The sequence below is a fragment of the Natrix helvetica genome (genome assembly GCF_964273705.1).
Source record: "Natrix helvetica genome assembly, chromosome: 4".
Taxonomy (NCBI): Eukaryota; Metazoa; Chordata; class Lepidosauria; order Squamata; family Natricidae; genus Natrix; species Natrix helvetica.
In genome coordinates this window covers 142469191-142613369 of record NC_138550.1, presented here as the reverse complement: position 1 = coordinate 142613369, position 144179 = coordinate 142469191, and the positions used below count along the sequence as shown (strand labels likewise).

The following is a 144179-nucleotide window of genomic DNA, read 5'->3' as shown; positions in this document are numbered from 1 at the left end:
AAGCAATAAACACGGCTCTCCATATTTCCAGCATCTTTGTGAAAAATGTAGTCCATTCAGTAGGTGAATAAGATTTATTCATTCTGATCAGTATGTCCACAAATGGAACTAAAAAACTCTGTTGCTCTAAAATGATTATTTCCCCCCTCAGTGTTGACTTTAATGGAACTTTAGAACAACAATGCTGGTACTCTATCTATGTTTGAGATTAGAATTGCATCACCCTTCAGTATTGGTTGTGTTGCCAGTGGATTGTGAGAATTTTATATATATATATATATATATATATATATATATATATATATATATATATATATATATATATATATATATATATATATATATATATATATATATATATATATATATATATATATATATATATATATATATATATATATATATATATATATATATATAGAGAGAGAGAGAGAGAGAGAGAGAGAGAGAGAGAGAGAGAGAGAGGCAGCACAAAGTTAATACTTAGAACACTTGTCAGAGAATCTTAAGTAGGAGATATGTGGCTGTCCAAGGTGCTGAACCTGCAAGGCTTCAATCCATCGCAAGATCATGCATTATTTTAGCCTTCCTAAACCTGGCATACTGCAAAGGTTTGCTTGTTTATTTAATATAGCAACAGCAACAGCAATAGCACTTATACTGCCCTCTTTATACTTTTCACTGCCCTCCTTATACTTTTCAGAATTAGTCTGGAATACTGATTTCTAACCACTGCACCACCACGGTTTGCATGCATGTGATTCTGGTCCATGTAAACAATTAAAATACAAAACTAAGCAACCAACATAATTAACCATTAAAAATCAGTTAAAATTATGATAAGAAAAAGACAGAAGATTATGAATTTAAAACTATAAGCAATGTAGCCAGTTAATGGGCTCCACATTTCCATGGTATTATGACTTGCAATTCCCAGAGCTCATATCTAATATGAATATGGATACCTGGCTGAGGAAGGATGATTTATGATTGCTGTAGAGCTCTAGTTTGGTATAATGGTTAAAGGCACTGGGCTAGAAACCAGGAATCCATGAGTTCTTGCCTGCATTAGGCACAAAGCCAGTTTTCTCTCAGCTCTAGTAAGAAGGCAATGGAAAACTAATTCTGAACTCTTGCCAAAAAAACCTGCAAGGAGTTGTCCAGGTAGTTCCCAGGATTGATAAGTCAGCATTGACTTATAGGTACATATCAGAGTGGGTTGCTCCCGGTTTGGCCAGCATCAGGTGAACCAGTAGTAGCAGCAGTAGGTGTCTCCACCATCCACCTGGATGCTTCTGTGCATGCACCCCATTTTATGACCTTTTTGCCACAGTTGTTAAGTGAATCACTACAGTTGTTAAGTAACTCATGAAGTTGTTAAGCAAATCTGGTTTCCCCCATTGACTTTGTTTGTCAGATGCCAGATGGGAAGGTTACAAATGATGATTACATGACCCTGAGACAGTGCAACTGTCATAAGTACATGCCAGTTGCCAAGCATCCGAATTCTGATCATGTGACTATGGGGATGCTGCAAAATTCATAAGTGTGAAAACAGGTCATAAATGACTTTTTCAATGCTGTTTTATCTTCAAACAGGCACTAAATGAATGGGTGTAAATTGAGGACTATATGTATACCTAAGTACACATTCTCATCAACAACAGTGAACACTTGTTTGGGTTTATTTGTGGGAATGGGAGAGAAGCAGTTATAGTAATAGTAAAATGTAACCTGTATAATTTCATTGTACTTTGTCTCTGTTCTGTTTGTTCTCTCACTTTTCATTTCCTCCCCTTTTCTCCATCTTAAAGCTAATCAGGTTTTTTAAAACATGTTTTTCACTTAATTTCTAGACCTCTCATCTTCCTGGCTGAATTTCCCTGAATATGGTTCCAATAAGTTCTGAGTTAACTATTGCACTTTTAGATTAAGAGAGAGGGATTTCTGCAAAACACAAATGCAAAGTAAAATGTGTGTTCTCCAAAATGTCTTCCTTGCCATCCAATTTGTGTGCTCTGGTTTCTTATCTTTCTTATACATACCATTCTTTTCTCAGTGTAGCAATTCAGGAAGTGAAATATATATGCTTTGACTATATTTCCATAAGAAAACCGGTTAAAGCCTAGCTGTAATTACACAGAAGAAATTAGGGAGAACTATACTGTCTTGATTAACTATATTTTTCATTACCTTTTGAAATGAGGAAATTCAGTCTTTCATTAATATAAGGGGAGTTTATTGCAGGTAAAGCTAATCACTAGAGAATTTTGCTATTTTCCTCTTGAATGCAAATAAAACATGTTGAGCAGTGCAAGGAAACAAAATCACAGTAAAAATTGAATATCAAAGCCATAAAGTTCAGATTACAGTTGCTCCCCAGGGCATAACAGTTCTAACATGCACTTAAATATTTAATGCCAGCTAGACTAATTAATATACATTTGATTTGTGTATATAGACTTCTCTTTCCAAAATTAATCCAAAAGGAAATGCAAAGAGAAGTAGATTAGACTTCCACATGTGTATTTATAGGAAATTGAGAACGAAACGATAGAAAGCCATTGGACTGACATTCCTATAATGAGCTGGATGATGATCTCTTATAGTATTGTAGAAAGGTCAAGAAGGCGAGATCCTCTTAATAACACAAACAAATCATTACAGTTTTGCAGCAGCTTCACAGTCAAGTGTCACCTAAATGGCACTTGGCCATGAGGAAGTCTCTTATGTAACCTCGATTTTGCTAGCCACCCAGACTTGCTTTGGATAGTGAGATGAGCAGCATATAAATTTTATAAACAAACAAACAAATAGCCTATTTTTCAGAGTATAAGACGCACCTTTTTCCCTCAAAAAAGAGGATGAAAATCTGGGTGCGTCTTATACATTGAATACAGCATTTTTGGCCTACCGAAACCCTGCCCTCTTTGCAAAAATGGATGTGAAGAGAGTTTGGGAGACTTGCAAAGTGCTCCTGAAGGCTGGGGAGGGCAAAAAAGAGCAAAAGACGGGTCATTTTTGTCTCCCCAGCCCCCAGGAGCACTCTACAAGCCTCCCAAAGCCTCTGCATGCTCTGCTTTTTCTGCAAAAAATGGCCCATTTTTTGCTTGTTTCTCCCAGCCTCCAGGAGCACTCTAAGAGCCTCCCAAAGCTCTGCATGCCCCCCTTTTTTGCAAAAAACGGTCAATTTTTTGCTTGTTTTTGCCCCCCCCAGCCCCCAGAAGCACTCTACAAGCCCCCCCCAAAGCTCTGCATGCCCCCCCTTTTTTGCAAAAAAACAAGGTGTGCAGAGTGCTTGGAAGGCCTGCAGAGTGCAAAAACTTTTTTTAAAAAAAATACCTCTTCAAAATCGTGGTGCGTCTTATACTCCAATGAGTCTTATAGTCTGAAAAATATGGTAAATATGAGCTTCTGAGAATGGGAACTATGATATTATACATAAACAATAAATGACAACCTGTCACATAACACCCAGGACTTAACAACTGTCAATAAGAACAACAAAAAAAGTCTGTATAGTGGATAATACAGTACCTGGAGAAGGCAAAAGAAAAAAACTGGAGAAAATAACAAAACATAAAGATCTGCAAATAGAATTACGAGATTCATAGGTGCTGATAATGCCTTCAACTAATGCTTAGAAACAAATTGGTATTGAATGCAATTGTTAAGAAGATGTTGCATTGTAAATTGGGTCCTTTAGCAGGTGTATTCATGATGCCCTTGCATTTCTGGATGAGATTTATGGGTAGAAATGAAATGTAATAATATATTCAATGTAAGGTCTGTAACATTAATGCAGAATACATGATCTGCAGTTCAGTGGAAGCAGTACTAAATGTGTGTTTGTGTGGGTCTACCTGTGAGACTAAACACACATAGAAATGCAATATAAAGAGCAATGCAAAACATTGCTATTTATTACCTCTGTTGGTTCCATAGGATTAAAAAAAACAGGTGCAGAAAAGAAACACACATTCATGAGGGAAGTTGGCATGTCAGAGAAAAGCAGAGGTTATGTTATTGTAACTAAACTAAATAATGTAAAACTGATTGCTGCTTTAGAACATCTGCTGAAGATGTGGTATTCAGCAGGTTCTGACCAGTTCTGTAGAACCGATAGTGGAAATTTTGAGTAGTTCGGAGAGCCGGTAAATACCATTTCTGACTGGCCCTGCCCCCATCTATTATCTGTCTCCCGAGTCCCAGCTGATCAAGAGGAAGTGGGGATTTTGCAGTAACCTTCCCCTGGAGTGAGGTGGAAATGGAGATTTTACAGTATCCTTCCCTTGTCACGCCCACCAAGCCACGCCCACCAAGCCACGCCCACAGAATTGGTAGTAAAAAAAATTGAATCTCACCACTGATCTGCTGTATGAGCAGTCTAAGATATAGAATATATTCAAACCTTGTTTAAACTTTCAGAAGATTCAAGAAATGTTATGTGTATGAACATGGATCATGATTTGTGACTTCCCAAGTGGAACTGAAGAGATTCCAGCTTTAGTCAAGTGAGACCAAGACTCTAAAACATGACATCTGCAATACTTCCATAACACTCACTTTAGGAGTACAGTGTAGCACGTTTCTGATATACAAGAGATTACTTGATGACAAGCACAAGACAATATTATGTGCCCACCAAAGATACTGTAAGTGCATTTAATATTACATTTTCTCTCTCTTCTTTTAAAGGGTAAGCAAGCAACAAGAGAAAGCTTTAAAAGGCAAGATCTGGGTAGATAGCAAAATCCTTTGAAATCTTTTGAGCACCACATCATATTAAACAACAGCCCACCAAAAACCCTTTGAAGCATTTCAAGCAAAACTCCTTTGAGACACAGGCATATTTTCCGAGACATGTTTGTAGGTTAAAGAACAATGTCCCAGCCTTGTTTACAAAGCAGCAGAACAGCTGTTGCGAGCCACTGGTCCCCCTTTGGACAGACAAGATGTATTTGGATCCATTGAGCTGAGCAGCATGGCTATCTTTCAACAGGGATTGACTAGTGGCAGTCCTGAAAGCATTACCCGTCTCAAGAACAGTTAATGATGTTCACCATATTTCTGTTCTGCTTCATTTCTAAAAAATAATCATTATTAATCACGGGCGAAGGATGTCCTGAAATACCAAGTAGTTATAGAATTCTACACTTGATGTCTATGTTATTGAACAAATGTGGGATCTGTCTGCCTATTGCTGAATCCATTACTGGATGGAAACGTTTAGGAGGAAAAATCTACATCAATCTTAGCATTTAGATAAAGTTCCAGTGGAATATTGCCCATTGACCTCCCCCCCCGATATTAGAACCACCACGGACTTCCGCTCCTTCCGACAAAAATTGAAGACTCACCTGTTCCGATTAGCTGGCCTGGCATAATTATAACTGTTACAACTGTTACCTCCTGGAAATATACTTTTAACTGGTATTTTAAGGGTATTGTTTTAAATTTAATTGATTTTAGGGGTTTTAAAGCCATATTTATATTCTTGCTGTACAGTTCTTTTAATTCTTTAACCTCCTCCATATTTATATTTATATTTATTCACTTATTCATCTGTTTATCTATTTAACGATGATTTATTTGCTGTGTGGACTGTACACCGCCCCGAGTCCTTTTTGGGAGAGGGGGCGGTCTAGAAGTGCGAAGAAATAAATAAATAATAATAAATTGTTTTTTCAAAATAGTCCATGCTCCTAGGTTGATGATCTTCATGTACTTATCCTTACCAAAAAAGGTAAACAGGATTCCTAACTTTAAATTTCATAAAGCATACCATGAGCTGCAATGGTACAGTGTATGCTCTGCAGCATTACATTTCTCAGTTTAAATCCATTCATCTCTAAGTATAGGTAAGATAGATTCTAATCTATAACTGTGGGTTGCTGGAGTCAGTTTGTGTCTAGATACCACTTAGCTCAATGGTCCAATAGTGTAAGACAATTTCCTTTATTGGCGTTGGAAAACAAGTACTGTTATATTCTTTATCCAATGGATATGTGAGCCAGCACCTGCCTGATCTCCTCAGGGCTTAAAAGTTTTGGGTTGATCCTGGTTAATATTTGGATTGGGAATCTCACAAGCCTTATCAGGGTTGCAGGCTAGTTGGAAAATTGAAAAAGCATATTGGAAGAGGACAATAATAAATTGTTTCTGTGTTGTTGCCACGAAAGGTATGTGGATATATAGAATGAATCAATGCCTGAATGGAAGCATTTTATAGGAGGAGTTAGTTTCCAGGCATACAAGTTTAAATGGTCTTTCAAGTTAGTCTCAGGTTGGAAAGAGATATGTCTGGACAAACATGGAGAGAAGAGCAGGTTTTTCCCAAAACCGATGGAAATAGCTCTGGTGAGCCTAAGGCATAGATTTCCAAATTCCAGGTTCTGTAATAATAATCTATATACATAAAATGTATGTGAGTGTGTGTGTGTGTGTGTGTGTTCCAGCATAACTCTGGAACGCCTTGAACAATTTCAACCAAACTTGGTACACAGATGACTTACTCTCTGGAAAAAAAATACTGTGGGGTTAAGACACCCCAAACACCCCTCAAGGTGTGTGTTCTGATAAGATACAGCCTGTTGTGCCTTAAAATGACTTCTACTGTACTGCCGTAAAATGACTTCTACTGTACAGTGCTGTGGAGTTGCCATGGTAATGGTTTCACAGTACTCCACAAGGGGGCTCCCTCTGGTTAGGGGAAAAATTCAACATTAGAAATTACATTTGGTTTGGACATTTCCCCCTTATAAATAAATACCCGGGCAATGCCGGATTATCAGCTAGTTAAGAATATAAACAATACCTTGTTGGCTCAACCCCCTGGTCTATTTAATTCAGCAGTCTGTTTCACATTGGCCGGTCAGCAGCATGAGGGAGTTCCTTCATGTCACTCAGCAGATGGATTTCAGAGGCAGCCACACTGCTATCAAAGCCAATAACCATTGATTCCCAGAATTCCACCAAACAGCCCAAATCCTTTTTTTGAAGCCAGCAAAGCTTGTGCAGGCAGAAATTCAGGGAAGTCCACAACTTACATACTCATTTTCTACAGATAGATCTGACAGATTGCTGCCTGATGCATACCAAGGTAATTCCTATCATTATGAAAGTGAATTTGTGCTATTAAAATATCTGTCTATGAGTTATGAGCAATAGCCATTCACAATACTTGACAGATGTAGAACTGCCATTCTTGCACAGGTAAAGTAATTAAAGTATGCAATATGATTAATAATACATTCTTTAAATCAGATGAAAGGTTTGAACAAATGTAACTTTGTGAAAAATTACAGCTGTGGTGTTTTACAGAGAAGAAAGCTTTGTACTGTACTTGCCCAGGCAAATGAACAATGCACATTTTCCTATGTTTCTTTTCTCTGATGCTTTTCAGTTTCCATATATTGTTCCTTTATTGCCAAATTATTTAAGGAACTATGAGGAGGCAAGGACAGATGATATGCACAGTGATGTGGGATTTGAAAGACATTGATAAGTGCAACATTGCAACCTTTTAAAAAAAACATTAGGATTAAATCTGTACTAGTGGAGTTGGTATGCTTTATCTTTTGCCAACTTAGCTGATCTTATTCTGACTGAGGATTCCCAGGAGCATGAAACAAACTCCTTGTTCCAGCAAAAAAACCGTTTATTAATTTGCTGTGAATTCTGCTCATTCACAGCCAGCAAAGTCTTTTAAAGGAGGATTTATGGTTCAGACCTTATCTGACTTGGAGAGCAGACAGGCCGATATCTGCAGAACATGGCAAGTAGTCTCGGAGAGTCATGAACCAATTAAGTGAACTAATTGTCTCCTGCAAACTCCACTCCCCTTTTGCTCCTCTTATTTATTCATCATCTTGCCTTACTCCCAAGTCGACCCCTGTTCTTTAGTTGTTCACTTAATCTGGCAACTCTTTGCATGCACACATTGGGAACAGGCTCCAGCTGTTCCATCTGCCTCACTGATGTCTGATTCTGAAGGCAGCTGATAACTGGCATACGGCTCTGGCCTCCTCTCTGCCTCTGACACAGAGCCCTCATCAGAGCCTTTCCCAGACTCCAGGACTGGCCCATGTTCCTCCCCAACCTCCTCACTGTCCGAATCTGCTGCCAGTTACGCTGCCTGCTGGCGGGTCACAACAGATCTAGGAAAATCAAACAAGGTCAGAACTGTTTAATATTTATATGATGGTTACCAAGAAACACTGACCATTAACTATACTAGAAGTAAAGTAAAAGCAACGGAGAAGAAAACATAACCTACTTCTGTCAAACACTAAGGTTACACTCTGCTCGAAAGACACTATAATTACACTTTGGTTTTGTCCATGTGAGCTTGACACCCCTGATGTAGTAGAATGTTTCTCAACCATATCAACTTTAAGATGTGTGGACTTCAACTCCCAGAATTCCTCAGCTGGCTTCTTAAAGTTGCTGAGGTTGAGAAACACTCTGCCAGCATTTGAAAAGTATGGGTAGCAATTCTGAATAGGACAGTGACGTGCGGTGAGGTTTACAGCTTGTGAGGCAGCAATTTCTTTAGACTTGTGGACTTCAACTCTCAGAATTCCACAGTCAGGCATGCTCAGTTGCAACCTGCCGCCCTCCGCCCTGGGATTCGGCCACGGCACCGCCTGCCAGAGCTGCGCGGAATCCGGGGCGCGCTTGTCAGGCGAGGGCAGCGCAGATGGGGAGCAGATGGAGTGGAGGAAGCCTCTCCCCCCCCTGCTTCCCACACCCGAAAGAACAAAGGGAACCTCTGCCGCCGCCCGGGCAACCTGGCCGGCCTCTCTCGCAGCGGCTCTCTGGTGCCGAGCTTGGGAGTCCTGCAAGCACCGCAGGCTGGACTGGAGCCTCGAGTCTAGGGCAGCGAGTCATTCGATAGGAAACTTGCCTCTTGGAAGGAATGACTCGGCTTGGCTCCTGCTTTGCCTCTCCTGCCTCTTCGCTTCTCCATTCGGTCGTTGGGCGGCAGATCAAAAGCGGGAGCCAAGCTGGGTCATTCCTCCCAAAAGGCAAGTTTCCCATCGAATGACTCGCTGCCCTGATGATGAGAGGTTAGGCTGTGCCTCACTTGCCTCACCTGACTGCACGTCACTGGAATAGGACATATAAATCTGAATAAAATGGTATGTAGAAATTCTAGGCCAGGGTTTTCAACCTTCGCAATTTTAAGACATGTGGATTTCAATTCTCAGGATTTATTGGCTGGGGAATTTGGGGAATTGAAGTCAGGGGTGAGATTTGGACTGGTTCGGGTGAACTGGTAGCTCCGACGATAAGCTGGGAACAAATTGGTTCACTTTGACGATCAGGTATGCTCGCTTGCCCCCCCCCCCTGCGCTTCACTTACCTATATCCTCTCAGCTGATTCGCGCAGCACGCCTTGGCTGTGTTACTCCCCAGAAGTCATGTGGAAGGTAAGTTTTGTTAATACTGCCCATGTGCGTGCGTAGCACACAGGTGGACAAGGAACACACGATCACCAAACCAGTTGTTAAACTGGCAGGATCCTACCATGGATTGAAGTCCAACATGCGTTAAAAATCCCAAGGTTGAGAAGCCCTGGTTGAGGCAGGATATCATACTCTAACCAAATTATTACTAAACAAGCACATTTCAGAACTTGATAGAAAGATTCTTATTTATTAACCTGTACAAGAGAAGTGGCTTTACTTTTAATATGATAAGTTAGCTTTCCAAGCTCTTTCTGGATTTTCTTTGGTGACTTATTTTATCGGCTTTCTTATTTATTGTTACCAATTTTGAACCCCGGGTATGCAGCCCATAATTTTTTTTAATTAAATAAATGAAAATGGAATGCCCACCTGAATCATAAAGCTTTCCCGAGCTTTGCTGAAATGGCACCATCTGGACCCACCAGTTTTTATTTTACACATGACTAATTGTCTGAAGCTAGATTAAAAAAAATTAGAAAATATTCTACACTTAAAATATCTGTGGGGGGTTACAGGAGAGGGAGGGAGGACATTAAAATGTTTCAAAAGAACCTAAGGCTCTAATGTTTGCATACTTCCACGTTAGCGCATGCTAGAAATAAATCCCATTGTACATCAGCTGTGTTTACGCTATGAATACCCATGTTTCTCACTGTCAGAAAATTCCTCCTTAGTTCTAGGTTGCTTCTCTCCTTGATTAGTTTCCATCCATTACTTCTTGTCCTTCCCTCGGGTACTTTGGAGAGTAGCTTGACCCTCTTTCTTTGGGGCAGACCCTCAGATATTGGAAGACTGCTATCATGTCACCTCTAATACTTCTTTTCATTAAACTAGACATACCCAATTCCTGCAACCATTCTTCGTATGTTTTAGCCTCTGGTCCCCTAATAATCTTTGTTGCTTTTCTCTGCACTCTTTCTCAAGGTCTGGATGGTTTCTTACAAATGCTTTAGACATGCTTTACTTCAAATTTGAAAGAAGTCCAGAGTTTGGTTAAAAGAGGAGACCCCAAGTACTGATCTCCAGCCCTGTACCCACCAATTTGGGGTGAGTTGGAGGGTGGTCCTTCCCTCAACTGCTTGCAAGCCAGTGGTGGGTTATGACCGGTACACACGGGCATACCAGTGCCTGCTGAGAGCACCAGGTACTGTTCCGGTACGGTTACTCCAGAGGGCCCACCCGTCCTCCCGCGCTCCTTACCGGTATTTGAAGTTTTTGGGGTTTCTGTGCATGCGCATGGAGTGTACTGCGCCTGCGCGATGCTCCGCTGAGCAGCTGGAGCATTGCAGAGGTGTTGTAGGCGGTAAGAATGCCTGCGTGTGCTGTGCGCATGTGCAAGTTCATGTGGTGGACGCCCGGCCCCATTGCACCATACCAGTTGCAACAGAATTCGGAACCCACCACTGTTGCAAACACACCTTGCAAGCTTCTGAAGTCACCCTGAACCCTACCCTAACTATTTGACTGCAGGACAAGACAAAATTTGGATGAGCAACTGTATCTCAGCAGCTTCCGTCTTCTGAGTGGCCTTCACCCATGGCAGCAGGGCTTCACTGAACTAAGGTTGTAGGGTCCTTTTTAAATGTATAAGGCTGTGGCGAAAGTCTTCCAGACTCAAATTAGGTGCACTCTAGGACTGTGAAATTTTGTGGCTTCGTGGATTAAAAGGGACAAAGAAAAGTGAACATCTGAGAAAGAAATTATATTTTCCTTAAAAAGGCACTGGTTTCTTTGCTACCACAGATGGTCTTTATTTTTAGAGCACTCAGCTTAAACCTGGAACTAATCTATGATCCACACAGATCTGGGGATACATTTGTGATGAAACTGAATGCTACAGTGAAAAAGACAGCACACAAGTACAGGAAATCCAGCCTGTAAGCTTTGCATAGAGATTTCTTTCCCAGTTTTGGTTTATTGTTTCTGTCAGTGAGCTCCCCTGTTCCATACGCCCTTCTGAATTGGCTTATTCACCTGAAATGAATGGTGCCCATTCAGGATCTGAAGAGAACATTTCTTGCTACTTTTTAGTGGGAAGTTTATAAAACTGAAATGAAGTGCATGCTATTTAAGACAGAAGAGAAAACCCCTAAAATGTCCCTCTAAAAAGTGGAGAAAAACTCCCTGAATTACTTTGCAATATGGGTACAAATCCCAATTGAAAATGCTGATATATCTTCCAGCAGAAGTACATCTTATGCGGTGGAAGATCTCCATTGCAGAAGAAAGGGGAGGTCATTTTCAGGGATGCCTCTTTCCCTGTAGGACTGACCATGCTCAATCCAAGGACTCACCAAAACTCCAAACCACAGAGTAGACTTTGGCCCACAGAAAACTCCAAAGGAGAAATTGAAATCTCCAAAAGTGTTCTCCATTCTCCTCTAAGCAGCCTAGCAGTATTGTAGAAAGTGAAGTCCAGCAGGTCGATAGCCCATGAGACTGGGGAAGATTGTTTTAAGGATTTTGTAGTTGAAACTGAAAACCTACTCAGTATGACTAATATTATAAATATTCATGTTTATTTTATTTTAGGGCCCTGTGTGCATAGATTCTTAATCCAATTAACCATGAACTAAGTTAAATTTCCTTACTATATGAACACGATCATATTAACTGCTCACCTTTTGGAAAACACATTGTCCACAAAATGTCCCAAGGCTTAATGACATCATTAGATCTTTCCTTTTGTAGGAGGCATAGTTGGCTAATGCAGACCAGTTAATGTAGTTTGTGCCTCCAGAGAGTTCTGTGTCTTCAGAGAGTTCTGGGATATTACTCTCCCATATCCCAGTCACAGTTTCTCTGTGACTCTTTTTCTTGGAGACTTTACTAAGCGAATGAGAGCATTTAATAATTTTTTTGTGTTCCATGATGACAATATGGGATTATGTTAGTTTAACTCTATGCAAGGCTAGGTCTGTTTTGGACCAAATGTATTCCTTCCTTCCTCCCTCCGTCTCTTCCTTTCCTCCCTCCCTCCCTCCCTCCCTCCCTCCCTTCCTTCCTTCCTTTCTCCCTCCCTCCCTTTCAACAGATAATTTGAAAAGTCAAGTCTTCAGTGTCTCAGGATTGCACCAGCTCCCTTGAGATGATAGCAGAAAGAACAAGAAATATTTTCTTCTTCATGCAGAACAATTTGGCATAAACAATGCTTCTTCCAAATAGCAGCATTTTTCTTCTATACAAAGTCAACTTAAACAATTGCTGTAATAAATTTCCTTTCTTTGGAAACTGCTGCTGATGCTGCACTGTCTCAATCAAAGACCATGACAAAGGAAAGCCTTTGAAGTCTACAAATCAAATGGGCCCAATTTATCTCCGTCACTTACCATATTGTTTCATTTGCCTTCCTTCTTATACAGCAGGTGGTATTTGTTTCCAAAATTATTTATTACTCAACACACAGGGAAAGCTAGCATTACATCTCAATCTTAGTTCATAGATGATTTTATTTTTGCTTAACAGCATGGTCCTTAGGCTTCCCCAAATCACGAAGCATACGCCTTTCCCCCACAAAAACCCCTTTTTATTAAGTTACTGTGAATTCCTCTCATTCACATCCAGCAAAGTCTTTCAAGGATGAATTTACAGTCACAGACCTTATCTGGCTTGGAGAGCTGCCAGGCTGATATCTGCAAAACTTGGCAAGGAGTCTTGGTGAGTCACAAACCAATTAAGCGAACTAATTGTCTCCTGCAAACTCCACTCCCCTTTTGCTCCTCTTTTATTCCCTATGGGAGGAGCCATTCGCCATCCACCTGTGGCCTTACTCCCAAGTTGACCCTTGTTCCTTAGCTGTTCCCTTCGTCTGGCAACTCTGCGCATGCGCACACTGGGAACAGGCTCCAACTATTCGTCTGCCTCACTGATGTCTGACTCAGAATGTAGCTGATAATTGTCAGATGGCCCTGGCCCAGGGGTGGGACTCTACCGTCTTCACTACCAGCCACTGAGCATGTGCGTGCACCTGATGTGCGCTGTGCACAAGTGCACAAGACATGCGCTGTGCATGCACAACTAAGAGAAAAGTAAGATATATAAAGACTTTTGATTTAAAATACATAATGTGATTTGAATTATAAGTAATGACTGTGGAAGAGATGCATGAAAGTTATTTGTAACCAATCAACAACACACTTCTACAATATGATTAGTGATTAGTAAATTAGTAATCTTTAGAGTGATATGTTAAATAAATAATTGATAATGATAACAAGCTACACACATGTGTTGGTTTGAAGGGAGGAAACCTGATATAATTAGCAAATGAATTTCTATTAATAAATAACAATTATAATAATAACAATGAAATGACAAGGGATATACTTAACAATATATATATGTACTGGCTCAATAAAAGATACTGGGATACAAATAGTAAACAGCGACTTGGAAAAGAGGATTAGAAATCTTGTTATCAATCATAATTAATTCTTACTTAGAACATGTTATAAAGGTGTAATGTTATTGGATGATATTAGAAATAATTAATGAAATGTCATTATGTGGTTGTGTTTTTAATTTTGGATTATTTCATGCAAAAGGATGTTAAAACAATTATAGTTAAATAATAGTACATCCCATCTCTGGCCATCGGGGACGAGCAATTAGCCCCGGTGGAACGGGCGCGCAATTTGGGCATCCTCCTAGATGCCCGGCTGGCTGTGGATGACCATGTGGCAGCCGTGGCGAGGGGGGCGTTCCACCAGGTTCGCCTGGTGCGCCAATTGCGACCCCTTTTGGACCAGGATGCCCTGCGCACAGTCACTCACACGCTGGTGATGTCCCGCCTGGACTACTGCAATGCTCTCTACATGGGGCTCCCCTTGAGGTGCGCCCGGAGATTGCAGTTGGTCCAGAATGCAGCCGCGCGGGTAATTATGGGGAGAACGAGGTTCTCCCATACAACACCTCTCCTGCGCAAGCTGCACTGGCTTCCTGTGGCCTACCGGGTGCGCTTCAAGGTGTTAGTCACCATCTTTAAAGCACTCCATGGCACAGGGCCTAGTTACCTGCGGGATCGCGTTCTGCCCCACACATCCCTGCGACCTATTCGCTCGCACAGAGAGGGACTTCTCCAGGTGCCGTCCTCCAGAGAGTGTCAGAGGGCGGCGCCCAGGAGTAGGGCCTTCTCTGTGATGGGCCCTACCCTTTGGAATGACCTCCCCCCAGACATTAGGACAACAACTGACCTCCGCTCCTTCCGTATGAAACTTAAGACCCACCTGTTCCGACTAGCCAGCCTGGCTTAATTTAGAGCTTCTCCACCTCTTGGGCATTTTTAATTGTTAATTTTAATTTTTAAATTTTAACTATCATTGGGGTTTTAATTGTCTTAAAGTATTGTAATTTATTTATTTATTGTTCCACCTCCTCCATATTATATTGTTGTGACCGTTGCTAGTGTACGTCGCCCCGAGTCCCTGGGGGGAGAGGGGGCGACTAAGAAGTCAAATTAAATAAATAAATAAATAAATAAATAAATAAATAAATGAGAATTGTGGGATGTTGATAGTAAGATATATAAAGATTTTTGATTTAAAATATACAATGTGATATGAACTACTGTATAAGTAATGACTGTGGAAGAAATGCACGAAAGTTATTTGTAACCAATCGACACACTTCTACAATATATAACGAAAGATGATTTTTTGGGTGTGTTGTGTTTGTCTGTTTAACCAAAAATAAAAAAAATCTTTTTTTAAAAAAAGGAAATTAAACTTCCACATTAAAAGCAAAGAAAGGAAGAGCAAGGAAAACAGATGAGGAACGGCAATTCAATCTTCCGCCCCTAATTAGCTGGGCTTCAGAAGCAGAAATAAAGGTTTGTATAACTCAGGGGTGGGTGGGTGGGCCCACTTTCACAGAAACAGAGAACCAGTTCGCTCTTGGCTTGAAGTCAGAGCTATTGGTTCAGGTGAGCCGGTCCAAACTGGAAGAATACCAGAGCCTTGATCAGATCCTTCCCCAGACTCCAGAACTGGCCCATGTTCCTGCCCAACCTCCTCACTGTCGGAATCTGCTGCCAGCTTGATTGGCCACTGGGGGGGGGATGGGACGGGGACACAACACTTACAAAGTTGGTCTCAGGCAGAAAGTTTGCATAACAGCTGTTTGCAGCTCCTTCTCACCCCCATTTTTACAGCTCTGGAGTCTTCCCCAAAAACCTTCTGTCCTGTTCTAAAACCAAGAAAGGAAGGTTCTGCTTTCTTCTTCAAGCTCCAAAGGACAAGAGTTTTCATCACAATACAGGTTGTCCGGAAGCAAACTAAAAGCGTACCATTGGACCTTATTGATAAATGAATTAAAAAGGCAGGTTGAGATAGCTGATACAAGTTAGGGATACTATAATTCTAAACAGTGCTCTATTTGTTAAATGTTGTAATCACGCCAAATAAAAGTCATATTTAGTTATTCATTTTTAAAACTGTAGTGGGGATGGCTGCTGCTTAGCAAGATTTGTTGGATGAAATAGAAAATGTAGAGGTGGGAATAAAGAACCCCCATCAACACACATGAAATTTTGGGACTGAGGTCAATATTTTCCCTTCTTGATTTTTCTTACAGCCAAAGCAGTGATAATAAATGTAATTACTAGTTGGGCAAAACTGAGTGTCGTTGTCCAATGCCAATGAATTTAACTTAATGGCTAATGTAATGCATATATTAATTAATTTCTTATTCTAGCAGCTTGTGACTGTTGGCAACATGATGAATGAATAAGTTGCAGAAATTAATTGTTGCACATGTAATTTTGTGAGTATAGCAATGTAGACTAAAATTCTCTCTCTCTCTCTCTCTCTCTTTGCCCTAGGGTCAATCTACTTACTTCACTCCATTATTTTTAGTGAAGTTCATTTTTATTATATTCTGATGTACTAGGCCAGAATGTATTCATTTGCCTTACCTCAAAATCTTTTCAGATCAAAGTGATGAGATGCTTTTTTTTCTACTCTGAGGCAGGACTTCATTGTGTTGTTTGTTATTTGGACCTCTGAGGGTCTCAATGATTTGTCTAGACTCCCCAACCCCTGGTCTGTGGCCTGGCACTGGTCTGTGGCTTGCCAGGAACTGGGCCGCATAAATGAATGAAGCCCCATCCATTCATGAATGGGAAAAGTGGCGGGATTCAAATAATTTAACAACTGGTTGTCTGCCCTAATGACCAGCTGAGTAGGCAGGACTCGGGGGTCATATGACTGGTTGGGCATGGCCAACTCAACGTCACTCACATTGATGGGCGCTTCGCCTTAGCTGTTACAATGTAATAAGGGTTAACCGGAGAGGCAGTTTCTGTAAGCAGGGCAATAAAGATTAGGCTAGAAACAACACCAGAATGTCTCCTTCCTGCCTTCCTTACAAGATCAGTCCTGTAAAGTGGGAAAAACAAAACAAAATGAGATTTCTTCCAACAACTGGTTCTCTGAACTGCTTAGAAAGTTAACAAATAGTTCTCCTGAATAGGTGCAAACTGGCTGACACCACCACTGTATGGGATCCAAGACAGCATGCAAAAGCACATATGCCCCCTAGGCCACGGAAAAACTACGCTACACAAAACCGGTCCCTGACACCAAAAACGTTGGGGGCCACTGGTCTAGTGGCACAATATCAGTAGGTGTAGGATTGGAAACTTTCATTCAACTTTTTCCTCCTTGAGCATTCGAGGAAGGCTTATAGCAGAAAACAATGGGGAAAACCATAGTAATCTTACTCCAGAGAATTGGCTGTGTAAAAATGATGAAAAATGGCTAGTAGATTTTGCTTCTTTTGGATTTTGGAATAAAATGTGGAATGTGATTGATTTCTCAGCACCCTGAATTAAAAAAAAGAAGTGTTCTTTTTTTTTTGGTGGAATGAATATACACAGTACATATGATATTTATCTGTGGATTTTGAAAATACGTTTGAATAACAAAAAACAGTGCTGAAAAATCTCATAAAAGTGGCATGGAAACAAAGAGACATGTCAAGTCCTAATTCAGAATTTAATTTACTGAATTTAAAGATTAATTCTCCCATAAATGTGCTAGGGGCAATTCTCCATTTAAATGAAAATGAAAACCAAGAGGAATGTATACATTCTTCTACTTCAAATATGTGTCTGTGAATAAAATTCAGATCTGTTTCCTTTTGTGTTGTTAATTTGTATGTTTGATCCCATCTGGAAGTACAAAACTATATATCTGATTTCAAGAGTCTCAGAAACAGGATGTGTTTGATGAATTAGAAACCAATAATCTCTGTGTAAATGAAGATGAATGGAAGAAAACTTTCAGAGATTAAAATGCATAATGAAATAATTATAATCTATAATAAAATCATTATGTTGTATAAAGTAACCTGAGGCTGATTATATGCAGAGTGAAAAAACTAGATGAAACAACAATTAAATGTTTAATTGGATTAACTAAGATACCAAACAATACTTTGTTCATATAGGGTGGTACTAGTAATGTAAGAGCTTTGCTGAACCATCTATTGCAGCTTCTAGTTGCCAGTAGTGGTTTACTTTCCCCCTTTCTTAGACATTATGAGATTGAGACATCAAAGAGAATGCATGGCAATGTTTCTAAAACTGAGTTTGTATCATCTTTAAAAGTCATTGCAATGCAAAAAGAACATATGGAAATAAGACCCACTGGGGATTATAGCCTAAATTTTAAAACAAGTAGTAGCAATGCATTTTCTTCAAATGTCCTGGAAGTGAAATTCCCACCATCCTTTACCTTTTGCCTTGCTGGTTGGGGTTAATGCAATTCAGAGCAACATCATTTAGAGCAGGAGTCTCCAACCTTGGCAACTTTAAGACTTGTGGACTTCAACTCCCAGAGTTGAAGAGCAAAGCTGGCTGAGGAACTCTGGGAGTTGAAGTCCACAAGTCTTAAAGTTGCCAAGGTTGGAGACCCCTGATTTAGAGAGCATGCATTACCATTCTCTGGTCCAGGTAATTCAGAATACTTTCATTCCTAACCCAAGAAATAAACAAAAGAAGGTATTATTGAAGAGGCAGAAAGAATAGTGACTTAGTATTTTATATTATATAGACTTGCTGTCTCCTCTGTGGCTCTGAAATTGTTTTCCTGTGCAATATGCATGCAGATTTAATTCTTACCACTACTAGACCATTATTATCTTCTAGACATATATTTTCTTTTCACTTTTTTAAAAATCAAGTAGTACAGTTTCCTTGTGGTAACTTTTATTGACTACATTAGTCAAAAGGGTTCATGAAGCTATCCTATGCCCCCTCCCCCCAATGATTAAACCAAATGGATGATATTGAAAGAGAGAGAAGGATAGAGAAATTGGGAGTTACTCATTTGCAATGTGTTTGAATGGAATGCTTTTATGCTACTTGCTCTAAGCTGCTCAGAACTGAAATGGAGAGCTGGGCATGTAAAGCTGAATTGAAATAAAATGAAATTCAATGGTGAAAAGAGTAAGGTTCTACATTTAGGCAACAAAAATGGAATGCACAGGTACAGTATAGGTGGTACCGTGCTCAATAGTAGTAACTGTGAAAGGGATCTTGGAGTTCTAGTGGACAACCATTTAAAAATGAGCCAGCAGTGTGCAGCAGCTGCCAAAAAAGCCAACACAGTTCTAGGCTGCATCAACAGAGGGATAGAATCAAGATCACGTGAAGTGTTAATACCACTTTATAATGCCTTGGTAAGGCCACACTTGGAATACTGCATTCAGTTCTGGTCGCCACGATGTAAAAAAGATGTGGAGACTCTAGAAAGAGTGCAGAGAAGAGCAACAAAGATGATTAGGGGACTGGAGATTAAAACATATGAAGAACGGTTGCAGGAACTCGGTATGTTTAGCTTAAGAGAAAGAAGGACTAGGGGAGACATGATAGCATTGTTCCAATATCTCAGGGGTTGCCACAAAGAAGAGGGAGTCAAATTATTCTCCAAGGCACCTGAGGGTAGAACAAGAAGCAATGGGTGGAAACTAATCAAGGAGAGAAGCAACTTAGAACTGAGGAGAAATTTCCTGACAGTTAGAACAATTAATCAGTGGAACAGCTTGCCTCCAGAAGTTGTGAATGCCTCAACACTGGGAGTCTTTAAGAAGATGTTGGATAGCCATCTGTCTGAAACGGTATAGGGTTTCCTGCCTAGGGGGTTGGACTAGAAGACCTCCAAGGTCCCTTCCAACTCTACTATTGTATTGTATTGTATTGTATTGAAATAATGAAAGTACATACAACAAGATACACTCTTTTAGGCCTGGGATAGGCATTTGCCTGGGCATCTGACCCCAGTGCTCTATGTGGCTCTTGACACTCCATTATGGCTCTTAATAGTCACTTTGTAGCTCTCAGACCCCAAACCTACAGTATGCAGCTCTGGACTACATACTGTAAAAATTGCCCGTCCCGTTTTTAGATCCACACCTCCACAATTTCAGTCTATTGGTTGCATTTTGGCATGTCCTATTTGGTGGCAATAAAAAAAATATAGTGCATGGTATAGTGCATGGTATTATTACTTAATAGAAACCAAACAAAATTGTGAAAGGTATTAGCCAAGATGATCCCATCCGGATCTTTAAGCACGTGTATGAAAAATACTAATTATTTCTCAAACATTGTATATACAAAGGGTTATAAACCGACGGCTGAGGCAAGATACAGAAATGCTCTCAGCTCAGTTCAAATACTCTGTCTTGACTAATATTATTAAGCTATGGAATGGAACCACAGTTAGCCATATGCTAAATGCCATAAACAGGGCAGACCTGTCAAGGCCAGGCTAGTAGGGAAGGCAGGCGAAAATAAATTCTTCTGAAAGGATAACATGCCTCCCACCATGAAGAAATGAGGGCGGACAGCCAGGGGCAGTTCATTGCCCAATGATTGACACATGTCCTGATCTAAGACAACAGGGGGAGCTGAGCCATCTCTCTCTGTCAACTCGATTGGGTTGAATCAGACCTTCAATTGAAGCTGCATTGCAGCACAAGGACTTAATAAGCTTAATATGCTTAATAAAAATGTTGACTTATTCATTTGAGCAAATGAGGAATGCTTCTATCATGGAGAGGGCTATGTGGCACTCTATACATTAATCAATAACCATTGGGTTGCTAGGAGGGATGCTTCCTTCTTGCCCATCACATAGTCCAGTTGTAAGCAACTTTTTGTCCAAAGAATGATTTCCCAGCGAAGTCCTTCATTTTTAAAGTCCAGGTATAAAGTACCTTCCAAGATTAAAAGTATTGCTAATTCTATTCCTCCACCCCCGCCCCACACATTGAATAGCATGATTCCCAAGTAATCATACTTATTTATACGTTGCTCCCAGAAAAATCAGCCCATCGTGGTTTACAGCATTAATCGACAATGAAAACTTTCGTTAACAGAAACAAATAATGGTAGATAGTCACCAATACATCACAAAGGAAAAAAATGCCTGTATATAAAATTGTGACAACCGAGAAAACACAAGCAACAGAGAAAAATAAAGGATAAGGAGGCATCCCATAACATTGGGATTGCATATAGGAAGGTTTCCAGTGAAATTCTTCCCATACAGGCTCCCTGGAAGGCACCCTTGAGAATGTCTTAGTGGGCAGTTGCTCTTTTAGGTAGAAAGGTCCCAAGCCATAACAAATACCTAACAAGTTTTAAAGCAAGACTTTGAATTTGGCTCAGAAAACAATGGGTAACCAGTGAAATTGAGCCAGGACTGGAATCATATGTCCTCAATGAGAAATACTCAACAGAAGTTTGGCTGTCACATTATGTATCTGCTATAGCTTTGAAGGAAACCTTCAAAGGCATCTCCACATAAAAGCACAAGGCAATAATCTATTCAGGAAGTAACCTGAGTGTGGTTCAAAGAAGTGAGATCAGTCTTATCCCGGAACCAGAAAGCCTGGTAAGCGGTTGCATCAGACAGACAGAAATGTACACCACTCTTCTCACCTGAACACTCAGAGAAGGAATCAAACCCAGGAGCATCCCAAGGTGTTGTCTGTTTTTTCAGAAGAACATTTGAAATCAAAGGATCTTTTTAAAATATATTTTATTGTTATTTTTTCTTAATATAAAATAGAAATAAAGACAATCAGAAAAAGGGAGAAGAAACAGGATAGAGGAGACAGAATGAGGGAAGGGGGAAATTAAAAAAGAAAAGAAACAAAAAGCACTGACTGCCAACTTTTTTGGCACAGTAAGATACTTAGAGAAGTTATAGTATCAACTTTAGTTATATCTAAAAGTAATCCCTCGCGCCGCATGACAGAGTGAGCTCCTGTTACTTGTCCCAGCTTCTGCCAAACTAGCAATTCGAAAACATGTAAAAAATGCAAGTAGAAAAATAGGAACCACTTTTGGTGGGAACGTAACAGCGTCCCGTGCGCTTTCGGCATTTAGTCATGCCGGCTGCATGACCACGGAGATGTCTTTGGACAGTGCTGGCTCTTTGGCTTTGAAATCGAGATTAGCACTGCCCCCTAGAGTCGGGAACGACTAGCACATATGTGCGAGGGGAACCTTTACCTTTTTACCTTAATAGTGACAACTAACCATTTCTATAGCAATAACCCACTTTCAGTTTTTTCTCTTTTATTCATAAAGTCCAGAAGTGGTTTTTAAGTAACCACAAAATTATGTACATTTGAAATCAAAGAATTTTGAATAATCCGACTTGGGGACACGGATGTTAGTTTCTTGTAATCCTAATTGGAGACGTGAGATTCATTTATATGTTTATTGTTATGCATCTTGAATATTATTTCTCTTTTATCCTCGTCTCTTTCTTCTTCTTAAATGCCCCAACACTGGAAGTCTTTAAGAAGATGTTGGATAGCCATTTGTCTGAAATGGTATAGGCCTCCGGAGGGCCTTGGGGTGGTCAGGGGAGGCTCTTTTCGCTCTCCCCAGGCTCCTATAAAGCCCCTGGAGCCTGGGGAGGGCAAAAAAATTGTAAAAATGGGGGGGTCACACGTTGTGCGCACATGCGCACTGGGGGGGTTGCGCATTGCATTTTGGGTGTGGCACGCCCGCACTCGACCCCCCCTGCGCTCCCCCCACTTTTGGCACGTGAGCCAAAAAAGGTTCGCCATCACTGGTATAGGGTTTCCTGCCTAGGCAGGGGGTTGGACTAGAAGACCTCCAAGGTCCCTACTATTGTATTGTATTGTATTGTATTCTTCCATAGACTGATTCTTTTCCTAAAAAAAAAAACAATGGCTGAAATAAGTCCAGGTAAAGCAGAAACCAATGGGGTGGGATATGATCAACCAGGTTTACCAATGAATTTTCAAGATACTTTCCTGATTTTGTTTATTTTTGGGGGGGTTAATTTCACAGGCTTATTCCCTATTTCTTTAAGACTCTCATTTTGTTGAGGGACTTTCATGTAAATGAAATCACTATTTGTGATAAAGAAGGAGAGTTAAAAAAATAAAAGACATCTCAGAAGGAAGACTTTCCATTTACATGTAAACGTCTGCTGGAACATTACAAGAACATGCTGAAATGTTGATCAGAACCAGCCAGCCAAGAATGACAGTTAAAATGATTGTCTGTTGCTGGAAAACAGATTTATATAAAGGCACTTGCCTCTCTGAACTGTCTCATCCTCTCTTCATTCCATGCTGGTAAATGGAATAAATTCACTCAGTTGAAAACATTTTGTGAATGGCCGAGAAGGGAAGTGGCAAGAAGCTATTCGGTGATTTCAAAGCAAATGAAAGTATTCAGAAAACTTTAATCTTTATTTAATAAGGGTATCTGGGAGAATGGCGAAAATGGAAGTAGTCATCAAATGACTTTCTGGTTTAATGTTTTTCTGCTCAGTATAGAGTTAGAGAGAAACCTTGTTGCGTTGTTAGCTTTTATGATGAAAATTTGATTCTAATGGTAATATTTCTGACCATACTGTAACATTCCTCTGATTTATTTATCATAGTCCATTATTGCAGCACTTGAAAATGATTGTGATCTCTACTCTTCCTTTTACTTTTTCCATGTTGAGAAATATCTGGAGTGAAATATAAACTTTCTGGGGTTTTAAAATGATTTGGATCTTGGTATAGGGCACAAATGATTAGGAAGATATGCTTTGGACAGCATGGAAATAGCACTTCACTGATGTTTCATCCCTTATTTGCAAAATGAGATGAAAACGGTGGTACTACAAATTGATTTAGGAGTAAGCCCTACTGAAGATAATTAGCATTATGCGACAAAATTATCAATAAGTGATATAGGGCTGCCCATTTCATGGTTTCCCAAAACACATGTTGCAGTTTCCCCATTATGCTCCTGATACTGGGCAGGAACCCAGTCGAAAACATAACAAGGAATCAAAGGTTTTGTAGCCATTCTCCGTGACATTCATGTATGATAAGTAATTCATTTCCCACCCCTTACAAAGAGTTCCTGCAGACTTTAAAGAAAGCCTGAATTCTAATGATTTGTATGGGGAACTTCTTATTTAGATGAGAAAATAAGTATGGCCTACTTGCAGTGACGTGCGGTGAGGTTTATGACTGGTGAGGCACTGACACAGTGCTGAGTTTCAAATATTTTTAGACTTGTGGACTTCAACTCCCAGAATTCCACAGCCAGGCATGCTCAGTTCCAATTTAAAGCGACAGCATTTGTTTTTCTCATTTGCTCCTTCTTTCTTTTTCTTTTTCTTCTCCTTCCCCTCCTTCCTTCCTCTCTCCCCCCCCCTCTCTCAAACACACACACACACACACACACACACACACACACAGAGAGAAGTTGGATTGGACTATCTCTCCTACCCCTTCCCTCTCTCACTCACTCTCAAACAAACCCCCCCACACACAAAAGTTGGATTGGATATCTTTTCCAGTGGCTTGAAAGCAGCTCCTCTGCCATCCCCCCCCCCATTCCCCTGCTGCCTTTCCCAAACACCTCCACCATTGCAAATGCAGCCTGCTGTCTGGGTGGGAAATGCCTGGAACACAATAAAGCCCACCCACCACCTCCTGCTGGCAGGCTGGGGTGAGAGGAGAGGCAGAGAAGCCGGAGGGGAGCCTTCCAAAAGAAAGAGGCTGGGGGGAAGTGTGTGTACTACAGCATGGCTCTTTGCCTGGCTTCCTGCCTCCTCCTGTGGTCTCCTCAGTGCTCGCTTGTGCTCTCCCTCCCCAATTGTAGTTTGATTGCAGGTGGAGCCACATTGCCTTTTCAAACTTGTAATCAGTGAAGCTGGGCTAGATTTTTATATAGTTTTATCCAGCTGTGTGTGTGAGAGAGAGAAATGAATGGGGGCCTGGGGAGGAAGTCAATACACTTGGGGAGGGAGAGCACCAGTGAGGTTAAGCAGAGTCATCCACGGTGAGGCAGCAACTAGCTCAGCTTTTTCCTTTTACTTTTTTTTTCATGATGAGAGTGGTGAGGCTGTGCCTCACTTGCCTCACCTGACTGCACGTCACTGCCTACTTGCTACCTTGACTTACGTATGAACTAATAAAGACAGGATAAAAATCAAATAGATAGTTGGATAAACAGGCAGATAGGCAGGCAGATACACAGCCAGCCAGCATGGTATAGCATTGGGAAGATGGACAAACATCTTCCATGACCAAAGCTTGACTTGGCGCCATTTTGTAGGTTTGTGTATGCCTTTTGCTTTCCAATTGAGATTGGAAAGATTGTGAATCCTACAGTTTCTCAGGTTCCTCCAGCATGTGGCTGGCAATCTCTTTCCTTTTACCAGATACTGGAGTTCTGAAATCAGAGACGAGTACGATTTAGAAGTTTCTTTGGCAGCTCAGTTCTCTTCCTCAAAAATGAACCCCCTTATCCATTCTTAAGGCAAGACAGGCATACAAAACAAATAATAAGCCAATTTAGGCTTTAAATAGCAAAGCTTCCTATTTATTCAGAAATAGATGTATTTACTGAAATACAAAGAGCTCACAAATCTCAGCTTTTCCAGACAAGAAACTGCACATCTTTTATATTATTTGTTTGTTTCTTTAATTAATGTATATGCTGCCTATCTCACTGACAAGTGATACTGTTCACATTTGTTATATGTACCTTGCTGCAGATGAACGATACAAAAGATATACATATAAACATCTACCTAATCTTTATATTATACTGCATATATTATGTCTAAATTCTCAACCTTGACAACTTTATGATGTGGACAACACACAGAATTCCCCAGCCGGCGTGTTGGAATTTGAAATCTACATATCTTAAAGTGGCTAAGGTTGAGAAACACTGATCTATATCAAAGATATTAAGGATCAGGGCTTAGATTGCTCCCCCCCCCCATGCCTACTTGAAATGCAGATAATGAAAACTATCTAAATGGTTTATTCATCATAAATGAATTAGGTAGACTGTATGGAACTTAATTATTTCCTTTGTATTGTTAATGTTCTTTGTAAGAATCCAGAATAATATTCCAGGCCAGCAGCAGTGAGATGATTAATAACTTATTTCACTTGTTATAACTATTGCATTTTAATTTGATGTAGTAGGAAAACGGTGCTACCGGTTATGAATTTTGGAAAATATCATCTTGTTTTGTCTAGGTTCTCCTGTTCATCAGGTGGATGTCATTAACATTTAATAAAGAGCTAAGCTTGGCCTTGGTCCAGGAGATATCATTTAGACTACTGTTCTCAGAGGAACAGTGATATTTTTGATGTCCATATGTTTCACTGAAAAGCATATACACCTCTTCAAGCTCTACATGCACAATCCATGTTAACTATATAAAGATCACAATTATTTAAATATAAAATGAAAGATATGTTTCTCCCCCCCCCACTTACTCTTGAAAATAAACTTGTTTAGCTTAAAAGTTCCAGCCATATGTAGCAATTGACAACAATTACATCCAATATCATTCGAGCATCTTAATGTTTTAATAACCTGACTTTGAGCCAAGAGTGAGCACAGTGCTCATCTACTTATTTTTTTTTAAAGGGAAGGGTGGCAGTTTGACACCTAAGTACCACATGGCGTGGTAAGCTCCCGTTCTTATCTCAGCTCCTGCCAACCTAGCAGTTCGAAAGCTTGCAAATGCAAGTAGATAAATAGGTACTACTTTGGTGGGAAGGTAATGATGTTCCGTGCAACTTTGGCATATAATCATGCCGGCCACATGACCATGGAAATGTTTTGGGACAATGCTGGCTCCTTTGGGTAGTAAACAGCGATGAGCTAGAGTCAGACTCTACCCCCTAGAGCAGTTATGGCTAACCTTTCTGTCGTCACGTGCCAAAAGCGCACACATGCATACCCACACCCATAATGCAATGCATGTGCTGCCCCCCACGCATGCACACGCAAAACCCCCTACCGCCAGTTTTGGGCCTAGCAGGCCTTCCTGAAGCCTCCTGGGACCAAAAATAGGGTGCAGGGGGGAGTGCTGCCTCCCCGCCCCCACCCCTGCATGCATACACAATCCCCCATGCATGCATGTGCATCTCCCATGTGCGCTACACCCCTGTGCATGTGTGTGCATCTCCTGCATCACCCCGCCCCCCCCATGCATGTGCGGCGTAGACCCAAAGATCAGCTGGCCAGTGGGAGGAGTGCGCACATGCACAGTGGAGCTGAGCTGGGGTGACTACTTGTGTGCCCGCAGACAGGGTTCCACATGCCATCTGTGGCACACATGCCATAGATTCGCCATCACGGCCCTAGAGTCACACACAACTGGTCAGGGCAAAGCATTAGCTTTTTAATTTAAGGATCATTAGCATTTTGGAATATTTCACTGTTTACAAATACATGGAAAGGACATAGTAGAAGGCAGAGTTTAGACACACCAATAAATCATTGCTCAATTGTTCCATTTTTTTTTTTTTACAAATGCTGCTAGATGATAGTTCTTCAAAATCTCAATTTCCTGTGTTGCTTCTCTAATGCTGAGCACCCAGGTCTGCCTGTTTTTCAATGTGGAAAAGTGCTGGAAAGGGACCATCTCAAAGATAAATATGGTTTACTTTCTTTGCATAACTTTTAATAGACCTGACTGTTTATTAAACATGCAGTGTTAAATCTAGAGAGCATCTTGTGCATGTGTTTTTATTCTGCCACAAGCTGATGATAATCCCTTGGACTTTCAAAGGATTTTACTTAGATATGTTGAGTTTGTTTGATGACCGTAATGATACAATTGAAGCTCTACCTGTTTTTAATGTGCAGTAGATGTCTTTCTGATAGCTCTGTTCACAGATATATTAAATCCCATAATGCTGTTCTTGGTTTTCTACATAAAATAGTTGTCAACAGACATGAGTAGGGGTGGGCTTCAAAATTTTTAGCAAGAGGTTCTCTGCCTGGCTCCTGGGTTGGCATGGCCATGATGGGTGTGGCCTAGTCAACCTCCTGCACCACATGGGGGGGGCACTTCATCGAGCCTCCGGGAGGATAAAAACAGCCTCCCCAGGCTCCGGAGGCTCTGGAGGCCCATTTCTTGCCCTCCATGAGCCTCCATGCATGCCCTGCACTTACTTGCATCCAAAAATGGGCTGTGTGGGGTGGAGCAGGGTGGGCGAGGCCAGCCAGTAGTGTGATTTGGGGTTCTCCAAACTGCACAGATTCTTAGCTAGAGGTTCTCCCGACTCCTGCGAACCCCCAGCAATCCGCCCCTGGCGTGACTTTTCATGGATTCTGATAGTGAATAGATCCAGCCCGATATACTGTATTTAGCTTCAGAAAGATTGCTGCAATGTATGTTTTCAGATCTAACTATAGGGCAGGTATGTATCCATATTCCTACATTCTGCATTTGGACGTTTGCTTGTTTCTAAAATATTGGACATCTGAAGGGTTCCGGGATCTTCTCAGTAAGTTAGCATGTTTGAGGCATGGTAGCTTTTTAAATATCCAGGCAAAAAGATAGATTAGTTTTTTCTAACAGGCATCTTGAATCTGTTGACTTGATGTATCTTGTACTATGTTCAATGCATTCAGGAGAGACTGGAGGCTTATGTGTGACATTAACATTTCTGATTAGGATTTCCTCAGAGGGAAGAAAGACAGAAAGTTTTTGCATATGGAAATGAAACCATCTGTAAATCCTGTAGGGTGAAAGGAAACAATTGTGGAAAGCTTGCCATCCAATTGATTTATGAATCTTCTTTTCACTCATCTCAGAGAGCCTGTGTCCTTAGCCATGCTGATTAAACATGATGTTCCCCTATCATCAGCTCATACTTAATATTCCTCAAACTATGCAGCTTTGTTGCTCCCCTTCTCATCACATGGACACTAATTATGCAAGGGAGAGGAAAAAAGGCACAACCCCATGGGTATATTACACACACTATCAATAAGCAACTTGCCATTAGCGGCATGATGGCTTCTTAGAAATGTTCAGGAACAAATGTGTGCAACCCTATTCTCATTGTCTTGGGCTTAATGCACGGTCTGCCATAAAAATGTTATGAAAATTAGAGTTGCCTGCACTCACCAGCCACTGTTTTGTCATAAATAGTGGTTCAGCTTACATATACATGCGCCTAACCCCCACTCCTTTCCCTAAAAACATAAAATGCTCAGTAAGCTGGGTTTTAATTAGCGAAGTGCTAACTAATGAGCATCTAAATCCATCCAGTATCATCTTTTGGTATTAACTCAGAAATTGTAGGGTTTTATGAATTCATGTCAGGCCTTGAGGGTACATTTTGAAAGCAGTGCACAGACTTTTAGCCGTGCAAATCCTATTACATCAACGGGAGAAGTGTGGCTAAAACCTATGCAATGCTTTGGAAATGATGTACTCATTAATGTAATCTGAACACAGGTTAGGCCTGTTGATTCCTTTACTTTTTTTTTCTGGAGAAGGAAAAAGAAGGGAAAGAAAGGGAAGAAAAAGAGAGAGAAAGAGAAGAAATGTTGACTATCGCTTGTGCTAGGAAACAATGTGACTTGGAACCAGGAGAATCATTGTGTAATAATATGGATGGGGGTAAGTTTGTGCTCTTATATATTTCATAGTAAGCAGCTGTTCCCATGTATTCATGTTTTTTTTATTCTAGGTTACATTGTGTTCTGCTTACAAAAAAGAAAAATATATAATTATTTTGAGAATGCTGTCTGAACAAAAAAGAGTAGAGTGCTATAAGAGTGGAGGTATTAAGAAAAAGCATAAGCTTATTTGTACGACTTTGGCTTTTAAGCAGATTGATTTAAAAAATGATATCCTTTGGAATATGTTAAAATCCAGAAATTCCAAAACTGAAGCACATGTTAATCACACGACCAACATCAGCAGCACATCTGTTTTAAAAATATGCGGCAAGTTCTGTTTCTAATCTCCATTTTTTGAGCAGTCTTTATATTTTCAAGTCCAAACAATTTCTTTTTAAAATCTTAATATGTATTTCCAAAGGGCAAAAACCTTCAGTGAATCAGGTACATCAGTAGGAATACAATGACTTAAAGCAAAAAGTTGATTACCATGAATTGGTTCTTGGCTTGGCTGGACTTAGAAATTCAGAATGGTGTTTGAGTCCATAATATTGGCTTCATGTTCAAGTGCTGTGGGAACTAGGTGTTCAGCAGAGTGATGGCACAGAAGAAAAAACTCTTTTTGGTCTAGATGTTTTGGCATTCAATGCCCTATAGTGGCAATCTGAGAAGAGGAGATGAAACAGTTTATGCCCAGGATGTGAGGGATCTGCAGATATTTTCTCAGCCCTTCTTCTGGTTTGTGCAGTATACAGGTCCTCAATAGAAGGCAAGTTGGTTGCAATTGTTTTTTTCTGCAGTCCTAATTATCCATTGAAGTCTGTGCCTGTCCTGTTTTGTTGCTGTATCAAACCATGGCCATAAGATCTGTGAGAGACTGAACATGTCACAGCCTCAGGTAAAGTAACCAGGCATTCTGATTTTATGGGGGAACTTTGTGCAATGAATATCTAAAATATAAATTATGTATAAATATATATCAAAAGTTACATGAATCCAGAATTTTTCATTGCTACGTTGGTATTATGTTGGAATGTCAGAAGGGGAAATTAACGTTGGTATTATGTTGGAATGTCAGAAGGGGAAATTAAGAAAAAATACTTCCACTGGTAGAACAGTCTCTGTCACCGGGATTACAGGTTAATTGACATTATTAACGATATTTATTAAAAATAGAAGTGTAGATGGCTTGAATAATGCATTTCTTTTCTATTTGTAACAACTTGCTCTTAAATTGAGTGAATTAGAACGGTTACAACTTCCCACCCAGGCCTTTCTTTAAACAGTGAGGTTGGAAAGGTGGGGTATCAATTACTTGATTTCCAAATATAACTTATACATGGACTTTAGAAAATCAAATTTTATTTCATCTGTCTTGCTTCAAGCTCTTTTCATCTTCCCGACTTGTTTTTACTGCAGAACACAACTCTGTCCATTTCCCAGTCATTCACTGTAAGGGGCTCCCTATGAACTTATTTATTACATTTATATACTATTATACCCATCTTACCGTTAAAGTGACTCTGGAGTCAGGTTTCTTAATCAAACTCCACTGTTTGGATGAGAAAGGTGAGCTAGAGACTCAGAAACTAGAACTCACCAATAGGCTTTTCAGACAGCTGAGTGTGGGTTGGAAGAGATGTTACTGGTCCCATATTTGCTTTAATTTACTAGGTTTTCCAGATTTTTGAATCTTTTCAAAAATGCCAACCTGTTTAATCATCTGTCTACCGGACCTACGCTGTTTTCCCGAAAATAAGAACCCCCCCCCCGATAATAAGCCCAATTGGACTTTTGAGCGCATACACTAAAATAAGCCCTTCCCTGAAAATATTGCAACACAGCAGCAGCCATGAAGTGACCACGCTCGCTGCCTCCTGTACCTGAAAAAGAATAAGACCTCCCCAACAATAAGGTTGATCGCTTATTTCGAGGGTCAAAAGAAAATAAGACCCTGTCTTATTTTGGGGGAAACACGGTAGTATATTTTACTTTGGCTGGGCAGATGAAATGTTTCACAACAACTTTTTTCAAACCTTTAGACTAGAGCAGGGGTGTCCAAACTTGGGAACTTTAAGACTTGTGGACTTCAACTCCCAGAATTCCCCAGCCAGCATGGCTGGCTGGGGAATTCTGGGAGTTGAAGTCCACAAGTCTTAAGGTTCCCAAGTTTGGACACCCCTAGACTAGAGATACTAGGAAATAAAACTGCAAACCTTCTGCAGGTTAGTACTTTCTGTTGCAATGTTGTCCACTTTGAGGGAGTAAAATCATCATCAAATTTTTCCTGATAATTTTTGATCATACAATCTGGGGATTTTTGGGTGACTACAAAAATTGAACTGGAAGCTACCAGTGGGCCATGAGTTGTCTATCCCGAAGTAAGATGACCACCTTCATCAAGAAACAAGTAGAAGATACTGTATTTAGCTTGTGATAAAATAAAAACGAATGTTCTCCTAGAAGCATATATTGTTGTGAATGTATCTGCAGGACTGATTTCTCCTGGTAGCATCTGCCTATCCATAAAATGAAGAAGGAAAGGCTCCCTGGAATTCAGTTGGATTCAATATTGCTTGGATTTATGGGTAAACAAGAAGCAATGGGTGGAAACTAATCAAGGAGAGAAGCAACTTAGAACTGAGGAGAAACTTCTTGACAGTTAGAACAATTAATCAGTGGAACAGCTTGCCTCTAGAAGTTGTGAATGCCCCAACACTGGAAGTCTTTAAGAAGATGTTGGATAGCCATTTGCCTGAAACGGTATAGGGTTTCCTGCCTAGCCACGGGGTTGGACTAGAAGACCTCCAAGGTCCCTTCCAACTCTGCTATTGTATTATTGTATTGTAAATACCTGTTGCACATTGAATGTTTGATTAATATTGCCCTGGTATATGATGTGTTATTAGATTGTTATGCATATTGGTTCTCTATTGTTTTAGTTCTGTTTACATATTTTAGTAAGTCACAATCTATCCAGCATATAAACGGAATAGTATTTAAACTGAATAAAATAAACCTATTTAAATACATGGGTAATTAATGGAGCAGTCAATTATTTTAACTGGTATGTCTGTAGGATATGAAACTGAGGGCAAAGACGCATGACATCCCTGAAGGATCAACTAAAAATGGCATTTTCTCTTTTAGTCACAAAATATTACTCTAAAAATTATAATTATTATTAAATTTTTATCCCACCCTTTAAAATAGCAATAGTACTTAGACTTATATAACATTCCATGGTGCTTTATAACCATCTCTACCAGTGGTGGGATTCAAATAATTTAACAACCAGTTGTCTGTCCTAATGACGAGCTGGGTAGGCAAGGCTCAGTGGTCATATGACTGGGTGGGCATGGCCAACTCAACGTCACTCACATGCCTTAGCTGTTATAATGTAATAAGAGTTAACCAGAAAGGCAGTTTCTGTAAACAGGGCAATAAAGATTAGGCTAGAAACAACACCATAATGGTTCCTTCCTGCCTTCCTTATAGGATCAGCCCTGTAAAGTGGAAAAAACAAAACAAAATGAGATTTCTTCCAACAACCGGTTCTCTGAACTGCTTAGAAAGTTAACAACCGGTTCTCCCGAATAGGTACGAACTGGCTGAACTGGCCACCACTGGTCTCTACATGGTTTACAGAGTCAACATATTGCCCCCAACAATCTGGATTCTCATTTTACTGACCTGGGAAGGATAGAAGGCTGAGTCATCCAGGATCAAACTCCAGACAGTGGGCAGAGTTAGCCTGCAATACTGCATTCTAAGTACTGTGCTACCATGACTCTCTGAGCAAATACATTTTGGTCAACTCCTGCCTCATATTTTCCCCACAGCACCAATCCTGTGAGGGAAGATGGCTGGCTCAACCAGTCACCCAGCTGGTTTTGCTATGTGAGTTTAAAAACTCAGGTGGTATCTTTCCCTTTTTCTTTTTATTCTCAGTTGCTTTGAAACCAACTTCATGTTTCACTGATTGCATAATTACTTTAAATAAAAGCTCAGGAGGGCTAAAACAGAACTTAATTCTTTCTTACATTTCACTCTCTTTCATGTCCACATGCTCAGTCGGTATCACACCGACTCCCTTTTTGGATGGCCAACTCTTTCCTGGTGTGACTATTTAATTTCTTATTTGAAGAAAAAAGTGCTAAGAAATCTAGGTGGTAATGTTGCTGGCTTGCTCCAATGGTTGTATTTAAAAATCTGTGTCTGGACCTCAGTTTTCGGACAGATGAAGGTCTTGAGAAAAAGTATTGTTTTTCATAATATATCATGAATTAATCAAAATGAAAAAAAAAATCTGGCCCTTCAGAAAAAAATGGATTTGTGCTCTGATGGTAGAAGGCTTCTTTATTTTATATGCTGAGCATCTTATTTGTCTCCCTGAAGTACACTAATGATTTACTTATTTAAATGTAGCTGAGACTGTGCTAGGGATGCGATGGCTCAGTGGCTAAGACACTGAGCTTGTCGATCAGAAAGGTTGGCAGTTCAGCGGTTTGAATCCTTAGCACCACGTAACGGAGTGAGCTCCTGTTACTTGTCCCAGCTTCTGCCAACCTAGCAGTTTGAAAGCACGTAAAAATGCAAGTAGAAAAATAGGAACCACCTTTGGTGGGAAGGTAACAGCATTCCATGCACCTTCGGCATTTGGTCATGTGGGCCACATGACCACGGAGATGTCTTCGGACAGTGCTGGCTCTTCGGCTTTGAAACAGAGATGAGCACCGCCCCATAGAGTTGGGAACAACTAGCAGGTATGTGCGAGGGGAACCTTTACCTTTATTTTAAGACAATGCTAGTATGGTAGCCCCTACATTTTTTTTACTAAAAAGTATAGCTTGGGAAGACTGAAGGGCAATTCTTGTTATGCTCATTTAGAGCAACTTTCAAAACTCTGAAGAAATGGTGACGATCAATAAAGACAATATTTAGTTGGAAGGAACCAATTTTCACTCAGACCTAGACAATTTTTAGAATTCTCTAGTTTGTGCAAACTTTCTTCATATTGAGTAATGGGGAAAAACATACAAATCAATGCTTATTTAAGTTAAACCATATTCCATTACAACCTTAGATAGTGAATTAATTTCCAGTGTGTTTCTTCTGCCAATTTTAATAACTACAGATCTGTTAAATACAGTGGATCACACTGACCTCCAAAGACTCTTCTTCTCTTTGTATACAAACTCATGGGAGGTCTTATGCTAGAGTAGGAGGGAAAAACAAACATATTTCAGGCTGGAGCACTTAAACCAGGAGTGTCCAAACTTGGGAACTTTAAGATTTGTGGACTTCAACTTCCAGAATTCTCCAGCCATCCATGCTTGCTAGGGAATTCTGGGAGTTGAAGTCCACAAGTCTTAAAGTTCCCACGTTTGGACACCCCTGACTTAAACTGACCTGAAGTTTCCTCAATGGCAGGTTGGTATCAAGAGGTGGGTGCATCTTACGAAGATGTCCTCTATGAATAGTTAGTGAAGCATTTTCGTAACATGACAAACAGACGTGAGGATGAACTCCCAGTGTCATCATTATCTGAGACCCTTTGGTGGACATGACAGATAATCTTTTCAGTAGAATTGCCCATGATAAAGATCCACTAAACGTCCCCTCCACCCTCTGTTATCCTTCTACTATCAGACAAATACTTCCTTTTATTTAGATACATTTTTGGGCTAGCTACTTGATTTGTGTTTTATTCATGTGTATGTTGTCCTAATACAGTAGTTCTAATGTGGACTACTAATGCTTTGAATTTAGAATAACAGAATTGGAAAGGACCTTGGCGATTTTCTAGTCCAACTCTCTGCTTGAGCGGGAGACCTATACCATTCTGGAAAAAATGGCTGTCCTGTCTCTTCTTGAAAACCTTTAGTGATAGAGTACCCACAACCTCCGGAGAAAAGCCATTCCACTGAATTGTTCTCACTGTAAGGAAATTTTTCCTTCGTTTTAATTTGGATCTCTCTTTGATAATCTTCTGTCAGTTACTACAGAGGTGGGTGGCTACTGGTTCGCCCCAGTTCGGGTGAACCGCTAGTAAAAATTTGACTGGGTCAGCGAACTGGTAAGGACGGCAGGTGGCCATGCCTCTGGACCAATTACCCAGTCAACCATGCCATTGCTGGCATGGTTTTTACCCCATTTTTAATGTTCTGCACATGCGCAGAACATTTTTTCGGCAACTGCGCATGCATGTGTGAGCGAAGCAAGTGCGCATGTATAAAATGGCACACTCAGCGATCCGGCAATAACACTGGCCGCAACCCACCCCTGAGTTACTTCTTGTCCTTCCCCTGGGTACTTTGGCAAATAGCTTGACAGCTCCTCAAATATTGGAAGATTGCTGTCAAAGATAGCCTAATTCTTCTCTTTGCTAGACTAGAAATATTTACTTCCCACAACTGTTCATTGTACGATTTAACCTCCAGTCCCCTAATCTTCTTTGTTGTTTTTCTCTGCACTCTTTCTAGAGTCTCAAAATCCTTTTTGTATAGCATTTTATTATTATTTTTCTTTAACTATTCTTTGATTATATATTGTTATAGATCTTCAAAATTTTTTGAAGAGCAATACTGATCACTATGACTAATGATTACTAATATCATAGTAATGACATATTAATATCCAAGACTATATTAATCAAACATTCTAACTGCAAAGGGAAGAATTTCTATCTTCCCTCCCTTTCCTCCAAGACTGCTGAAACAACGAGTTTCTATTGACTTTTAAAAAATATTTTATATTCTTGAATATCATGGTTAAACATAAAGGTTTGTGTAAATTTGGGTGATCTATGAAAAAAAATTAGGGAAATAATATATAAAGATAATTATACATCATCAAAAATATATTATGAAGAAGGGAGACAAAAATTAGAGAAGGATCTTTGTCCAGGTTTTCTGTTGGAACTTCTATTCGTATCTCAGGACCTAAGTAAGAAAAATAATAATAAAAAGAGCTGATAGATGGAGCCATTTGCCCTATCTTAAGGATTATGATGTGACATCAGTTATTGGAAGATCAGTGATCAAAAATTAAGTTGACTTAATAAAGATATAGTTTCAGACTGATGGTGATTTTCTTCTTCTTGACCAGTAGGCTGCTTTTCATTTTATAATAAATTTAGTTGTTCAGTTGCATTGAAGTGGAGATTTTCCTATCATCTATGCTGCTATAAAATATATAAAGGAGAGATATATAATCCTAGATGATGCCTAGTTTGCTCTAACGGACGTCTATAATTATATTTCAGTTTTCTTAATAACATTTTCCACATATGATCTGAGTGACTTTCTCAAAGATGGAAATGGCTTTAGATTTAGCATTTAGTTTTGCTATTTAAAAAAATAGAGAATAGCAATTGTTTGTTTATTTCAGCATCTCAACAACTTTTGGGAATGACCAAGGTATGAATTAACATTAGTGTTGTTCATAATTAGACTCCATTTGCATGTCTGTCATTTATTACCACATTCCTTTCCAGGCTGCAACTGAAGCCAATATGCCTTGAATACTATATGCAATAGTGTTGCTTTGCTCATTGTTTCATTAACAAAATAGATGATGTTTATTAGAACCACGATTAACTTGTAGGATGTTGCATATATTGTAGAAATGACAGTACGACAGAGAATTTAATCAGCCCACCTACATAACTGGCTGCCCACCTGGAAGAAAGTTATATGTGCTTGTTGGAAATTGGGATACAACCTGAAATCGTAACAACTTCCAGCGTATTGTTTATTAGATGTCCAATTTTTCATTCTGTCAGTCATGAACACGGGTGATGTGTTTCTATCTTCACTAGATGGAGCTGTTGCATGGCTGTTCAGAGCATCAGGCTCATCTCCTCTTCTCTTCCCCCCACCCCCATTGTCTGAAAGACGAATTTCCTTTGTTTGACAATTTACAAATCATCGGTGAAAATGACAATGGGAGAAGTTGAGGGCATCAGCAAAAGCTTTGGCACACAGATTCTGATTGCAGATTGCCAATTGTGTGAGCACCCATATTTTTCCCATTCTCCATCCTGCCAATTACTTTCCTAGATAGCAATAATTTGATCATTTGTGAGTTAAATGATACACTCCCTTCCAATGCTACACTTGCCACCAGATTTGGCTGTGTTAAACTGCAAATCATTCTTTCCTTAATCAGGGGTTGGATTAAATAATGAATTTTACTCATTCCACCCGCAGCAGAGAGGAAAGAAAAGTATCCCCCCACTCCTCAGGAGAGATGGGGTGCCATTATAATTAGCGGTTTTTTTGGGGGGGGGGTTAATGTGGATCTGCCAACAGCCTCTACTCCCCCCATCACTATTCCATCAACGTCAATGATTTGTAAATTGATGTGGTTTTTTTAAAAAAAGTATAATCAATTTTGCATGCTTAGCTCTTATTAAGTTGGAAGCCTAATAACATCATAAAATTTAATAACTGTTCGTTTTTAAATTTTATTGTTGCATTATTTTGTCCAAAATTTTTAAAAAAGAAAGTCACTCTTCTCATAGGCTGAAACCTGCCCGGTGCAAATGTCTTAAGATATCAAATTTTAATCCCCATTTCCAGTTTTCATTGTACTAAGTCAAGTCATATTCTCAGTCTCTCCCTCTCTCTCTCTCTCTCTCTCTCTCTCTCTCTCTCTCTCTCTCTCTCTCTCTCTCTCACACACACACACACACACACACACACACACGAGAGAGAGAGAGAGAGAGAGAGAGAGAGAGAGAGAGAGAGAGAGAGAGACAGAGACAGAGAGAGAGAGACAGACAGACAGAGACAGAGAGACAGAGAGAAGGGGAGGGAGGGATGGAGGGAGAATATGTTAAAAGTGTGAGCTTCCTTTCCATCTCTTCATTCCCCAACCATAGCATGTTTTCTGTTACTCCCCCCCTCCCCTCCTACACTCTAATGACATTTGGCAGGCTCAACTATGTAATGCTTGGCTGGTTTTATTGTTGCCTGCTCTCAGTGGGGAATAGTTGACACTGCTCTCTGTTTTCAATTGATATCCATTTTCAACAATATTGCTTTCTATTAGATTCCTGCACAGTTTGTGCCAGCCAAGCTGAATATGCAGCGTGTTGACCTCCAGATTTTAAATGCAACAAACAGAGAAATAAGCAAGCCAAATAAATAAATAATGCAATATACAACTGTTTAAAATGTGCATCTTAAATTAAAATCAGCCTTCCGTGTTTTTCTTCCTCTTCTTAGTCGAAGAACAAAAACGACGTGTGGATCAAAACCCACAGGATGACACGGGTTTCCCGTGTATTTTCCCATGCAGGGAGGTTAACTGAGTGGGATTTCTGGTAAAATAGAAATTCATTGTCTAAACTAAAGTGAGTTGCTACTACCTGCTCTCTGCTATTTTTTCACATTCATGCAAATGCAGAGTACGTGCTCACAAAATATTTTGCTAGAGAGTATTTTCTTGATAGCACTTTTCATGTTTGCTCATCTATTCCATTCGACACGTGATTAGTAAGGGAGAGTAAGTACCATGCAGAGACACCAAAAGAGAAACTGAAATTTACAACAAAGGGAAACACAACACGGTCAATGCACTTGGCTGGAAGAAATCCATGTGTCTTTTCCCTTTTACAGACAAAGAAATAGAATTCCAACTCTTCCCCCCACCCGCCTCCCCAAAGTAGGTTTTCCAGCAGATGTCTTTCTGTGCACCTCCCTAGATATTGATGAGTGATTGGTGAACCATTTAGAGAATGGCAAAAGTCAATAGCAATACGCTCATTTTAACTGAAATAGAAATGAGATCATTACCATTGTGTCAGAAAGTGGTTTCTTAGTAATTAAAACTTCTGTGTCTGGAAGAAATGAAGGAAAGAGAAAGGTGAAAAGGGGAGGGGGAGGTTAGGAAGAAGGAGGTGGGGGGGGGCGGAATGTATTAGTTGTTACAGTGAAGGGTCCTTGGTGCTCTTTGCGCTTGCTTGTTTTCTTGCAGATGTTTCATTACCCAAACTAGGTAACATCATCAGTGTAGTAAGAGGTGCAGTTTGCTGTCACTTTATTTAAGTTCTGAGGTAAATAACTGACTGACTACTGCAACGGTTAACTGTTTATTAACACCAGTACAACAGAACAAGAGCATACCGGGCTGACAGCTATTTATACCCACAGCTGTCAGACCGGCAACCAATAGGCACACTAGGATTGTCCCGCCTTGGATATTGCTTGGTTGGGCCAATCAGGGGTGAGCTGCTGGTCGAGCTATCGAGCGCCACCTGCTGGTGGACGCTCTGGGTACATAACAGTTTCATTACCCAAACTAGGTAACATCATCAGTGCTAGTAAGAGGTGCAGTTTGCTGTCAGTTTATATTCTGGTGTCTTGCCTGTCAGTGTTGGTGGGCTTAGTCTTACTGTTGGTTGGGCTGTTTACTGTTGGTTCTTTGGCAGAAAAAAAGGAAGCTCAGAGAGTACCAAGGACCCCTCATTTCAACCCTAAGCTACAAACATTCTCCTTTATTAGTTGCTATAGTATGTAATAGTAAGTTAATTGAAGGCCCAACTTGGGGACAATATGCTGTAGGAAGTTAGCACCCACCCCTCTCCTAGAGAAATGAAATATCCTGGGAAATATTATATTTCCCTGGATCAGAAATGGAGAAACATGTTTTTTAGGCAGGAAACAGACTCACTCTTAATAGCCTGCACCTTTGTTAATGGGCCATTTAAAAAAAGCCTAGGCCAGTCTATTTACATTACAAAGACCCCTCCCCTTCAGCTCCAAGGTGATGGGATCAAGGCATGATAGTATTAGCCCTTTACCCAACTCACCAAGTGGCATCTGAGGACTCAACCAAACCTGGGCTCAGCCTAGAGAGTTGCCCCTGCATGGCCACATGGGAATCTGACAACCAATCAGAATACATTTCTTACATAGGAACAGGAAACAGAGAGGTAGGGCTGAACAGATTATAAAAAACCCAGGAAGCCCCTTCCCCCCTCTCTTCTTCTTCACCCAACATCTGGAAGCACGTGATTACCTTTTTCCCCAGGACTTCAAGCCATGTGGTTCGGTCCACCATTAAACCATCTTTCCAAACAGCCTCCATGTTTCCAGTGTCTTTTTCCCCACTTGGAACTGAACCCAGAAGGACATTTCTTCCAACAGTTCTGACTGTAAACTGCTTAGAGAGGGTTGTAAAGCACTGTAAACAGTGGTGGGATGTTGCCGATTTAACAACTGGTTTGGTGAGCGCGCGCTTTGCACACATGTCTGCTTAAAACGCTTGCGTGCAGCGCTGAAAATGGAGTATTTAGAAGCTCAGCTGGTTACCTTCCAAGTCAGCAATGGTAAGTAGAACAGTGAGGGGAGAAATCAGCTGTGCTGTATGATTGTGAAGAGCTAGAAAGCAGGAAATAAAGGCCAGGATAGGGGTGTGTGTGTGGGCGTGGCCAATTGATCGTCAGTGCTACTGGTTCATCAAATCGGCCCGAACCGGCTGAATACTACTTCTGACTGTAAGATAATATATAAGTCTAAGTCCATTGCTATTGCTATATGCTTGATCCTACATCTCTCAGATGTTTTCATGGCTTGTAGAAGAAAGAGGCATAGTGAGTATATTATGGAAACAATGGATGACTATGGTTCTCTTATACACTTATACACATCACATTTGGGGAAAGTTCCTTATGTTCTTTAAATATGTAGCCTACCTTCTGCCAAGTGGCAATAAAGGTAGTCCTCGACGTACGAACATTTGAGGCCAAAGTTTATGTTGCTAAGTGAAACGCTGGTTAAGTGAAGTTTGGCCCATTTCACGACTATTCTTGCTACAGTTGTTAAGTGAATAACTGCATTTGTTAAAGTAATAACACAGTTGCTAAGTGAACCTGGCTTCCCCATTGACTTTGCTTGTCACAAAAGGAGACTCCATGACCCCGACATACTGCTACCGTCAAAAGTATGAGTCAGTTGCCAAGCATCCAAATTTTGATCAAAATGACCATGATAATGTTACAATGGTAGTGATGTTGCAATTTTGAATGGTCACTAAACAAATTGTTGTTAAGTTGGGGTCGTGGGATCATCTTTTGTGATCTTCTCACAACCGAAGTCAATGGGGAAACCAGATTCACTTAACAACCGTGGTACTAACTTATCAACTATAGAGATTCACTTAACAACTATGGCAAGAGAGATTGTAAATTGGCAAAACTCACTTAACAAATGTTTCACTTAGCAACATACATTTTGGCCGTAAGTTGAGGACTGCCTGTATTCTCATCCCGGTAGCCATCCAGTCAATACAAAAAAACTTCTAGGGGAGAGGAATGACATATTTTCTCTGGCAGTCTGGGCCATTGTCAAATGACCACTATCTTTAGGAAGTGTTTCCCTTTGCTTAGTACAGGGGTGTCCAACTGGGGAATTCTGGGAGTTGAAGTCCACAAGTCTTAAAGTTGCCAAGTTTGGACACCCCTGGCTTAGTAGAAACCAACTTTCAGAAATTACTTCTATCCTGTTGCTCCAGAACAACCGAAAAAGAATCATTTGAAAGACTTTCACGTATGTGAAGAAAGCTGTCATATTACTTCTTAATCATCTTCTTTTTCAAACTAATTAGGAGGGGTGAAGAACATACAGTGTGTATTAATTCATATTGATTACAGCCAGCCGTATGATGTCTCTATAAAAATGGCAGATATAATTTTAACTTGAATTCATAAAAGTGCATTCTCTAAATATCAGCAAGTAGCCATTCCACTGTATTCCGTGTCCCTCTTGCATATTTTACGGGTCTGGGCAAGGACTTACAGAAGGGTAATAGAAACAAGTGCTCTGAGGAGAGTTTGAAAGAGATTTAGGTATGTTTGACCTTGAAAACAACAGGCTGAGTGGGTAGGATATAATGGCATTTAAAACACCTAAAAGGATGCCACACAGAAGGTAATCAAGACAGAGAGAGACAATATAAGGTCTTCAGTTGAAAAACCACTTCCTATTGGTAGAAGTAGTGAAGTCAATTCCCCAGAGAAATAGTGGGCTTCCCCTCATTAGATCTGTTTGGTTGGAGGCCAGAGAGCCATTTTGAAGGAATACCGTATTTTTCAGAGTATAAGACGCACCAAGGTTTTGAAGAGGCAAATTAAAAAAAAGGTTTTTGCACTCTGCAGACCTCCCCCAAATGGCCCATTTTTCACGAAAATGGGCCTGTTTTTTGTCAAAAAAGATTGCATGCATAGCCTTTTGGAGGCTTATAGAGTGCTCCTGGGGTATTGGGGGGGGGGCAAAATTGAGCAAAAAACCTCTCCATTTTTTGCTCATTTCTGCCCTTCCCAGCCCTCAGGAGCTCTCTGAAAGCCTCCTACAGGCTCTGCACGGCCATTTTGGTGAAGGGGGCGGGGTTTTGGGAGGCCAAAAATGCTCTATTCAGTGTTTAAGACGCACCCAGATTTTCAGCCTCTTTTTTGAGGGACAAAGGTGCATCTTATACTCTGAAAAATACGGTACTTGCTGAGTGGTAGTTAGATTTAATGTTCTAAATCAGTGTTTTTCACTCTCACCAACTTTAAGACATGTGGACTTCAAGTCCCAGAATTCCGCAGTCAGCATGTTGGCTAGGGAATTCTGCACTTTGAAGTCCACATATACTAATGTTGCTGACCCTGAGAAAAACTGTTCTAAACTCTATGATTTCAGCAGGGGTGAAATCCACTTACCTTTACTACTGGTTCAGGTGAACTGGTCCGAACTGGTAGCATTCCACCCCTGGATTCCAGGAAGTGGCAGAAACACAAACATACAACTCTTGCTATTTCCAAGGACATAAAAGGTAAGAGCCTGCTTTATAGTAGATCAGACAATTTGTTCTTGCAATTCAATGTCATCTGCTCTGAAAATGATCCTCTAAAGCAGGGGTGTCAAACTCAAGGCCCGCGGGCCAGATGCGGCCCACAGGCCTGGCCCATGGAACCACACTGGAAACAGCAAAGGACCGGCCCACGGTGCCTCTGCCAGCAAAAATGGGCTCCCAATTTCCATTTTCAACTGGGATGGCCTCCTGAAATCCACTGACAGTGAAAATGGAGCTCGGGAGGGCGGCCTAAGCCATGTCTATGTCTATGGATATAGACATGTCTATGGAGATTCTCAGTCATCCAGGTCATAGTTGTCCCAAAGGTGCTTTTTCAGGAGGCAACTGAACTGTCTTATTTTTCTTTGAAGAGGTTTCATTTCTCATCCAAGAAGCTTGTTCAGCTCTGACTGGATGGTGGGAAATGGAAAAAATTATATTCCTTGCAGACCAGAAATGGGTTTCTACTGGTTTGCACTGGTTCAGGCGAACCGGTAGTGGTAATTTGGCTGGGTTGCAGAACTGGTAGCGACCCAGGATGGCCACGCCCCTGAACCGGTCTCTTCTGCCATTGCCGGTATGTTTCTGCGCATGCGCAGAACAATTTAGAATCAACTGCGCATATGTGAGCAATATGCGGCTGGCGCATGAGCGAGCGAAGCGCGCACAAAGCGAACTGTTACCAACCAGTACAGGAATCCACCCCTGTTGCAGACGGCTGGTCATGTGTATTTTTTTAGAGTGTCCTTGAGGCCATTTGGAGGTATATCTGTGTCCTCAGAGTTACCTGAGTAGTACAAATGAGAACCGTTGAAAGGACTGTGTGATAGACTGGAGATAGATGATGTCGTATCCCTCCCCCTCTGCTGAGAGAGGGCTGTTCAGTTTTGACATAGATGGCCTCTTTTAAACGAGCAGTCCTCTCTATCCAAAATATGGACTCTGCTGCCTTCAAAAGAGTGGCTTTTTTCTTTAAAGGCAGATGGACTCCTGAATCTAGTCCTGATAGGTTTGTGCTCCTATGTTTTAAGGCAGGTACATTGTGAAAATACTTGCTTGCTCCCGAGCAAACTGAAACATTGTACAATCTTGTATCTAATAGTTACAGATTTAATTATGAGTATCGTGAAGAGCTTGGGTAAACGGATCAGACTCCTTGATCATTCATAATATTAAAATTCAGGGCCAGGATCTAATGATGCTGACTGGCAATAATAAAGGATTATATATTAAAGATGTATTAAAGATATTTATAAATATATTAAATCTATTTCATCACAGAGACCATGGAATTCATTGCCGTAAGATGTGGGGAATCCTCTATCTTACACAACTCTAAAAAGCTTTAACGCTTAGATGGCTTAAAAAAGGATTAGGAAAATTCTTGGACTACCAATGGCTACTAGTCAGATACAAAGGAGACAAAGAGTAGGAGAAAATGATTTCTCGTTTTCCTGTTCCTTTACAAGCAAACACTTCAAAGCCACTTGACTACTGAAGTACCTGGGGAAAAAAAAACCTGAAACAGGTGGTCTGATCTAGTATATATTTTGTTCAAGGATGTCCACAGGGTGTGGTTAAAAAAAAGTTAGCTGTGATGGTGTGTTTAAAAAAAAAAGCCTGTCTTTTATATCCTTTGCGATGCACAAAGCAGAGCTTTGATAGTACTGTCACAACTGCCACACTGAATTGTTTTTACCACATCCGACAGATTCCCTTGGTTTATGTTTGCAATACAAACACATGAATCCCTTTCTTGTAAAATTGTAACTGCTGCTGATGGTAGGTATTTCTGTTTTTTAAGAAATTGGGAAGGTCTTTTTCCTTAAAGATTTCACTGAAGTATCTGAATATAGTCTAAACTATGAAATTCTGTGTCTGGATAAAATTAAGTCCTGTATTCTTCTGCATGTGGATTGGTCTCCCTCCCTCTCCCTCGCTACTTCCCCCTTTCCCTCTCCCTCCCTCCTTCCCCCCTCTCTTTCTCTCTCTCTCCCCCCTCCAATGTAACCAACTCTTGGGTGACAAAGACATTACATTATGAGTTAAATATGATTGGCAGGTGTATTTATAGCCTCAAAACAGTTTAAATACAGTTTAAAAACAATTATACAGCATGAAAGACAGAAGACAGGGCATACACTAAAAAAAAGAAACAAATACTTAATCTTTGGCTTTCCCCCCCTATCAGTCCAATATTTTATTATTATTACCTCCCACTGAATTCAAAGGTAATGGGCTTTATTTCATAGGTAACCTTTTACCAATAGATCAGATATAGCTCTCTTTTCTTCTTCTTGATGACCTATACTTATTTTCAAAATTTGCTATCAATAGTTAAGGAACCAGAGTAAATTTGGTAAGGGTTACAGAATACAATGGTCTGAGGGATGCAGAATCAAATGGAAAACTTCCATTGCTCTAGTGCAGGGGTGTCAAACTCAAGGCCCGTTGGGGCTGACCTAGCCCATGGGGTGCTTAGATCTGGCCAGCAAAGTGCCAGAAACAGCAAGGGACTAGCCCGTGGTGCCTCTGCCAGCAGAAACAGGCTCCCAGTCTCCTTTTTTGACTGGGACGACCTCTCGCAATTCTCTGCCAGGGAAAACAGAGCTCGGGAAGGCTACATGCAGCCCTCCCAAGGTCTATTTTCATTGGCAGAGGGTTGCAGGAGCTTTCCCAACTGAAAATGGAGATTGGGAGCCCCTTTTCACTGGCAGAACACTTGGGCCACCACAGGTGTCCCTGACACGAGAGACATTGAGCTGGCCATGCCCCCCCCTGGTCAAACACAACCCTGATGCTGCCCTCAATGAAATAGAGTTTGACACCCCTGCTGTAGTGTAATTCTACTAGTGGAATGTAGAGTCCTTTATCATTATCTGTAAAAATCAATTTGCATACCTATTTCTGACTTGGAAGATTCATCAATGGTCAAACATGAACATCCTGATTTTTATGGGCTAAAATATTGTCCTATGGTGAAATATTTTTATAGAAGAGAATTTTATATTGCCATCAACTATTTTTTTCTTTTTTGCCTTTTCCAAGATGCAAGAAGCTACATTACTAACTTTTGGGGCCTTTTCATTAATCAATGAAGAAGCCATGCAAACTTTTTAAAAACATGGAGATCACCTTAGAAGAGTTATATATTAATAATAGTAAATGTATTTCAGATGGTTCATAATCACAGCCTTACATTAAAAATAGTCTTTAAGAAAAGATGTGCTTGGAGATGGAGAAAATAAATATGTAAAACTTATACAATCAGTGTGGGAACATTCATAAGGATTGATTTTAATTGCCAAGGTGAGTTGGATTATATTAAGTTGGGGCAAAATAATGAAGCTAGAGACATAAACAGATCTGGATAAAATTTCTTTTCAGTTTATTTCTTTTCAGTAAACACGAATTGGTTGACAGAAAGGAGAATAGAGTAGATTAGAAAGTGAAGTTATGATTGAAGACATGTAGACAGGGAGCAATTTGGAAACATTGATCATCATCTCATTAGGCCTGAGATTGCAGAAAAAGGAATGATAAATAAGAAGAAGGGGGCCAAGTAGTGAGACTGGAATCAAACCAGGTCACCTGTCAAGAACATGACTCAAAGTGAAATAGGGAAGAGGAGATAAACAAAATGTAAAGGAGACTGAATAAATAGAGCAGAAAACTACCAGGAAGTGAAAAAACATATCCCCAAATGCCTAGAGCAAGGTTTAGTCCTCAGATTCAGTCCAGAATAAGTTGAAGCCTTTATCAACTAATCAGAATTCATTCAATAATGATTTCACGCATTTTCCTGATAGTTTGCTACCCATCACCAACTTTCTCTGTGTTGGGATGCATTCATTGTTCATGTGAAATGAGAGTGATGCTATTCAGGTAGAGTACTGTAAAACTCCATTGTGAAATGCATTTAGAATAAAAATGCAAAGGTCAGGCACATGCATTCCCAAAAGCAAAACTAAACATCTCTCATGGTTAAAGAATGTGCACATTTTCTGGGTTTACATCAACTATAAATAATGCATATGGTTGGCTTCATAGTGCACTATTGATAGGTAAAGGTTCCCCTTGCACATATGTGCTAATAGTTCCCAACTCTAGGGGACGGTGCTCATCTCTATTACAAAGCTGAAGAGCCAGCAATGTCCGAAGACGTCTCCATGGCCATGTGGCTGGCATGACTAGATGCCAAAGGCGCACGGAGCACTGTTACCTTCCCACCAAAGGTGGTCCCTATTTTTCTACTTGCATTTTTTTACATGCTTTCAAACTGCTAGGTTGGCAGAAGCTGGGACAAGTAACGGGAGCTCACTCCGTTACTTGGTGCCAAGGATTCGAACTGCCAAACTGCTGACCTTTTGATTGACAAGCTCACCATCTTAGCCACTGAGCCACCATGTCCCGTTGATTATTGCACTATGGTATCACTATTGATACCATAGTGCAATTTGATCAGAACAGCAGAGAGTGGGCTGTTTTAACACAAGTGTGTTGAAGATAACACACAGTGGCAATTCCACTCTATGCTGCACTGGTCAAACAATAGTAAAAATACAATGATTGCCCCAGTGCAAGAAGGATGCTGAGAGAATGAAAAGATTAAAGCTGTTAAAATAATAGGATTATTGTATGTTCAGCCTAAAGAGAATCCGAATAAGGGGAGACATGATAGATTTTTCAAGCATTTGAAAGGTTATTAGAGGGAAGAGTGTAGGGCAAGAACCAACAGGATGTAGCTGTACAGAGAGACACGCGAATTCAAAATAAGTTGGATGGATGGATTAGCCTAAGACTGATGAGTTATATCTAAGAGTTGGGTTCTTTATCTGTCTCATAAACTATGGCAAACTACTTCAAAAGGGAATAGGATGACCATCTAAGATGAGAGCTATAGTAGTCCCTAATGATCAGTGGTCGGTTGCACGTTTCGTTACCCCCTGGTTCGCCATGAGCGTATGGGCACTTTTCATGCATGCACCCAGCCTTCTGTGCATGCGCTTTGTTCGCACATGCACCTTCAACGCATATGCCCGGCCTCAAAAACATACCTAAATAGGACAGAATACAACTGGGATAAGTGGGTGGGCCCACCGCGATTTCCGCCAGCGGTTCAGGTGAGCTCTTCTGAACTGGCTGAATACTACCTCTGCTAACAACATTAGAGAAATGGAAACTTAAATTAGTTACAGCCTTTTCCATGGTCCTGCTTAGTACTGTCAGGTTAATATTTAGACCTCTAAATATTTATTTTGTGACTGAGCATCATTTACCTCCTGTCTATACATCATATTCTTCTTTAAAATGAACAGCAATGGGGTTCAGCGTTAGATATCAAATTAGATTGCTGTTGAAATAACATTTCTGTTGAAATTGAAACAATTTAGGGTCTTACAATGTTGATGGAAGTTTGCTGGTGGATTTTTTCCCTCGGTCTGGATTGTATCTGAAGATTGTAATGAAGGCTAAAACATATAGAGAACGGTTGCTTGAACTGGAAATGTCTAGTCTGATGAAAAGAAGGAATAGGGGAGATATGATAGCAGTGTTCCAATATCTCAAGGGCTGCCACAAAAAAGAGGGAGTCAAACTATTCTCCAAGGTACCTAAGGGTAGAACACGAAGCAATGGGTGGAAACTAATCAAGGAGAGAAGCAACTTAGAACTGAGGAGAAATTTCCTGACAGATGGAACAATTAATCAGTGGAACTACTTGCCTCCAGAGGTTGCGAATGCCCCAACACCAGAGGTTTTTAAGAAGAGATTGGATAACCTCTTGTCTGAAGAGGTGCAGGGTTTCCTGCCTAGGCAAGGGATTGGACTAGAAGACCTCCAACTCTGTTATTCTAGTCTATTATTTTCTATAATAGTTCACCTTCTACAAACCTGATTTTGACAACAATCCCAGCCCAGGATACCTGCAGATGGCTGAGACTATACACAGCATATAAAAAGCCGCTGAAGCTTCAACTGAGTGTGGTGGCTACCATCTTGTTTCCTTTTGACCATATCCTGCAGATGCCCCTGTATCCTGGATCACATAACAGGAGCCAGCTGTCCGTGCCAGGGTGTAACATTTGCTATTGTTTTAATTATATTTTGCACCAGTTTTCTGATTCTGCTGATGATATGCAAGCTTCTGAAGCCTGTAAATTCAGCACTCCTCTCTGGAAATGCATGTTGTGCCTCCAGGGTCTCTTTAACCTGGATGCTTCGATGTGAAGAAAATAAATGGGATGCCATTAAGGGAAAGAACAGCTAAGACATTTAATGGGTGTGGGGGGATCTGGGAAAAAAATGAGACAAATCCAAGTAGAGTCATATATGAAATATAGCAAAAAGTGTACTAACCAGATGACAAGGAATTAAGAATATACCTTTCCTGTGGGGGAGTGGAAAATAAACACAGACACAGGCAAACTCACATTTAAGAGGTTAAATTACCTTTTTTTCAGATTTGAATACTATATTCACTCATCCTTTGAAAAATGACAGACTGATCAATTGTGGAGATCTCTATTGCCCCATACTTAAATTTTCCTCATATTTTTCTCTTTGCATTTTCATACAAAAACTAGCAAATCACGTTTTTTTTGAGAAGAGCCAGCATGATTGATTGACATACAAATTCTCTCCCATTGCAGTCCACATTGTATTGTGCTGCTTTCCAAAATAATCTTCTTTTTTAACAAACAACAACAAAACATATGGAGACTAAAATGGCATGAAAAATTATCGCAGGAATTAGATGTGGCCAGTCTAGAGAAAAGAAGGATTAGGGGTGAAATGATAGCAGTGTTCTAATATTTGAGGGGTTGCACCAGTGGTGGGTTTCAAATTTTTTTAGAACCTCTTCTGTAGGTGTGGCCTGCTTTGTGGGAGTGGCTTGCCGGCCATGTGACTGGGTGGGAGTGGCTTGCCAGCCATGTGACTGAGTGGGAGTGGCTTGGCAGTCATGTGACTGGGTGGGTGTGGCCAACTTGTAAAATGTGGTGAAACTCACTTAACAATGCTCTTGCTTAGCAACCAAAATGTTGGCTCAGAAACTCTGGCATTTGAAGCACACAATTCTTATAGCTGTCAAGTTACAAGACCCTTGCACCCCTAACCCTTTAGAAAAAAACCCAAGGGTGTTGAAACTTGACAGCTTTAACACTTGTGGACTTCAACTCCCAGAATTCCTCCTCTCGCTCTTCATCTTGATGATGTGCGGACGGGTGTGGGGGAGGGAGCTGGAACCGGTTCTAAACAGTACTGTAGATTTGTGGAACCTCTTCTATAGAAGAGGTTAGAACTGGCAGGAACCTACCCCTGGGGTTGCCACAAAGAAGTGGAGGTAAAGCTATTCTTGAAAGCTGGAGGCAAGACAAGAAACAATAGATGGAAACTAATCAAGGAGAGAAGCAACCTAGAATTAAGGAGAAATTTTCTAACAATGAGAACAATTAACCAGCGGAACGTCTTGCCTTCAGGAGTTGTGGGTGCTTCATCACTGGAGGCTTTTAAGAAGAGACTGGATAGCTACTGGTCTGAAATGGTATAGGATCTCCTGCTTGAGCAGGGGGTTGGACTAGAAGATCTACAAGGTCCCTTCCAACTCTATTATTCTGTGACAACAACTTCTTGGGCATAAATAGAGTTGTAGCTTAAAATGCAAACTGTGGCTGTGTTGAAGCTCCTTGCTCCATTGCCTACAAATGTGAAGAAATGAAATAATCTCATTCCTGCTGGTGTGAGATCATAGTCTTCGTAACGTCTTCCTCTCTGGCCCTTTCTTAATCAAATCCTAACGGTGCTGAATTGTGACTATTTGAGTTGGTATTTGGAATCATTTCACTCGGGCCCTCAAATTAGTTTCAAGCCATGACTTTGAAATGAAATGCCTCAGTCTACAAAGCGCTGCTGCCTTTTGCTTTTATTATGGTGTGACAGAAGAGTCTGTTGTTTAAAAACTTTCCTGGAGAGATGATGACGACGCTCTGTTTAGGTCCTTCAGTTCCTGCTGTGTCTGTCTACAAACAGCTTTCATGGCAGTTCGATATTCCATTTTGGATAGATGCTGTCCTTAGGGGTGCCGTAAATATCTACAATAAGCACATTCCAACAGGAATAACATATATTTGTTTACATGGCCCACATGTAGAAGCTTAGCTTTGCTGTCAACAAAATAGAGGGGGGGGGAAGTCCCTTCTCAGTGCCAGATTTATAATGGCATCCATTGATGGAGATGATGTAAAGTGAAACGGCGTTTTATGTACATATGTACCAGTGAAAATTGTGCATGCATATCTGTGTTGCATGAATGTAACTGCATATAAGTACATACTCGCAAGTTGTTTTCACCCAATGTTGCAGTGGTGGGTTCCTACCAGTTCGGACCGGTTCAGCCGAACCCGTAGTAGTTTGGCGGCCTGGGTTGCTGGAACCAGCAGTGACCCAGGCCTGCCAGGCCCCAAATTGGTTCTCCAGGTGATGCTGTAGGTGCCGCCATCTTGTTTTTCACTTTCTATGCATGTGCAGAACAATTGTAATTACACAGTGCATGCGCGCACAGTGTGCAGCGTGCACATGAGCAAACTGGCAGTGGTGCCTGCCGGAACCCATCCCTGCACTGTTGAAATGTGGAGCCTACATGTTTGCCTGGAATTGCCTGCTGTGGTGGTGCTGGCTGAATATCTGGAAAGGAACTTAACCTTGGCAAGATGGTGTGGCTTTAGGATTTTGGCTCCCCAAGACTAGATAATACTTCATATAGGACATTGAATTGGATAGCACTTTCCTAAATTAGATGGTGCATAATTTGTGGGATCTTCCTGGATTTATGCTTCCTGCTGAAGGAGAAGTGGCAGCTATAGCTAGGAAGTCTTTTCTCAGATTCATCAAGGGAGTCAGTTATGTCCTTTGGTGGCCTTGGTCACCTGATTACTACAATGTGCTCTACATGGGGCTGCCCTTGAAGGCCACCCAGAAACTTCTCCTGGTCCAGAATAGAGCAGCACACGCAATAATGGGGACCTCTACGTTTGCCTAGTGTTGAATGAGCTACATTGACTTTGTCTGGGTGCAGTTCAAGGTGCTGGTCATCATCTTTAAAACCCTATATTTTCTGGACTGCCTTTCCATAAGGACATCTATCTGTCCTATCAGGTCAGATAAGATGGGCACACTCCAGTGGTGGGTTCCAGATCACTGCAACCGGTATGGTGCAATGGGGCCCGGTCTCCACCACATGAACGCGCACAGCATTTGTGCACACACATGCAGTGTGCGCATGCGTCCTTACCTCCTCCGATGCCTCTGCAATGAACCAGCTGCTCGGCAGTGTGTCGCGCAGTTGCCGTACACTCCGTGCATGTGCGTGGAAGCACCGAATATCTCAAATACAGGTAAGGAGGGTGGGAGGGCGGGTGGGCCCTCCTGAGCACTGTACCGGAACAGTACTCAGTGCTCCTGGCAGGCACCGGTATGCCCGTATCGGGGCGTACTGCCTGCAATCCACCACTGGCACACTCCTAATCTCTTCCCCTAAATATTGACATCTGATGGGTGCTAGGAAGCATGTCTTTTCTGTGGCTGCCCCTGCCCTATGGAACATTTGGCCCCCTGGCATTTGGCAGGTTTCTACCCCCCTAGTCTTCCATAAACTTTAAAGACCTGGCTTCCCCTAAGCTCTGGGATAAGAGTTAAAAGTGCCAGGGTTTTTCTTTGTTATTTTTCATGCCTTTAATGTGCTTAATTTTATTATTGCATCCAGTTTTGGTCACCCCACTATAAAAAGACGTTGAGACTCTAAAAATGTGCAGAGAAGAGCAACCAGGATGATAAAGGAATTGGAGACTAAGACATACAATAAATGGTTGCAGGAACTGGGCATAGGTAGTCTAGTGAAGAGAAGGACACGGGAGACATAATAGCAGTCTTCCAATATTTGAGAGGTTGCCACAGAGAGGAAGGGGTCAAGCTATTTTCCAAAGCACAGAAGGCCAGACAAGGAATAATGGATGGAAACTGAACAAGGAGAGATTCAACCTAGAAATAAGGAGAAACTTTCTGACAGTGCAAACAATCAACCAAAGGAACAGCTTGCTTTTGAAAGTTGTGGGAGCTTCATCACTTGAGGCTTTTAAGAATAGATTGGACTGCCATTTGTCAGTCTCCTGCTTGGGTCGGGGGTTGGACTAGATGATCTATAAGGTCCCTTCCAACTCTGTTAATCTGTAAAGTTATTATTGTTTTTATGTTATTTTTACTTTTTACTAAGAGGTATCCAGAGTCCATTGTTATATGGGTTGCAATATAAGTGTTTTAAACAAAAACAATAAATACATAAATAACTTCAGCCTTGGGGCTCAACTTAATTTTTAACCTTCCTAATGAAGTAGGAGTTTCTGAACTGGATCCGTACCAATTTCAAATCACAGCCAAAAAATAATCAGTGCTCCTAGTAGAAAATAACCCCGTACAACTTAGTGGAGAAGCTAATTCATAAGGAAGAAAAGCTGTTAATTATTCTAGAAAGCAGCACTCCAGATGGTGAGATCAAGAAGTACCACATCAGTGACGTGCGGTGAGGTTTATGACTGGTGAGGCACTGACACAGTGCTGGGTTTCAAATATTTTTAGACTTGTGGACTTCAACTCCCAGAATTCCACAGCCAGGCATGCTCAGTTCCAATTTAAAGCGACAGCATTTGTTTTTCTCCTTTGCTCCTTCTTTCTTTTTCTTTTTCTTCTCCTTCCCCTCCTTCCTCCCTCTCTCCCTTCCTCCCCCTCTCAAACACACACACACACACACACACACACACACACACACACACACACACACACACACACAGAAGTTGGATTGGACTGTCTCTCCTACCCCTTCCCTCTCTCACTCACTCTCAAACAAACCCCCCCACACACAAGGGTTGGATTGGATATCTTTTCCAGTGGCTTGAAAGCAGCTCCTCTGCCATCCCCCCCCCATTCCCCTGCTGCCTTTCCCAAACACCTCCACCATTGCAAATGCAGCCTGCTGTCTGGGTGGGAAATGCCTGGAACACAATAAAGCCCACCCACCACCTCCTGCTGGCAGGCTGGGGTGAGAGGAGAGGCAGAGAAGCCAGAGGGGAGCTGAGCCGAGCCTTCCAAAAGAAAGAGGCTGAGGGGAAGTGTGTGTACTACAGCATGGCTCTTTGCCTGGCTTCCTGCCTCCTCCTGTGGTCTCCTTAGTGCTCGCTTGTGCTCTCCCTCCCCAAGTGTAGTTTGATTGCCGGTGGAGCCACGTTGCCTTTTCAAACTTGTAATCAGTGAAGCTGGGCTAGATTTTTATATAGTTTTATCCAGCTGTGTGTGTGAGAGAGAGAAATGAATGGGGGCCTGGGGAGGAAGTCACTACACTTGGGGAGGGAGAGCACCAGTGAGGTTAAGCAGAGTCATCCACGGTGAGGCAGCAACTAACTCAGCTTTTTCCTTTTACTTTTTTTTTCATGATGAGAGTGGTGAGGCTGTGCCTCACCTGCCTCACCTGACTGCACGTCACTGTACCACATTACACCTGGACTGAAACCGCCACACTGGTTAAAACATTGGCTTTCTGGATTCAATTCTAAATGCATTCTGTGGTGTATAAAGTTTACATATACTGAGCCCAGATTAAGTTCAGATCTCCTACATTCATGCCATTAGAGTATCAGCAGGGAAGTCAAAAAAGGTGAAGATGGCTGCTGTAAATGCTTGTTCAAAGCCCTGTTCCTTTTCTTGGGGGAGGTCAAAAGGGGTGGGGTTTTGATCATTTGACGATGATTGCCATCTTGGCTGCTTTAAATACTCTGGACTCAGTTCCACACCTTTCAGTGGGACATTATTTACGGATTTACTTCAGATATATTTAAGAATAATGATTTCTGCATTAAGCCTGCTTCTCCCTTTCCTTATTTGCATTTTAGGAAAGATGGTAGACAATTTTTTCATGTTGGGTGCTTCAAGTTTTTTTTAATGCATAATAGATAGTTTATATTGCTGGGTTACTCAATTGTTAGCTTGCATTGCTAACTAGATATGTACATTTGTAAGCCACCCAAAACAGAAGTGGTGCTCTATAATTTTTAAATAAATACATAAACATGTAATAAGGACTCTTGGTAGATATCTACAGGAACCATTGCGTTGTGTGATATGAACTAGCCCCAGTTAACCAGAAGCACTTTCATCCATTGATCCCTCATGCTAATCTTATACATTTGATTTTTGGAAAACAGCGTCTTGTTTATGCAGGCCATTTGACTTTCTGCAGCTTTTGTAATCATGCTCTTTCTGTTGGGAAAAAAGATGGTGTGTGTGTGTGTGTATGCATGTTAATTCCCAGTTTAATTTGCACTCAACACAATCCCAGTCAATTTCTATATCTGGATCAGAGCGCCTGCCCCACCCCAATTACAGGTAACCAAAAATATAGCTTGATGTTTGTATTAGCAAAAATTTCTTGAGAGTAACACCTTCCACCATCGCCAAGGCTGCCTACCAACTAGAAGTCAATGGCTGGCAACCTCACAGGTGCCCAGAACAGAGGTGGCAAGACACCATCAACAAAGATATGCAAGCCACAGGCCTGCGCCCTAGAGACACAGCTGACAATGCAAAGTAGTGCTCAATGATCCAAAAAGCAGATTCTGCACTTGAGGGAAAAGAAGGAGGAAGAGGAGGAGGAGGTGGTGGTAGAAGAAGATGTTTGTATTAGCAAACTTTTAAAAAAATCCAGAAGCACTGGAAACAAAACCGTGGTTCCATTGCATGAACAATTGCAATGGGAGTGGCCTTTGGTTATTATTATTATTATTTATTCAATTTATAAGTCGCTCCCTCTCCACGAAGGGACTCGGGGCGGCGTACAATTAAATACACAAGCATATGGCACAGGAGGAGGTATATACATAAAAATATTTTACAGTTCATAAATAACAATAGCCACAGAGTTAAAAGACAGTAACAATAAAGTTAAAAACAATTAAAATACCCTAAAATTTAGAATTTACAATTTAAAATTGCCAGGGGGATTAGAGAATAAAGTTCTAATTAAGCCAGGCCGGCTAGTTGGAACAGGTGGGTCTTGAGTTTCTTGCGGAAGGAGCGGAGATCAGTAGTTGTCCTAATGTCGGGGGGGAGGTCATTCCAGAGGGCTGGGCCCATCACAGAGAAGGCCCTACTCCTGGGCGCTGCCCTCTGGCACTGCTTAGTGGACGGCACCCGGATTCCAGCTTTAACCTTTTTATATATACAATGACAGCAGAGTAGAGAAGCAGTGTCCAAAACAGAGTTGCAAGACACCATCAACAAAGATATGCATGGTCAGCTGCACCCTGGAGATGCAGCTGACCATGCAAAGTGGTGCTCAATGATCTGAAAAGCGGATCCCGCACTTGAGGGAATACGTGAAGAAGGAGGAGGAGGAGGAGGATAAATAGGAGGAGAAGGAGGAAGTGGAAGAAGATGTTTGCATTAGCAAACATTAAAAAATAATAATCCAGAACCACTGGAAGCAAGGGTCCATTGCATGGACAATTGCAATGGGAGTGGCCTGTGGTTATTCCATCTTTAACCTTTTTATATATACAATGACAGCAGAGTAGAGAAGCAGTGTCAGATACCAGATGATTTACCCCTCTATTCTGCATCACAGTGGGAATAATATGGATCAGGTTGATGCATCCCACACTTTCCTCAATCATCCCCTGCCTTGGTGAAATTATTTGGTGTTATGCCTCCCTCTTAGTCACCATAGGTCTGTGCTTTGTTGAAAGACCTGTCACTCCTTATTTATTCCTTTGTGGCTCTTTGATCTGTTCTTTCCTTCTTGTTTCATCTCATCCTCCTTTTTCTTCTTCTTCCATGTTCATCCCAATGGCAGGAAAAGGCTGTTAATTATTACTATCAATACCCTAGACTATGTTTGCAACAAAAGCTTGACATGTTTGTTCAGTGCATCGTTCCTTTAGACTGCAGCGGGTGTTTCATGAAATGAAATTAGAAAATTAGCATATTATATATTTTTTTCTTAGAGGGGTTCTGATTTAATTCAAAACTTCCAAAATACTTGGAGCCTCATTGTTCCAGGAACTGGAATCATTCTAAGCTTTTCTTTTTCTTTTTTTCAAACTCTTAAATTAAATTGCATACAGATACTCTCCAGCCAATCCTATCCAGTGTTTCTCTTATCTTCCATCCATTTTTTCCCGTATTTTTTTTTTTTTGCTACAGCACTCCATGTTGAATTTACCATCTGCAAGGTCATATAGTCCCTGTATCTGAAAATACCCTTCTTCATTAAATTAAAACAACCGGCATCCATATACAACATATGTTGGCAAATATTATAATACAAGTGATTCTATGATCAGCACTCTTAATAGCAGAACATAATGCGACATTCTTTTCTAATTTTACTTTCTTTGGATACTCACATAATTTTGTAAATCTGGTGATGCAACATTTTAGCTCCGGTGGGATTATAACTACATAGTGCCACACAGTTTGAACACTCTTGAAACTTGTCCTGTCATATGGAAAGGTCAGAAATGGACATAAAAAGAAAAGAAGATATGATTAATTTCCCTGCTTACAAAGTGTAGCTTTAACTCTTTTACATGGCAGCCTATTCCACTGATAAATCCCCAGGCAGTAGAGATGGGTTGATATTATGTCCAAGAGATAGAATCATCAATGACAGATAGATGATTTTGCTGTCCTTATTGGTAAGAGTCACAAGGTCTGAAAAAAGTCCCAAGCTTTCTTCCTGTTGCCAGATGAATATAATTGGCATTTTCCTACATACGTTAGGAACCCTTTTAGAGTTCCCAAACATGCTAGCTTAACTGTGATTTTCCCAGCTGTGTTTCTTCTTTTATTAATGCTGACGATTTCTATTATTTTATGCTGCAGTGTTTTTCATTATATGCTTTTCAGAGATTTGTATGCTACCCAATATTTGAGGTTGCTCGGAGGTTTAGAAATTGAATAGGTAGATGAGAGAAACAAACGATAAATAATTGAATACCATAACTAAATAACCTGGCATCTGAGAGTTTCTAAGTCAACTATTTTATCCTATCAAGTCCTTTGAGAATTAAAAAAACAAAACAAAGTTTGGTTCTCATTTCTAAAGGATGCCCAGCTTCTCACCCAGAAATGAAAAACATTGCATTATTGATTTCTTGGTTTGTATGACCTGTGGACCACTTTTGGGGTTTCTGCTGACTGTAGAAAAACCTTCCAATTTAGCCATGTGTAGTACAGCAGCACTGATGTGTGTCTCCTTAATATTTCATTTGGGGTGCATTATAGCAATAGCACTTAGACTTATATACCGCTTCATAGTGCTTTACAATCCTCTCTAACTGGTTTACAGAGTCAGCCTATTGCCCCCAACAATCTGAGTCCTCATTTTACCCACCTTGGAAGGATGGAAAGCTGAGTCAACTTTGAGCCTGGTGAGATTCGAACTGCCAAACTGATGGCAGCAGGTGATCAGCAGAAATAGCTTGCAGTTCTGCACTCTAACCACTGTGCCACTGCAGCTTATAGCATGCTGTTTGGTTCTACTGACTCCTAATAAGCTTCAAGAGAACTTTTTGAAACAATCTGAGCTGTTTCCATGCCTTACTTTCTAAAACAGTTATTTGTAGGTTTTCCTTCATTCTCACACTCAAATTATTTCTTTTTGTTTCCCTATGAATAGTAAAGTGATGAAACTTCTCTCTGGAAGAAAAGTCTCTAAATCTGCAGAACTAAATACTATTGTATGAGTAATTTGTTAAATTGCAATGCTAGTATTCATTTAATCTGAATATTCATTTAGTCTGAAATTGAGGCAGTGCATCACCGTAATAGTGGCATGAACTGTTCTCCTCCCATAGTTCTCTTTTTTCCACCACTCAGCCTGGTGAAAAACTTTGGGAAAACTTAAGAGTTTGCATACTTTTCACATCATTTGGTCCTTCCAAATCAAGGAAGGCATTGTTCAAATTTGGATTTTGAATTTTTCATTTTGTGGATCAGCATTCCTATCTGTATAATTTTAAAAAGTATATTAAGTGCCATTGTTGAAGAACAAACCAAATGAATATTTATTGAAAATTAAACTGGAGAACTTGACAATAGTGGAACACATTGCCTAAGGAAAGATATTTCCATTTTCATTTCAAACAATCAACTAAAATAATCTTTAATAGCATAATAACAGTAAGTGGATCCATTATCCCAATGTCAATCACTACACTGTCATTGTTTAAAAGACTACAATGTGAGCATAGACATGATGAAATTGGGATTATCAAACAAGACATAACTCTAGATTCACTCGATTTAGCCTTTTCATGTGTACCTTTTATCTTCACAACAATGACTCTGTGAGTTATTTATTGGTATTTGGGTTAAGAAATAATATATGAAGGTTGTTCACTCTATCTTCCTCCATTCTCTTTGTGAAGTTCCTCGGTATGTCAAACACAATATGCTACACTTAGAGACAAGTCTAATTGTAGCAAATGTATGGGTTTGCTAAACTTTGTTTCTGGTTTGGACTCTTAAATTTTAGAAGACAAATGTATTTTTACTCACTGCTGTTGAGAACTCTGGGAATAAAGACGTAAACACCAGTCCCATGTGTTACCTAGGTTGGTTTTGAGAACCCCAGAATACAATCAGATATCATATCTGGCATTTCCTACTTCAACTCACACCTTCCTTCACAGTGTTGAAAGCTCATTATATTAACTTGATTTAATGTTCCTCCCTCAGTAAATCAGAGCAATCTCTTCCCCACTTAAGGGTTTTTACCAGGAAATCCTGCCTTTCTGTGCTGTCCCTTTTGTAAAGGTAGCAATGAACAATTTGGTAGAATTATGGTTAATATTCTTATTTCCAGGGTCACTCTTGGAAATAAATTTGAACAATTTCAAAAAAAAATGTTTCAAAAATTTCAGCAACGGGTTCTCTGCCCGGTTGCTAGGTGGGCGTGGGCATGGTGGGCATGGCCTAGTCGGCCTCCTGCACCATGGCAGGGGGTCGTTTTTGCCTTCCTCAGGCTCCGGAGGCTTTGCTCGAACTTCCAGGAGGGCAAAAACTGTATCTCTCAGGCTCCGGAGGCCCATTTTTTTAATTAATTAATTTATTTTATTAAATTTATAGACCGCCCCCTCTCCCCGAAGGGACTCGGGGCGGTGTACAGACAGAAGCTAAAATACCATGTACACAATAAAAAATATAATAGAAACCCCTTAAAAACAAATTAAATATAGAGTCTGTACCATAATAGTAAAAATTTAAAAACAGCTTAAAAAATCTACCCCCAGGAATTTACAATACCGGCCAGGAGGATTGAAGATTAAAAACTACGATTGGGCCAGGCCTGCTAATTGGAACAGGTGGGTCAGGCCTGCTAATTGGAACAGGTGGGTCTTGAGTTTCTTGCGGAAGGAGCGGAGATCGGTGGTAGTTCCCCTCCCTGAGCCTTCCATGGGCCCTGCACTTACCTCACATCCAAAACGGGCTGTGTGGAGACTCCTGGGAGGGGCGATGTGAGGTGGGAGGGGCCTGCCAGGGATGGGATTTGGAGGTTCTCCTAACTGGCTATAACACTAGCTACAGGTTCTCCCAAACCCAGGCGAACCCATAGCAGCCCACCCCTGCTTATTTCCTGAATTGGCCAAATTTAGTGGCAGTTATCCATACTTTAGTTGCAATTAGTCTTGGCTGCTGCAGTGCTCTATACCTGGATCTTTTCTTGAAACATGTCCAAAAATATGGCTGCTGGGCTGCTAACCAATGCAAGGTGCAGGGATTATAGATCCCTGTGCTGGTTACAAATTTCTACTATATATAATTCAAGATATTGGTACTGATTTTTAAAGCCCTAAATGGCTTATAGAGGGACAACTTCTATTGCTATAAACCTGAATGGGTTTAATAGAAGACTAGTAGGAACCGTAGTGGCTCATTGATTAGAATGCTGCATTCAGGCTAACTGTGGCTGCAGCCAGGAGTTTGATCCTGACCAGCTCACTTGGTCCAGTCACTTCCCCTCAGCCCTAGGAAGCAAGCAGCCATTTCTGAAAACTGCAGTGACTTGGGTAGTGTCAGAAATTAACACTGACACCAAGGAACCAATAAAATCCCAGATCCAAGACTGTGCATCTATAACAGCACCCAGCTTGATGCCATTATGCATCTCATATGTTATTTATTTGCTGTCAAGAGTCCAGAGGGCAATTTCAGGTAAAGTTTGGTATTCCTTTTAAACTTTTTTTTTTAAAAAAAGATTGGACAACCATTTGTCTGGGATATGGGGCAAGGGATGGTGTAGGGGGCAAGGTCTCCTAATCCAACTTCCTTGGGTAGGGAGTTGGACTTAAAGACCTCCAAGCTTCCTCCTAGGCTTATTCTGTTCTGTTCCATTCCATTCCATTCCAAATATGGGTTTAATTTTAGCCTATACCAGCGATGGCGAACCTTTTTTGGCTCGCGTGCCATAAGTGGGGGGAGCGCAGGGGGGTTGTATGTGGGTGTGCCGCACCCATAATGCAATGTGCGACCCCCAGTGCACATGCACGCACTACAGGCGCTCTCCCCCTCCATTTTTACAAGCTTTTTTCACCCTCCCCAGGCTCCAGAGGCTTTATAGGAGCCTGGGGAGGGCGAAAATAGCCTCCCCCGCCCCCTGGACGCCCTCCAGAGGCATCAGGGAAGCCACCGGACAATCCCTGACACCTTCGGAGCGCTCAAAACGACCCTCCGAGCAAACAGGAAGTCAGCTGAAAAGGCAGCTCCTCGTGTACCCTGACAAATGGCTCCACATGCCACCTGTGGCACGCGTGCCATAGGTTCGCCATCACTGGCCTATACACTGATTGTTTTATATACCTCTTTTATATATCTTTTAAAAAAAATTTCTAGAACTTTTGTCCATAACAATAAAATAGCTAAATTAATTGTACATATATGATATATATTTTAAAGAAAGGAGCAGGTTTTAAACAGCCACAAAGCAACAGATTATTGATAAAATGTATTTTCTCCACAACTAAAGTAATCCAGTGCTCTGCTCAGCCTAGAGCGATGACTCTGCTTTCCCTCTTATCTCATTACTTGCCTCACAGAAATAATTCCCCTGTTCCCACATGAAAGGAATTCATAGACTATGTGTCTGTGTGAATGCCCTTGACCAGAAAAAAAAATTCAGTTGGAGCTCTAATGTTTCAGTTGCTGTTGCAAACACATCTATTTCATTTTATGAGACAGAGCTGAAATATTGCAGAAACCGCACTGACCATTCAGTTTGAAAAGGAATATACAGAACATCCTTATGTGGCACTTATTTACCAAAGTCTCTCTGTGTGTATTTCTTGTCATTTGAAAAAGGCACACTTTACCTCTAGAGAGACAGCATTTGTTTTGCATTTTGTTGATGTGAAACATAGGATGCTTTATGCAATATCAAATGGCTGGTCCAGATCTTTGGCAATACCTGATCTAGTGGGGCCAGTGGACAAATTCAGAATATTGCAGAAAGGTCAGTGAGAGTTCTCATAAAATGTTTATCCATTTACCAAAAGGAAAACTGAAAACTAAATTGACCTTTACTATTCTAGCTCCCTTAAGGTGCTCTCTATTAGCTTACCTTTGTGTAGGAGATGACCTGGCTGAACTTGAGGGAGGGGTCAAGCGCATCATCGGCCTTGAGTCCCTTCATACCCACCAAAGATCTAAATCCAGCCCTACTTGAATTCGGTTGACTTATCTACCTCCTATTTGCTTTTATAGAATAGAATAAAAGAGTTGGAAGGGTCCTTGGAGGTCTTCTTGTCCAACCCCTTGCTTAGGCAGGAAACCCTACACCACTTCAGACAAATGGTTAGCCAACATCTCCTTAAAAACTTCCAGTGTTGGAACATTCACAACATATGGAGGCAAGTTGTTCCACTGATTAATTGTTCCATCTGTCAGGAAGTTTCTCCTTAGTTCTAAGTTGCTTCTCTCCTTGATTAGTTTCCACCCATTGCTTCTTGTCCTGCCCTCAGGTAGTTTGGAGAATAGCTTGACTCCCTCTTCTTTGTGGCAGCCCCTGAGGTATTGGAACACTATTATCATGTCTCCCCAAGTCCTTCTTTTCAGTAAACTAGGCATACCCAGTTCCTGCAACTGTTGCTCATATTTTAGCCTCCAGTCTTCTAATCATCTTTGTGACTCTTCTCTGCACTCTTTCTAGAGTCTCTACATTGGCAACCAAAACTGGATGCAGTATTCCAAGTGTGGCCTTACCAAGGCATTATAAAGTGGTATTAACACGTCACATAATGATCTTGATTCTATCCCTCTTATTTATGCAGCCTAGAACTGTGTTGGCTTTTTGGCAGCTGCTGATCATTTTGATCATTAGTAGTTCAGCTTCTTGTAGAGAGTGAGTTAGCATGCAATAAACCTATAATCATTTGAACTGCTTTGGCTCCTGATTTCTTGCGCTTGACATTTTGTGTGTTTATGGAATGGTATGTGGGAGTGATCTTGGGAGACAGGACAGAGAGCCACAAACTAAACAATAGACAAGCTGAGGCCCACAGAAAGAATGGGGGACATCGTGGCAAGCCTCTCAGAGGAAACATACCCTAGTTTCTTGGACCGTAAAGGGAAGAACTGTTCTTGTAACATTCTCTTAATGTGTTTATTTTGTTTATTTTTATTTATTATATTTATGTGCCACCTATCTCATTTAGACCTTAGCGTAAAGTTAGAGCTGGTACCAGAGGTGGGTTCCTACTGGTTTGGACCGGTTCGGCCGAATAGGTAGTAACTCGGCCGCCCACACACCCGAACCAGTTCTATTGTCAGTGGTGCCATCTTGATTTTTGCTTCTGGGCATGCGCAGAACAGTCTCCCCTGCAGAAATGTAATTTTCCCCCTTTTCTAACATTCTGTGCATGCGCAGATCATTTTAGGTGCAAATGCGCACGGGCAAATTTTTTTGCACACCCAACTGGCAGTAATGCCAGTAGCAACCCACCTCTGGCTGGTACCTGTGGTTGTGCTTCTTATCCGGACTACCTTGTCAGGTTGATAGTATGTGTTTCTGGGATTTTCCAAGGAAAAGAGAGGGTTTTACCTCTGTTTTTAATAATCATGCTTATGGGAACTCTGCAAGGCCAGAAGCATTCTTGCAAACAGCTTGAGGCTGTTATTTTGCTTTGCAGCATGCCCGTTTATCTTTTGTTTTTCATTAAAAGAATCTGAAAGCAATAATGAAATCAAGCAGGGACTGAATTTGACAGGTACTAAAGTTGATATTGCTGGGGACTGGGGTAGCTTCCAGAATATGGCCACTCAACATTCAGTTTAACATTTATGCATTGGCCGCCAGTGTCAAACCACATTTTCATATAGGATTTTTTGCACTCCATCTAGAAACTCCAGGATCTGCATCTCTCTGCATGAAAAGGATCCATTCTATCAAAACAGGATGATCCTGTTTTTCCAATGTTGCTTTCAGAATAATGCTACAATGGAAGACGTTGTGGTAAAGCAGTTAGGCTGGAATGTGAGAGTGTTATTAGCAAAAAAAAAAAAAATCTTTCAATCCCCCCCCCCTGCATTTCAAATTACCAAGGGTTAATCCAAGTTTAATTGCCTTGATACTTTTATGTACCATTTGTATACGTGCCTCAACTTTACATACTCTATATTTACACCAAAGCAAACATTATGTCTTCCTGCTTTTTCCCACACTTGGTTTGACCCTAGTACCACAATGACGAATCTAGGGCATGCGTATGCAGCAGTCAGCAGTCCTTCATGTGTGTGGCAATCCCGAAAATCATTATGCGCATGTGCACCAGCCAGCTGATTGTCGGGTGTGCATGTGCCCCAGAATCCGGAAGTTTGGCTTTTCTGGAGCGCGATCCCTTCACTTGTGCCACAGTGCTGAAAGCCTGCCTGCACATGCGTGCCATCCAGCTGATCGTTGGGCACGCATGGGCGCTAGAACCCGGAGGTTTGCCATTTCCGGAGTGCAGTCCTGATGAACACATGCGCGCGATATTTCCGTGCAACCTTTTCAGCACGGTGGCAAAAAGGTTCGCCCTCACTGAGTGACTCTTGAGAATAACAATTCAAAATATAGATCTACTTTAGATTAAATAACACTTTTGTGGTATGAAAATTCTATCTTCAACTCCTTGTATGTGAAAAGGAAGCAGGAAGAACTGGTAGGAAGAAGAAGATATTTTACCACTTGCGTAGCAGGAAGAGAACATGGATTTGAGTCAAGATGAGAGTGGGGTGCAAAAGAGACCTCCCCTTTTTCTATCCTTGTTTCCCATGTACTGGCAGCTTGCAGAAGAAAAAACCTGAGAGCAAGAGTCAACTGTGATATATAGTTTGACCTTGTAACCAGAAGCAAGAAATGCACGTCAAAGGAATTATGTTGTTAATAAACCTTCCTTCCATGCTTCATCCCTTTTTACTTTTAGAGCTTAATCATTGCTTATATATCGCTAGAGAATAACCATTCCTCACCCCTTTGCCGCTGAACAGAATTGGAGAACACTGCAGAGGATTCCCATGCTGTTCACTACATAACCATTTGCCTGAGGCTGATCACTGCCATGTCCTTTTTGCTCAAATTAATAACTTTGACCCCGGGGGGGGGGGCGGTGAGGAGTCCACCAGATTTGACCCCAATGGCCATAAGTAACAAGTTTGTTGATAGAGCAGATATTTCAGTCCCACCAGAAAAGGAAATCCTGACCATTGCCCAATGATATGATCTGTGGTATAGTACCTTTCTTTCTTTCTTTCTTTCTTTCTTTTTTTCTTTTTTTCTTTCTTTCTTTCTTTCTTTCTTTCTTTCTTTCTTTCTTTCTTTCCTTCCTTCCTTCCTTCCTTCCTTCCTTCCTTCCTTCTTTCTAATGATGAAAGTGCAATTAATTTCAGTGCTTGCTCTGCCTTGTATCTCTGCTTACTTGTTTATTTGGGGCTTCTGAAGTCATTAGCCTGTTGTGTCCTGTTCCTGTCTTCTTGAAATGTTAAAGAACCAGTCCTTTGCTGTGTATTTAGTCTGGACATTCCTGTCTTTGAACTACCATCAGTGCAGGGAGTAATATTACCCACACACTCTCATTCACTTGCTCCAGTGATCTTTATAGGCATTGTGCCCAGCAGGAGATCTGCACTGAAAATATTCATAAAGAAGAAGATGAAGAAATCAAGCAATTATTTCAGTTCTTGGGGGACATAAGAGGGGAGCTTTCATTAGACTTGCCATCATCTCCACTTTTAATCACCTCTATTCTTATCAAATTAAAAAAGAAATTTTATGATCAAGGCTTTAGAAATCCCAGAAGTGCCTTCTGGGGTTATCTGAGCCAGTCACCTGTTTGAAAGAGGCAGGCTTTCAGCATCAGACAGAAATGCATTTTCAATAATTAACTATTTTTTTGCACGTAGCTTTAAGTGAAAAATTAATAAGACCCAGCAGTATGTCAGTCTTAGTAATAACACTGAAGAAGGATCCACAAAACTGCAGCAGCCTCACATACCTTCCACATTTTTTTCTTCTTCTCCAAATGCATTTTCCGTCTGGAACATATCCAGATTTTCACTAAAAATATTCCAATCTCCCGTTAGTTGCCCATTTTTAAAATATTTGCCACACGGGGATCTCTGTCCAATTACCTTCTCTACCTTCCTTCATTCCTCCTATATCCCCCCCCCCTGTAATTTTTTCTGAAAATGTTTGATACTCTCTTAGGAAAGCAAGTGATGCTATATTGTTGCTGTGGGATTTTTATTTATTTATTCACTTAAGAATCACCAGTAAAACCAGATAGCTTTTTTTGAAAAAGGTAAAAACATGGTGCAAAATGTCCTAGTAATAATCATTTGAGTTTGCTACTTGGAGTGTGAATGAATCGGAGTGACCAATCGTGTTTGGAGTAGTACAGATGGCCTGCTATGACATAGGTAGTTCCTCAATACCTCAATATTTTGTATTTATTTATATTTATTAGTTTGTCAAACATGTACAAGATAGCAGGTATAAATATAAACATGGATATAAATGAAAAAAATGAATATAAATAGGTGGGGACAGTAGGACAGGGACGTTAGGCACACTGGTGCGCTTATGCACTCCCCCTTTTACAAACCTCTTAGGAATGGGGTGAGGTCCATGGTAGACAATTTAAGGTTGTAGCTGTGGGGGTTAGAGTATGTAACAATAGAGTCAGGTAGAGCATTCCAGGCGTTGACCACTCTACTGCTGAAGTCATATTTTCTGCGATTGCGATGGAGCGGTTTAGCTTGAGTTTGATTGTTTGCCCGTGTATTGTTAAGGTTGAAGCTGAAGAAGTCGTTTACAGGTAAGACATTGTAGCAGACAATTTTGTCTACTGTGCTTAGGTCATACCGCAGGCGGCACAGTTTCAGATTGTCCAAGCCCAAAATTTCAAGTCTGGTGGCATAGGGAATTCTATTGTGAGTAGAGGAGTGGAGTACTCTTCTCCTCTACTCACAACAAAATTCCTTTTCTTCAACCCCTGCCTGCTTTGCTTGAAGGACAGACCCAAAGGTGCTTTTATAGGAACTGGACTTCCTTGTTTTTTCTTTGAAGACATTTCACTTCTCATCCAAGAAGCTTCAGCTCTGACAGGATAGTGGGCAATGGAAGGATGTATATTCCTTGCAGACAGCTGTACAACTGTTTTAGCTGTATAATTTGGGATGAACACCCTTTGAATGGCTTGGGAGTAGGGATGGATTTCCAGAGAAAAAATTGCAGACTACAGGAACCAGGAGCATTACTCAGGTCACCCTGAGGACACAGATAAGCCTCTAAATGGTTCAACAACCCCCTAAAAGGATGCAAATGACCAGCTGTCTACAAGGAGTATAAATCCTTCCATTCCCCACTATCCTGTCAGAGCTGAAGAAGCTTCTTGGATGAGAAATGAAATGTTTTCAAAAGAAAAAAGTCCAGTTGCCTCCTGAAAAGGCCCCAGTGGGACAACCATGACCTGGATGATTGAGAATCTCTACAGACTTGAAGGACAGAGTTCCAATGAAATGCAAACTTCTTTTCTCTATTGCCCACAACATCATTTCCTACATACTTTAATTTTGTTGAAATATTCCTAGCGGCTTGTCCTTGGCCAAGTGAAACTGTGAAGGTCCTGGACCAGCACCAAGAGGTTAGGAAGGCCTGGATAGGGAGGAACTGACTCTGATTCAATTTTATCAGGATTGAGTGGCTGTAGATTTTAAGGCATCCTGGATTCTAGGATTCCCAAGCATTCTCTTCGATGGTGTAGCACTGCCCAACTCAAGGTGCAGCGTCTTGGACTCATAGCTCCTGCTTGAAGAACAGATAGCAAGTGTGGTCAATGGATAGCAACTGTGGTCAATTGCTCGGGTCATTCTGGTGTGCCAGTTGCACCTTTTCCCAGACCGGCAGTCTCCCAGTCACTCATGTCCTAGTCACTACACAGCTTGCCTTCTGCAATGTGCTCTACTTGGGGATGGTCTTGAAAACTATTAGGAAGCTCCATGTTTTGGCAGACTTTGAAGATGACTCACAGCTCTAGCCATTATTTTAAAGCCCCACGTGGTGCAGCACCTGGATAAATCAGACAATATCTTACAAGAATCAAATATGCCAATTGGGCCTGGTTGTCAAGAAATGGCCCTTTTTCTCAAGATACACACGATGCAAACAAGATATTGGGCATTCTCCACATTAGCCCCACTTTATAAAATTCTCTCCCCCAAATGTCCAGTGGCTCAAACCCACTAATTGCTTTTTCTAAGCAAGTTGGCCAGGATTCTCAAGATTGAGGTGTGCTATACGTTTTGCTCGGGATTCGTGTAATGGAGTGAGCGCCCATTATTTGTCCCAGCTTACTTGTCCCAGTCAATCTAACAGTTCTAAAGCATGTAAAAATGCAAGTAGAAAAATAGGAACCACCTTTGGTGGGGAGGTAACAGTGTTCCGTGCGCCTTCAGCGTTTAGTCATGCCACATGACCACAGAGACATCTTTGGACAGCGCTGGGTTCTTGGCTTTGAAACAGAGATCAGCACCGCCTCCTAGAGTTGGGAACGACTAGCACATATGTGTGAAGGAAACTTTACCTTTACCTTATAAGTTTTTCTAAAAAATAATAGATAAATGTGAATATAGTATTCCAAAGTATAATCATTTCTTTTGATTTATGGCTATTATTGTGCCTTTACATTTTAAATAGTTTTCTTTTACTATACTTTAGTATAGTCATGTTGTCAACTTTGGTTTGAAAGTGGGAAAAAAAACCACCATCAAAATTTCCAAATTTTATGCTGCTTCTACAAAGAAGGAAATGACCACCAGTTACATTCTGTTTAGAAATGTATTTATGATGGGAGCTTTGAGTCCTTGAAAGCTAAAGCCCTGACAGCTCAGATCAATTCTGCTTTCTGGAAGAGCTGACCTTTGTTGTATACAGAAGTGAGAGTTTAAAAGTCTTAGGGGATGCAAACTTTAGTGCCTGCCTGCTAATAATAGGAATTAAATTACCACAGTAGCAGCCACAACATCTCCCCTTCCCATCACTCAAAATGCAATGTACCAGAGGGAATATGTTGGAGCTACTCTTGACATGTGGAAGACCAGATCACAGAGTTTCTCATAATCTTGACTTCTTTCTCAGAATGCTGAATACAAATTGCCAGTTTCCCACCCTTGATGAATTTATTCTGTGTGGGCCACCAATAATTGAATTTGGGTTAAGAAAAAAATTGTACAGTCTCTCCAGCCATCTTTACTATTTCTACAGAAGCATAATCCTAAAGCAAATATTGTCTTGTTAATAAGATGTTGAATATACCGTATGTGTGGGTATACATGCCTGCACACACATAATACCAAGCAAGAGAAAAGCATACAAAGTTTATCAATCTTTGATGTTCCCCAGATTATTATTCATATAATATCCAGCCTGCATAGCTCATGAAAGCATCATTTGGTGGCTATCAAGCCTTTGTTTGAAAATCTTCAGTGAAGGAGGCCATTGCTTGCCAGAGCAATTTGGCCAATTGCCAAATAGTTCTGCTCCTTAGAAAATTTATCCTAAGTCAAGACCTATCTTCCTGGGGCAGATACCCATGAAGCTCTCTGGTGACCAATCAATGTTGTCATCAGATGTTTGGAATTGCAGAAAATCTTTTGTAAAAATCTGGAAATTTCATTTCAAGGGAACTTTTCTCTTTTAAACTGAAAAAAAGAGAAAAAAAGAAAGAAAGAAAGAAAGAAGAGAGCGAGAGTGAGAGAGAGGGAGGGAAGAAAAAAGGAGGGAAGGAGGGAGGGAGGAATCTTAAAACAGAATTAGATCTAAAGTAGGTTGGAGCAACTAGTTAAACCAGGTCTGTTGCTAATAAACTGTAATCATTTTCATCTGTGATCTCTGGGCTATGCTATACAGGAAGATTTTCAAGGAAGAGAAGAAAGGAAACAGACTTACAAACAGCTCAGAACAATCTCAGGAACATTTTATACAGGAATCAGAAATGCTGGGAGACAGAAAGGCTGGTTGCTTGGAAGTGACCATAGTTTTTGTGTCTCATCTTCCCTAGACTAATAGAGGAGATGATGGTGTTCAGATTCCTCCAAATTAGACTATCAGTATGAAGAAAAATACCACTAATCCAAATGAAATATTTATCCTGCAAAGGGATGTGGTTTCTTTCTAGAACTTTGTGTTGATAAGAAGCTTCTTTATTTCTGTTTTATAAGCAATTATGGAGGTTACTTATAAAAGAGAGGAAATAATTATGTGATGTGGCTTTCTTTGCAAATTCTTTGAACTCTGAACATTTAATATTAAACCTAGGTAGAGAAAAGAAAGACACACCCTGCTAACAACTGTATTTAGGTTAGGGAAAATGTGTTTTATGTATGAACTGGATGATTCATCTTATTTTAAGATCACTCCTTATTCTTGGATTCCAGTAATCCCTTATTTTAACATTGCCAGAATTTTCTTTTCCTTTCTACTAAGGAATAAGTATGAAAATTTGGCAACACTTGCAAATAATTACATATCCTAAAACTCAGACACATTCAATGTTTTCCTTTTGTACTTAAGGTTTTCTTAGAAGTGTGTCAAAACTATTCATTCAGCCTCTTCTAAAGTCTTCTTGCTATATAGCTCATTAAGATTTATTTGGAAGGAAATATAGAGAAATATAGAGGGGACACTATAGAGGAGCCTGTTGATCAGAACGGGCGGCAGTTTGCCGATTTGAATCCCTAGTGCTATATAATGGAGTGAGCTCCCATTACTTGCCACAGTTTCTGCCAACCTAGCATTTCGAAAGCATGTAAAAATGCAAATATGCAAATTCCCCCCTTTGGTGGAAAGGTAACAGCATTCCGTGCACCTTTGGCATTTAGTCATGCCGCCCACATGACCACGGAGATGTCCTCAGACAGTGCTGGCTCTTCGGCTTTGAAGTGACTAGTCCATATGTGGAAGGGGAACCTTTACCTTTATAGGGACTTAAATCCATGGTAGCATACCATCATACCTGTGCTAAACATAGGGGACTGTTAATTACAATTACATCAAAATAAGGAGACACGACATGCAACATTACAATGCAAGTTCTACCCTTTGATATTTGCTACAGAAATGTCATCACACAAAAATATTTTAAAAGGGTGAATTTGTCCCTTCTTGTAGTTGCTGGTGGCAACATTTTGCAGTCAGCTCCATACAGTTTCTTTTTGTGCCCAAACTTTGTCTTGACTCCTGACAATTGCTTGGACTAGTCCCTGCAATTCTCTTGGCAGTATTTTCAGAAAGGGTTAGCCAATGTTTCTTCTTGCTTACCATTTTTCTGGTAAACCAGACCTTTCAAAAATAAGATAACTACATAAAAATCTATTCTCTTCAACATGATTGACGCCATTCAACTTTTGATAAGCCATGGTTTAAAGAATGGATAGTTATTGTATGAACTTATATTACATCAGAAGTCTCATCTTTTCAATCCCACTGACTGCCAGGAGTAGTTGGTTGATTCCTAAGATAGCTGGGAGAAGGGATATACCTATCAGGAAGAAAAAAAATAGCAGAAGACACACTTGTAAATTGCGTTCTTGCTACAGTGTGTAAAATTGGTTACAGCAATGCAATCAAAACCTCACCTTTTCTTATGCGTCTCCTGTGTGCAATGCATGTGAAAAAAGGTGCCAAGTCACATGACCATGGTTGCCAACTTCTTTTGACTGTCCCATAGATAGTTCCCAAACAAATTTTTCGACCATCTCTAAGAATACTCATGATCATCTCCAAATTTATTTATGTGACATCCACAGGTGCATTTGAAAAATAAAGATGGTGTAATATTCCAGAACATTTTCTGTTACTGCTGGGCAGTACAGACTCTTGATGGACACCAGAGGATATCTGTGGTCACATTGATGGACACCAGAGGATATCTGTGGTCACATTGAATTTCAATGGTTGATTCCAGAGTTATAGTTTGTGGGCATCTTCCATTTAATCATTTTTACTTTAGAACAGGGCTGTCAAAAATCCTGGTCTGCGGGATGGATGTGTCATGTATTGGCCATGCCCACGCATGGCCTAGTGAAGGGGGAAAAAGTCCCTATACAACACGGGATGCCACTGTGATGACGTGAGTTTGACATCCCTGCTTTAGAGGGTCTGTTCCAATTTGTTAGGTAAGTGCTATCATTTTTGCCCTTTGATCCACCCATGCTTCTTCATGCATTCAAAAATGTTTAAGTCAAGGTGAAGTTGCAAGATATTCTAACCTAGACTTGTCTTAATTTTCTTTTTTTTTAAAAAAACCACACCATTCTGATCAAAGAGCTTTAAAGCTAGAAATTATCTTAATGATGTTATTTACCCCACATTTATCATGCTAGCTTGCACTGTTTCTCCCCCTACTAGCTTTACTGGATGCTATTCAACTGCTGACATTTATAGTCCATTTTGCAGAGTCGAACTGTGCTAAGGAATGTGGACCTGTATTGTAACTCAGGGCTAAAACAGCAGGGTTGTTATTTCATACAAAAGAAGCTTCCAGAGTCTGCATTCCCTGTAATCTAGGAGTAAATGATTTGCAGTTTGGAGCTGTGGGTTCGCATATTGGGGCCCAGGTTAATGTGTGTCTGTAACTTGGAGAATGGCTTCCAAAAAGCCATTAGGTAGCTACAGCTTTCAGTCAAAACAGAAGTTGTCTAGAGAGCTGCAGCATAATAGTATGCTGAAGGGTTCAGCTGTGATGTATTTGTGTGCTTTTCCATTATGGGGCCAGAGAAGGAGAGAAGAAAGTCTCTTCACATTGAATTTTTTCAGCGTACGAGATATGGTGTAAATTTTGCGATTTCTTCATAGGGTGCAAGAAAAGAGGAAGGGTGGGTAGAATACAGCAGATCAATGAAGGCAGAACTTCATTGGACAGAAGAAAATGATCAAAACATCTTCTAAGCACCACCGTAACTGCTTCCCCTGATGTGACTGTGATGAAAAGTAAGGTGACCAACTTTTTTACAATGAAAAGGAGGACAAATAAATTGGGAAAAAAATATCGTAAATAAAAGAAATATTTTATTCATTGCAACAATAATACACTAAAATATGATATATGCATAATAAAAACATTTGCAACATTTTATATTGTAATTATGCTTACATGCCTGTTAATTATTCTTTAAATGAGTACTTTTCCATTGAATTAATATTTTTTGTCAATGTATCATTTTCTAACAATATATTGGAAATATCTGAACAAGAAATATCCTTCATATTGAATTTTACGGCAAGTGCTGCAGCTAGAGTATCAACATTCAATCTCAATCTCAGTCTACTGCGTGTGTATGTGCCGTGTCGTGTTTCGGTAAGAAGTAAACAAAGCCACTTGCACGCGACGCTCTCTCTCAAGGTCTCCCATGCAGAGCGCATGCGTCTCATAATCGCATCTTATACTGCACTATGCCGAGCCTTGACGAATTGTCATGTCAAATACAAATACGTCACATCACGCGCAACAGATTAGTCTTCAAATATCGAAAAGGAGGACATGTAGGAGGACACTTTTCGAGGGAGGACAGAACTTACAAAAGAAGGACTGTCCTCCCTAAAGGAGGATGGTTGGTCACCTTATGAAAAGAAACAATGGATGAGACAAGCAAAGATCTGGGCCTAAGCCTAAGCAGCCCTTTTGTTATATCATTTTGATTCTGAAAAAAAAAAACACCTTTTTGATGGCTTACCTTCAGAAGCTGTAGGGGCTCCATCACTAGAGATTTTTAAGATGCCATTTGTCTGGAATGGTATAGGGACTCCTGCTTGAATAGGGTATTGGACTAGAAGACCTCCAAGATCTCTTTCAAATCTGTTATTCTGTTACTCTTCCAGCTGTGCAGTAGGGATTGTTCTGAATATGTCCTCAGACTGTGCATTGTGAGCTGTGAGGCCATTAATAATGGATCCTGCAAAAGCTGATGTTGGAGTTAAGATGGCCACAGTCATGTGATCACATTTTAAGTGCTTGGCAACTGGTCTACCATTATTTACTTATTAAATTTATGCGCCACCCATATTGTCAGAGACAACTCTGGGTGGATTCCAAATATTAAAACTAGCACACATCAAAATAATAAAACAAAAAACAACAATAAATAAACAATAATAATTTAATGGCCGTTAGCAGCATCCCACTGACACATGACTGTTATTTTTTTTGCTGGTCACCAGCATTTATTTCTGGTTTCTGTCAAAAACATACACATTGGGTAAAATGGAATCACTTAATGGACTGTATTAAAATCATTGTATGAAATTTAACATGTACCATTTTTTTCTGCAGCCTTTTTAACCTCTGAAAAATTTCCCATGGGAATAAAAAAATTCTTCTAGATCTTAATAGGAATATCCACATATTTATTTATTTATTTATTTATTTATTTATTTATTTATTTATTTATTTATTTATTTATTTATTTATTTATTTATTTATTTATTTATTTATTTATTTATTTATTTATTTATTTATTTATTTATTTATTTATTTATTTATTTATTTATTTATTTATTTATTTATTTATTTATTTATTTATTTATTTATTTATTTATTTATTTATTTATTTATTTATTTATTTATTTATTTATTTATTTATTTATTTATTTATTTATTTATTTATTTACATCCCCATTTCCCACTCAACTGAGCATTCAAAATGGCTAAAAATTGAAACACAGAATAGAAAACAGAAATAATGAGACATAAATTAAACCTTAGATAAATATCAGCATTTGCACCTCAAGCCAGAGAGGAGAGGACAAATGCGACTTTCAGAAAAAGGGATGGAGCAGTCAACTTTAAGCTAGAAAAAATCACATTTTAATAGTAACTAACAGGATATGCCATTCGGTTAGCTCATAACTCAATTTATATGAAGTGCAAGAATCTAACACGTTCATGAGAATTTCATCAAAATGTTCTTTTCCTTTGGAAAAACAATCTATTCCAAAGCAAATGCTTTTCCATCAGTGGAAATAGAGATTATTTTTGGGAGGGAGGTGCAGCATTAATTTTCTATAGTTTGACTTGCAAGTATGTAAGTCCTCCAAAGACTTTGGAAGACCTATTAGAAGTAGATTGTCAATTTCTTTTATATCATCCCAACACATAGTGTTCACGCAATATATTATTTACCCAAAATTAACAGAAGCAATTTTTCTCAATTAACCCAATTTTCCAGAAGAATATCACCTCAACATGGAGAACTTCATCACCTTCTGTGTCATATTTTGCCTCACTGAGGTAAATCAAATCTGAATAACTTTATACGTTTAGAGTATTTGCATGTGAAGAAAAGATCAACGAAAACACGTTCAAAACTGGAGTTAGTCTTTTGTGCCATCATATAACCATCATATAAACCATCAAGAGAACAACTTTCTGAACAGACAGAGGAGATATTTTCAGATCTATTTTCATCATTATAAATTGTTTTTCAATCTGTGCCAAGGAGAAAGAAAAAAAGAGGAGGAATGGAAAAGGTGTTTCTATATAATGATTTGTGGGGAGGAAAGGAGAAGAGATTTGTTTATTACACTTTTACTTCATTAATATTTGAGTCTCAGGTGCAGAACTCCAAGTCTCACTGAAATTGAGGGGTCTGTGACAGAGCCATGGGGTATTTGCATTATTTATCCCAGACTGCACTAACCATACAGCTTTCAGGGGATATTTTCAGACAGAATCTCTAATTTGCACATATGTGGAATCTTTTTCTTTTTTCTTTTAAAAAAAGAAAAAGCAGTTGGGAACTCTCCTCATTATTTTTTAATTTTTTTTGTTCTATTTGCAGAATGTTATGTCAAAAGATGGAAATGAAAAATGATGGCTGGGAGAATTTTGCATTTTAAGTAGATGGGGTAAAAAGAAAGGTAAATTGTAGCAGCTGGATGAGGAGTTTCACCCAGTTCTTTCTTGTCTTGGGTTATTTCAAAGGTACTAAGGTCAAATCTGTCTTAAAATATAGAATTACCAGATGCTATAAGCAAGTAAGTTCATGCACCTTCAGAATATGCAAACAGAGGGATTGTGGGCAGATGCAGATTTTCTTAATCCAGATGTGAAAAACAATATTATATTTTCAATCCTAACCTGGTAGTGTGAATGCAGGACTTGTTTTCTATATTTTTAATTATTGCTGCAGTTGTGAATTTCTGTGGGAGTATGAAAAAAGTTAAGATAGCATCTGTATGATTGAAACCTTGTCACTTTTTAATGTACTGTACATCAAATGTAAAAATGTGAGATTTTGATTGTGTAGTCCCAAACACACATACATCTGAAAACTATAAATAGCAATAACACTTAGACTTATATGCCACTTTATAGTACTTTACAGCCCTCTCTAAGCAGTTTACAGAGTCACCATATTGCCCCCAACAATTTGGGTCCTCGTTTTACCTACCTCAGAAGGATGGAAGTCAGCCTTGATCCTGTGAGATTTGAACTGCCAAATTGCAGGCAGCCAGCAGTTAGCAGAAGTAGCCTGCAATACTGCAATCTAACCACTGCACCACCACGGTTCTTGTTTGGATAAGGAGAAACAAGCTAAAATGGACTCCTTGTTCAAACTCACAAGCCTACTGAGTTGACCCAATACCAGATCTGGATGAAGTTGTGCCTCCCCAGAAACTGCTGATGACACAATCATTTCCAGTTTGGGAATGCAGAAGGGCTGAAATAAACATCCTTTGTGTCTAGCAAATGGGTCACTTTCATTTCTGCCTTTTTGAGGCCTCTAGAGTCCCTTTTCTCCTTGGTTCCGTTGGTGTCTTTTAATGCATTTTAGGGACCAGGATATGATGTTCAATTTCCTGAACTTATGGAAGATTGATCTTCCAATGACTTTGAACTTGATACTTTAACAGGGGCTGTGCAAAAATAACAGCAACGGAACACCTTTCAAATTTGGGATTATGTAAAGTTTTCAATGAAGTGCTATACTATGACACTTTGGTGGGAAACCAGCTATTACACCATCTGCACAACTATATTCAAAGGGTTACTAATGTCTTCTGTTTGCATTAGAAATAATAACAGAACAGACTAATAACAGAATAAACAGAGTTGGAAGGGATCTTGGAGGTCTTCTAGTCCAACCCCCTGCTCAGGCAGGAAACTCTGTACCATTTATACCTCTACACACAAAGGGATAAAACAGTCCAACCTATCAAAAACAGCACCACAAAAATCAGATTAGGATCACAAGTTGAAATAGGGAAGAAAATGGTAAGTGAGCACCTGTCTACCCTAGACGAGTTCAAATCACCAGGACCGGATGGATTACACCCCAGGGTTCTGAAGGAACTGGCAGACGAGATCTCAGAACCACTGAACTATATCTTTCAGAGATCCTGGTCCACTGGGGAACTGCCAGAGGACTGGAAAAGAACTGATGTGGTTCCCATCTTCAAAAAAGGAAAAAAAATAGATCCAGGAAACTACAGATCTATCAGCCTGACCTCAATACCAGGAAAGATTCTGAAAAATATAATCAAGCAATGAATTAGCAAACACCTAGAAATAAACAAAGTAATAGCCGAAAGCCAACATGGGTTTGTCAAAAACAGATCATGCCAGACTAATCTTATTGCATTCTTTGACAAAGTGACAAAATTAGTGGACCAGAGGAATGCCGTCAATATAGTTTACTTGAACTTCAGTAAGGCATTTGATAAGGTAGACCATAACCTACTACTAGATAAAGTAGAAGAATGTGGGTTAGACAGCATCACCACCAGACGGATTCGTATCTGGCTGACCAACCACATTCAACGTGTAGTCCTCTATGGAACTGCATTCCACATGGAGGGAAGGATGCAGTGGAGTACCCCAAGGCTCTGTTTTGGGCCCAGTACTCTTCAACATCTTCATCAATGATTTGGATGAGGGAATAAATGGAGAGCTCATCAAATTTGCAGATGACACCAAGCTGGCAGGAATAGCCAACACTCCATAAGACAGGCTTAAGATACTGTCTTATCTTAAGAAGGATCTTGACAAACTTGAACATTGGGCACTACCTAATAAAATGAAATTCAATGGTGAAAAGAGTAAGGTTCTACATTTAGGCAACAAAAATGGAATGCACAGGTACAGTATAGGTGGTACCTTCCTCAATAGTAGTAACTGTGAGAGGGATCTTGGAGTCCTAGTGGACAACCATTTAAATATGAACCAGCAGTGTGCAGCAGCTGCCAAAAAAGTCAACACAGTTCTAGGCTGCATAAACAGAGGGATAGAATCAAGATCCCGTGTAGTGTTAATACCACTTTATAATGTCTTGCTAAGGCCACACTTGGAATACTGCATTCAGTTCTGGTCGCCACGATGTAGAAAAGATGTGGAGACTCTAGAAAGAGTGCAGAGAAGAGCAACAAAGATGATTAGGGGACTGGATACTATAACATATGAAGAACGGTTGCAGACACTGGGTATATCTACTTTAATGAAAAGAAGGACTAGGGGAGACATGATAGCAGTGTTCCAATATCTCAGGGGTTGCCACAAAGAAGAGGGAGTCAAACTATTCTCCAAAGTACCTGACGGTAGAACAAGAAGCAATGGGTGGAAACTAATCAAGGAGAGAAGCAACTTAGAACTGAGGAGAAATTTCCTGACAGTTAGAACAATTAATCAGTGGAACAGCTTGCATCCAGAAGTTGTGAATGCCCCAACACTGGAAGTCTTTAAGAATATGTTGGATAGCCATTTGTCTGAAACGATATAGGTTTCTTGCCTAGGCAGGGGGTTGGACTAAAAGACCTCCAAGGACCCTTCCAACTCTGCTATTGTATTTGTATTTCAGACAAATGGTTGTCCACTTAAACTTCCATTGTTGGAGCATGCACAACTTCTGGAGGTAAGTTGTTCCACTGATTAATTGTCATGTCAGGAAATATATCCTTAGTTCTATGGTTGCTTCTCTCCTTAATAAGTTTCCATTCATTGCTTCCTGTCCTGCCTTCAGGTGTTTTGGTGAATAGCTCGACTCCCTCTTCTTTGTGGCAAATATGTAATTCCCATTCGTAAATATCTCAAATAATAAAAGGTATGGAGAACTATATATAATACATGCTTCCATTTATTATTGTCTGAATTTTCCAAGGATGAATTAAATTTGAAGCAATATTTGCCATATTGTGTAAAGGAAGGGGAAAAAAATCTATGAGAAACCGCAAGGTAGATTCAGCACACTTTTAAAAGAACTGTTGAAGATTATCTTTTAAAAATTGCACAATGCTGGGATTGAAATGAATTTGCACTTCAATTCCATCTTCTACACTACTGCTTTTCAGGGTCCTGTTTGACCCTGTCAAACTGCCTGTTTAGACAAATGTAATTTGTATGTCTAGGAAGGCCTGAGTCAGATTAGACTGGTTGGACAAAATGGGATGAAACCACCATTCTGAAGCATAGGAGCAACTCCTGGTAACATTCCATAAAATGAAATCAATCATTCTGGGCAATCATCATTGTGCTTTAAACTTGTAGTTTCTCTTAGTCACTAAGAGAAAGTAGTTATAGCTACTTTTACTAGTGTTGCATTTGCTTTGGGGCATGTTTAATTATGTGGTGTGTCTCTATGTATCAGATTCACCTAGGTTACTTGAGAATCGCTTTGGAAATGTGTTAAAATTACAGATATTGCAAAATCACGTTGACATTTGGAAAAATAAAAGACAATATGCCCATCTGTCTGCTGCGGCTTCACAGAGAGATCCAACTAAAGCTTGCCTTGTTATATGTAGCTTGTTTTGCCAAAAGTAGACTTGACCCTTGCGCCTTCAGGAAAGGGAGATTATACAAGGAAATTTATGGATTTGTTTAATTCAGTAAGTACACCTTTTCTTCCTGTGTGAAAGGAAAAGGTGCTGCCTGGTGGCATGAGCTAATCTGGGACTTATAAAGGGAATGCAATTTGCTCACTAATATAGAATGAAGGGGATTTAAAGTATTTGTCCAATTCTACAATTGTATCCAGTAATATGAATACACCCAGAGAGAATGCTTTACTAAAACCCTCACATCCTTAAAACTGCTTTGCATTAATTGATGTAACCATGATGGACCCTCGATTCCTTTTAGACAGTCACGGGCCTCTTTTGTCACTTCGCTGCTTCAGCTCTCAGTGTGTATGAGCTACGCTTTGGCCTACACACAATCATCACACAAAAATGGCTTTATAAAACAGTTATGAACTTTCCTTAGGTTTATGGCACACTTGGCACAGATACCGCTTTTATAGCATTTGAATCTATACATCGTTATGTCAGGCCTGTAGTTGTGTTCCTTTTAGGATCTTTGGCCTGCCACACTTTTTATTAATTTCTTATGCTGTTTCATTAGTGTAGTAGTTGGGAGGGGGGATAGAAAGGAGTAGGATTGTGGAATGTATTGTTATGGATTTTCTTAGAAGCTCAAGGTCGTCTTTTGTCTCCGCACCTCGACACCTGGCCGGAAGCAGAGGGGTGTACATGCCAGCGTGGAAGATGAAGATTGGACCATGTGATGAATTATGGGGTGTGGGGATAGATGATGAACTTTCAACTGGGTGAACCCACAGGATGTACATTAGAGTTGAAATTTCACAGCATAATGCCAACATGTCTGTCTTATTAAATTGGAGTTTTAAGGATAACTTTGCTTTGGACAATGATTTAATTCTGCATGATATTTGGAACGCTGACACGTTATTCATGATGAGCCTCTTCTATGAAATACACCCAGAGTACAATCGTCAAGTCAGGTCTGCCTTTCTGCCACAATTCTCAGCACCCCTCCCCAAAGTTGTGTTTTTCTCCCGTATGTAATTGCTGCTTGAATACAATAATTCTTAATTTATGACTCTTCACTTAATGACCATTCAAAATTATGATGGACTCCTCAGAACTACCATGTTTCCCTGAAAATAAGACCTCCCCTGATAATCAGCCCAATTGGGCTTTTGAGCGCATGCACTAAAAAGAGCCCTCCCTAAAAATATTGCAACACAGCAGCAGCCATGAGGTGTCCACGCTCGCCGCCTCCTGCACCTCAAAAAAAGACCTCCACGAGAATAAGGCCAAACTCTTATTTCGGGGGGGGGGGGGCAAAAGAAAATAAGACCCTGTCTTATTTTCCAGGAAACACGGTACTTATGGTAGCATTTGTCCCACCCCAACAATTGCATGATCACATTTCAGACAATTAGCCACCAGCTCACTTTTGTGACCATTTGTGGTTGTCCTGAAGGTAACACAAACATGATTTGCGACTTTTTTTTTTGCTGTTTTCTAGTTTTTATTTTCAGTTTCCAGCAAAAAAAAAAATCTCCATTTTATGACAATGGTCAAACACCACACTGGTTAAGCAAAGAATCCCCACTTGCTTAACCAATGTGGTGTTTGACCACTGTCATAAAATCAGTTTTGGTCACATGATGCCTCAATTTACATACAAGCATAATTCCAGGCTGAATTACAAGTTGTAAACTGAGACTTAGCTGTAGGTGATTGTTCTGTGGGCATTTCCTTAGGCGGTCTCTTAAATTAGAGAGGCCGATTTGAAAGGCCAGTTCAGGTGATTAACTATGAGATTGCCAGTAGTCCTATTGCTGCATTTCACTTAACTATTTAATCATGGAGACTCCTGAAAATCTCATCAAGTTCATCTGCTGGATACCAGTTGATAGAAGCCTCTGTCATTTTGGCCTCCTTCCCTGACGTGCCCGGGGTGAATATAACTCAATGAATTTGCCTGAGGGGCTTTACTGTAAAATCCCAAGCACATTTAAACAAGGAAAAAGAACAGTGGCAGAGTCCCAGATTGAAGCAGATGTTTCCTTTTAATGATGTTCAGGTCTTCATATTCCCAGGAAAACCATTTTGAACTTTAATATTTTTCATCAAGTTACTTCAGGTGTGCATTTGAAATCTCTCATGTGCACTCAGTAGAGGAGACAATGCTGGCTGAAGGAAAACCAAGGCCAGTCTCTAAGTATACAGTATGTGTAAATACTTGGAAGGAAAACGGCCTGTGTTGATTGCTTTTTGTTGGCTTTTTGTTTGTTTTGGATCAAGTGCAGTCTAGAAAGTTATAGTGATTTTCCCTCTCTGACTCTCCTACTCTCCCCCCTCCCTCTCTCCCTCTGACTCTCTCCCTCTCCTTCAGATTACCTGGATTCAAATGTGATGTACAGTACCTAAAAGAATATAAAATAACAAATAAAATTGTATGAAAGCAATAAAACCAAGTGTGTGTTTGTCAGTGGTGAGTTCCGGATCCCGTTGCAACCGGTACAGTGCAACGGGGTCCGGCGGCCACCACATAAACGCATGCAGAACGTGCATGCTCCTTACCTCCTGCTACGCCTCTGCGACGCTCCAGCTGCTTGGAGGAGCATTGCGCAGGCACTATACACTGCGCACATGTGTGCAGATGGCCCGTTTCCTTCAAATACAGGTAAGGAACAATGGGCAGATGGCCCATTTCCTTCAAATACAGGTAAGGAACCCAGGTTGGTTGGTCTCCGGAGCACCGTACCGGAACAGTACCTGGTGCTCCAGGCAGGCACTGGTATGCCCGTACCTGGGTGTATTACCTGCAACCCACCACTGGTGTGTGTGTAGTAAAACTGAGGTAATGAATGAAACAAACACAAAAGGATCATGGATGATTATTATAATTATTGCCTTCAAGATATTATTGCTTTCGACAACTATACCAACGTTAATGGGAACATTTTTGGGGAAGATTTTCTATCTTCTTCTTATTGCCTTACGTCACATCCAGTTGGTTTTTGTATCTAAAAGAAGGCTAGAACTAGGTTTCCCTAGTCCTACTTCACCCTTCCCACAGTCCCTATTCCAACTGTCCTACTACAGTTAACCACCAGACCACACTAACTCTAATTGACGGGTTTGTGAACCCCGAGAGATGGAGGAAGCGGAAGCTAAGGGGATTTTTAATGAAATGTTTTTTATCCTTTTTAGGGGGCTCCAGGGTGGGGGGGCGGGTTAATCAGGCCAGGAGGGGGGCCAGTGGCAGGCGAACAGGTGAGTCTAGAAGGGAAGTGAGTGTGGTGGGGGGGGAGGGAAAAGGACATCTCAACAGAGAGTTGCCCTATTACAATGGTTGCGGGGAGGGGTGGATGTGAGGACAGGAGAAGATCGCAAGGTCGGTTGGGAGACCGTGGCTGCTAGATATGCCCGGTCGTTTGCACCAACCCCCGCAGCCTAGGTTGCCAGGAACTACAGGCCAGGGCCTGAGGCTGATGCTTTGCAATGCAAGGTCCGTGACCAACAAGGCCCCCCTCATTAGTGAGTTGATCTCAGAGGGGGAGCTGGACCTTGCAGGGATAACGTAGACCTGGCTGGGCCATGAGGGCGGTTTACCCCTCGTGGAAATGTGCCCACCGTGTTTCCGTGCATTCCATCAGCCCCGGGCCCTGGGTAAGGGTGGTGGGGTGGCGGTAGTTATACGGGAAGGCTTGGAGCCGAGGGAGTTCACTGTACCTCAGATACCCGGGTGTGAGTCCCTTGGTGTGAAATGGGGCCCAGGGAGGCAGTGGGGTCTGCTGATTGTATACTTGGCTCACTGCCCAGGGAGGCAGTGGGGTCTGCTGATTGTATACTTGGCTCCTCGCTATGCATCAGCAGCCCTGCCCGAGCTCCTCGAGCTGATCTCAGAAACGGCAGTTGAGATCCCCAAACTTGTGGTTATGGGGGATTTCAACTTGCCGTCGACGGGGGAAGCATCTGAGGTAGCTCGGGAGTTCATGGCTTCCAGAATCCGAATATCTAGACCCACGCCAGTCCGGCTTCCGACCCGGGCACAGCACGGAGACGGCCTTGGTCGCGTTGGTTGATGATCTCTGGAGGGCCAGAGAAAGGGGTTGCTCCTCTATCCTGGTCCTATTAGATCTGTCAGCGGCTTTTGATACCATCGACCATGGTATCCTATTGCGCCGGCTGGAGGGGATGGGAGTTGGAGGCACCATTTTGCGGTGGTTCGGCTCCTACCTCTCCGACCGGACGCAATGTGTGTTGGCAGGGGGGCAGAGGTCGACCCTGAGGCCACTCACTTGTGGGGTGCCACAGGGGTCGGTCCTCTCGCCCCTTCTGTTCAACGCATATGTGAAGCCACTGGGGGAGATCATCCGTGGTTTTGGGGTCGAATATCATCTGTACGCTGATGATACTCAGCTGTACATTTCCACCCCAAACCACCCCAACGAGGCTGTCGAAATGATGTCCTGGTGTTTGGAAGCCGTCGGGGTCTGGATGGGGGACAACAGACTCAAGCTCAACCCCTCCAAGACTGAGTGGCTGTGGTTACCGGCACCTCGGTTCAACCAGTTGACACCATCACTGGCCATAGGGGGCGAGCAATTGCCCCCTGTGGAACGGGCACGCAATTTGGGCGTCCTCCTAGATGCCCGGCTGTCGATGGACGACCATGTGGCAGCCGTGGCAAGGGGGGCGTTCCACCAGGTTCGCCTGGTGCGCCAATTGCGCCCCCTACTGGACCGGGATGCCCTACGCACGGTCACTCATGCGCTGGTGACGTCTCGTCTGGACTACTGCAATGCCCTCTATATGGGGCTTCCCCTGGGACGCGCCCGAAGACTACAGCTAGTTCAGAATGCAGCCGCGCGGGCCATCACGGGGAGTACCAGGTACTCCCACATTACACCCCTCCTGCGCGAGCTGCACTGGCTGCCTGTGGTTTTTCGGGTGCGTTTCAAGGTGTTGATCACCATCTTTAAAGCGCTCCATGGCACAGGACCTAGCTACCTGCGGGATCGCATCCAACCGCACACATCCCTGCGACCAATTCGCTCTCACAGGGAGGGACTCCTCCGGGTGCCGTCCACCAAGCAATGCCAACGGGCGGTGCCTAGGAGTAGAGCCTTCTCTGTGATGGGCCCAACCCTCTGGAATGACCTCCCCCCCGACATCAGAACTACCACCGACTTCCGCTCCTTCCGACAAAAACTAAAGACTCACCTGTTTTGATTAGCTGGCCTGGCCCACTCATAGTTTTATCTTACCTCCTGGCAGATATTTTAATTTGGGGAATTTCATGGGTAATTATTTTAAATTCAATTTTTTGGGGTATTTTTAGGGGTTGTTTTTAAATACTGCTTTTAATGCTTTACTTGAAGGTACAGTTTTATATAGCCTCCTCCATTTATGTATTTATGTATTTATGTATTTATTTATATGCATCCTATTTGTGTTTTAGCCTGACTGTACACCGCCCCGAGTCCCTTTTGGGAGAGGGGGCGGTCTAGAAATACGAAATAAAGTAAAAGTAAAGTAAATTAATTATCAGACAAACAAAAATATTTTGATCTGATGCTAGAAATATTGTGACTTCACTTAAACTTCATTAGGAAAGATGAGTCCAGTTAAGGGCACCAATCTCAAGAAGGTTCTGTTTTTATACCTAGATATGGTTTTTTTAAAAAATAAGATAGGGGCCAATTTTGAAATGTTTAATGCATAATCAGATTAGTAAGGAAAGAGACATTCAATTGAATAAATTAAAAATTCTATCTCTGCAAGAAAACGGCTTTTTCCCAGAAAGCTGAAGAAGATGGAAGATCTGGAATAACCTTCTGAAGTAATCTCTCACTAATTTTTGGTTGCACTTATTTTTGTCTACTGTTGCTCAGGAACAGTCCTAGTTTTGGTTTGTATTCTCTTTCCCTAACTACCCCTGGACATTTCAAGTTCCTTCTTTGGTACTGTCTAGATCAGGGGTCTCCAGCCTTGGCAACTTTAAGACTTGTGGACTTCAATTTTCAGAATTGCTCAGCCAGCTTTGCTGGCTGAAGAATTATGGCAATTAAAGTCCAATGGTCTTAAAGTTGCCAAGGTTGGAGACTCTGTTCTAGATCACAGGATCTAAGCCAAGAAGAAGGCAAATTTAACTCCAAATATTAAGTGCTTTGTGCAGCTTAATGTTGTGTGATTTTTTTCCAGGTTGCACATGTTTGTGTTAGTAAGCACTGCATTGTTCCTAACATGGAAAAGATTCCAGTATCTTGCTGACCCTATTTCAAAGACTGTGTCTTAAACCGTGCTAAAATTCAAAGTCAAGGCATATGTACCTGCAGTGCAGTGGTGGGTTCCGGATCCCGTTGCCAGTGGTACGGTTGCAATGGGGCCCGGCATCCACCACATGAATATGTGCAGCACGCATGCACATGCACATGTGTCCTACCTCTTCTGGTGCCTCCGCGAGCCTCCGCAATGCTTCAGCTGCTCAGTGGAGCATCGTGCAGGTGCCGTGCTCTCCATGCAGGTGTGCGCCAAAGAGCTCAAATACCGGAAAGGAGCTTGGGCAGGCGGATGGGCCCTCTGGAACACCATACTGGAACGGTACCCAGTGCTCCGGGCAGGGACTGGTACGCCCGTACTGGGCGTACCGCCTGCAACCCACCACTGCTGCAGTGTGTAATACCTGCAATGAGCAGTATAATACCTGCAATGTAATACCTGCAATGAGCAGTAGCAATGAAACTAATTTTTATTTATGGAAAAGATGGGAAACCCAAGACTTTCCTATGTTGCTGAACTACATTTCTCAGCTTCCCTTGCTAAGCTAGTTGGGAATGCTAGGAGTTGTTATTCAGTAAGATTTGGAGATCTACCAGTTTCCTACCTTTGCATATTGGGATCGTAAGAATGATTATTCCCTTCACTTATTATTAAAGGTAAAAGTAAAGGTTCCCCTCGCACATATGTGCTAGTCGTTCTTGACTCTAGGTCTTCCCACCAAAGGTGATTCCTATTTTCCTACTTGCATTTGTACATGCTTTCGAACTGCTAGGTTGGCAGAAGCTGGGACAAGTAATGGGAGCTCACTCCGTTACACGGCACTAGGGATTTGAACCGCCGAACTGCCAACCTTTCTGATTGAAAAGCTCAGCATCTTAGCCACTGAGCCATCACATCCCTCACTCACTTATTATTAGGAGGCCTGTTTGATAATGGGGGAAACGCCAAGTTAATAAATTGCATGGTAATTTTACAAGTTAGTATTCACACATTCCTATTGGCATTTTCTTTCCCCAGGATGAACAGTTCTTACTGCAGAAACAATGGAACATGACAAAGCATGCATTTTTGGGGTCATTAAGACACTTCCTTTGGCCTTCTGCCTCACAGGACTCCAGGGGATTACATTAATGGTTTAAGTAATACGACACGCCCTGTAAGTGTCTTATCGCTTAATTGGACTCCAGACAAATTCAGTTAAATCACATATGCTGTTCGCTTTATTGCAACTACTATGCAGCTTTTTAAATAATTTCCTACATTCTCTGCTGCTTTCAGAAGCATCTGAGTTACACGGAATGTATCTCCTGAGGATGCAGAGTGTGAAGGCAGAGGTTTAACCATGCCTTGCAGGCATTCACCATAAAACTAGGAATATGTTCTTCTCAAAAGTTTAATATTGGACCACCAAAGCCACCCTCAACAATGATATTGAGTAAAACAGCACTGAGGAATATCAAAAAAGGTGTTAGGAAGATCTTGACAAACCTGACATGTTTCTCTTGAAAGTGGAAGAATTTTGTACTTACCTTTCTTTAAAAAAAAATCCTTCAGGGTGCCATCTTTTGTCCTGAGTGTTATGTTACATACTATAAGAAGACTAGTCCAGAAATTTCTGCACTGTTACCAGTTTCTCTGTTTGCATACAGAGTCATTGTTAACTTCATTTCTATAGCCAACTTATGCTGAGGAATGCAAAATAATTTAAGGGAAAAAGACAGACCAAGAGCAGACCAGAATTTGACAACATGTGTATACTAGTTGCATATGTCCACTCCAGAAAACCTTTTTTTGAATCCCTTCTCCCACCATCATCTTATTTCTTCCTTTTCTGCATCATCTTTATTAAAATATTCCAATTCTTGTATATTTTCTTCTCCTTAAAGCCAATAGCCTAGTGAGTGTATCTATGGGATATATAGTTGATGAAATCATGCATCAGCCACAAATTATGCTTATTGTTTAATCTCAGAACAACAATAATTTAGGCTGATATCAACCAAGCCTGTATAATCGCTACATGAGAATTACAATATCAGTAAACCAATGTCACAAACAAACAAACAAATAAATAAACTTTTTGTGAATTGGTGATCTCCATTGAGATTTCCAATATAGACAACCTTGTAAGCAAGGCATTTTTCCAGAACTTATTTACATATCAAATTCAGAGACTGCCCATCGTACTCACCGAATGACTCTCAGCAATCTACAATGTTCTCCTGAACTCAGGGATAAGGGTGGAAGGTAGGTGTGTGTGTGAGAGAGAGGGGGGGGAGAGGGAGGGAGGGGGCAGGGAGGGAGGGAGGGAGGGAGAGGGAGAGAGAGGGAGAGAGAGAGAGAGAGAGAGAGAGAGAGAGAGAGAATGAATGAAATTTAATTTGTTAGCCGCACCCTCTCCAAAAGGACTCGGGGCGGCGTACAATAAAACACATACAATATACATATATATATAATACATATACAAATACAAATAAACACATACACGTACATGTACATGGAGGAGGTAACACTCATAAAATATATATAAAATAGAATTAAAATAACTATTTAAAACACCCTCAGTTAAAATTACAAAATTTAAAAAACCCGTCAGGAGCAATAGGATAAAACTATGGTTGAGCCAGGCCAGCTAATTGGAAGAGGTGGGTCTTGAGCTTTACACGGAAGGAGCGGAGATCAGAGGTAATCCTGATATCAGGGGGGAGGTCATTCCACAGGGCTGGGCCCGCCACAGAGAAGGCTCTGCTCCTAGGCGCCGCCCCCCGACACTGTTTGGTGGACGGCACCTGGAGAAGTCCCTCTCTGTGCGAGCGAATTGGTTGGAGAGAGAGAGAGAGAGAGAGAGAGAGAGAGAGAGAGAGAGAGAGAGAGAGAGAGAGCACTATTAATATTTATAATTCCAGATGTTGATTCTTGGCTTGAAGTTGGTTGCAAAGCCATGCCTCCAGTACTTATCAGAATTTTCTGCAAGGAAAGTGAGATGCTCAGGGATGAAAAAGAGTGGGAGGGTAAGGGCACTATTTCTGCTATAGAAAAGGGGAAGTAGCGGTGTAGGAGAAGCAAGGAACAAATGACACACATCCAGAAAAAAAGCCTATGGAAAGCAAAGGGATGGTTATTGGTTCCATGAAATTTCATGGCTGGAAAGAAACAATGTATCTTTTATTATGCAATTTTTCTCTTTTGCTTCCTCTCCCCACCATTCACTGTTGTATCCTCTCCACATAGCCTTGCCAAGATTGATAGAGGAGGCACAAGAGTCACACAGCCAGCCCAGCCTCAACCATTTTAAATCTCTGTATACTCTGTATGTAGCTTGACAACAAGTAATTTGAAATGCTTTGTATAAGCTACAGTTACTAAATGATCTCAATCAATCTGCATTTCAAAGCAAAGGCAGACCAGATTCCTTGACAATGTGAATCAAATATGTGAATTATGCACTTTTCATAATTTTGCCTTATGAATGAAAATACTGTGAACAAAGCAGCATATTTTAGGGATCAAAATATTAAGAATATTATTTTAGGATAAAATGCTTTCATATGCTTAAATGTGAACTGTTCTGCCTTTTTAAATAAAAATGCAGATGGATGCAGAAAGAGAATAGAACAGATTTGTAAATAAGAATATGAGAAGCTGACAAGGACCAGACTCACAATGAGCTTTTAATATCCTCTTATCCTTCCCTAATATACTCCCTATATACTTCTTATCCTCATCCCTATACATTCTCTTTACAACTTTTTTTCTTGTTGCTTCGTGGTATCCCAAATAGAACATCTACCTTCAGTCACACTTTTGTTCCATATAGAATCAACCTTGTGAACTCTCAAGTTTATGTTTCCTCTTTCCGCTATGTATTCAAAATCTTCTCTTCTCTTCTCTTCTCTTCTCTTCTCTTCTCTTCTCTTCCCTTCCCTTCCCTTCCCTTCTCTCATCTCCTCTCCTCACCCCATCCCATCTCACCTCATCTCATCTCAATGTGTCCCAGTTTGATATGGTAGTTAAGAACACTGAACTAGAAACCAAGAGACTCTTTGAACTAGTCCCAGCTTAGGCACAAAGAGGTGAGCTTGCACCTGTCACTCTCCCCCACCCCATAAAAAAATGATGGCAGGCCACTTCCCAAAAATGTTGCAAATTTCCAGAAGCCAAGATTGCCCTAAAGTCACACATAAATAAACAAATACATTCTAAAACTAAATGGTTAAAGTTAGTTATTCCAGTAAAGCAGGGTAGAAGCAGTTTGTTCATATGTTATTCTATATATTAGAGCCTGTTAAAGATTTGGTTGATATGGATGGAAACGTTCATCTTTATCCAGCATCATGAATGTCATTCAACAGAGTCATACTGGAACATGGCTATGTCCTTCATGAGCCTGCCCATTGGTAAAATGCTATGGGCAAAAAGTACATCCCCAGAACAATGTGAAAACACAAATCCTCTTTCGAAAATTTGAAATACACAAGAAGGAGAGCATGGAAAAATGTATTCTTGTCTCTTCTGATCCCAATATAAGATGGGCAAATTTTACAGTAGAGAGTTTGTGCTATATAATATACTTATATAATATAAGTAAGCTATTCCCATAATTTGAACCCAAATCTGACATAAAATGACCAACTGATAGATGGAGTCAAGCAAATTCAAGTGATGATCCATGGTGATCAATGCCAACCCCCCACCTGCTTAGCTGGATCAGCTAAAGTATCTGATTGGGCTTGTCCCAGGTCATTCTCTTGGCAATAATCTTAAGTGGTCCTCAGAGGAACACATTGTATTAGTGACTGTTGTGACTGCCAACTCAAGCAGCTACCATTGCCACCTCATTAGCATCAGTCCAAGAATGCCCTCAAAGCAACATTTAGAAACTGACTAAATGTTTAGTCAGTGCGTACCCACGCACGTTATAAGACAGATAAAACTATCTTAGCTGGCTGTTGTAAATATTCCTCTGCTAATTCAACAAGAAATGCTACTGCATGAATCCTTAATGCAGAACACAGCTAAAAGTGATTTTAGCAATTTTCTTCCCAAGTTAATTCAAAATGTATATCCAAATGTTCCTCTTATTTTTTCCCCAAGCACTAGGGAGGATTATATTCAAAACCAGAGGTAATCGAGTCCAACCCCAGACAGCGTCCCCACCGCCTGACATTCCCCAGCCCCACCTCCTCTGGGAAGGCTCTGGGGGGAATGCGGAGCCCCCACCCCTTCTGCTGCTCTCCCCCACCCTTCACTCTTACTCCCTCCCTCTCTTGGCAGGCCGGGCGGCCGCAGCGCTACTGGGACGGTGAGCATGGATGGGCCGTCACCCCGGGGAGGGGAGGTCTGGCCGCCAGCAAAGGGCTTCCGCCGAGGCACCCCATGCAGGCAAAATAGCGAGCGAGCAAAGGAGGATCAGGCAGGGCACCGAGGCCCCTTCGCCTCTCACTTTGTCTTGATGAGGTCGCTGCAGCTTCCGGGCATGGACGGACAGAGGTAGCCAGAGCGTCCCGGGCGGGCGAGCGGGCAAACGATTGAGGGTCAGGCAGCTCTTTCGCTCGCTCGCCCGCCCCCGGGCTTCCCCGCCGCTCTGGCTACCTTCGTCCATCCGTGCCTGCAGCTGCATCGACCTCATCAAGACAAAGTGGGAGCGAAGGGAGGCGAAGTGGCCTCCCCTTGATCACTCGCTCCCCCCCACCTGTCCGCACTATGCTAGCCCTGCGCTCACTGATTGGCTGGCTCGCCAATTGATATATGTATCAATGTATATCCAAATGTTCCTCTTAGAGCCCTCTCACCTCTAAGAGCCCTATCTATAGAAAGCCAAGCAGAAAAAAATATAACTGGGTTTAGGTAGGGCTCTTAGAGGCGGGCGGGATGAATGGTGAGCCAGCCAATCAGTGAGTGGGCAGGGCTAGCATAGTGCAGATGGGCGGGGGGAGTGAGCGATTGAGCAGCTTCTGGATGGGCGGGGGTGAGGGAGCAAACTGGTTCTGAATGGCTCTCTAGAGGAGGCCACATCCAGCACTCCTTTGCCGCCCTCTTGCCTCTTACCACCCCCCTGCCACCCCCCTTGCCTCTTACCACCCCCCTAAGCCATCTCACCACCCCCCAGAGGGTTGTACTGCCCACTTTGGGAACCACTGGTCTGGAGCATCTTATACTCCAAAATTATGGTAATTGGATTTCTGATACCTCCCATAAGTGATGAAAGAAAGAAAATTTATGATCTTGTTTATAAATCTTGTTTATAAATTTATAAACACATTGTTTATGTGTTTGTATTCCAGTTTACTTGCAGATATTTGTTTCTTCACATCTCTCTGTGCAAAAGATTGAGGTTATTTTGTTTGATGTAAAATATAGCGCAACACGTTACTTTCCAAAAGTCATTTTCTTATGTTATCAATTTGAAGAGAAATGTATTGCCTTGGAAACAACAACTGGAGAGTCCAGAATATTGAAATGTTACTAGGATTCTTTGATAATATTTTTTTACCTGTAGTTTTAGGCTTGATGTAAAGCGATATCTCTGGTTAATTTGGTACTATTGGAAAGAGTCCTATTCCACCTGAGAGAAACTGCATGATGATACATCCTGTACAAAAGGATCAATTTAACACATCTGCAGTGGATGGCATGTGAGCGTTTGTGCCAGAAGCTGAGAGATCTTCTAGAGGATTTCACATGAGAATTCTGAACTAGTTTGAAAGCTTCTCCAGGTTTTTGCCATTCCATGATGTCATCAGGGTTCAAAACTTGAACAATAATGGATGAAAGAATGCATGTTGCTGAAAAACAGAAAACTTTTGGAAGTGGAAGCATCTGAATTGAGATTCGCATGGCATGGATACTTATGCTACAACAGGGGTGTCAAACTCAAGGCAAGATGGACGGATCTGACCTGTGGGGCGCTTAGATCTGGCCCATGGGGCCACACTGGAAACAACAAAGGACCAGCCCATGGTGCCTCTGTCTGCAAAGACAGAGCTTGGAAGGGCCACACGCAGCCCTCCCGAGCAGGGGTGAAATTCATTTTTTTACTACCGGTTCTGTGGGTGTGGCTTGGTAGGCACGGCAGGGGAAGGATACTGCAAAATCTCCATTCCCTCCCCACTCCAGGGGAAGGATAGCACAAAATCTCCATTCCCACCCCACTCCAGGAGAAGGATACTGCAAAATCCCCATTACCAACCCACGCCAGGGGAAGGATACTGCAAAATCTCCATTCCCTACCCAATCCAGGGGAAGGATACTGTAAAATCCCCATTCAAACCCCACTCCAGGGGAAGGATACTGCAAAATCTCCATTCCCTCCCCACTCCAGGGGAAGGATACTGCAAAATCTCTATTCCCTCCCCAATCCAGGGGAAGGATACTGTAAAATCCCCATTCAAACCCCACTCCAGGGGAAGGATACTGCAAAATCTCCATTCCCTCCCCACTCCAGGGGAAGGATACTGCAAAATCTCCATTCCCTCCCCACTCCAGGGGAAGGATACTGTAAAATCCCCATTCAAACTCCACTCCAGGAGAAGGATACTGTAAAATCCCCATTACCAACCCACTCTAGGGGAAGGATACTGCAAAATCTCCATTTCCCCACTCCAGGGGAAGGATAGCACAAAATCTCCATTCCCACCCCACTCCAGGAGAAGGATACTGCAAAATCCCCATTACCAACCCACTCCAGGGGCAGTATACTGCAAAATCTCCATTCCCTCCCCACTCCAGGGGAAGGATACTTCAAAATCTCCATTCCCTCCTCACTCCAGGGGAAGGATACTGTAAAATCCCCATTCCCACCCCACTCTGGGGCCAGCCAGAGGTGGTATTTGCTGGTTCTCCGAACTACTAGAAATGTCGACTACCAGTTCTCCAGGACCTGTCAGAACCTGCTGGATTTCACCCCTGCTCCTGAGCTCCTTTTCCACTGGCAGAGCACTCAGACCACCAGAGGGACCCCCAGCATGAGTGACGTTGAGCTGGCCATGCCCCCCTGGCCACTCCCCCAAGATCAAACACAACCCTGAAGCAGCCCTCAATGAAATCGAGTTTGACACCCCTGTGTTACAACAAAGCTAAGTTTAACATTGATTTTTAAAGTCATTTTGTTAGACGTGAAATATTGAGAATATTGTATGGAACTGATGCAAACATGCCTGAAAAATCCTTTGTAGCTCTCTGCACAAAAATGATTTTTTAGAAGAGAAATAATAGGTACACATAAATAGTTAACTTATTCTGATAAGGCAATGTAAAATAAAATCAAGAAAGGAGTTGGTCATAGAAGGATACACATGTTGATTATTAGAAAGATTTTTAGCATATAAAAGAACTTATGGTTTTGAACATTGTATGATTGAATTTTAAACAGAACTGCGTACAAAGAATGATCATATTGCTAAAATATATAAACTTTTATTGAAATTTGAAACAGAAGAACAAGTAAAAGGGATCACTTCCGGTCACTGAAGGCGACGGACGTTGTTGTCCGCTGTTCGTCTCTCTGGTGGGCTCCTTTCAGCAGCACAGGGGGTCTCGGAGGGGCCACCTGCCACAGGGCAGCTTGTTGGAACGCCCCCCGGATGCGGCGGCAGTTGGCGGGGGTGTTTGCAGCCACGCCCCAGGAGACGGGGAACGGAGGGTGGCAGGGAACAGCATTTGGCTGTCTGCCCTTTCACTGAATGGGCTCCGGGAGGAAGGAGTCAATTAAGGAGGAGCGGCTGGAATGTGGGTGGTGAGAGATCCATCCTATTGTAAATTCGTGTTCAATCTATTTGAAACTGGAAGATTAGAGGGGGGTTCCTGCTTCTCTTTACCCCCCTCGGATAAAGCGGCATTTGAATTACCTCTCTCTCTACTGGAATGGAGAGAGAATAAAGGCTGACTTGTCACCTGCATTAACTATGTGATAAAGATTCATGTCATAACTGCAAGAGATGATTGCTGTTTTCTTAAAGGAAAAAAACATTATGGAAACCTTTGTTCTTCTCCCTGTGAAAAGAGGAGCCAAGATGGCTCCCCTCCATCTTCATTTTCACTGACAAATGAAGTCTGCCTTTTGAAACTGCCTTTGAAAAAATCTCTGGCATTGTATTATTATCCCCCCTGAAGGACCCCTGGACCTCTCCTGTTATATGGTCTTCCTGAATTTTGATTGTTTGATTTTCCCCTTTCTGGTGTGCTTCCGTGTCTGGGAACTGTGATGGAGAACTGACTTTTCACTTTTGGTTTTGCCTGCGCACTCCATTGACACCATTTCTTTTGTAAAAGATTTATTCCATCGCTGAACTCAGATAAATGGGGCCCAAAAAACCACCAACGGGCAAGTCATTCTCGGCTCCCACATCTACCATCTCCAGCCCAAGTATACATCAGATGAAAATTACTTCATTGTTATAACAAGAAGGGTCTGGAGAGAGCTCAAAACACTTATCCATTACCCAAATGTTTCAGAAAATTATGAGGGGTCAAAATGAGCTGAAAAAGGAGGTGACAGATCTCAAAGAAGAACTCAGAGGTGTACAACACCATATAACAGAAAACAAACAAAAAATTAGGGTGTTGGAGGAGAGGGCGGCTGGGCTGGGATAGGAGGTTAAGGCAGTCCAGAAGGGGAATTTAGAATTGGAAAAAATTTATGGCCAAGATAGAACTTGAAAGAATGTCGTTTTTTCTCAGATTCCAGAACATATCAGAGACAGAAAATGAAGATCTTAAGGATATTATGAGTACAATTTTAGCAGAATATATTAAGAGAGACAAAGTACAGTTGTGGTGGGATATGGATCTGGTTTACAGGATTAATTCAGCATACGCTAGAACACATAATGTTCCAAGGGAGGTACATGTTAAATTTCTCAGGAGGACCACGAGGGATGAGGTGCTAGGGGCTCAAAGGGGGGGGGGGACCACTAAAATATAAAGACAAAGAAATTACCATTCTTAAGCAAATTCCAAAAAAAAAAAAAAAAATAGAAAAGGAGGAAGTATTCCTCCTTATCAAAGAAATTATATGATAAAGGAGTTTGGTTTAGATGGTTATTGCCAAAGGGAATGTTGATCTTTTGGGAGGGAAACAGAATTAGAATTAATACAGTGGGGGAGGCAGAAGCCTTCATTAAAAACACGTCTCTCTCCTAGAGGATGAAAATATGGGAGGTAGTGAAAAAGGTAGTAATGTACAAGATATGAAGGAGGGAGGGGCTGTGGCTTCATCTGGGGACAGGGAGGAGGGAGCAATATTGAAAAGGCTCAGGTCACAAAAATAAATGCATTTGAAATATTTTTGTAATTGTTGATATACTAGAAAGTGATAAAAAAGAGATGATTGAACACATGGTTGATATAATGTAAAACAAAATTCTGTTTTTGCTTATCTTTTATATGTTGTCTTTAACACTGTAAAAATTGTGAGATTTGGGGGGATTTCTACCACTAGCACGGGAGCTGCCAAAATTTTCTATGTACCTTTTTACCTTTCCCCATAAATGTTTAAAAACCAATAAAATTCTTTTTTTAAAAAAGAAGAACAAGTAAAAGAATGTATGGTAAAATGGGCTAAAATTTTGGTTACAATACCGAGATGGAACAGTGGGAGACTATGTGGTTAAAAGGACTGAAATTTATATTATGTTATAATCTTTAAAAGATTAATAAAATGATGCATATCTCACCAAAATATTGTCTAGTATGTATAATAATATAAATTGTAAACAATAGGGGACATTTTATCATGCCTGATTTACATGATAAAAGCTAGAAAATTCTGTGGTCAATTATATATATTAATTGGGACACAGTGGCTCAGTGGCTAAGACGCTGAGCTTGTTGATCAGAAGGTTGGCAGTTCGGTGGTTTGAATCCCTAGTGTCATGTAACAGAGTGAGCTCCCATTACTTTTCCCAGATTCTGCCAACCTATCAGTTTGAAAGCAGGTAAAAAATGCAAGTAGAAAAATAGGGACCATCTTGGTTGGAATATAACAGCACTTCATGCACCTTTGGCATTGACTCATGCTGGCCACATGACCATGGAGACATTTTTGGACAGTGCTGGCTCTTCAGCTTTGAAACAGAGATGAGCACTGCCCCCTAGAGTCATGAACGACTAGCACAGACGTGTGTCTGGTGGGGGGACCTTTATCTATCTATCTATATCTATATATCTATCTATATCTATCTATATATATCTATATATATCTATATATATCTATATATATCTATATCTATATCTATATCTATCTATATCTATATCTATCTATATCTATATCTATCTATCTATCTATCATCTATCTATCTATCTATATATTAATACAGAAGATTTTAAAGATTGGCATACCATTGAAACCAGAGATTTCTTTGATTACAGAAAAGATATTGTCAAACTTTAACGTTGATTAGAATCCTCTTATTGACTTTTTGCATGAAACGGGAAAAAAATGAAATGATGTGGTTTTGAAGAGTAGGAAAAATTGATTGTTTAAAAAAATGTAAAGAATGCTATAGCCCTAGAGTAAGACATTTACATTAGAAGTCACTTTTTTATATTGCGTTTCTTTTTACTGCATTTTTATTTTTTCATATATCATGTCTTTCTGCCTCTTTGTTATAAATAATAGTTTAGCTTTTAGTTTTTATCTTGTATCTTTAAAAGTTATATATTGCAATTAAATTAATCTTTGAAGATGTTATTACTCTGAAGCGCTTCTGGGAGGGCGACAAGACACCATGCTTGACTTTGTCGCCTAGCTCTTGAATGTCAGGTATTTTTAAAGAACAAAAGCTTAATGTTTTTAAAATTTCTCTTATAAGAATGACTGAGAGGTTATTTTGTTTTGCTTTTTTGCATAAACCAGGTATTTGTCAAAGTGGACACCTGAAGTTTTCCATTCTATTATCACTTTTAAGCATATACGCCCAGCTCTATAGTTAGGTCATATATGAAAACATTTGAATGCAAAGTCTATTATCTACCAGAAGAAAATGAATAATTATCCTCCATGTTGACTGAATAAATAAACAAATACATTTTTAATGAACAGTGGAGATGATTGCTTTATTGGAAGTCATCGCCAAAATTATATTCATAGTTATTATCTCTCTTTACCCAAACATGGTAATAAAATTAAGACCCTTGTGCACTATATTCTGTTAACATGATTAATGGGAATAAGGAAAGGCTCATATCTAAAATGAGAAATATTACGGGAATCATTCATTTCTGTGATTGGAATGCTGCAATGCAATTTTACCCAAGGGGCATAGAATTACTCCTATCTGAGATGTTTATTGTACAGCTAGTAATAAAAATGTGGTTTAAGTTTGAAAATTGTCAAATGTTGCATTTAAGCAACAAGAAATACGGCAGAAATTCCAGACTGTACAAAGTAATTGTATAGCCAATTGAAATAAATGGTCCTTAAATAAGAGAAAATATACATAACAGTCCTATATGTATTCAGTAGAAAGTTCTTTCCTGGTGAACATGCTTCGGATCACAGGCACAGGCTATATAGATATATTCTGGGAATATATCGTTAGAAGGCAGTGAGGCATTCTAAGTAAATTTCATTATTTTACATCCATTCATTTATATCCACTGTGTCCCAGTCTCGGAGACTCCCTGCAGAAGTCCCTGCAGTTTTCTTGGCAAAGTTTTTCAGAAGTGGTTTGCTATTGAAAATGCTCACTGATCTGCTGCTAGACCCCTCGCAGTTTGCCTACCATGCAAATAGATGATGCTGTCAATATGGCACTACATCATGCAACATCTTGAGTCTCCAGGGACCTATGCATGGGTCCTTTTCGTGGACTTCAGCTCGGCATTCAATACCATCATTCCAGAAATTCTTCACTCTATGTTGATTCAGCTAGCTGTGCCTGTCCATACTTGTAGGTGGATTATAAGCTTTCTGACAGACGGAAAGCAACAGTTGAAGCTTGGGGAAATCACATTGAATACCCAAACAACTTAACACAGGTGTCCCCCCAGCCCAGGGCTGTATGCCTTCTCCGTTACTCTTTTCTCTCTATACCAGTGACTGGATCTCTAAGTTCACTCTGTTAAAGTATGGAAGCTTGCAAAGGATACAGCAGTGATTAGTCTCATTTGAGATGGTGATGACACTGCATGCGGGACGCAGTGGCTCAGTAGCTAAGACGTTGAGGTTGTCGATCAGAAGGTCGTCATTTTGGCAGTTCGAATCCCTAGCACCGCATAACAGAGTGAGCTCCTGTTACTTGTTCCAGCTTCTGCCAACCTAGCAGTTCGAAAATAATGCAAGTAGAAAAATAGGAATCACCTTTGGTGGGAAGATTACAGCGTTCTGTGCGCCTTCAGTGTTTATTCATGCCGGCCACATGACCATGGAGATATCTTTGGACAGTGCTGGCTCTTCGGCTTTAAAACAAAGATAGCAGCGCCCCCTAGAGTCAGGAATGACTAGCACATATGTGTGATGGGAACCTGACACTGCATATAGACAGGAAGTTGAGCAACTGGCCTGTGGTGCAGCCAGAACAATTTGGAGTTGGACATGCATAATGCTTCATGTTTCATTTAATTAAATTTACATCAAACATCTAATGTTGAGGAAAACAATGCCAATTAATTATTAAATATTGCATCTATTCAAATATATCCACAGATAAATCAATCCTTGAATTTTTAGAGCACAATACTGTGAAACATGTGCCACCATGGGTAAGCTGTTCTTCAAAATGATTGCATGTTTTACTTTTCAGAATTGGTTTATCCATGGGTAATCTAAAGATGATCTGTTTTTATAGTATTGTGATAAATATATATATACCGTATATATATATATCAAGGGTTGGTTTATTTGTGGATGGACTTATACATGATTCTATATGTGAGGTATAGCTGCTTTAAAAAAGTGTTGCCATATATGCTCACAAATAAACTCGTCCCTGATACATTGAACCCTATTTTTGAATAATTTGAGGCATCTAAAATCCTTGGCTTATTTGTGAGCAAATATCATAATACATAGATATGCTGATAAAGCATCACTCAACCAAGTCTGCCTAGAAGATGTGTTGTACAAGAAATAAGAGTAAACAGTTAATTCAGGTATCAATGAAAGAGAATATTTGTGGCTTTGGGTTGAAATGAGAGGTCCTTGGTGCTCTCTCAGCTTGGTTGTTTTCTTTCAAACCAGATAATTAAACTAATTAGCACTGATGGTGATCTCAAAGGTGTTTTTCCCCCAAAGGTAACTGGACTGTTTTTTCCCCCAAAGGTAACTGGACTGTTTTTTCCTTGAGGAGGAAGACTGAAACAATTGTTCTCTAGTTCCCCTTTAAGTCACAAGCTTAAAAAAGTGTGGGAATATGGTAGTCTTCCAATGACAACATATAGATATTCTTGGGTGTAGGACTATGAATGTGCAAAGCCATTATTAAGGGCTTCTTTCCTAGTGATTATACAGACATAATTTCGTGTGATTAAGGTATGAAACGGATTCAAGTCTTTCCATTTCTTTTAACTTGCCTTTGAAGGATGAAATCTTTGCCTGCTGTTATCAGCTTAAAAACCGACAGGTTCATTCCGCTATATCATACTTGCATAGACAAAATTCTGAAACAGAGGAAGGCAAAAAAACCAAAAACCAAACAACCAAACAAAAACAAACGGGGCATGTCAACATCCTACTGATGCTTGCTGACTGATCTTGTTAGCACACATATCATTGTCCTCATGGCATGGCGACCTAATACAAGAACTGCAGCCTGAAGAACTACCAGCCCCCACAAAAGTGTTATGATAATGTGCTTCAGTCAGACCTCCCCCACCCCATCTCCCACCCTGGGTCTCTTTGAACGGAATTTGATTGTCAGCATTATACACAAGTCCAGACAATGCTTTCAATGGAAGCCTTTTTGGAAGACAATTAAAGAAAGCATGATAACGGGATTTGTCACCATGATGTGGCTGCTATTTGAGCAGGCATTATAATAATGAAAGAAAGTTTTACTAATTGAAAATGTGAATCAAATTCAGCTGTCTTTCTCCCCCTCTCTCTAATTTCTCTTGGATGAAAGCCAATTAAGCTCATCTGTCTAATGCATCTATTCACCCCTCAGTGCAACAATGTGTCAATTGTAATGGATGTCTAATAAACTCAGACTTTTTAGGACATAATGCTGAGTACATAAAAGAATCAGTGAGAAACATGGGCATATACCTTAAAAATGTTTTGGTAAGAGAAACATTTGACCTTGGAAAAGGTCTCTGTCTGGGGTTTTTCTTCCCCCTCCACAATCAGACATGCATAAATTAGGAGAATGTGATTTTCTTCCAAACCACTGCTCAGTTTTTCAATCTTGAATGCGCTTTGATTGCACATACAGAGCTCAGCAGACTTTTATGTAAGCAACAATTGTGTGTGTGCACAGCGAGACAGCCAGCAGCTAGTAGATTTTTTTTTCTCCAATTTTTTTTTATTTGCCTTTGAGACAAACTTGACTCCTGGCAATTGCTTGGACAAGTTCCTGCAGTTTTCTTGGCAAGATTTTCAATGGTTTTCCATTGCCCACTTTTTAGGGCTGAGAAAGGGTAAGGCAAACATACAGTATATCACAGAAGTGAGTACAACCCTTCCCATTTTGTAAATATTTAAGTATACCTTTTCGTGTGACAACACTGAAGAAATGACACTTGGCTACAATGTAAAGTAGTGAGTATACAGCTTGTATAACAGTGTAAAAGTGTCGTCCCCTCAAAAGAACGCAATGCACAGCCATTAATGTCTAAACTGCTGGCAACAAATGTGAGGGGTGTATTCACTTCTGTGAATAAAGCAACAAAAATGAGTACACCCCTCCCCAGTGATAATGTCCACATGGGGCCCAAAGTATCAATATTTTGTGTGGCCACCATTATTTTCCAGCACTGTCTTAACCCTCTTGAGCACGAGTTCACCAGAGCTTCACAGGTTGCCACTGAAGTCCTCTTCTACTCTTCCATGATGGGCTTCTGTGATATACTGTATGTGTCCCAGGATCAAGTTGCAGGATCCAATCTCGGTTTGTTACTAGGACTAGAGGTTTAATCTTATGAGCTTTTGGACTCATGCTGGAGCCCACGAGGGAACAAATATAGGCACAGAACAGTGGTGGGTTGCAGGTGGTACGCGTACCTGTGCCTGGTGCTCCGGAGGGCCCACCCACCCACCCGAGCTCCTTACCTGTATTTGAGCTCTTTGGCGCTTCCGGTACGGAGCGCATGGCACCTGCGCGATGCTCTGCCAAGCAGCTGGAGCATCGCGGAGCATCACAAGAGGTAAGGATGCGTGCATGCGCTGTGCGCACTGCACATGTTCATGTGGTGTACACTGGTCCCATTGCCACCGGATCCCGTTGGCAATGGGATCCAGAACTCACCACTGGTACAGAATAGCCCAAAGCACACATTCTGGTAGAGAAAAGTTTGCAGAGGATGAAAGTCTAGCATGAGTTCGAAAGTTCGAAAGATTAAAACTTTGGTGGTGGTGATCGATCCAGATTGGATCCTGAGAAAGTGTGACTGCCCAAACTAACCCACCTGGCTTTGTGGCTAAAGCAATGAATACAACTTACAATGTCCCGATTTCTACCCTGGTGCTCTAATAACTGCACCAGCCTGGCTTTCAGAATGGTGGCTAGCAGACATGGTATTCAGCCAGCGATCTCTGGTTCATGCGAACCTGCAGCAGTGGCTGCGGGAGGCTCTGCCCACCCCCACCCGCCAATGTAATGCGTGAGCACCGCGCACACGCAGAAGGTAGTGTGCATGTGCAGATGCAGCACATGTGCTCACATTTGCGAACCGGTACGGAAGGTAAGTGAATCCCACCGCTGGTGGTTAAAATTTAAAATTGGAGAGTATAAAAGACTCACTTTGCCATACAATACAAAGCGCAGTACAATACAGTGACCTTCATCTGTTGGTCTTACTAAGTTCATATTATTGACAGTAAGGAAGATGAAGTGGATGAATCTGCAGTATAATTATATCTCCAATGTTCTTCAGCCTTCTTGACGTGCCTTGTTTCAATGATAGTTCAAGAGAATGGAAGGCAATGAGAAGGATCTCTACCTATTGAGCGTCTTAAATTTTTGGAAGCATGGAGAAGCTTCAGAGTGATGGAGAACAGTGAAACAACAGCAGGATTTAGCAACTCCAACCATTCGATACATTCAAATCCATCCCCAAGAAAAATCTGAAAGAACAAGGTGGTTAAATGAAGGCTCCTTTAACAGAGGAAGAGAAGTTTTGAGAAACTCAACCACCAATTTCAGCATATCTTAGATTCTTACATGGGATCTGAGTAACTCTTATTCCCAAGATGTAATAGATCATCCAACTTTATTTTAATGCAGGGCTCTAGAAGCCACAGCTTGATCCTGCATTTCAGGCCTCTCCTTTCACATGGTCAAAGGGATGAAGGACGTTTCGGTCCAGTAAAATCTGAAAGGCAGAGGATCGCCATTTATGCTTTTAAACAAGAGCTTCTGACCCATATTTATTTATTTAAGATGCTTATGCTGACTTCCTGAAGCTACCACTTCACAAACAGAATTGAGAGAAATAAGTCAAATCTGGTATTATTAAGAGAGAAATCCACAGACGTGTGTATACTAACCATTAAGTTTGCTTTTTATCCCATACCTTCTAGTATAAAACAAATGACAGAAAAAAGGTTCATAAAGCAGAAGCCACAGTGGGAAAACTCTGTCCCAAATACTTACTGATCTAGTTAGTATTCCAGAATCAGCATAAGAGAATAAGGTGTAAGCTATATAAGAGAGTAAAATTGCATAAACATACAAGCCCATATTTGCTTTATTTATTTAGTGTGTTGTATATTATACATGGTCTATCAATAAGTATTAACATTTCACCTAGATGAGAAAAAGCAATAACATATAAATGTTAAAAAGATCTATGTTCAAATACCCATCTCTAGGCCATTAAGCATTGAAGTATAGCATTGTTTATATTTTTTAAAAAAAATCAGATACTGGATCAGTATATGCTCTCATCTTATAGCCAGTCATGATGTGATCTACTGTTTGATGTAGGACCCTGCAGTCATACTGAAGGTAGGATACAATGCCCCTTTTAGACAGAGAGTCCTGGCAGACATCATGTGAGGTGCAAATCCTATTCAGGATTGTCCATTGCTGATGTGGAAGTTGAAAGCCTGGCACTTTTTATACATTTATGTCTTCCTATGTCTGACCCATTCGGCTTTCCATTGGGAATCGTAGTTAGAGTTGTTGGGAAGATGCTGTGCAAGTCCTAGTTGAATCTTATAGCTGATAAATGTAGAAGGTTGGTGTGCACCAGTAGGAGTGAGTTGTTCATAATTTTTCTGTATTCGCTCACTAGTGCATCAGGTTGTGAATCTAGTTCGTCTCCTGTGGTGCACCTTGGATAGTGTGACAGCGTGGACTAAACAAACCAGCAACTGCTGGCAGCCAGACTTCTCTGTAGACTTTCCTGGCTCTCAAAATACATGGCAACAAAAACAAAAAGAAAAAAAAACCCAGAACTTTTCAGACCGTAATGACAAGAGAGATCGGGAATGTTATTCAAGTGTATCAAATCAATGTTCAGAACACCCAATCTTTGCTATTGAATACAGATAGCAGTCTTTAGATTTTCTATCCATGCCTTTCATGGATTTTCTGGATGGCTATATTTCTCACTAGTGGTTCCCAAATTATGCAAAAAGAAGGCCAGCTTAAAAGTATTTTGCAGTAAATCTGGTTAGAGATAACGCAAGCATCAATTAGAAGATGTAAGCACACCATGGTTACGGAACCTGTGATAACTGAAGTGGCATGATGGCTTATACAGCAACTTGTTCCTTCACCTGCGTTTACTGATCTAGTTTTTGCAATATTTCTGAATCAACAAACTCTTAAGTCCAAGCCAGATGGCTCACCTGCCCCTTTGCACAGATGTCTTGTGAATGTAGACTGGTCAACAACTGATTCATAATTTCACAGTGTACCCATCTGTTTGTAGACTCCACATGTTGAGGGGCATTTCATAGCATTGCAGAACACTCATGCTCATCTATAACTTGCTACTCATGCTCATATATAGCTTGCTATGCCCCGTTTATTCTGAAAGTAAATGGTACATTCTGCAGATTGTTGCCATTGAAAGAGCCACGAGTTTAAACAACATATAAAAAAACCCACACATGGTTTTCACTCTACTATTTATTTATTTATTTATTTATTTATTTATTTATTTATTTATTTATTTATTTATTTATTTATTTATTTATTGCTATCTTTCTTGCTTGGCTTAAATGTCTGTTCAAGCAGCAGTTATCAATTCGTTTTCTAAGTCATCAGACTGCCCCAATTAAAAAAAAATATTTACAACTTCCTTTTGAGACAGGAAATATAAATCCTGCCATATTAATTACAGCAGTAGAAAGTTGCATTCCTGAAAAACTGCTTGTTGCCAGAGCTATAGGGAATAACACTAAAGTTCTAGCTGAATGGAAGTAAATTTAAATATAAATTCATATAAGGAAATGTACATCAGGTATATTAAGAAGAAAAGTAGTGGGAAAGCCTACTCCATAGAATAGAATAACAGAGTTGGAAGGGACCTTGGAGGTCTTCTAGTCCAACCCCCCTTCCGAGGCAGAAAGCCCTACACCACTTCAGACAAATGGTTATCCAACATCTTCTTAAAAACTTCCAATGTTGGGGCATTCACAACTTCTGGAGGCAAGTTGTTCCACTGATTAATTGTTCTAACTGTCAGAAAATTTCTCCTCAGTTCTAGGTTGCCTCTCTCCTTGATTAATTTCCACCCATTGCTTATTGTCCTATCCTCAGGTGCTTTGGATAATAGTTTGACTTCCTCTTCTTTATGGCAACCCCTGAGATATTGGAACACTGCTAACATGCGTCCCCTAGTCCTTCCTTTCATTAAACTAGACATACCCAGTTCCTGCAACTGTTCTTCATATGTTTTAGCCTCCAGTGTCCTAATCATCTTTGTTGCTCTTCTCCATGTTTCCTTGTATTAAATAAAAACATAGAAAGGAAAAAAAAAAGCCATACAGTCTTTGTGTGCAGGAGCACTGGAATTTTTATCCTCTATTAGCAACAGGTATCCTAGGAGAATCTTTTATAAAACCACTAATAAATTATCAAAAACAGTTAGCATGATGGGAGTACATAATGATATATCAAACAGCAAAGCATTTTAGATTTCTTGCTAGTAAGGTACAAGCTCAATGAGATCGTAAATGTATGGAGGAGCAGGGGTTATCAGAATTAGGATAGTGCTGCATAAACCTTTTTTAAAAAGACTTTTTTGGAACATTTTCTCAATTTCACAGTGATACTGGAAACCTTGCTGTTGCTGGGTATCCCACAGTCATTCACATATGCTACCTAATAAGTGTAATATATCTGGCAAAACATCAGAATGATGGAACTTTTCGCAGCAGTGTGGTATTTACACCAGAGATTTATGATGGATGTTTTATTAATGTGAGGAATAGCTATGTCTAATTTTTAATCTGAGAATTACTAGCTGCGACGTATTATGCTATGCCTGCAATGAGAAACGGAATTCTTGCTTACAAGCAATGGGAAATAATGAGATCACGTAGGCACTAAAATGAACAATAATTCAAAAGTTATCATTCCCATCTCACATATGCATGAGGAGACAATCACTTCTGTGATGGAAGAGATAATGGCTGGTTTATAAAGCCAGCTATACTACCTTGATCTGGAATATGCATTTCAGGAGTGGGTGGTGGTGGTGTCTATGACTCAGTAGCACTTTCTGGCAGATGTTTACATTTCTGACATCTTCAGAAATGGCTAGAAAAAAATCCTGTTGGATAACTTGAAGAAAGGATATTGGTCAGGATAGGCCTATGGTGGTTAACCTTTTTCTAAAGGTATGTCAAAACTATGTCTGTGCATGCTATTGTGAGTGTGTGCATGCCCACTCACCCACCTGTGCATGCGTGACTGACCCCCTGCACATACACACACACACACACACACACACACACATGCGTGTGTGTGTGTGTGTGTGTATTTTGTCACAACCCCTGGTATGCCCAAATATGGGAGGGAGCATACTGCTTCCCTTTTCTGTCTTTCGGCTCACCCTAGGAGCCATCCAGGCAGAAAGCCATTTTTTTATGTTGCCATTGTTACATTTGTGTTGCATTTGTGCTGATAAATAAATATAGGGTATAGATCTATTTCAAGCTATTTAGCTCTCATCAGCTAGCCATACCCTTACTGGGTATTGAACCTGGGCTGTATTACATATCAGGCAGATGTATTAGCCACTAAGCCACAGGCTCTCCTCCTTTCAGCTAAGCCAGGAAAATAGGTATTGTGTCACAACCCCTGGTATGCCCAAATATGGGAGCCGAAAGACAGAAAAGGGAAGCAGTATGCTCCCTCCCATATTTGGGCATACCAGGGGTTGTGACACAATACACCTATTTCCCTGGCTTAAATTGGTGCCCAAATTGTTGGACATCAATGGTCATAATCCTCACCCAAACTTGGTTGATGGAATGAATTTCAGCACACAAGTCATATATAAAGGGGTAATGAATGTCTTTACACAATTATATCTAATTTAAAAAATAATGTCTCCTTAAGATTTTACATAATAATTAAAGATAATGTTTATAAATAAATGTTATGCTCTGTAAATTTTTGTATCATTCATAATCTTGAGGAAGGTTTTTTTTTTTAAAAAAAACCACCCATGTTGTCTTTGGAGACATTTAAGTTTATGTCTTTGGTGTAGGTGGTTAAAACAATGCTTTTTTTTTTACTCATTTCAACTGGATTCATAGGGATGAGGAAAATCCTGCCTATTTTTTTTAAATGCTGTACAGTTGGCATCATCAAAATGCAATATATTCAGTGCATGAATTCAAGATGATTTCAATTACAGTGATTTTAATTAGTTCTATATAGACCAGTGGTTCCCAAACTTTTTCAGTCCACCGCTCCCTTGGTGTTACAAACTGATCTTCAGTGCCCCCCACCCAGTGGTGGAATTCAAATTTTTTTATGACCGGTTCTGTGGACGTGGCTTGATGGGCATGGCTGGGGGAGTCATGTGACTGGGCGGTTTGCATGAAGGAATAAAGATAGTAAGAGTAAAATTTAAAACTATAACAATTAATTGCACATTTATTCAAAATCCAATTTAAAAACCTTTGTAGTTAGTTAATTCAACAAAATTGTTGAACATGATCCAGTGATACCAGGTTTTCAAAGTCTGATAGTCATTTATCAAGAACCTTAGTAACTAGTAACTTAGTAAACTTAGTAAAATTTAGTAACTACTTCACTGTTCAGTAAATTCTTAATGTGATGGATGGGCTTGATGAAGTGATACCAGTTTCCCAATGTCTGGTTTTAAGTCACTTAGCAGGAGTCTTAAATCACCACATTCAGTAATCTGGAGTCATTTTCTTTGCTTGGAGAAAAGTTGGATGACCACACTGAAGCCACATTCCACCAAATATGATGTTGGAAATACAACAAGGAGCTTCTTAACCACTGTCCATAGTGCAGGATAGCGACCAGAAATTTCTTTCTGTAACCAAAATTCTTGGTACGATTTCTTGAACTTTGGCTTCAGCTCAATGTCACCAACATTTGCTTGAATTATTTGATGAGATTATTGCATGGTACCTAGAGACTCCCAATATGGAAAGTGAGAATGGGAACATTTTAACAGATCTATATATTCATGGGTTATAATTTTCACTAAAGAACCATGGGGATGGAAAGGGAAATATAGACAATGGAGTCCAATCCCCTTCCTCAACAGTTTGGAAGCAAAGAATAACTCTAGCAAAATGTAGCCTTTTACCTCTTTGGGGAATCATTATTTTTATATTATTATTATTATTATTATTATTATTATTATTATTATTATTATTGTTGTTGTTGTTGTTGTTGTTGTTGTTATTGTTATTGTTATTGTTATTGTTATTGTTATTATTATTATTATTGTTGTTGTTATTATTATTATTATTATTATTATTATTATTATTATTATTATTATTATTATTATTATTATTAATTTATTTTTCCCAATACAACTCATGCAAAGGCTCATCCACAACTACATTACATTTTTCACACTCATATTTGTTATTCCTTATAACTTCTTTAAACTAAACATTTAGTACAAATCACATATATATATCACTAATGCAGTTTCCTATCTCTTCCATTGACATAATTAACACCTTATGTATTGAATACAAGTATATCAAGTATAGATTAAACATGAATTGAAAAACATCTAATTCAAATGTATAAGCTGTGAATTTATTATATAATCACAGGCAAACATTGCACTTATGCCTAAGTCCTCTACCCGCGCACATTATAAGACAGATAAAACTATCTTAGCTGGCTGTTGTAAATATTACTCTGCTAATTCAACAAGAAATGCTACTGCATGAATCCTTAATGCAGAACACAGCTAAAAGTGATTTTAGCAATTTTCTTCCCAAGTTAATTCAAAATGTATATCCAAATGTTCTTCTTATTTTTTTTCCAAGCACTAGGGAGGATTATATTCAAAACCAAACACTTTGCTGTGTGTGTGTGTGTGTGTGTGTGTGTGTGTGTGTGTTTGCTTGCTTCTGGTCTCCAGAGTCAGAAGGGTCGGTTGGAACCCCCAGAGATAATCTAGTCCAACCCCAGACACTGCCCGCCCCACATTCCCCAGTCCCACCTCCTCTGGGAAGGCTCCGGTGGGGTGGAATGCGGAGCCCCCACCTCTTCTGCTGCTCTTCCCCACACTTCACTCTTACTCCCTCCCTCTCTTCACAGGCTGGGCGGCCACAGCGCTACTGGGACGGTGAGCATGGATGGGCCGTCGCCCCGGGGAGGGGAGGTCTGGCTGCCAGCAGAGGGCTTCCGCCAAGGCAGCCCATGCAGGCAAAATAGCGAGTGAGCGAAGGAGGATCAGGCAGGGCACCATGGCCCCTTCGCCTCCCACTTTGTCTTGATGAGGTCACTGCAGCTGCCGGGTGTGGATGGACGGAGGTAGCCAGAGCGGCCTGGGCGGGCGAGCGGGCAAGCGATGGAGGATCAGGCAGCTCTCTCACTCGCTCGCCCGCCCCCGGGCTTCCCCACTGTTCTGGCTACCTCTGTCCGTCCCACCCGCAGCTGCAGCGACCTCATCAAGACAAAGTGGGAGCGAAGGGAGGCGAAGTGGCCTCCCTTTGATCACTCGTTCCCCCCCCTGTCCGCACTATGCTAGCTCTGCGCTCACTGATTGGCTGGCTCACCAATCGTCCCACCCACCTCTAAGAGCCCTATCTATAGAAAACCAAGCAGAAAAAAAGATAACTGGGTTTAGATAGGGCTCTTAGAGGCAGGGGGTGCGATTGGTGAGCCAGCCAATCAGTGAGTGGACAGGGCTAGCATAGTGCAGATGGGCGGGGGGAGCGAGAGATCGAGCAGCTTCTGGATGGGTGGGGGTGAGTGAGCAAACTGGTTCTGAATGGCTCGCTAGAGGAGGCCACCTCCAGCAATCCTTTGCCGCCCCCCTTGCCTCTTACCGCCCCCCTAAGCCATCTCACTGCCCCCTGGGGGCGGTACCACCCACATTGGGAACCACTGATATAGACCAATCTCTCCTCCACACACCTAAGCAGATACGGACAGACAATGAAAAGATAGAAGAGTGGGGAATGGCTGGGTGGGGGAAATAGATAGACTTAATTTTCATTTCTTTGGGGCACTGGTGGGATTCAGGTTTTTTTACTACTGGTTCTGTGGGTATGAATTTATGGGTGTGGCATGGCTTTGTGGGCATGTCAGGGGAAGGATACTGCAAAATCCCCATTCCCTCCCCACCCCACTAACCTGCTTTCCAACTCCATTCTTCTGTTCAGGGCAACAGCCTATTTGCCGGTTCTCCGAACTACTCAAAATTTCCACTATTGGTTCTCTAGAACTGGTCAGAACTGGCTGAATACCACCTCTGCTTTGGGGTTAAGAGTTCATAGTTATTTTTTCCTGCTGTCTTAGAACACAATGCAAATAGTTACCTTCCCTCCAATCATTAAGAATTTCCCCCTGTGAGAGACTCACCTAGGGATTTTCTTAGTGAATTTAGAACTGTCCCTACTAGGACTGGAGCAATTGTTTCTTTTGCTGAGTAGATAAAAATGCAAAGCTATAAAGGACAGTCATTATGACTGGCAAATGAAAGGTGGATCTGTTGGCAAAAAAAGCCAGATTCTTGAGGATACTGCTTGAGCAAATGTGATCAGGGTTATCTCTCTATAAACATAATTCATTACTGATGCACAGTTTGCTTGATAAGCAGTTCCGTAGGAGTATGTGAATTCATTGTGTGCATAGCTTCAAAAGTGGGGAAAATAATTTTCTTCACCAATGCATGTCGACATCAATAGAGATATGTTGACTAATACATACACACTTCAAAGGGGAACTCGATAATCTTCCATTGTATAGAACAATCTGCTAAAAGCTCTATGATTTTAAACAACGGGGAGAAATTTGTCTCAGTGGTACCAAGAAGATAAGTACCATATGCCCGTTCTTTATAAAATAGCCTGGTACTTTCAGTTAAACAATAGTAACTTAGTTTATTTACAATAACGTATTTATGGAAATCTAGACATAAGTCTGCCTTTCTAAGAAGAAATAAAATACCCAGATACATCTTTCTTCTGTTCTTCCAGGGTTTTTGCTTACCGATGGAGGTCTTGGCTCTTCTTGCTCTTGTTCTCAGGTTAGAATCTCATTTCATAATTCTTTATGCATTAATGTTGCTATATAACTTTCAGCAGAATTATGTGCTGCCAGTAGAAGAGATATCACCCTGCCAACAAAAGTGCATACAGTCAAGGCCATTGGTTTTCCCAGTTGCAATGTATGGCTGTGAAAGTTGGACCATAAGAAAGGCTGAGCGCCAAAGAATTGAGGCCTTTGAACTATGGTGCTGGAGAAGACTCCTGCAAGTCCCTTGGACTGCAAGGCGATCAAACCTAGAGGGGATCAACTTTGACTGCTTTTAGAAGGCCAGATCCGGAAAGATGAAACTCAAATATCTTGGCCACTTCATGAAAAGGAAAGACTCACTGGAGAAGAGCCTAATGCTGGGAAAAATTGAGGGGAAAAGAAGAAGGGACCACAGAGAATGGGGTGGCTGGATGGACTCACTGAGGCAGTAGATATGAGCTTAAATGGACTCCAGAGGATGGTAGAGGACAGGAAGACCTGGAGGAATGCTGTCCATGGGATCGCGATGGATCGGACATGACTTCACAACTAACAACAACAACAAATAGAAGAGATATTGCTTGCTTTAAGAGATTATGTGCTTTCGTGACATATTCATTCAGTATGACTGAGTAACTCCTGGACTCAACTAGAGGCAAGTCTCTCCAAAGGATATATGCTATGGATATTAGCCATTGTTCTTTTATGAGTTTCCATCATCAACCCTGTACTTGGTGCCTTTCAGATTGCTTGGACTATAATTCTCTGAATTCTTAGCCAGCAACATTGTTGGGCAGCAGTTTATGGAAAGCTGAGCTCCTTGAACATGCAACAAGCTGCCATTGGTGTATCTTTGGGTACCAAATACTATTGCAAATATATATATATCTTGATTCAACAACCATAACTGTTGTCTAATTGGTGGTCTATTTTTCCATTGCCTCAAAACTGCCAGGATTCTGAAATACTCCATTCTAGTATATGAGTCTATCAGAACTGAAATTGTGCTTTTTCTATGTGTTTATATCTGGAGAAAGGATGAACTTTGATTCTGGCAGGTACTGGAACTCTTGCTGGTTTTAAATATTGTGTTAGAACTAGGGACACCAAAACTCAAATCTGTTCTCAATCATGGGGATTACTGGGTCACTAGCTGAAAGATACCAGATAAAGTTGGAATATCATTTTTAAAAAAATAAGGTTTTGGAATAATGGATAAGGATTTTCCATTGGATATACAAAGGAGATCTGCTAAAACCTCAAAGAAGCAATGGGAGGAAGAACGAAAACATCTGAATAAATTAAAGATCAAGATTGTTAGAAGTAACATTTTTCGCTTATTTTTAAACATTAAATATTTATTTTTTTGACTTAGTTCCTTTTGTTTCCCTCCCTTTTTTGTTACTTGTTATTTTTTCTGTTTCCTTTTTCTTGATACTTGTTTTGAAGGAAGCATATTGGTATACTCCGCCTGATATTTTCATCTTTTTAAAAAATGATACAATCCCCAAAACATATTAATCTCACTCCACATCTTATCACAACTTGCCCATGTCAGAGAAATCAGAACTACAATGTGTATGCAGTACGCATTCTGTTATTAACTAATCAGAAGGTATATGGTTGCCTGCAGCTTTTGCAAGAAAATATGGGATCACAAATTGTTTGGAAAAAGAAATAAAATTCTTTCTCAATTAGCTGCAAGGCTTCTTTGCTGACATTTAGAAATAACAGAATTATTTACCCAAGATTCCTTTCCTCTCTCCTCCATGCAAATAACTGCAAAGGTCCAGTAGAGCTTTAATTTCAGAACTATGTTTTGGGAGACTGTATTTGCTATTACTGTTTAATATAATAATAATATGTAATGGGTGTTGAATAAATTGTTAAAATTCCAAAAGTCTCTTGAGCTGAATAAATATATTTTGAAGATGCATTGCAAAGAGAAGGTTTTCTCCCCCCCCGATCAATTATCTATTGAAGGTTTATTTATTCATAATATTTATATTTGTAATAATAACCTATCTTTTAGCATACTAGGGAGTTTCCAAGGAGTTTCAGCTACTATTATTCCACCTATTGGTGAGTTGAATTTATGTTTTACCGACAAAGAAATAAAGGGAGACTAGTATTGATCTATTTCAAGCTATTTAGTTCTCATTAGCTAGCCATACCCTTCTGGGATTCAAACCCAGGCTACTTACTCATTAGGTACATGTATTAACCTCTAAGCCATGGGGTCTCCTCCCTTTGTTGGCTATACCAGAGGAAAGATTAAGTGTTTTTTTTTTGGTCAGGGTAACCTAGTCTACCCAATTAAGGTGTGGTGCATACTGCTTCCATTTTCACCTTTTGTCTTTATTACTTTGCCGGTAAAACATAAATTCAACACCTATTGGTGAATTTCTGGCTTTGAGTGCCAAATGCTTTTGCAGATAAAATAGCTCAACTTATTTCTCAAAGAAAGGTAGTGGTCGAGTTAGGGGTACAAAGTTAAAAGTATGAGGTAAATCAATGGAAATTGAGAATACTGAACAGCTTTGGATTTGTGATTGGATGTTGATGGTGAAGGAATGAAATGAAAGGCTGGGCAGAAGAATAGTCTGGTTGCAATTCTGAACAAGGTTAATGAATACTACAATATTTTACTGCTGGCTTCCCTTGTAAAATAACAACATATCAACACAGTGCTGTGTGCATATAAGTGGGGTGGAATGTTTTTTGGATTCCCAGAAGGGATTTCAGAGGAGCAAGAGACAGCACATAGTTTAGACCAGGGGTGTCCAAACTTGGCAACTTTAAGACTTGTGGACTTCAACTCCCAGAATTAGTCCACAAGTCTTAAAGTTGCCAAGTTTGGACACCCCTGGTTTAGACAGTGTGGGAGAAAGAATGAAGACAGCTTCTCCCCAATAGTTTCCAGAGAATATGTGTTGTGGTTCAAGTAGTTTATTTTAGTTTGGCAAACCTTTACCTTTACCTTTATTTCGATTTTTATACCGCCCCCTCTCCCCAAAGGGACTCGGGGCGGTGTACAGTCAAATAAAACAGATAAAATGGAATACAAACATACAAACATAAAAACATAGAAGAGGAGGCAATACGACACTGTACAAAGTAAAGTAGATAAAAACAATATTTCAACAATCCTAAAAATACCCAATTAAAATTACCCAGTTAAAATATATCTGCCAGGAGGTATAATAAGGTTATGAATGGTCCAGGCCGGCTAAACGGAACAGGTGAGTCTTCAGTTTTCGTCGAAAGGAGGGGAAGTCGGTGGTGGTTCTGATATCGGGGGGGAGGTCATTCCAGAGGGTTGGGCCCATCACAGAGAAGGCTCTACTCCTAGGTGCCGCCCGTTGGCATTGCTTAGTGGACGGCACCCGGAGGAGTCCTTCCCTGTGAGAGCCTATGAATGAATCCTAGCAATTAGAAATGAAATAAAACAGGTTTTGTATGGAATTTTTATGATGCTGATGGTTGGCTATTTAAAGTCCTTAAAGTTAAGGATCTAGCAGACATGGCAAAATTGGTGGAGATGGCAAATTGAAATGAGATAAAAATCTACAGAGATTTTTATTAAAGAATGGAGACCATTTATGTGTTACATCAAAAATAAGCAGAGGAAAATAACTTGATAAAGGATTTTGAAAATAAAATAAAAGGAGATAAGTGAAAATTTTGATTGTACTTCTTTATAATGGAATATAAAAGAAAAAGAAATGGTTGATGAATTCATGAACACAATGAAGAGCAAAAAGAGATTGTATGGTTTTTAGACAGATGTTTAATTTTGTGCAGTATTTGTATGTACAGATAGTCCCCAATTAAGAACAAGTTCTGTTTCCAAGATCTGTCCTTAAGTTGAATTTGTATATAAGCCAGAAGAGTATTATTGTATAATAGGGTATAAGTAGCATTGTGCAATAAATTCGAAGTATACAAAGGCAAACTTGAATCATTGTGTATTTAACTCAAATTTTGCTACAAAAGGCTCCATTCTTAACTATGGGTCATCCTTAAACTGGGGCATTCTTAATCTGAAGATTTGCTGTATAACTTTTTATGAATTGTATGTATTGTGTAGGAGTGGCTAAGATGCAGAGCTTGTCAATCAGAAAGGTCGGCATTTCGGTGGTTCGAATTCCTAGTGCTGCATAGTGGAGTAAGCTCCCACTATTTGTCCCAGCTTCTGCCAACCTAGCAGTTTGAAAGCATGTACAAATGCAAGTAGAAAAATAGGGACCACCTTTGGTGGGAAGGTAACAGCGTTCCTTGTGCCTTCGGCATTTAGTCATGCCGGCCACATGAGCATGGAGACATCTTTGGACAGCCCTGGCTCTTCGGCTTTGAAATGGAGATGAGCACCGCCCCCTAGAGTCAGGAATGACTAGCACATATGTGCGAGGGGAACCTTTACCTTTATATATTGTGTATTTTGTGAATAGCAAAGTTCATATATTTTTTTAAAACATCGTGTTTTCCTATTGATTTTCCATGGAAACATTCTAGTTTTTGTTGATCTGTTCTGGTGACAGATGGTATACATTGGATCAGAGATCTGCAGAAGTGAGATGTGTTTGGATCACCCTCCAGTAAAAACACATAAAGGAATATCCTTTTAGTTATATCTTCTGAACCTTGAAGTGGTGTAAAGCATTGATTTCAGCACAAAAATGCTAAAAGTTGAAGCAAAGAAAGAGAAAGCAGGGAATCCAATTTATTCCAAATAAAACTACTCTGTTCTCTTGTGACAGATTCCAGAGTCAAACACCAGAGGGGAACTGACAGCAGATGTTTTAGAGCCGGGACACAGAGAGGCTGAGTAATAGTATAGAAAAGAAATTGCTTTGAACTTCACCCCTGCTTTAAATACTTCAAATCAATAGGGTCACAGAGCTCTTTAATAGAGTGATGAGGTCCTGGCCCAGCAGATCTTCACAGTGACAAGTTGATGTGCTTCCTAGCAGCCAGGTCATAAAAATTTCAGGCTTCCTTCTGAAAGAGAGCTTTGTGTTTCTGAGGTCCATGCGAAGTAAGACCCTTGTATGGCCATTCTCAAAAGCAGAGCTCTAATAGTCTACATCTAAATGGGACTGACCTCATGAATTACCTCCCAAAACTTCATCTATAAACTGGCTCCTTCTTATACAGACTGATGAATTCTTGTTTATTCCTAAATGGCTGTCACAAAACCTATTCATCAAACTCTTAAAGGGAGGGGGGAGGGACAAGAAGTCTCACATAATCCAGCGTCAAGCGCGGCACCATTAAATAATCATTAGACCTATTGCTGGTCTTGAGATCACTCCGAATCCACAAAGCAAGCTTTCCCCCCCCCCCCGCCCCATTCATCTGAACTGCATCTAGATGAGATTTTGATCTAACTTTTTTTTAAAAAAGTGGTGGGGTTGGGGTGGTGTTTTTTTTTTTTTGGTCATACTTTATTTCCCATCCTTTCAGAGAAGGTGGGGTTTTCACCCCCACCCCTTCCAATTCTCCTTCTTAACAAAAGTAAGAGAAAATGAAGGCAGATGGCCAACTCTTTTCAATATCCATTTGCTTTATTTGAGCAGTTTAATGTAGTGAAACAGAGTGAAATGTTGCCACTTGCTAAATGGTAAACAACCCCATTACCCAGAATTCTGTAGCAGAGCGGCAACAAAACCGAGCGCAGGTAATTAATCAAACTGTTGTTGTAATTGTAATGCACGATACATAAGAGATAGTGTGCGGTGTTGCTTATTACTGTTTTTTTTTTTTTTGTGCTGCAAATTAGCAAATAATAACTTCGACACAGAATACATATCCATTCCATGCAGCTAATGCACCAATCATATAAATATAAATAAGGAAAATACAGGCCATTATGGCTAGCCATTATGCCTGTATGATTTTTCTTTAAGCTGCTACAAGTACTATTATAGTTGGACACATCAGCGCACCAAATCACTTATTGTCTCTGGGTTAAGGGAAGTACTATTGTCTCTGTGCTTTGACTTACACAAATGCGCAACGCTGATTTTGTATGGCTTCAAAGGTTGGGTTTTTGAAGACACATCTGTACTATCACTTAACTCTGATGATGAAGAAGTAAAAACACCTTTCTGCTTCCATGTGTATATTCATTTGTGTGTGGATAAAAACCTATTTGATTGATTTTTTTTTTTTTTACCTTTCAGCATCTTCCCAAAGGAGCTGTTTCCATTTAGGCATATAATGTTCATGCTTAGTTCTCACAGGCTCCCTTATGTCTGCTTGGTTCTCTTGCTAGCCTTGAGACCATCGTTCTCATTGATTCTACAAAGTGTCTCAGTTCCAGAAATCAGCATATGTCTTGTCTAGAAGCTTTTATTTTCCAAATGTATTTACTAGTTCTGGTGTGCCAAAGATGGTGGGGTGCAAATGTGCCCACAGATACTTCTCTTTGTGCCCACTTCCAGTTTTATCTCTTTAAAAATGCTAATAATAATGCAAATAATGCTAATGCTAACAACAACAACAGAACTGCAAAAAAATCTGTGTTACTAGGAACATCATACATTTTAAGAAGATACTTGGTTGATAAATAGGACACTGGAAGCAACCTGTATCAACCATTAGCACCAGTGGTATTTGTGACACATCTTTAAATGTTCATTTGACTGAGTTTCATGCTTAAAGCAGGGGTGGGTTTCAAATTTTTTTACTACCTATTCTGTGGGTGTGGTCTATTCTGTGGGCATGGCTTGGTGGTCATGTGACTGGGTGGGAGTGGCCAACTTGAAGTCACTCACCAGCAGGTGTCATGGATTGTGTAAAATGTGGTGAAGCTCATTTAACAACGCTCTTGCATAGCAACCAAAATTTTGGTTCAATTGTAGTCATAAGTTAAGGACTATCTCTGCCTTCCTCTGCATGGCAGCTTGTCCTAGTAAATTCCTTCTCCTTTCTGGCAATTTCCCTCTCTGTTAGAGGCACCAAAATAATCCAGACAATGTAAGGTTTTGTGCTGCAGCAGGGGGTTGGACTAGATGACCTCTGAGTAGCCTTCTAGCCCTAAATTGCTGTGCTGTTTTTCTTTCTTTTTTCTCCCTTTCTTTCTCCCTTTCCCCCTTCCCTCTGTGGGAAGCAACTCCCCCCCCCCATTAAAATATTACTCCCAGAAAGGCTCATTCCACATACCTGCCAGATAGATAATGAGATAATGAGCCTATAGAAATTTTGGCTCCATTCACAAGAGGGAATGATCTAAACCCTTTTAGAAACACAAAGTCCATATTGCACAAACCCCAAAACTTCAAAAACATAGAATCATATAGGAATCCTACCTTTTATCCAGTTTGTTGTTCAGTTCACCCAGAAACAAACTGCTTAATGTCACTTTGCAAACTTCCTTTTGAGCTGCTTTTCAATTTAAAGCAGGTTTCAATTTAAAGTTTGGGGCATTAAGACTTGTGGACTTCAATTCCCAGAATTTCACAGCCAGCAAAGCAACCTTGGCAACTTCATGCTTAAAGCAGGGGTGGGTTTTAAATTTTTTTTACTACCTATTCTGTGGGTGTGGCCTATTCTGTGGGCATGGCTAGGTGGTCATGTGACTGGGTGGGAGTGGCCAACTTGATGTCTTCAAGTGGACTTCAACTCCCAGAATTCCGATTTGCTCAGTTCCAATTTAAAGCAACAGCATTTTTGTCTATTTTGATGAATCCCGGTTAAAAAGTGAGATCCCTTCTTTCCTTTTCTTTCTTTTTCTTTCTCCCTTCCCTTCCTCCCCCTCCCCCCTCTCTCTTTTAGTTTTTAAAATCTCTTTTTCCTTGCCTGAACCAGCAGGGAGAAAGGGCTTTAAAAAAAAAGCTTCTGACTGAGGTTTGGGGGTGTGGCCAAGCCACAATTAGTACCAGTTCGGTCTGGTACGCCAGATTTTCACTACCTCTTCTGGCATACTGGACAGGACCAGGAGGAACCCAACTCTGGTTTAATGAATAAAAGAAATAATAATAACAACAACAACAACATCCTTATTTATCTCCATAAAGTGGAAAAAGTTACTGAAAATGTGGAGGTGAAGATCTTGTGGGACTTTGGAATACAGACAGATCATCGTTTGGAACACAACACACCAGATATCACGGTTGTCAAGCGCTGAAGCATATAGTTTATTGATATCGCTGTACCAGGAGATGCCAGGGTCGAAGAAAAAGAACTGGAAAAAAATCACGAAATACCTGGCCATCAAAACTACACAGTTATGGATGAAACATGTAACAGGGATACTCATTGTCATCAGGGCATTTGGTACCATGTCCAAGAATTTTACGAAACACATCAAGAAATTGCAGCTTCCTGCAATAGCGCCAGTGAAACTGCAAAAAAACTGCACTACTCAGAACATCGTATATTTTAAGAATATACTTGGTTGATAGCAACCTGTATCAACCATTAGCACCAATCAATGGTATCTGTGACACATTTTTAAATGTTCAGTTGATTGAGTTTCATGTTTAATGAATAAAAGAGATAATAATAATGTAGAAATGGAAGTTGGTATATTGCCAGGCAAGGCACCAACTGCCAGGATCACCTTTATTTCTAATGCCTATGGGCCCTGCATGGATGCCACAGATCTCTTTAGAAAATTAAATATATATATAGCTACAACCCAATGCTTTGTTTGAAGCAGAGCTCCCTGCCCAAATAAAGGGAAGAAAGGTAAGGAGTGGACTAGGGAGTGTCTTGCTTCAGGAAGTAGCAGGTAGAGTTCTGGGAAATTTGTAGCATGTCCCCAGTGTTTAGTTCATAGGTAAGCCCCCTATGCCTCTTTGGTGACAGTAACTACTGTACATTTTATAAATTTTGAATTTGTTGCCTTGCTCCTCTAGTAGCTTGTCAAACTGCTTCTTCTTCTTGAAGCTCCAAGGTTATTTAATTGAAAATACGCTCATGCTCTTGTGCTCTACTCTAGCTATGAGAAGATAATGTGAAATAGATGAAAATCCACTATTTGAAAGTTTAGTTAGAATAGAAAATCCTGAGACTTTTATTGAACTAGGTTTAACTATCATCTATGACAGCGATGGCAAAGCATTTTTGGCTCATGTGCCATAAGTGGGAGGAGCGCAGGGAGGTCGTGTGTGGGCGTGCCGCACCCATAATGCAATGTGTGACCCCCCCAGTGCGCATGGACACACTGCAGGTGCTCCCCCCATTTTTACATGCTTTTTTCGTCCTCCCCAGGCTCCAGAGGCTTTATAGGAGCCTGGGGAGGGTGAAAACAGCCTCCCCTGGCCCCCCGGACGCCCTCCAGAGGCTTCAGGGACCCTCAGGAGGCTTCCCTGATGCCTTCAGAGCACTCAAAATGACCCTCCGAGCAAACCGGAAGTCCGTTCCCGAACTTCCGGTTTGCCTGTAGAGTCGGTTTTTTGCGCTCCGGAGGCTTCACGGAAGCTCATGAAGCCTCTGGAGGGCCTCAGGGGGGGAGGCTATTTTCACCCCCCCAGGCTCCTATAAACCTCTGGAGCCTGGGGAGGGTGAAAAATGGCTTTTAAAAAGGGTGAACTTAGCGCCTCGTGTGCCCTGACAAATGGCTCCGCATGCCATCTGTGGCACATGTGCCATAGGTTCACCATCACTGATCTATGACAATACAATCTAGCAGATAGCATCAAGTTTGGAAAGATACTTTAACTCAGTGGTTCTCAACTTTCCCAATGTGACCCTTTAATACAGTTCCTCATGTTGTGGTGACCCCCAACCATCAAATTGGTGTCTCGGTTCCTAAGACCATCGAAAATATGTGTTTTCCAATGGTGTTAGGCGACCTCTGTGAAAGGGTCATTTGACCCCCAAAGGGGTCTCGACCCACAGGTTGAGAACCACTGCTTTAACTCCTTGATTGTTGTCAGGGGGGGTCATGTTAAACCTGGTGAAATAAACCTGTCTACCTATTTCACTCTATTAGATGCTTTTAAGGCTAAATTTGCACACTGTTTCTGGAAAAAATTGTTGAAGGAATCTTCTTTATTGGTTAGTTATGGTCCTCTGGCTAATCTACTCTGCACCTGGCATGTATGGTGTCACACTCCAAAAAACAACTAAAAGAAATTTACCCGAGAATTGTAGCTCACTCAAACTGTGCTATCACAACTGAAGAATGGAACTTCCTGAAGCTCCCACAGAGTCGTCATGTTGAAAAAAAAAATCTTCTAAATCCAATTCAATCTGCTCATAGAGACATACTGTATAAAGCTTTACATGGCTTACCACCAAGATATTTATAGAACCACTTATTCCCATAAACTTGGCCCACATTCTTAGATCATCAGCAGAGCATCTTAATAGAATACTAATAGAATAGTGTTGGAGCATTTACAACCTCTGAAGGCAAGTTGTTCTATTGATTAATTGTTCTAATTGTCAGGAAATTTCTCCTTAGTTCTAGGTTGTTTCCTTGAATGGTTTCCACCCATTGCTTCTTGTCCTGCCCTCAGGTGCTTTCGAGAATAGCTTGACTCCCTCTTCTTTGTGGCAGCCCCTGAGATATTGGAACACTGCTATCATGTCTCCCCTAGTCCTTCTTTCTATTATACTAGACATACCCAGTTCCTGCAACCGTTCTTCATATGTTTTAGTCTCCAGTCCCCTAATCATCTTTATTGCTCTCTGCACTCTTTCTAGAGTCTCCACATCTTTTCTACATCGTGGTGACCAAAATTGAATGCCGTATTCCAGCCTTACCAAGGCATTATAAAGTGGTATTAACACTTCACGTGATCTTGATTCTATCCCTCTGTTGATGCAGCCTAGAACTGTGTTGGCTTTTTTGGCAGCGGCTGCACACTGCTGGCTCATATTTAGATGGTTGTCCACTAGCACTCCAAAATCCCTCTCACAGTTACTACTATTGAGCAAATACTATCTTCTACTATATGGATCAAGTTACAGTATATATTTGATACCTAGAATTATTTCTGTTCATTTTATGGCAGGACCCTATCTTGTGAAACAAGTTCCATTGGAACCAACTCCTTACCACAAATTAGGAAGAGGCTCAATATATATATATGTAAATCACATTGGTTTGTGTAGGGATGTCACTATGAGACATATGCGTGCTTTGTCATTCATCTCCTCTGCGGACACTTGTGTGTTTTGGAGATCTTGCTGTGAACTTAGGCTAATATAGCAGCTCCAACCTTATGTGGAAATAGACAGCATTTTTAAAATTACTTCTCCTTTGGTAATGTTGTATTTGTATTATTGCAATGATTTTATGTGGGATTGCCTTTGAAAATGTTCTAGTGAATTAAATTAGTTCTGAAAAAAAAGCATCTAGATTCCTGTCTAGGACTTACTACCAATTTATTTCTTGGTCCAATTCAAAGTACTGTAATGCTATATAAATCTTAACATGACTTAATGTCAGGTTTCTTGAAAGAATAACTTACGGGCACCTATAATGCCCCTAAAGTTTTCTTTTGATGATTTTTTAAAAATGTGGATGTTAGAACAGAATAGCTATTTAACATGGCAGAATGTTGGTGAAATATTCTCCCAGAGAAATTGGCTTAGCATCTACATGCACAGGTACAGTATAGGTGATACCTTGCTCAGTAGTAGTAACTGTGAAAGGGATCTTGGAGTCCTAGTGGACAACCATTTAAATATGAGCCAGCAGTGTGCAGCAGCTGCCAAAAAAGCCAACACAGTTCTAGGCTGCATCAACAGAGGGATAGAATCAAGATCATATGAAGGGTTAATACCACTTTATAATGCCTTGGTAAGGTCACATTTGGAATACTGCATTCAGTTCTGGTTGCCACGATGTAAAAAAGATGTGGAGACTCTAGAAAGAGTGCAGAGAAGAGCAACAAAGATGATTAGGGGACTGGAGACTAAAACATATGAAGAACGGTTGCAGGAACTGGATATGTTTAGCTTAAGAGAAAGAAGGACTAGGGGAGACATGATAACATTGTTCCAATATCTCAGAGGTTGCCACAAAGAAGAGGGAGTCAAACTATTCTCCAAAGCACCTGAGGGTAGAACAAGAAGCAATGGGTGGAAACTAATCAAGGAGAGAAGCAACTTAGAACTGAGGAGAAATTTCCCGACAGTGAGAACAATTAATCAGTGGAACAGCTTGCCTCCAGAAGTTGTGAACGCCCCAACACTGGAAGTCTTTAAGAAGATGTTGGATAGCTATTTGTCTGAAACGGTATAGGGGTTCCTGTCTAGGCAGGGGGTTGGACTAGAAGACCTCCAAGGTCCCTTCCAACTCTACTATTGTATTGTATTGTATTGTATATAACATTCATCAGATGGAGACTTCTTAAAATAACAAAAGGTTTTTTTTAAAGTCTTAAACAGTATTTTGCTTCTGGATTTTTATTTTGCTGTGTTTTAGAAGGATCAGTTTTTAACAAATTGGTAGGCTGGATAATTTAAAATGTAATAATTAAGTAAATTCACTTACACATGTAGATACCTGCTCACAGCAATATTTGAAATAAGCTTGAAAATTAGAAAGGGAATCATTCCATATGGAGATTACTAGACATTACATGATTAAAAGAAAAATAACAACAGCAACAACAACAATGCATTATGACCTTCATCCTAATCGTTGACTTCTATTTTTTTATAATTTTTTTTGAATAAACACAAACAGACAAAACACATACAAAAAACCCCACAAAACCATCTTCCATTACAAATTGTAGAAAGTGTGTCGATTGGTTACAAAAACGTCCGTGCATCCCTTCCACAGTCATCACCTACAATTCATATCAAATCATATATTTAAAATCAAATATATTTATATATATTACTATCATCATACCTCAACCTTCATTTGACTATAATTGTTTTTACATCCTTTTATATATAGTATTCCAGATTTAAAGGAAAACCACATAATGACATTCCATTAGCTCTTCTCAATATCATCCAGTAACATTACATCTTTATAACATGTTCTAAATACAAATTGGTTATATTTAATAACAGAGTTTCGACCCTCCTTTCGTAGTCACCATTTGCAATTTATATCAAATTTCCTCTTACCAAACCAATACCTATATATGCATTATTATCATTATCAATCAATTTTTAACTGTATCCACTATCACTTCATTTTATACATAATGCTCTAAATTTAATTAAATTTGACTTAATTTTCTATTATAAGCTTTCATTACATTAACCTGTGTCTTTCCAGTAATAGTGCAGTCTTATGTCTCTTGCCATTTGTGGCATTAGTATTCTGGTTATTTCCTTAGTAAGCTTTGTATGGACTTCTCTTCGCAACTTATTGCTTATTGAATATCTTGTATAAGCTTGAAACCCTCCATCTGCTTCTTCAATCAGCTTATCTTTGGTTATCACTAGTGCTTCTGACAAAATTTCTCTCCTTAGTTCCATCAATTCTTCTCTCTTTTCTTCTTCTGTACTTTGAAATCTGGGGTAGAACTCCAGTCCATCTATCTCCCCTTTCCATATTCCACTCTTTCCATTTCCAACCACTCACAGTTCACTGTCAGTATCAAAAATTTTCTTGTCTCTTTGTTTATTTTTTCCTTCAGTTTTTAGAACTCTGACCTCCACTTTCTTCATTTGATGAACATCCTCAATTTTTCCATCAAATTTTACTGTTCTACAATCTATGTTCTCCAATCTCTTCTCAATTTTCTCTGTTGCTTCTAATAATTTTTGAATTTCAAACATAATCTTTTGCAATGTTAAGGTTTCTTTTTCATGTTGCACCATTCTTCCAACTTGTAAACACTGCCACTCTGGCATTCAAAACTTTTTATTAAATTTAAAGCAAGTTCATTTATAATCTTTCAAGACAAGGCTTTGTTTTCACTCCATTCCAGCTGCCAATAAAGCTCCCGAAGAGCACCTGTATAAACAACCCATGCTCTTCTCACTATCACTGTCTGTAAAAAAGCTGAGGAATCTTGAAATGCAAAGTCAAATGATCAAAGAGAAAAAAGAAAAAAACAATATTTCCAAGACTTCCAAGCCTCCAGCCTCCAAGTGGCAGTGTTACTTCCTTCCCTCTGTTATTACAGTCCTCTTTGTATTCCTTTTATATCTTTTTTATATTCTAGGCTTATAGAAAACAAAATTCTTAAATGGAGCAAAAAAACACCATCCAACCCAGCATTATAAAAATAAGGAAAAAGATTTTAATATAAAAAGTAGAAGAAGAAAAACTAATCCATTCAATTTAAAGAATAGGAAACATTTGCAAACGTTCCATCCGTAAAAGAAATTTTTTAAAAGGATAACACACTTTCTAATGTAGCTTAATTTCGCTGCTTGTTCGTTCCGTTTTCAAATTTAATTTAGCTTTAATTTTTTTGGGGGTAGTCTCTTTTATAATAATAAGATTTCCTCACCAGATGGAGGAACTTTCTCTTTTTGTTTTCCTCCTGTTCCGGAGCTGTCCCAACTTCAGTAGCTTCAATAGCTGCGCTTCTGTCGCCGGCAAAAAGAGATTCTCCTGGATCAATCAGGGACTTTGCGGTGTCCCTGAGATTAGTAGGACGTACTCTTCCCTGTCACCATCTCTTCGGGATGGTTTAGGTCCAAAAGGACAACCCAGTGGCAAAAGTATCAACTGCGATCTTGGAGCTCCAAGATCCTGCGTCATGTCATTGCGACGTCAGCTCCTCCTTCCTCATCTTTGACTTCTATTAACTTGTTAAGTAAAAGGTCTCTTTGGGAATCTTCTGGATGTCTTCACAGCATAACTAAGTTCTTCCAGCCACTTCAGTCTCTCCATTCCACTTCCATAGATAATGGAAAACACTCTAATATGTCTAGCTGAATCCACTTTGAGCCTCTCTAAACTAAACCTCTTAATTATTATCAACTACTACAGTCTTTCCGTTACTCTGATCTCCCTTTTCTCATTCACCTGCCCAGTGCTATTTCAGATCTCATCTGTTTCTCCCTCCCTCTCACTTTGGATCATAGCAATAGCATTTAAGACTTATATACAGCTTCACAGTGCTTTACAGCTCTCTTGAAGCTGCTTATACAGTCAACATATCACCCTCAACAATCTGGGTCCTCATTTCACGACCTTGGAAAGATGGAAGCCTGAGTCAACCTTGAGCTGGTGAGACTCGAACTGGCAGCCAGTAGTCAGCAGAAGTAGCCTGAAGTACTGCATTCTAACCACTGTGCCATCACAGCTCTCTCATACTAGTTGTTTGGCTAAAGAACCTTCACATCTAGCCAGACAGGTTTTGAACTGAGAAAAAATTTAAAACATTACACAAAAATGTATGATTGTCCCATCTCCCACCCAGCCTGGATCTAATTCTTTTTATAGAAATATGTGACAAAGACATACCTCAATTACCTACAACCTTTTTGTGCAAAGTTCAATCAGTCATATACCACCATGTTTTATAGATAGAGATACTGGTAGATGGGAAAGGGAGAAGGAGGAGAGAGAGAGGAAGAGGGAAGAAGGGTAGGAGAGCGAGAGCGAGAGAGAGAGCGAGAGAGAGCGAGAGAGAGAGAGAGAGAGAGAGAGAGAGAGAGAGAGAGAGAGAGAGAGATGGCAAATAGAAAATTCATGGCTTATGTCCTCTAAGTGACCTCAACACTCCATTATACAGCCCTCCTAGAACTGCCTTCAAATGACAATTTGAGTGATACAGTTATTTCCTTCTCCTAAAATATACACAATTTATGTGTATTAAAGAAATGGAAATGTGCTTATTTTGAATTAAAATTAAAAAGGACCAAAAGTTTTGGCTCCTCACATTCTTGTAGCATCATTGTGTCAGAAACATGCTAATTTTGTTCAGAGAAAAAAATATATAAGCAAAAGGTGATCGATTTTTAGCAAACAGAAAGTGATCATCTTTGACTTGTGATGCTATATGTATACAGTATGTAAAAGGTAAACAAATTGAAAAGAGCAATAGACACCAATGTCTACTATTCCCTCTGTTTTGGGGCACTACACCTTACAGAATCTTAGCTAAAGAAAATACTAGATTATACAGAGAATGGGCACTGACCCCAAAGCAGTATGTTCCATTGGAAAAAAATAAATTGTTACTTCAATTTTAAAACCATCCACTGTTGAATATTTGGGTGCGTATAAGAATACAGAGGTTGGAAAATAAAGGAATGAGCCAGTGTCAGGTCTGCAGTCATATTCCTTTTAGTATCTTTGGCCTGCCACACACACTCTCTCTTTCTTTACTATGCTGTTTCATTAGTGGGGAATTGGGAGGGTGGATAGTAAGGAGTAGAATGTGCTGTTGTTAAAATAAAACATTCCTTTCTAGAAGCCAAGGCCATTCATTGTCTCCGCACCTCTGCACCTGACCAGAACTAGATGGGTGGAGATGCCAGCATGGCAGAGGAAGATTGGACCATGTGATGGACTTGTGGGTGTGGGGACAAGATCACGAGCTTTCAACTGGGTGGAAACCCAGGAAGCTTTCAGATTCGGGTTTCCACAGATGTACCAACATGTCTCTCTTATTAAATTGGAACTTTGATGAAAGCTATGCCTTGGACTCTGATTTAATTCTGGATGATATTTGGAACGCTGACAGTGAGGCAAGCTCATGTATACATTTATTTTGTCCTCACACAATCAAAGAAGTGAAAAGAATGACCAGTTTTCTTTATTTTGTACTAGTCAGGCTGAATCTGGCATTCAGCATCTGTTTCTGGCCACCACTTTTAAAGTTACTGGCAAGAGACATTACAAATGAAACAATAGAAGAGAAGAAAAATTAAAAGAAGATATGATAGTGCTGCTCAATATTTAAAAGCCATAAGATAGCATGCTTGTACCTTGTTCCAGAAAATAGCTAGAACCAATAAATAGAAATCTCAGAGAAGCAAATTTTGGATATATATGAGAAGAAACTTCATAATGTATGCGGTTTATGGATTTTATTTATTTATTTATTTATTTATTTATTTATTTATTTATTTATTTATTTATTTATTTATTTATTTATTTATTTATTTATTTATTTATTTATTTATTTATTTATTTATTTATTTATTTATTTATTTATTTATTTATTTATTTATTTATTTATTTATTTATTTATTTAGGTTTGTCAAGCATGTATGAGAAAACAAGTATAAGTATGAATATAACATATAAAGTATAAGCAGGTATAGGTATATACATAAGAAATGAGTACAAATAAATGTGAACAGTAGGACAGGGACAGTAGGCATGCTAGTGCACTTATGCACACCCGCTTACAGACCTCTTAGGAATGGGGCAAGATCCACGGTAGACAGTATAAGGTTAAGGTTTTGGGGGTTGGTGGATGTAACAACAGAGTAAGGTAGTGCATTCCAGGCATTGACCACTCTGTTGCTGAAGTCGTATTTTCTGCAATCAAGTTTGGAGTGGCTTACTTTGAGTTTGTATCTATTGTTTGCCCGTGTATTATTGTGGTTGAAGCCGAAGTAGTCTTTGACAGGTAGGACGTTATAGCAGACAATTTTATGTACTAAGCTTAGGTCCGACTGTAGTTCTAGGTTGTCCAGGTTCAAAATTTCAAGCCTATTGGCATAAGGTATAATAAGTGTGTGTGTGTGTGTGTGTGTGTGTGTGTGTACATAAGGCATAAGAGATGGAGCAGTCTGCTTCACAAAATACTATTTCTTTTGCTGCAGGCTCCTAGATTGCCATTGGCAAGGAATGCTATAGACCAGCGATGGCGAACCTTTTTTGGCTCGCATGCCATAAGTGGGGGGAGCGCAGGGGGGGGTCATGTGTGGGCGTGCCACACCCATAATGTAATGCACGACCCCGGGTGTGCATGCGCACACTACAGGCACTCCCCCACCCATTTTTACAGGCACTCCCGCCACCCATCTGTGGCACCCGTGCCATAGGTTCACCATCACTGCTATAGACACATCTTACAGTGTAAACCTTGCATTGAACAAGACGTTGGTTTAGAATATCTCCAAGATCCCACTCTACTATTCATGACTTATCTTCTGCTTCCATCCTAAGTCCTTTGTTTTTTGGGAGGGGGAGGGAATGAAGTGAAGTCTATAGTTTGAGCAGCATTCTCCTATGTGGCAATAACAGAGATACTACTGGCTTGTTTAAGGCTATCTCTTGAGTTCACGAGAGAGGAAAAACATGAATGAAGATCTTCCTGGTTCAGACTTCCATCACTTGAATGAAGAGCTCTACTAAATGGAAGTGAAAATATAAGAGATCATTATTGGAGACTTTTTCTAATTATTTTCTCTGTCTTAGGAACGAAGACTCAAAATCCATGTGGCAAGTCACCTTATGAGCAATATTTATTTTAACTCATTTTCCCATCAAATAAAGGTGAAGTGCTACATAATAGGTGACTCCGTATGTTCCCAAGGAGGGGAGGGGAAAGCAGCTCCAGCCACAAATGTATAAACTTTTGAAGACCCGACAGCCTTCTCTCCCACTTCCTCCCTCTTTTGTTTATGACTGTGACCTGCACTTTTTCACCACTTCAAACAAAAGACAGAAACTCTGTGTTTTCTCTGCCTGGGTTTTGTTATTTTAGTTTGCTTGTATGACACTGAGCTGGGCTCCAATTGCTCTTATCTACCTTGGTTTGGAGGGATGGAAAACATCAGACCTCACAGAACTCTTGAAGGAGCTCCCAGCTCAGACATTCCTCTTGAGATGTAAACACATCAGAGGGGGCTTAAAGCTAATAAAAATAAAGAAGACATTAAGGACTAAGTGATTGTTTGCAGAGTCCAAATTCCACACGGAACTGCAAGGTTTGAAGGGAACAATCGAGGTAGAAGAAAAGAAATGTGGACTTCCAAATCAATCTGTATTGAACCTATGGGGGATAATTTATATTGACATTTCTTTAAACGAGGGGTTTAAACGTTCTCATTCACACATTGTTTTCCGTGCATTTAAAATTTATGTGTGCATCAAATATGATGTATTCCTACAAATATTTTTTTCAATCTAAGGAAGCACATTCATCTGAAAAGTGGACTTGCTGTGTTCCCTCCTGAATATACATGTATGTATGTATGTATGTATGTATGTATGTATGTATGTATGTATGTAACAGGGATGCAGTGGCTCAGTGGCTAAGACGCTGAGCTTGTCTATCAGAAAGGCTGGCAGTTCGGCAATTCAAATCCCTAGCGCCGCGTAACGGAGTGAGCTCCCGTTACTTGTCCCAGCTTCTGCCAACCTAGCAGTTTCAAAGCATGTAAAAATGCAAGTAGAAAAAACAGGAACCACCTTTGGTGGGAAGGTAACAGCGTTCTCTGCGCCTTTGGCCTTTAGTCATACCAGCCACATGACCACGGAGATGTCTTTGGACAGCGCTGGCTCTTTGACTTTGAAACGGAGATGAGTTGGGAATGACTAGCACATATGTGCAAGGGGAACCTTTACCTTTTATATGTATACACATACACACACGCCTCATACATACACACCTACACACCTACACACTATGTGCTAGATGTAAGATTCCTATGATTCAACATGATTCAAAAGAAAGTGCTTTGGGGCACAACTCTCTCTGGTATTCATTAGTGCGGCCTTTTTCAGACTTGCGAGTATTTGTGCTTGCCTTGTGTAAGATCTGAAGCACTTCTCAATCATTTTTGAAGAGTGCACAGCCCTAGTGAGAGCCTTCTGAGAAAGTGATACTTGTCCAGGCAAACAGTAGGGAAAAACTATGTCTTCTTTGTATTTGAAACCTAAGAGCTACTGCTGACAAATAAATTCATTCTAGAACTCTCATTAAGAAACTGGGTTGGAACTGTAGATCTTACGGCTGTCATGTCTGGCCTCATTTTTAGACTTCTTGTGTCTTTCCCATCCTTCCTTTTCCACAAAATCTTCCCTGTTGAAGAGCTCAAAAAATTTGAAACCTTTCACCTTTTTTCCTTGTCATTTTCATTGGTCCTAAGAAAGCGGGGAGGCATCGGAGAAGAGATACTTTGTACCCTGCTGGAAATGCTTGGGTAGATATTCATCTAGTGAGTGAATTAATACTTCTATGAATGCTGGGTGCTACAATGGAAAAAGCCGTGCTGCCAATTACAATACATTTAATTGAAAATAGTTGGGTATTCAGGAAAAGCCCTTTTAATGCAGTGCTTGGACAGCCTCGGGGGTATCTTTGGGAATGGGCTAAGAAAAGTCAACATGGCAGCCCCAACAAGCTTAATGATTGAAGAAGAAAAAAAAAGAGCAGGGCTTTGACTGAGTAGTTGCTATTCTATCTTCACTTTTTTGAGCCCCTGTTCTTGCTTCTGCAAAAATCTCAAGACAGGTTGGCATGCCTATAATTGCTAGTTCTGTCTAGGGCTTTATGGTATGCCCAAATATTCTATTTGACTTGGATCTGTATTTTGAGAGGTTTGCTGATTAAGAATTGTTTGACAGGCTTTTTTATGAGCCACATTGGCGCAGTGGTTAGAGTGCAGTACTGCAGGCTAACGTCTGCTGACTGCCGTCTGCCTGCAATTTGGCAGATCAAATCTCACAAGGCTCAAGGTTGACTCATCCTTCCATCCTTCCAAGGTGGATAAAATGAGGAGCCAAATTGTTGGGGGCAACACATTGACTCTGTAAACTTCTTAGAGAGGACTGTAAAGCACTGTAAAGTGGTATATAAGTCTAAGTGCTATTGCTATAGACCTATTTACACAATGAAGGAAAAGAAAATGACACTCTTGGACCAGCAATGTCCTAATAAAATGAAACTTAACAAGAGACCAGATGCAATAATGCCATAGTAGCATTATACGTTATTCCAATCTTGCCTGTTGATAACATAATGAAGCTAGACAGAAATAACTGGAGTTGACCTTTGGACTCTGATCTAGTAAAAGGTGTTGGATGTAAAAATATCATCCAGGGAGCCAGAGACCTTTGTTAATAAAGATTTCAATAGGAGATTGTTATTAAATTTGCATCTCAAAATCACATGTTCTATAGACTCAATATCCCCATATTCATAAGGGCTGGAATATTATTTAATTTCCCCTCTGGAACTGCTGAGTAGAAAGCATTAAAATAGGCTCTAAGCCACCTAGTATTTAGAGGAGAAAGTGACTTTAAGTTAAGAACCAGCTAGCTGGGGAATTATGGGAGGCGAAGTTCATTCATTTTAACATATTGTGAAATATTGCAGTGGAAGAGTTGGGTTTTTTAAAAAACTTTTTTTGAAAGTTAAGGGCAGTCTGGCTATTTTCTTCTTCTTCAGTCCTTTGTTAAAAGTCAATGATTATCAGCTGCACCATTTGCAATAAGGCTGAAATGCATTGTAATCTACAATTGCTCAGCAGCCCTGTGGGTTAATCAAGATGCAAGTGGTTTCTATTGTCAGGACTATGATAGGGACACATCTATATAGGATAAAAGGGGATCTTAAATATTAGGTGGATTTTTTTTGTAGGCTTCAACCAGGGGTGGGCTTCAAAAATTTCAGCAATGGATTCTCTACCTGGTTGCTGAGTGGGCGTGCCCATGGTGGGTGTGGCCTAGTCAGCCTCCTGCACCACAATGGGGAGGGGGGATGTTTTTGCCTTCCCCAGGCTCTGGAGGCTTGAAAACTGCTTCCCCCAGGCTCCGGAGGGCCTCCGGAAGCTGAAAATGGGCCCGTTTCTGGACTTCTAGAACTTCTGGGAGGCCCATTTTCTCCCGTCCCCGAGCCTCCATGTGGGCCCTGCACTTACCTTGCATCCAAAATGCATGGATGCAAGGTAATGGAGACTCCTGGGTGGGGTGGGGTGGGGTGGGCGGGGTGGGCGGGGCAGGGCCAGCCAGGGTGGGATTTGGAGGTTCTCCAAACTAGCCATAACATTAGCTATGGGCTCTCCCGAACCCGTAGCAGCTCACCCCTGGCTTCAACATTAGGAAAATGATCTAATGATGCATTATAGAGAGGTTGTGTCACAGTTGTGCAGTGGTGGGTTCCGGATTGGATTCCAATCGGTACGGTTGGAACGGGCCCGGCGTCTCCCACATGGACGTAGGGGGCACACACACACGCACGTGGTGCGCGCATGCGTCGTACCCACCTGCGAAGCTTCCGCAAGCCTCTGCAATGCTCCAGCTGCTCGGTGGAGCATCACACAGGCGCCATACGGACCATGCACATGCGCAGAAGTGCCAAAGGCTTAAAGGGCAGGTAAGGAGCTTGGGCGGGTGGGTGGGCCCTCCAGAGCACAGTACCAGAATGGTACCCAGTGCTCCGAGCAGGCTCCAGTACGCCCGTATTGGGGCGTACCGCCTGCAACCCACCACTGCAGTTGTGCCATCACACTCGCTTGATTCTGGTGGGCTTTTTGAAGAGAATCTGCAGGTTGGGATTGTAAAAAAAAATGCCAGCACATAAGGCATAGGCCATGAAGATATGCAGTATTTAATAGATTGGTCATAAGGATACCATGCATATCGATCCCCAAGATGCTCCTTCTTCCTAGGTTTGAAAAAATCCTTTGTATTACCAAATTAAATTATATTTTTACAGCCTGGCGTCTCCTGTTGTACTGGAAAACATTCCCCTGACCTCAATCTGTAACCTAAAAGCTATAGGTAACCATGGGATGGGCATATTGAACTTGCTATTTGAAGAATGGATAAAAAACACTTCCTAAGTTCTTAATATAGATCAGGAGTCAGCAATCTTAAACACTCAAAGAGCCACAAAGGTCCTAACCGGAAGCCCTCCATTCAATTCTGGAGCTGACCAGAAGTCCAATTCCCCCACCACAGAGTCTCCTCTTAGTGCGGCATCCTTTTTTCCTCTGCCAACCATAGAGTCTCCTCGTAGCACAGCGTCCTTTTTCCTTTGCCGACTGGAAATCTGGTTTCCCCACCATAGAGTCTCCTAGCATGGAGTCCCTTTTCTTCTACCTGTCCTAACCGAAAGCCCTATCAATTGTAGAACCAGCCGGAGACAGGGAGCTGCAGCAGAGGGATGAAAGAGCCACATGTGGCTCCAGAGCCGCAGGTTGCTGTCCCTGACATCCACTCATTCAGTGACTATTCAAAAGTTAGTGAGTTTTTAATGATTTCCATGGCACGAGGAATATTTCTGGGAGTTCTGTTTCTAGGATTTTATGTGAAGTATCCTCATGCTTTATATTCAAATTTCAAAAAGCACACATAAGGTATCCTCTTTATCTAAAACAGTGTTTATTAAGCTCATCTGCTGCATAATATAAGTACTTTCCTGAACAGCTGGAAGGCAAAGTAATTCTAATAGGGTCAACCCCCCTCCCAGATAGATGCCACAAATGCACTATGATGCTGTGCCCCTTTTTATATGCACTGTGCATATAAAAAGGGGCACATTGTGCATATCCTCAAGCTAGCTGTTTTCCAGATCTGAAAGAAGGTTTATCCTTTTTATGGAAAAACAGTTTCTTTGGCCAAACAAATGCTTTAGTCGCAAATAATGGGACGTTAACAGATGTCTCCATATTGACACATTGAAAAATTCCCTTTGTAGATGACAATTAACAAAGAACAATTGTATTAAATGAATTTAAATGAATAGATATTGAAGGTCCAAATATCTTTTTTCCTGACAACTTTATCAAAGTAGATTTTTAGCACTCAATATAAATCAAGAGCAAATACCAAACAAAATGGATATTATGCTGATTCTGTCTTTCAGAAATCTCTCTTTAGCCATTGATAAAATATACAGTCTATTTTCAAGCGCATACATCTTGTTTAGTGGTGGGATTCAAAGTTTTTTACTACCGGTTCTGTGGGTGTGGCTTTGTGGGTGTGGTTTGGTGGGCATGGCAGAGGAAAGATACTGTAAAATCCCCATTTCCTCCCAGTCAGCTGGGATTTGGGAGGTAGAGAATAGATGGGGTGGGGCCAGCCAGAGGTTGTATTTACGGGTTCTCTGAACTACTCAAAATTTCCGCTACCAATTCTCCAGAACTGGTCAGAACCTGCTGAATACCATCTCTGATCTTGTTATGATTGATAACCAATGTATTAACTATAAGAGAAAATATTACTAAGACATTCTTATTTCAATATTTTCATTGTATGCCTTTTTAAAAATACAGTCTACTGTCGTATATTATGCAAAATTGCTATATTGTCTAAACAGCAATGCTATATGAGGCAATAAAAGAAAGTCATTTTGGCCGCATTCCAGCATAAAATTCTAGCTGGTTATACTTTATTTTACTGAAAAGTGCAGGTTACACTTTCCCCTAATCCCAAAACATCACATTTTGTTCATTCAAGGTCTAAATTCTGTCATTTGGCATAGGAAGCTATTTATTATACAGTTACTAATTTCTGATTCTCTCCCTTTCCATCATTCCATTCTAAGTCTCCAAATTCATTACAGGCCTCACAGGCCTGAGCAGGAAAATCAGCAGTCTCCAACTTCTCATCATGTCATATAGGAAAGCTTAGTCATGGAGCTTAAACTAAAGTAAGCAAAGGGCAGATGGCAAAGAGGACAAAATGTGGTTTATTTAATCTGTCTTGTGTTTGCAAGGAAGCAATTGTCTTTCAGGCTCCTGAAAACACTGTGCTACCAAAAGGCAAACAATTCATCTTCTCTTTCCAGCCTATATGTGATACTGTTTGTCTAGCCTCAACAGCAGATGTTTCAGTTAATGCAGAGCTTTCAACAGATGCTAAATTTGCCATACACAGAGAAGAGTATCTTAGGGATACCTTGCTAAGATCTAGGTGAACCTAGAGCCATGGAAATGGCCATCTTTGCCTGGCATTCTAGATGAGCTAAAAGGGCCACAGTGGCTCAGTGGCTAAGATGCTGAGCTTGCCGATCAGAAAGGTTGGCAGTTTGGGGGTTCGAATCCCTAGCACCGCGTAACAGAGTGAGCTCCTGTTACTTGTCCCAGCTTCTGCCAACCTAGCAATTTGAAAGCATGTAAAATGCAGGTAGAAAAATAGGAACTACCTTTGGTGGGAAGGTAACAGCGTTCTGTGCATCTTTGGCATTTAGTCATGCCGGCCACATGATCACGGAGACGTCTTCGGACAGCGCTGGCTCTTCGGCTTTGAAACGGAGATGAGTACTGCCCCCTAGAGTTGGGAACAAGTAGCACATATGTGCAAGAGGAACCTTTACCTTTACCTAGATGAGCTATTCAAGCCAAAATCTGTCCGGATTCTCCAATGCTTTCCCTTACAGGTAGTCTTCAACTTAGAAGTTTAACAACTGTTTGAAGTAACGGCACTAAAAAAAAGATACTTAGGACCGGTCCTTGCATTTACAACATCTCCACAATCACCTGATCGAAATTCAACACTTGGCAACCAGCACATATCTACGATGCTTTCCAGTATCCAAGGTCATGTGATCACCATTTGTGACCTTTCCAGCTGGCTTCTGACAAGCAAAGTCAATGGGAGAAGCCGGATAATTGCAGTCATTTGTTTAACAAACAGGCAAAAAAGTTTTAAAATAAGGTGTGACTCACTTAATAACTGCCTTGCTTAGCAATAGAAATTCTGGTCCCAGTTATGGTCATAAATTGAGGACTGCTTATTGTCAGCCTCTACTTTCCTTGCTTGCTATCCGCTGCCATAAGAGGGGGCTTGAGATATTTGGGAGGGGGAATTACTGGTGCTGGAGGAGTTATGAAGAAGGGAGTTTTGTTCTCACCATCTTCTGCACATGCTGGTGGCTTGTGTTTGGACTTGGTCAAGATCAACCGTCTTGTATAGCAACTTGATGAGGCTTTTTGAAGATGCACCCCACATGACATCTTAGGGAGTTGCAGATTGGACATTGGGTTGGGGAATTGGGGGGTGGGTGCTGGGTAAACGTTTGATATGTGCATGTTCGCACCTTTTTGGCTCAGATATTGCTTTCTTTTTCGCTGCTTTCAATTCATATCTAGTAAAAGTACTTTATCTCTAATCAAATGGAGTTGAGGTTTTTCTTTCTTGGATACCGAAGGAGGCATGCCTGACACTTATATTATCAAAGTGAGTCAATTGGTATTCCTTTGGAGTTTCTTTTGAAGGATGGCATTTGTTGCATTTTTCATCTCAGTCTGAAATATATCTATATCTTTAAAGTACATATTTTAATGATAAAGAACATAACATAAATGTAACCCTCTTACATTTAGCTTAGTTGTGAGATGTGTATGTGGGTGAATGGCATGGCTTACATTGCTGAAATGTTTCTCCTTAGTTCTTTAGCATTTTTGGCTATTAACATGCTGTGGTCTAAAAATGGTTTTATGAGAAGACTTGTTTGGATAGCCACCTGTGGGATTTAACTGAAGTGAGGGAAGTCAAGTAGGTTATAAAGCATGTTGCAATTAAGGGTGGGGAGCCTACCCACATATATGTCACTGAAATATTCTTCTCTTTTGAAAATTATTTTAAAAGCCATTTCTTTGGGCTCAGGCTGAGAATTGTTAAGAAAAGTAGCTAGAAATAATGAACAATTTTTGGCACTACTTTATGGTCGTGCACTTAACTGAACTGCCCTTATACCAAACATTTCCTAGCAATATTTTTTCTTTATCTCTCTCCCTCCTGCTTTGTCTCTGTGAAATTGCCTTCATTTCCTCTCTAGCCCACATGTGTAACAGGCGTAAGTAGCCCTTAGGTGTATTAGTGCTAACTACTTCCCTTTTTATTCCATCCGGGACCAACCAAATGTGTGCAAAATTGGTTGGGCTCTGCTACCCACAGTTGGGTTTTGTTACCTGAGGGAACTGGCAGGGAGGGAAATGACCAGATTTTATTCACTGTTCCATCTTACTATCCTTGTTTTTCTCATCATGTTTTTCTGCAGAGCAGACTAGTTACTCATTTCTTCCTTGATCTGCTGGTGGCAACTTCCAAATCTTACTTTCTATGAGATTTAATGAAAGGAAAGTGAGCAGTTGGCGCCTATTTATAGTCAAAGACAAACAAACTGGAGGGAACACTCCAATCAATCAATCAATCAATCAATCAATCAATCAATCAATGTGTGTGTGTGTGTCTGTAAAGTTTTAAGTTTCAGTGAATACCTTTTTTTGAAATCTTAACAATGCACTCAAACTCTACATTTTCAGTGTTTTAAAAGCAAGATTTTCCTTATGATGGTAAATATTCTTTTTAGAGAAGTTTTTTTTAAATGGGAGATGAGTTGCATCTGAAATTTAAATAGCATGAGATCATTTGTTTAAGATTCCAGCCATTCTCATTTCATTTCCCCTCACCTAAACTAACCATGACTGTTTGCCTTCACCCAAACTAACCATGGCCATAAAACATGCTTACTATTCCCTATTTCACTGTTTATATTCATTTATTGCTCCTAGGGAGGAAAACTATGGCAAAACTGGACAGCATACTAAAAAGCAGAAACATCACCCTGCCAACAAAAGTGCATATAGTCAATTCTATGGTTTTCCCAGTTGCAATGTATGGCTGTGAAAGTTGGACCATAAGAAAAGCTGAGAGCCAAAGAATTGAGGCCTTTGAACTATGGTGCTGGAGAAGACTCATTGGACTGCAACGTGATCAAACCAGTCAGTCTTAGAGGAGATCAACCCTGACTGCTCTTTAGAAGGCCAGATCCTGAAGATGAAACTCAAATACTTTGGCCACCTAATGAGAAGGAAGGACTCACTAGAGAAGAGCCTAATGCTGGGAAAGATTGAGGGCAAAAGAAGAAGTGGACGACAGAGAATGAGGTGGCTGGATGGAGTCAATGAAGCAATAGGAGTGAACTTAAATGGACTCCAGAGGATGGTAGAAGACAAGAAGGTTTTGAGGAACATTGTCCATGGGGTCACGATGGGTGGAACACAACCTCACATCTAACAACAACAACAATCCATTTCTTATTTTTTGCAAAATTTGGAATTTCTCTGTAGACAACTGACACCTCACTATTTTGCTGCTTTTTTAGAATGCAATTGACTCACTGGTACATAAAACACCAAGAAGTCCAGTTAATCTGATTAATTCCAGGACATAAATCCTATTTGGTTACCTACTGTTTGCTAAAGCTTTCCCCCTCTTTTGGGCTCTCTGAATTTTTTGCCACCGGATGATATCTGTGCTTTAGGCGATCTGTAACATGGAGTCTGAGTGAAAAAAGAATGCCAATATTTGTTGCTTCTTTCATTTATTTCATGAAGATAGTTAACCAAAACCAAGGTGAAAAGTAATTGCCCTCTTCTCCCACTCTAATCAGTTAGGTTTCAAAGAGAACTAATTCAGCAAACAGACTTGATTTAGGCCTGATCTGTTATCAATCTCGCAAATGTTAGTTCCCCTCTCATCACAGTGAAGTTCTCACCACACAGTTTCAGAAGTCTGTCATTCTGTGCTCAAAAGAGATTTCTGAAGACCTCCATTAACTACCCTTCTCCTCATTGGTGCTCCAGTTGTTTTGGGGTTGCAGCCAAGATACCTGTTACTGTTGGTACTACCTTTGCTTTGTTTAGTCACAGTCATTCTAATTCTATTTGCAGGTCTTTGTATATTGTTATCTTTTCTAGTTCTTTCTCTTCTATTCTGTCTCCAGGTACTGCTGTGTCCACTATCCACAATTGTAATATAATATATTTAAAATATTATTTTAAATAATATTTAAAATATTATTATGACTTAGTTACATTTGTCTGACTCCCACCAACTTTGGGTGGGGTCCAAATAAAAAAAAAACATTTTAAAAAAATAAGAGACAAAAGTACAATAATAATTTCCATCCATTTAAACCAAAATAAGACATGTGAGTTGTGAGCAGCATAAAGATAAATGCATCCTTTTAAAAAAGGCATTGGAGAAGAGATTGTGTTAACCTTTTGAATAAGCAGAAGCATATTAATCTTACTCCCTGTTGCCTTTCTTTCTCTTCTTCCTTAAATTTGGGTATATCTGTTAGTAAAGCAGCATCTGATTAGCAAAAGTATTTAGTAAGCTAATGTTCATGTCCACAGCAGGAGGCCCACACAGCTTGGCTGATGAGAAATGAACTGCCGCGAGCAAGCTTTTAATGGCAACTAATTTCCCATATTTGATACTTAGCTTAGCCAACTAATATGTAGTTCAACCGTGACAGACAATCAAGTTAGTTTTGAAAATCCTTTAATCTGGGATGCAAAACAGTATGCTCAGAGCTATAATGAACTTCAAAGATTATGGGCTGCTATTTCTTTTTGGCTAAGTGCTATTTAAACTAATTCCCCCTGTAACATGGAAGACCTTTCCCTAATATTGGTGATCCGCTACCCGGTAAAGGGTAAAAAGTAATAATAATTTAAGAAACCCAAAAGATATGGCAATCAACAACAACAACACAAGATGATGCCTTTTAAATCATTTGATTTTAATATGCTTAAAACAACTACGGTGTATTACAGAAGTTTCTTCTTTGAAAAATCCCTTTACTCTCTCTCTTACTACACAGTGAATTATTAATCAAAACACTTAACCTAATTAGATATGATCATCATGGCAGTATCTTTAGACAACACATCCCTATTTGTCTTTTTGGGACAGCTATTTCTCAGTAATATCTTTCCTTTCCCCTTTCTTTCAATTTTCCTTGCTATTCACTCAGCAATTCTGCAAATAATCTTATCTTTGGATACATTTTCCTTGCTTGGAGGTGCAGGAGATTTTCAGTGTGGCTTTTGACAGGTTGATAAAGAAATGTGGCTTGCCATTTTAGCCTTAGATCTAACCACTTGCAATTAAATGGAGCTCCTACTTAAGACAAATAGTATTTCTAACATTGATTTATAACAAATCAATATTCCAGGCTCAGCATTCTCCATGGACTTGATTGATTTTATGATTGGCCTACAAAACTAAGATGGACATTAGACACAATCTCAGTCTTAAAACACTGAAAAAAATAGTGTATGAAAGTTTGGAGACGGAGGATTGCATTCCCAGGTGAGTTTTGAGAGTTAAGAGGTACTGTTTACCCCTACTTATCTAAGTTCCATTAAATTCAGTGAGAGGTGATTGTAAAACAATATGCAAAGCTACCAATATTCCACACTGATGTTTGTGTGAATATGCATAGCATATGTAATAGTCTAATTGGAGGTTTCTCTGCATGGCACACAAACACACACAAAAACAAGCTCTGAATAATAATTTGAATGTCATCCCTTCCAGCCTATATGCTGTACATTTTTGCCTGTATGCATGGATGAAAGGGAATGTGTGTGTGTGTGTGTGTGTGTGTGTGTGTGTTGCTTACCATTTTCTCATTCAACGAGAGCCACACTGCTCTATTTATGCTTCAGTAATGATAAAAGTCTTGGGCTGCTTTATAAATCATTTGAAAATGCAAGTTTGAGACGAACTATGGTGTATGGCTAACATAAACCAGAGCCTCAGTGCTGTCAAGACTTCAGTGGTGGGCTCTTTCTAAACTCAGGGATTGTAACTTGCATCTGGGAAACTCCATGAGATAATTACTGGTGATCTCTTTCCGAGAATTATCAGATCTACAAACCTTCAGTCAACTCTTGAAAAACACAATGAGCTTATCTGTGGCTGATTTATGAGAAGTGCTGTTGAGGTATATCAGAACCTGCCCTTTCTAAACTATCAAGAGATACTTCACATACCTGCTTCAGTTCAATCTGCCTATCAGAGAACTGTTTACCAAAATAAGCTTAAAAATATAAATAGCTTCTTGCTTGCCACCAAGTAGTGATAACCAAATAAACATTGCTAGTTTAATGAAACAGCCTTTCTTTCTTCCTTCCTTCCTTTCTTTCTCTCCCTCTTTCTTTCTTTCTTTCTTCCTTCCTTCCTTCCTTCCTTTCTTCTGCCTTTCTTCCTTTTTGTTTTCAGAGGAATTTCAAACAAAGTATCATATTTTGTATGGGAGAAGCTACATTTTGTTATTTCAAAGATGACTCAGTTATCTTGTTCCTGCTGTTCTGGCAGCAGCTCCAAGAGGAAGGAAGGAAGGAAGGAAGGAGGGAGGGAAGGAAGGAAGGAAGGAAGGAAGGAAGGAAGGAAGGGAGGAATCTAGCACCTGCTACTGAGGTGCCAATCACCTTAGGAAGTACTGTTTCCTGAAGGTTATTTGTGTACAAAGGATGACCGTAAGAGATCAGCAATCGCAGGAAAATTGTATTTCCTGAATTTACTGATATCTGGGTTAGAGTAGAATAGAATTATTTATTGGCCAAGTGTGATTGGACACACAAGGAATTTGTCTTTGGTGCATAAGCTCTCCGTGTACATAAAAAGACAAGATATATTTGTCAAGAATCATAAGGTACAACACTTAATGATAGTCATAGAGTACAAATAAGCAAAAAGGAAACAATCCATGTCAATATAAATCGTAAGGATACAAGCAGCAAAGTTACAGTCCTGCAGTCATAAGTGGGAGGAGATAGGTAATAGGAATGATGCCACAGCAGTAAAAAAAAAAGATAGAGGTTCTCAGAAGTTTGGAAGGATGGAATTGGTA

General features: G+C 40.5%; 1 long non-coding RNA gene across 1 annotated transcript; it reads right to left on the bottom strand.

Moving 5' to 3' along the window:
• Nucleotides 1-71953: 71953 nt before the first annotated feature.
• Nucleotides 71954-120179, bottom strand: LOC309391939. Its single transcript, XR_014175356.1, has 3 exons — nt 120045-120179; nt 76971-77032; nt 71954-72374 (listed from the first exon to the last, which is right to left on the bottom strand). It is a non-coding gene; the product is annotated as an uncharacterized lncRNA (long non-coding RNA).
• Between the last annotated feature and the right edge of the window lie 24000 nt (nt 120180-144179).